This window comes from Uloborus diversus, chromosome 4 (assembly GCF_026930045.1).
Source record: "Uloborus diversus isolate 005 chromosome 4, Udiv.v.3.1, whole genome shotgun sequence".
In the NCBI taxonomy this organism is placed as follows: domain Eukaryota; kingdom Metazoa; phylum Arthropoda; class Arachnida; order Araneae; family Uloboridae; genus Uloborus; species Uloborus diversus.
The window spans coordinates 176195240-176339418 of NC_072734.1; the positions used below are offsets into that span (position 1 = coordinate 176195240).

At 34.7% G+C, this 144179-nt stretch overlaps 1 protein-coding gene across 1 annotated transcript; it reads left to right on the forward strand.

Annotated features, from left to right (window-relative positions):
- The first annotated feature begins 55827 nt into the window (after positions 1 to 55827).
- LOC129221010 (tumor necrosis factor receptor superfamily member 16-like) lies at positions 55828 to 99145 on the forward strand. The gene is made up of 4 exons (XM_054855446.1): positions 55828 to 55951; positions 85134 to 85443; positions 98858 to 99006; positions 99086 to 99145. Exons 1-4 carry the CDS (start codon positions 55886 to 55888, stop codon positions 99143 to 99145), a joined length of 585 nt encoding a protein of 194 aa, XP_054711421.1. The 5' UTR covers positions 55828 to 55885.
- The last annotated feature ends 45034 nt before the right edge of the window (positions 99146 to 144179 follow it).

Here is a 144179-nt window from a genome sequence, read left to right on the forward strand (position 1 = left end):
ATGATGAATTTCTTGCCAATTGGCTTACCCATATTACGGTTCCACGTTATGATAACTTTGTAATTTACTCCTCCATCTTATGATAATTTTGCTTGGGAAAATGTTCTTAAAATAGGAATAGAAAAAAACAAAATCGAATTTTCGAAAAATCGCTTCGAGGTGCACACCCCCATGCTACAAACTAATTCTGTGCCAAATTTCATGAAAATCGACCGAACGGTCCAGGTGCTATGCGCGTCCCAGAGATCCTGACAGAGAGAGATTCGGACAGATATCCAGACAGAAAGACTTTCAGCTTTATTATTAGTAAAGATAAAGACTAGCGATACCCTCACGAATTTTCCTGTAATAGAAAATTAAAAGTTCATTTGATTCACCTGCATATTTACAAATAATGGATGATGAATTTCACGCCAATATGCTATGTTAATTTACTCGTCTTTGTTATGGTAATTTACTCGTCCACGTTATGGTAATTGACTCGGTATTGCTGTAGAGAAATTGGTGGCTTAAGATTGGAATAAAGAAAGAACAAAATCGAATTTTGAAAAAATCGCTTCGAGGTGCACACCCCATGCTGTCAACTAATTTTGCACCAAATTTCATGAAAATCGACTGAACGATCTAGGCCCTATGCACTTCACAGCAGACAGAGAGAGATCCAGGCATCCAGACAGATAGACTTTCAGCTTCATTATTAGTAAAGATAAAGATAACAAATTTCTTATTTACCTCATCTGAAGTTTTAAATGCTCCTTTGATTTTTCAGATGACTATGACGACGAGGATAAGTCTAGTTCGTTGTTTTTAATACTTACTTCGAAAGAATAAATTTTGCTGTCATGGTTTAAAATCGTCTGCTTTCATTTAAGCCGAAGGATTAAAATTTGAAAAGTCGGAGTCGGTCATTTCCTCTCCAAGTCGGTAACTCTGCCAGGGCATGCCGTGTCGGAGGCAGAGAGTCGGACTCGCATTGATTTTGGGGGAAAGGAGTCGGAGTCTGGAGTCGAAGGTTTAAAATTCCAAGAGAGTCGGATTTGGTCATTTTCTCTCCCATTATTCTACCAGTGCTTGCGGAGTCGGACTGATCTGGAAATAAAGGAGTCGGAGTCGGAGTTGAAGGCTCTAAAGTTCCGGGAGTCGGAGTCGGTCATTTTCTCTCCAACCCCACAGTCCTGGTGAGAGGAACACATTGAAATATATTAATCATGAGTTTGAAACGGCTCTTATCCTTACTGTTTCTTAATTTGTGATAACTACACAATACTTATGGAGTTATTCTTCCGTTTTAAACCGGCAGATAAAATAACACTATAAAATATAAGTGGGGTTATTGAAACGGAGAAATTCTGGATCAAAGTTTCCTTTGATGATTGTTTTATTTTTTCAAACGCTGAAAAAAATCAACTCATAAAAACGTAAAATATTTCTCTCGAACAAAAGCAAACTCATTCTAAAAATAGCTCTTAAGTTCGCGTGCCAAAGAATCAATTTTAATATGCTAACTACCTCATCAAAAACCTGATCAAGTACAAGCGATAGTGAATTCTGTTTAACTCGCGTGGCAGTCAGCATGTTAAACAGAGCGTGAAAAAATTCAGAAAGTTAAAGTTACAGTCAAATATTTAATTCAAATAAAATTGAAGAAATGGAAAATCAAAATCAGCTGTACAATAAAATAAATTTTAAATTAGCAAAAATTTAGTACTTAAAAATAAATGATATACTAGTTCATTTCAGCAAAATGTTTAGCTGTGACTTGTTGAAAAATTTTATGCATTTTCATCAATGCTTCAGTATTTTGAGGGTTAATGAGGAAGGGGGGGGGGATCTCGTTTCTTATTTGCTGGTTGTGCCAAATAAGGACATGTGACCAATACGGCAAAGCCCCTATTTTTCTATGTAGGATAGCAAAATTTTGCTAGTTCGTGATTTTATTGTCATCAGAAAGCCTAACTGATGATAAAGCGTTATCAGCAAGCAGTTTGTTATTAACAGTCGAAAATGCAGCAACTGTTGTTACAAAAGAGTACTATTGTCAAAATTGTTTGATCTCATTTTCAGCGAATTTTGTTTCTTCGTGGTTCACAGCAGTTTTCTAGAATTAAAAAAGTTGATAATTGTTCTGAAAAGTTTTATTTATACATAGTAGTTGACGAATTCGAAAAGAAAAAAAAAAGCACAAAAGTCGTATCTACAACTGAGTTTAAAATTAGAAATTGTGATTTAAAGCTTTGTGCCTCCATGTATTTGATTCAGATGAAACTTTTTCAGAATTTTTTAAAAAGGATTTCCCTCTGACAAAAGATCACAAAACATAGCATTTAGATAAAATGTACGACAAAGGATCACCTGGTGACCATGATTCAATTTTGATAAAACGCAAAGGGGAGAGTGGCCCAAGGCGAGTAGGTTTTCGAAGAACGCTCGAAAATTGTAGTTTTTGGATTTTTCTCGCAACAATTTCGGTTTTATTTCCTAGCAGGATTCTTGAACTTCAAAGTAAAAAGTGATTTTTGTATTATTTCAAACCCAATATTTATTTATTATCAAACTTTACAAACATTTGAAAAACCCGCTTTGCCCTACCAGACAGCTCAAAGCGGGTAAGCTTAACTAATTGTGGTTTGGTACATTTGCCAATCAAATATGAAGTTATAAATGTTTAAAATAGTTGACTTGATACCTGCCATTATATAAAAAATATAAAACAGTTGTGCTTATACAATTTAAAGTCAGCACATTTGTTTATAAAACATAAAGAAATAACTTATTAAATTAATAGACTAATTAATTGACATCCTAAAAAATAACTCTTTATAGTTATACTTATCCTATTGAAATAGAAAATCTAAGTCAGCACACGAATCAAGAAAGTAAAAAAAGATTAAATTCTATACCCAGTTTTCCCAAAGGCGCGTTTTTAGCCTACTTTCCCAGTAAAAGTCAGAAAAGGAAGAAAAAAAGCATGAAAGAAGGCTTAATTCATTTTTAAAATATCCCGAAAAAACAAAAAAAAAAGTCAAAAATAAATAAAATAATTAAATAAATATCGAAAAATTAAAAATTGGAAAGTAGGGTATTGAGATGGGGGAAAAATGTCTGTCGGTCTGTCTGTCTGTCCCCCCCCCTAATAACTTTTGAATGAATAGTCCAATTTGAACAAACTTTTTTTTTTGTTCAAAAGATCTCGGCGAGGACACCTCATTCCCATATTTCACTTTTTGATTTGAACTATTTTTGTTCAATTTTGAACAGTTCAAAAAAACTTAACATTAGCTCCTATGGGGAAATTCAAGGCAATTCCGAAATGTGAGGCGAATTTGCTTCAAACAAATTTTGTAGGAAAAAGCTTTTGATGAAAAACTTGTATATAAAATATATTTTTAATTTGAACAATTTTCTGTTCAATTTTGAACAGTTCAAATCCCTTAACATTAGCGCCTACGGGGAAATTGAAAGTCAATGTAGATTCCGTACTTGAAGACGGATTTGCTTCAAACAAATTTTGTTGAAAATAGCTCTTGACGCCAAACTCCAGACTCCGACTCCAAGAATTAAGGGACACCTGACTCTGAATCCGACTCCTGTGCCCGACAATTAATCAGACTCCCCGACTTCGACTATGACTTCGTAGCTTTGACAAAAATTTATACACGGAGGACAAATGACTAACTCCGATTCTTGGATATTCTTCTCTGACTCCTTTATCGCAAAATGAGATTGACTCCGACTCCGACGCTATGGTTTTAACTGTGAAATAATTATTGTTGATGTGATTTGTTTTTATTTTAACGCTAAAGTTTTTATTTAGGTATTCAGTTTTCGGTGAATAAACTCGAAGTCATATATGTTTCTACATAAAGATATGCGCAGACGATTTTTTTCTTTTTTTTTTTTACAATGAAAAGTATTTCTTTACGTTGACATTTTATTGTTTTTATTTATCTTGATAAGTGCATTAATTCATTTAAAAAATTATTTTTGGCAACAGGAGAAAAAGAAACGATTTTTTTTTTTTTTTTTGATACGATGTATTTATTTTAATGAGCTTATTAATTTTAATTATTATTTTTTTGTTTTGAAAGCTGTTGAAGAATTTTTTTTAATGGAAAAAAGTGTATTAGCTGCTTTGTTTAAAAGGTGCTGCTATTTTATTTGTTCGTTTTTTTTTTCTTTTTTTTTACGCATCTAATTTTTTTAGATGAGTGAGGAATATTTTATTCCTGGAAAGTAGCTTAAAATATTGGAAAAATATATTTGAAACAATTTGCGATTTTAGCTATTTTTGAGAACATTGATCAGGTACTAGAAAGTAGTATGGGTATACGGGAAAGTAGGCTCGTCTAGTTCTAGACAGAACTTCTTGTTTATTTCAGTAATTATAACTTTAAATTTAAAAAAGAAACAAACGAAATGACTATCGTAGTTTGTAGGTGGATGGTGTCAGAATAACTTAATATTATTGACAATGAAAAAAATAAGCTGGGCTTCGACTAATCAAAAGTTACAAAACTTCAATTTTTAAAAAGAAATGTATCATTTTTTAAATTTTAAGCCTATTTGGGCCATGCCGCTTTACTGGTGCTTCCCTGGGACTGATTAAAACTGAGTCATTCCATTTTTGTCATATATATAAATAGGGGGATGATCTGATTGGTCTACATGGCTTTATTGACGCACTCACCTATCATCTTGCAGTAACAATTGCTTTCGGTTCTATTATCTCTGAATTCTTATAACATGGATAAATGATTCTTTTTGACTTCTCGTTCACAAAAAATTTACATTGAATATCATTACTTATCAAAGGTTGTATTGTTACGCTGTTGAGCAAAATTCTGAAATGCTGCAGAGTCTTTGTGCCTTTCAGAATATATCTTTTCTACGTAAGAGATACTGAAAATTTAAATAAGAGAGTAAAAATCAGCAATATTATTCGGTTTAAGTTATATCGTCCGTATAAAACAATCGTATCGAGTGGCGCCATGAGGAAATAGTCAACATATCGGGAGAAGTTGTCGTAAGCAATCACAGTGTTTCGTTAGACAATTCTACGGCGTTGAAACTAATCAAGAAAAAATATGCGAAAGAGTAACGTTAATGTTTAAACGTTCAAAAGAATAGTAGATAGTTGTAGTGATGTCAAAAAACAAATCTATCAATTATAATGAAATAGTAATATGAAGATAGCTCGACAAAATTTTCCAGGGAATTTTTTTTTTTTAAATTTGTTCTGTCTTAGGCGACAGAAAAAAAGAAAGGCAGAAAGAAAAGAATGGAAGGAAAAGAACGAAAGAAAAGAATGAAAGAAAGAAAAGAAAGAAGAATGAAAAAAAAAAAAAGAAATAGTAGAAAACCCATCTTTAGTGAAAAATGCACGCAAAGAAAGGCGAAACATTTTTTTTTTTCGAGTTCAGTTTAATATGGTGACGCTGAGCGTTTGCTGAGTGCCATTTGTAGCTCTATTTAAACAGGCAAAAAAAGAGATGGATCAATGTGAAAAATCAAACAAAAGTTTACAGTATAATGAAAAAAGGCTGAGGTTTTCTACTTTCGAACGTGATTTCTCAAACACTGGAAATGATGACATTTTGTCTTTTTTCCCTTCCCAGTGCTCTTGAAGTGGGGGAAATAAATGGATAGTAAATAAAATGAAATTAAAATGATAATGATGATTAAAAAATAGCAATCGTAGCCTGTAGCATGCAAAGAATGAAAAAAATCGAAACATCTCAGTATCGAACCCTGTTCGAAATAAAGAAGCCATCGTGGCAACCCTGCTGTACGTTATCAGTGAGGGATGGCGCAGATTATCAGCAGCAGGTCCGTTTGTCACAGAGGCGCCTGGAAGAAAATTTTGGACTCATCTGCAAGTCAAATGAGGCGTGCCTACCTGCACGGCAGATCGCGAAGGACGGCGACGCAAGAGAATTCGCGCCCATAAATTCGTGCTTGGCATTGTCTTCGGGGGTTATTGTTGTTTACGGCCAATTGCATTGTTTCACAACGACCCCCACTTTTCTTACTTACAACACCCGAGAGTGTTTTACAGAAAAATCTTCCTGTGCAGTAAATTTGAGAGATTATTTTGCGTTTTCTCTCTCGATATAAAAAAAAAAAGTTAAATAGGAATTAAACGGGAATAGTTTTCCATGATTAAACCAGCGACGTTGTCAAAGAGGATGGAAGGGTTATAAACACTCCCACGAAGATATAAAAATTGTAACAGTAGAGAATCAATCGAAAAAGTCTCTTTATTTAAAAAATACGATTTGCAGAAATGTGCACTACTGCTCTACTTAAATTTAGACGTAGTTTTAAAATAATGTTAGTGACTTAAGCACAGTTCTCTGCCTCCGACAGTTACACTAATAATGTTGTTTTGTTGAAAAGTTTTTTTTCCGAAAAAGAGAGAATATATTTCCTAATGTAATCACAAACTATTCCAACTTAACTGACAAAATCATTGATTACTGATTAAAAGAATAGCGAAAATTCTTTAAATAGCAACTTTACTTAAATGTATGTATAATAATAGACATTAAGTATTCAAAATAATAAGAAGTAACAAACGAAATTTCATAAGGTGTCCATCAGTAGTTGAGATTGCTTCCACTTCCAGTTAAAAGGTATTTTGTTTAATTTGTCGAGGAAAATTGGAGTAATTAAGTGTCAGAGAAGAGATTTCAGCGAATGTGTTAAGGATCGGAATCATTGTGTAATTCTTAGAAGAGGAAAACAGAAATTCGATTTTGAAAAGCGAGTTTGGGGGCAAAATTGTGATCCTCAAATTAATTTTTTTATAGAACGTTAGGCACCAAAAACGACGACAGGATATGAAATCATGGTCATCAAACTAAAATTTTTAGTAGCAAAACACGACTGACGACCACTTATTCACTACCGTTTTCTTCTAATGCGAATCGCTGCATTGTAAAAATAGTCCAGTCAATAAAGGTTTCGTGTCGCAACAAATTTAGGGAAAGCTAAATTTTTGCAAGTTGTTAGTACATAAAGTATACACTAAAAAAATGCAAAGTCCTGACCCCCACCCCTCTTGCTTTCTCCCCCACCCCCTCCGAAACATTGCAAGAGCAGAACTATGATTATACGCTTTTCGTGTCGCAACTAATTAGGGGAAAGCTGAATTTTGACAGAATGTTAGTTCATAAAGTACACACTAAAAAGCCACAAAGTCCTGATCTCCACCCCTTTTGCTTTCTCTCCCACCCCCCCTCCGAAACATTGCAAGAGCAGTACTATGACTATACGCTTTTTGTGTCGCAACTAATTAGGGGAAAGCTGAATTTTGCCAGGATGTTAGTACATAAAGTACACACTAAAAAGCCGCAAAGTCCCGACCCCTATCCCTCTTGCTTTCCCCCCACCCCCTCCGATACATTGAAATAGCGATACTATGATTATACGCTTTTTGTGTCGCAACTAATTAGGGGAAAGCTGAATTTTGGCAGGATGTTAGTACATAATGTATTCTTTAAAAAAGTACAAAGTCCTGACCGCCACAACTCTTTCCCCCCCTCAACCCCTCCGAAACACTGCAAGAACAGTACTATGATTGTACGCTTTTCGTGTCGCAACTAATTAAGAGAAAGCTGAAGTTTGTCAGGATATTAGTACGTAATGTATTCTTTAAAAAAGTACAAAGCCCAGATGCCCACCCGTTTTGCTTTCCTCCCCACCCCTTCCGAAACATTGCAAAAACAGAACTATGATTATGCTCTTTTCGTGTTGCAACTAATTTGGGGAAAGCGGATGTTTTTCAAGATGTTAGTACAAAAAGTATACACTAAAATAAGACAAAGTCCCGACCCTCCCTCTTTCTCCCCCCCCCCTTCCGAAACATTGCAAGAGCAGTACTAGGATTATACGCTTTTCGTGTCCCAACTAAATAGGGGAAAGTTGATTTTTTTTCTCGAGATGTGGTATACTAAGTATACATTAAAAAAACACAAAGTCCCTACCCGTATTGCTTCTCCCCCCCCCCCCGTCCCGTCCGAAACATTGCAATAGCAGTATTATGATTATACGCTTACAGTTCGAAAACTTATGATGATTCCGGAGTATTCCTTTTTTTATTTTACTTCTAACAATATTATAAACCAGTGGTGCCCAACCTCCGTCCGACGGGTCACATCCGGCCCATGAAACTGATGAGTGTGAACCGTTGTTTTGCGAAATGTTACAACTCGAGGACTATGTAGCAAATGGTTTCTTATAATGGTGTCTTCCTAATATAAGACTTAAAAATAAAAACCAAAAGTAATATCAAACATTAATAATATCCACTGCGAGAAAATAATCAGTTCAAATATACTATTCCTAATTTATTTAAAGCTAAAATAGTTAGCCAAGCATTAACATTATTTTGTAGACTATCGCCGACACAAACGAATTATAAACTTTTGTAAAAAATAATTCCATTATGGTAGTAAAAACTTTAAGTTAAAGTCATTACATTGTTGATCCATTTCAAGAAAATGACTATTATCATATTATTATCGATAAATTTTGATCAAACATTTCTTTCCAAGACGTAATGATAAAAAGCTATTAATTTTTTGAAGTTACTTTTTGGTTTTTGTTGTGAGATTTCTGCATATGATTAAGTTGGTAAAATGGTGAAACTGAGCTATCTACATAAAAAGTGTGTGTTTCACAATATGTGTATAACAGTGGTCCCGAACAATGTTTTCAGAAACCAATTTCTAAATACTTGGCTAACAATTTGTAACATTGTCATTAATCGTGCTCTTCGAGTTGTAACATTTCACAAAACAACGGGCAACACGGATCAGCTTCGCGGGCCGGATACAGTGGCGGATTGGTTGAAGAAATCGGCCCTGGCAAAAAGGATGTCGCGGCCCCATAACTCCTAATACCAATTTTAACCAAACGATATCCCTTAAATATGAGGAAATCATTCGTAAAAATTAAATACTTTTTTTTTAATTAACGGAACGGATACTTTCTGTGTTTTAATGGTGAACAATTGATACAAGATAAGCTAAATCTTGGTTTGTAAAAAAAAAGGGGGGGGGGGGGAATAGTCTATTTAAATATTTTTAAATGCTTGGAGCTTCATTGATTATTTCCGTAACAATATAAAGGCTGTAAGGATATTAGGTAGGCGGGTTGACCCCTAAATTTTGTCAAACACATGTATCAATACAAAGAGAGTAAGTAGATTTATTTTCTTGCTTATGGGAGTCATTGTATTAAATATTAGCAATATAAACCTAATTGTAAGTTTAACATTATGTCAGAAATAAGGGGTCCGGGGGTTTCTCCCCCGGAAAATTTTTGAAAATGTAGCCTTAAAAACGCAATTTTAAATGATCTCTGGTGATGTAGAGAGAGCGGAAGTTCGAAGGCCCTCCTCCGGCAACTTTTTGGAAGTGAAACTCTAAAATTGGATTTATATTTTGTTCTAAATTATGTTAGAAAGATGGCGTCCAGGAAGTTTTCAAAATCATAGCTCTGAAAACGCGGTTTTAGAAGATTTTGAGAGATGTTAGTGAAAGGAGAGATTCGAGCAGCATCCACCAAGAATTTGCTTAAATTGAAGTCTTAAAAACGTGATTCTAAGCTCGCTTTGATAAAAACTAGGGCATAGACAGTTGTTCAAATGTTAAGTTCCAAAAACGAAACTTTAACTGACCTCCTATGATTTTAGGAGGAGGAGTAAAGGCGGGGCTCTCTCTAGATTTTTTTTTTAAATTGAAGCATTAAAACCGAGATTTCAGACGTGTTTTACTGATGATGACGAGAAGAGGGGGGGGGGGGGGGCTTTCCTTCAAATTTTTCGATGCTGTAGATTTGGAAACGGAGTTTTAAACATCTTTCGGAATGTTAATAAAAAGAGAAGATCAATGGTAAACTTTCGAAACTAAATCCTATCAACGCAACACTGTAGACGGTCGTTGGTGTTGTTATGCATATACATACACCTGCCACAATTAGAATTTGAATGTTGCAAAACACAATAAGAAGTACATGCAAGAAGTACATACAATACATTAAAACTGCAGAATGATTGTAATTATAAAGTTGCGTGATAAATGGCATAAAAACCAAAAATTGGCACTAAATGAAAATAATTGTGTTACACCAAACATAGACAAAGTGAATCACTATGATCTCGGGGTGAGGGGAAGAGAGAGGACTGAAAACAAAACAGTTATTAAATTTTAGAAACACCAGTAATTTTTTATTACATGAGCTCATAATTTAAAGTTAAAAAACCTGAAGAAGACAACCCCCTTTGAATAAGAATGAAAAAAGGGTGTGTATTAATTTATTCTCATGAGGATAAAAGAAAGTTGTGCGAAGATCTTCGGAAGGAAAAAAAGAGGCGTTATGTTTAATGTCAAAAGATGAGGTAAGTGGAAGATATAAAGGTCTGGTGTGTACCTGGGAGTCCATGACACCATGACATGAGCTTTTACTTGATACAGAATCTGAAAGTGAGAAACGAAGTACATAGATAGGGAAATTGGCCAGTTACAAAAATTGTTCGGTGTCTAGATTTAATTTGAGGTTTTGATTTAATTTTTGGGAATAGGTCAAAAACTCTTTTGCCACGATGTTGAATGAGGGGAGGGGAGATTAAGGGGTTCTCCTCTCTTTTTTTTTTCAGATTGAAGCTCAAAAAAGGTAATTTTAGACAGTCTTCGATGATGTTATCGGAAAATGTTCAAGGGACTTTCAAAATTTTTTCGAACTCTAATTTCTGAAGCTCTTCAATGATGGGGAGGAGAAGTTTTTAGGTCGGTTGCACCGGAAACGCTCTCCTTTCGATGCTGAAATCCCAATTACGCTCTAGTGGACCATCTTTTGTGACGCTTAAACTAAGGGCGTTTTTCCGAGAATTCCTAAAAAACAAAGTTTTAAAAACGCACTTTTGGCCAGCTTTGGTGACTAAAAAGAGAATATATAAGCCTTTGGCTCCCTCTTCCCCTCCCTTTTAGCTACGCCCCAATCTTTATTTATTTATTTATTTTTACTATTGATAAATAGCCTGGTATTTTTATTTGCTTGAAATGCAAGCTAACTGCGGCCGCAGGTTAAAAAAAAAACTTTTTTTGAACTGACCTGGTGCTTTGGTGACCTTAAATAACATTCATGACCTTAGGCCTTTTTTTTCATTCTACATCTCATTTTCATTTCATAATCTTCTTCACCTCTTGATAAAGTTTTTTTTTCACATTCAAACACTTAGAGCACTGTATGACTATTTATTTCAATATTTTCAATCTCTCTCGCTGTATTTTAATTTTTCTCCTAATTAAACCATATTTCGGGAGCCTGTGTGTTTTTCTCCACTTGTACTCTGATTTTCAGGATATTTTTTATCTAAAAAATAGGAAAGGTAAATGGTAGAAAGGGTAGGCTTGCTGGCGACTCCTGAGACCCATGTTTTTTTTTTTTTTTTTTAATCTAATCACTTTCAAATTTAACTGTCTTAACTAAAAGTTTCTAAGGTTCTTAAACTGTGGATTTGAATTCTTCGAGAGATACTGAGGAAAACTGAATACTTCATTTTTGCGTAAAAAGAAATGTTAAAAACGCACATTTCGGAGGTTTTTACTTGAATTGCCTTAATAATATAGTATTTTTAAATGCTCTAAATTGTGTTTTAAGATCGCAGTTTATGTTAAAATTTTATTGAAAAATGTCACTTTTATTGCAATTGTTATGAAATACAATTCATAACAATTATAATTGTCATTCATAAGTAAAGTAAATGTGAATTGCCATTCATAACTAAAACTGACAATTGGGCAAAAGTATTTTAACTTTTTAATACTGCCAACGTTTTCCTGTTTTTTTATTGCATTACTAAAATGAAATTGGCGGCCCCATTTCTGAAAAACTGAGGTGGTGTAGCATCACCCCGGTCCCCTTGGCGCTGGCCTTGCCCCCCCCCCCCCCCTCCCACTCGCGGCGCGGGCTTGAGCCTATGCGTTAAGAGGGATTGAAGCTAGAGAATTTACGTAGCGGTATTTACATTTTGTTGTTTGCAGGCAGGGCAACTGAGTGGCCCAAACATGACCGGCCCACCGGGCAAATGCCCGGTTGCCCGCCGGCTGTATGCGACACCTGGGCCTTAGGTTGGGCACCACTGTTTTATAATATTGTTAGGAGAGAAATAAAAAAAGGAACACCCTGGTAACGTCATAAATTTTCAAACTGTACGCGTATAATCATAGTACTGAACTGATCAGTGTGCAATGTTTCGGAAGGAGGGGGGGGGGGGGTAGCAGCAAGATGGGTTGGGGTCGGGACTGTCTAGGTTTTAGTGTACACTTTATGTACTAACATCATGCAAAAATTCAGCTTTCTCTAAATTAGCTGCGAAAAGAAAAGCGAATAATCATATTACTGCTTTTGATGGTCTAAGTGTTTCGGAGAGGGTGGGGTGGGGGGGAGCAAGAGGAGTAGGGTTCGGGATTCGGGATCTTGTGTTTTTTTAGTGTTTTCTTTATTTACTAACGTACTGCCAAAATTCAGCTTTCCCCTAATTTGTTGTGACACAAAAAGCGTATAATTAGAGCACTGCTATTGCAATGTTTCTGAGGGGGTGGGGGGAAAGCAAGTGGGGTGGGGGTCGGGACTTTGCGGCTTTTTAGTGTATACTTTATGAACTAACATCCTGCCAAAATTCAGCTTTCCCCTAATTAGTTGTGACACGAAAGACGTATATTCATAGAACTGCTCTTGCAATGTTTCGGAGGGGGGTGGGGGAGAAATGAAGAGAGGTGGAGGTCGGGACTTTGTGGCTTTTTAGTGTGTACCTTATGTACAAACATACTACCAAAATTCAGCTTTCCCCTAATTAGTTGCGACACGAAAAACGTATAATCATAGTACTGCTCTTGCAATGTTTCGGAGGGGGTGGGGGAGAAAGCAAGAGGGGTGGGGGTCGGGACTTTGTATTTTTTTAGTGTATACTTTATTTGCTAACATCCTGCAAAAATTCAGCTTTTCCTAAATTAGTTGCGACAAAGCCTATTTTTTTAACTTCATTGACTGGGTTAAAACATTAAGTTTTTCTCTCATAGTATTTATGTTATTACAGTGTTGGTTTTGCGTCGACCTCTACATTATTTTTATTTAACTCCGCAGGAGCTACCTATTACCGCAAATATGTTTCAGAATTATTAATTTAATAAGTTATGTATTCTGAGTTATCGTTCTTCTTAAAGGAAATACTTTGAACTACATCAGTTGTTGCAAATATTTTCTTAAACTTTAATTTTAAGCTCGTATAATTGGCACCATTTTAGTCAACTGTTTTTAATTGTCGAGTGCTTTAGCAGTAAATTGTTTACATTCAATGAAACACGAGATTTTCTTCTACACAAACATGCAACATAACAGAGATATATTTCCTTGCCGTCAGGATCCAATGCATTTTCCCACGTGGGAAGGTTTACCATCCAGAGCGCGATGGGGGGATCGGAAAAGAACTAACCACCTGTCATCCAAGATATGACCGGAGGGCACTTCAGAGGGGGAATGAGAGAGAGAGAGAGAGTGATCAACATCCAGAGAGGTGGACCTCACGTGATGTCCTCTGTGGACAGATGGTGGAACTAAACACACGTGTGCTCTCTGCCGACCTTGGAATCCTTTCGAAAGGTGCTTCCCTGCAGTTGGATTGACCGATGCTGGCCATCAGCATCCCTTTTTTAAAGATGTAACTTATTTTTATTTGCACGATTACTGAATGATATTTGGAGCTGAATTTCATCTTCCGCTCTTCACGAAGTCTAAACTTGATTATTTTTTGTTCTTGAAATACACTATTAAATTTTAAGTTTCACCAAGAAATTGTTAAATCGAACAAAATTTAGGTGAAGCTATCTTATTGGTGAAAAGTTTCACCAATGCAATGGTGGTCAGCTTTTGGTGATCTCGTCACCAGTTTGTAAAAGCAACAATATATTGATGAAACTTATCACCAATTTAAAGGTAAGTTTCACCAATGTAATAGTCAACCAATTTTGTGAGAAGTTTCACCAAATTGGGTGTCATCAAAAATCACCGAATTGTGATCAAAGTTTGTGGAATCACCCATTTGGTGATAAGTTTCACCAATGTTATGGTGATTTTGCAAACAGGTGACCAAACAGCCAAAAGCAGATTTGTATTGGTAAAACATCCCCAAGTGAGTGAATGGTTGCAGAAAATTTTACCAGATTTAAAGAATTGCTTGATGAAACATTGGACTTCGTTTTTAAGAGCTCGTATTTTGGTTACTGTACTTAATTATACCATGCATCTTAAGAACAGACCTAACTCAAGATCACCATGGCTAACAAAAGGCTGGTTTACGGTTGGATATAACCATGAAGAGATCTCTTTCTTTTAATATCCAGATCAAAGAACAGAATAATCCCTGATCCGCACTTTGACCACGACATTTGCCAGTCTTCATTTTAATTTACACGGCGGAAGAACCGACTATAGCTACAACGCAGCTCTGAACCAAGAAAAAATAATGAATAAATTTGTCACTCACTATCAATTACACTGTAAAACAAAAATTGCCCTTGCGCGCGGTCTTTTTTTTTTTTTTTTAATGTAAAGCTAACATTTAATTTTGTTGCAGCGCATTGGTATGCATTTTACACACCGAACACAGATGCGTTTGGTCGAAATAACGTGAAAATATTATTCATTATATCTAACCAAGCAGTTTCTATGACATTAATTATTCATTATAGACAAAAAAAAAAAATCATGGTTCTAGCTGAGCAGATTTTGATACAAACACCTCAAGTATTTCTCCTTTACAAAATTTTATGACTCATGTTGGTAGAGCTTGTATAAGAGCTTAACAGTTTAAAAAAGCAAACACTTAATATTATTTTTTTTTTACTACTCTGGGGACAGCCCTCTTTTGTGTCGAAAATACTTAACGTCGACAGTATAAGATGACTAAACTGAATATCATCTTTGCTCTTTCCGCTGGTAGCAGAATTTTCTGCGAAAGCAGTGATTATCCGCTTCCTCGTCATTTTCTGAATGGTTCGTTTCTTCGCCTTCTCGGCATGGAGATTTGCTGAAGCGTGGATCCCGGAATCTGCAAAATTCTGGCCAACTTATCCCTCGGAAAGGGTGATTAATGTGTGACAATGAGGCTTTGTGATGAAAGGAAAATAAAACGCTTCGCTGTTTCTTTGCTTTTTTTTCTCATGCGTCTTACGGTTCTGAATGACGTTTTAGGTAGCTAATTCTGCGAAAAATGAGCTGTTTTTTTTTTCTTATTTCAGTTAAGTTGTATTCCTTTCGCCGTGTAATGTTACATGTCCGGCTGCTGCTCGTAAACGGTGTGTGTTTCGACATCCAACGAGGCTGAGCGACTGTTTTTCTCGTATCGCGACAGCATACCGGTTGAAAGAAATCATTGCAAAATCTTTCAATAAAAAACACTTTTTCAAAATAAAAAAAGGTTAAATTGATTTGAATTCTGAAATTTTGAATTCAAATCATGTTTTTCGCAATTACGAGCTACAGGTTACGCTTGCATAGTTGTGTATATGTAGGCTTGTGTCTGTGCGTAGACCTCTGTGAATGTACGTTGGCGTGTATGTGTGTAAAGGCGTGCGTGTGTGTAGGACATGGACGCCACCGACCAGGAGAAGCGGCATCCCGGACGACAGTCCCGCCTGCAGAAGACGGTGGGGTTGGAAAAGGAACCAAACATCAAGGACAGTCAAGTGAAAACAATTAGCAATCGCGATTGTTCAAAAAAAAAGAGGTAAAAAGGGATAAATAAATAAGAATAAAATAAATAGAAATAAAACAAATGAAGTTGTAATAAAATAAAATAGAAATAAATTGTTAAATATAATTTATTTCTATTTTATTTTATTACAACTTCATTTGTTTAATTGTTAAAATAGAAATAGTTGTAATAAAATAAAAAACAAAAAAAAAAAAAGAAAGAAAGAAAGAAAAAGAAAAAGTAATAATAAGAAAAAAAAAAACTAAAATACGTAATAATAATAATAATAATAACTAGTCGACCCGTGCGGAACTCCGCACTGTACTTCGAATCGTTTCATAAGACGTTTCGCTCTTTAAAAATTTCAAAGAAAGAATATTATGAAGAAAAACCGAAAAAAGTAAGCGCACAAGAGAAGGCATGTAATTTGAAGACATCAGTAACAAAACCTCGTTAAATACAACTTTGTGATAATTTGATCATCGCTCCCCTTTTGGTTGTACGTATTTTCAATGCAAATATAAATATTATTAAAAGTGTGGCTGAGTGACAAGTGAAAAATCAGTAGTTTTGCACGTGAAACAACAGGTTGTGGCAAATACAATACTGCCCATGTGAGCATCTGACGGAAAAAAGAAAAGAAATTTTAAAGAGTTATTTAGTGGCACGGATTCGAACTGGCGCCATTCTGATTAACATTTCGACGCTCCAAGAAACCTAGCAACTGTGCCTTCCTTTTCGAATGCTATTCATTGAGGGAATGCGTAATAAAACACAGTAAAAAAATTTTCGCCGAAAAAAATATAATAAGATCATGCGTCTATGTTTTGTCATTAGCCAGCATGATACGATTTAGAATTATTCGTAAAACGTGGAATTTGATTAAAGAATGAGGAAGATCTCACGTAGCGATTGAAACAAACATTCTAGAGAAGTAATAAATTCGGTTGAAAAAGTAAGTGTTTTTATTTTTAAATATTCAACAATTTCCCATAGCAGGCTTCTTTAACCTGTACGGCTTAAAAGCCCGCACTTGTTATTCTTTTAATCGAACACTTAAAATTCAAAACCAAAACCTGAACGGACCGTTTTTTAAGTGTAATTTTTCCAACGTAGAGAAAATGTTTTTTTTTTTTTTTCACCCGAAAGCAAAGGAGTAGAAAATGATTTCTTACTAATGAAGTTGATAATAATTTTAATGTTTTATATCGTATTCGAATAAATAATTAAAGATTTACTGGTTGAAACTCGTAGTTTTAATTTGGCGTAGTATTTTTTCATTTGTACAAAAGTTTGAACACTGCTATTAGAAAAATCTACATTTCAGCATACAATGAAAATGTTTTTCTACACAAAAAGGATTCCCTTGAGGTATATCTACCTACTTTTATGCTTACATTATGCTCAATAGTCTGGACGGAGTCAAAGCTTAAAAAAAAGGGGGAAGAATACCCTTCGATTAGCAATCAACTTATCTGAATGATAACTGTAGCCTGCATAAAGGAGTCGAAACACCAAGTAGCATTCCCACTGCATTTATTTTATTGCGTGTGTTATCTGTTGTATGTTATGAGTACATGTAATGCGGAATATTACTGTAAATTTGCTATTATGTCGGACAGCCCGAACTGGCCCGAAGTTCAAACAGTTTATAGCCGAACGCTCTACAAAAAAAAAAAAAAAACACAGGTAATTTTAAATTTTTTTTCTTGCCGAGAAGTGTTTTTATTTTTGAAATTTTTTTTTTTTTAATTTGTTACCGCAGGCTGTTTGAACCGTTATGACTTAGATGGCAGCACGTGTTCATCATTTAATAGCACGGTTAAAATACAAAATAACTTGAACTAAGTTATTTTTTAAGCGTAGCTTTTCAAATGCAGTAAAAATGTGATACGCTTTTTGTTTTTTTTTGCAAAAAGAAGAAAAATATATATATATTAACCTTTAAATTGAGGTAGTATTTTTTTTATTTGTACAAAGAGTCAAAAACTAATTAGAAGAATCTATATTTCAACATACGATTTATTATATTTTACTGAACAAAAAACAATTCCAATGTAGTCTGAAATCTTAAACCTGATACTTTTATTTTCGCTTACATTATGCTTTAATTTTCTTCCCGGAGCCAAAGCTTAAAAAAAGAAAAAAAAAAACCTTACAATTGAGTATCAATTTAGCTCCGTGTTGCTTCAAGTTTTCATAACAGCTAGGACCGTTGCTACCTCATGTATTCCCTCATATTTGTTATTCATTGTTCATGCAATGCGCGATATTTTTCTAATTTTTTGATGCAGATTGTCCGGACGTGGGCCCGAACACGCATTCTCCTGGTTATCATTCGAACGCTCTGCCGATCAAGCTATTCAGCTCTGTCAGTAACAGTGCAAGTTAAAGTTATAAATTTAACCGATCTGGTTCTTTAAAACAGGTTTTCTTGCCCGAAAAAAACAATTTTTAGACCGTGGGTCTATTTTTCGTCAGTAGCCTGCACGATAAGCTTTAAAATAAGGTGCAAATCATAGAAATCGATCAAGAATTGAGGAAAATCTCGCGTAGAAACCAAAAACAGGCTACAGAAATAATATATAAGGATAATTAAAAAACTAAATCCAGTAAATATATATAAATAACAGAGTTAAATAAAATAAATATACGAATAAATAATGAATTCGTTTCAGAAAAATTAAAAGTTTTCGCAATCAGGGACTGCAGTCAGGCTATGTTATGTTACTTCGTGTCTCTAAAAGTTATTTTGCATCAAAGTTTTTTCATTTATACTAAATCTTATACGAATAAAAAAATAACTAGTGAGTCGTAATGCTCTAAAAGTTATGTCATGATACATGAAGCAACACTAGCGCAGCCAGAGATATCTTCTGCAGGAGGTTTTTAGATCAAAAAAAATTTCAGGGGGGGGGGTGATAAAAAATACCTTCTCAAGGGTTTTTTTTTAAAATCAAAACAGCCCTTTCATATGCATAAACTATTGTACTAAAATTTTCATTTATGTTAAAACCAATGCCTCTGGGGGGTGTTTTCACCCCCAACCTGCCCCCCCTCGCTGCGCCACTGTGAAGCAATAATATTTTTTTTTTTTTTAACGGATCTATACTGGAACAAACGGAAAGGAAAATGACAAAATGAAAACAAAAAGGAAAATGTAAAACACGTTTAAATTAATTCATTTAAGTATCCTTAGTTTAAGCAATTCTAAAGTCAAATTACTTTGTGGAAGCGTTCAAAGTTAAACATTAAAAAAATAATAGCTATTCGAAGAACATGCATTCGAAAGAATTGTGAAAGCATATACAAAGAAATAAACAAAACTGATTTGAAGAAATATTCTTTATAATTACCGTGTCTAGCTGTTTGAAGCTAATCAATAAAGAACAACGTACGAATATCTTATCCGAAAGAAGCGTGTCCCAAAAAAGGAAATAAATTCTCATATATATAATAGCCAATGATCGAGTAACGCGCGTGTTTCAACAATGAAACTCGCGCCACGGCATGATGATTTGATAATATGTTTTGGTGATGTTTAACATGCAAGGAAAGGCTTTATTGTGACAAGGCTGAACTCGATCCGGTAGCTTAACTGTTTTACTGGTAAGACTGTGTCATTTCAGGGGAATGGAGAAAGGAAAAAATGGTCAACAATGAACGCTACCTACTGGAGTTTAGGGTTAATCCACTGGAGTTAGGGTTACCATTTCAACTATCAATATAACACCAAACAGGCAATGGCTTCGTTCAAATGTAGAAGCAATTTTTACCCGTCATACCTTAACGGGCGATTTTCTAGTAAGTGAACAATAAATAAACTTTGCTAGCTATATGTAAAACGATCCGCCAACTAAACAAATTAGGCTGTGAAATATCGTTAAAATGTAAAATAATCTGTCAACTTAATGAATTGGACTGTAAAAAACTATTAAAATGTAAAATAATCCACCAACTAAATAAATCAGTCCATAAAAACATTAAAATGTAAAATAACCGGGCAAACAGGTATATCAAGTCACTAGAAAACTTCAAAAGTTCTATTAAAATGTAAAATTAGAGGAACAACATGGCGATGACGTAAACGATATTTTCCTGTTTTCACCAAGTAAAAAAGTAAACAAGTCATCATGCGCCAATGTACCCCATTTTACACCCTCAATCCATTTTTGCCACTTATTAACGTTTTCCCTCTTAGATAAATTATTTTCTGTCATGCTTTCGTATGAATTGTCCAAGTTCAAGCGTATACGGAAGCACCTCATCAAAAATTTCTCCTAAAAAGCAGCAAAATCTCCGGCGGGGTTTCGCTGATTTCCGCAAGTCCTACCCATACTTACGACTAATCACCAGTTACCGAAACCGTCCACGGAATACCAATCAGTGATTGGTATGCCGGTCATACCACGTTATCGGTTACAAGCTCTCGACGCATGGTTTCGTGACACTAGCATTTTAGGCGCCCGGTGAACTTTGACCAGCCCAGAAACACGCCTTTTTGAGGAGGCAATGACTTTCTCGGTTCCGATTCGGTGGACAAGTATCGAAATAAGCGATTCTCACACCATTCCCTGACATACATAGCGCATTTCATGACTTAAGACACATATGATGGTTGTCATACGCAAAGTGCTCGCATCCATCCATTTTCACTCCGTTCCCTGACACACATTGTGCGACACATACGGTGGTAACACTAAAAGTGCTCACGTCCAGTGATTCTCCCATCATCCTCGGACATACTTGGCGCATTTCCACACTTCAAATATATATGGTGATAAGAAGTGCTCATATCTAGCGATTCTCACACCGCTCTTGGATTTACATAGCACATTTCATAGAGGCACATACTGTAGACATCATGCTAAAAGTGCTAGAATCCCGCGATTCTCAAACCACTTCTGGATACACATAGCGGATTTCATTGCTCAAGACACTTCTGAAATCATTATAATGAAAGTAACCGCATCCAGCGACTTTCGTATCTCTCCTTAAAGCAGATAGAGCATTTCATAACCTATATACATAACCTTGACACATAAGATAGTCGCCATACTAAAAAGGTTCGCATACATGTAAGGCATGGAACGTGGAACTATGTAGATTGGTATCGCGCTTATCCAGACCAGGTATCTACCTGCAACTGTAAGTACTACTAGTGACCTTTAAGGGCACCTCGTGCTTAGCCTGTTTAACCAAATTGAAGTATGCGACATGGTTAAACGCTGAACTACAGATAAAGTTCAAAAAGTATCAGTGTACCTTCCAGGATATCTGAGATATTGTTCAACGAGACATACAGTTACTGGAATACAACAAGTAATGTTTTCTCGACATTCTTTCGCAAAATATCTTTAAAAAAAAAATTAGTTGTTGAAAGTATAAAGTTTTCGATGATCTGTAAGCAGAGCAGGATTCAATACATTCTGACTGCTATATTTTAATTGCATAAATTTTTATCCAAAAGCTCTCTTCAACTAATACTACGTCGTCGCTGTACTAGCTCTAGATATTTTTCAGGTTCTTCTTATACATGTCTTCTACAGACAATGTGTGGTTGATACAAGTTAGTTAATACAGCTAGTGGGGACGGGTTTACCATGTCGCAATCGTGAGGAGCCCCCACGACATAGGGGTCCCGAAGGAATTCCAAAAGGCTGAGGAAAAATATTTTACGCAATTCATTTAATCTCTAAGGAGCCCCTCAAAATGCACCGTGATGGCTCCCTAAGTCAATCCGCCACAGGGTAGATAACAGATTCTACATGACTAACTTTGGGCCAACTGTATTACACAAAAGTAAACTGATATAGTTATTGAAAGTGCTGATCATATTCTAGCATCTTCAGATATTACTGTAGCCAGTTTGGAGAAATTTGAGAGAGAAGGGCTGCAAACATAGAACTGTGTATTTGTGGTCAGAGGCGTAGCTTGGCCAAACATTTGGAGGGAGGGGGGGGGGGGTGGCACCAGGGCTTTCTCCAAGAAAGGCGTTGTCCCCCCCCCCCCCCAGTTTTTCAGAAATCGGGTCACAGAAAGAAACCTTCGCAGCGAAGTTCTGAAAGAAAATGCAATCTTTGAATATTATTTAAGAACATCCAAGGTTCTGCATTATGATTTACCTAACTGAGGGCCGCTGAAACGAATATTTCGAACATTTTTTAAACCAAGCTTCAGTCAAATAAAAAATGAGTCGATGAATCGACATAACTTCATAGGAGCCATTGACATAATTAAATTTCTGTTTTTTTTTTTTTCTTCTTTTGCCTTTTTTTATAAAAATATTTTGGAAATCGCAGTTAAGTGGAGAAAACTATATGTGCCACCAAAATACGTTTTAAATCTAGAGAAAGAGTTGGAACAGAGTAGAGGGATTTCAAAAATGTTATGACTAGTCACACCAGTAGTTCTAAGTGTTTAAATATAAAAAGCGAAAAAAAAAAAACCAAGAATTTTACAGCGATATTCAGCAGGCATGACATTTAAAACAAAAGAAAATGAAAAGGTATCGCTAAAAAGAACCATATCAGTTCTAAATCTTCAAAGCTTTTTTGACGGGGGCCGCAAACGCTTGCATTTCAAACAAATAAAAAAAATATATAAGGCTGGAAATTGAAAATTGCATAATGGAAAAACCAAAGCAGTAAAATAATTTTGAAAAAGAAAAGCTGGTGGAGAGTTTTTCAGAACATTTTTATCAGTAATTTAATCAAATAAAAAAATAGAGGCATTGCCGAAAAAAAAAAAAAAAAAAAAAGAGGAGGGAGAGAAGTCCCGAACTCTATCCCTTTAACTTACGCTATCAAATCTAGCCTATAAGAGTTATTTTAAAACTTTGACTTTGAAAAAGTCTCTGAACCCCACGCCTTCTCCTATCGCCATCAAAGATGATCTGAATTGCGTAAGGACTTCGATTTCAAGAAGCATCTGGGAGTGCGCCCCTGCCCAAACTCTCGAAAAACAGCCCTCCCTCATCCTTAAACATCGTCTAAAATTCTGTTTTTAGGACTTCTAGTAAATTCCGAAGGTCCTCAAACAGTTCCTACCTCTAATATCACCAAGGACTGTCTAAAATTTCAATTCTGGCTTAGATTTTGATAATACTTCTGGGAGGAGTTCCCGAATATACCGTGATAATATCATTGAACTTCTTATATATGATTCCTCTAGCCTGTTTTTCTGTCGCTACAGGAGATTTTACTTATTCCTTTATCAAATTCCATAATTTACTACTCAATTTATAGCTTATCGTGTCTGCTAATGACGAAAAATGTATACACGGTCTAAATATCGCTTTTTTTTGTCAAAAAAAAATTACTTCTTCCTATTTTTATTGCACATTACTTCACAGCCGAGAGCGAAGACACATTGGCTCGGTCGGATAAAGCAACGTGCTAATAAGGGCTTGGGTTCAAATCTGGTTCAAAAAATATCGTTTTCATGGGGTTTTTTTACTTTAGCAAAATTCTTATCCAAGTTTCTATTGATACGCAAAACTATACATAGCAGAATTCTGAGCAGCAGTTCTGTTGTTGCTGAAATCAGGAAACAAAACATTGATTTTAACATTGACAAACGCAGTTTAACTTTTAAAATACTTTAACAAAGTAAAAGCTTAAATTTCAATTAATTTTGCTGCTTTACTAAGTATTGGTTTAGTCTATAGCATCTCGTGGTTGCATTCAAATCAGAAAATTCTTCCTTTAAGTGCAAAGGCAAATGCTTCACGTGGGTCAGCCAGTCATCTAAAGTTGCGTTTCTGGAACTTTAAGGGGGTCCGGGACACAAAAATCGTCAAATTTTGCAATTTCTTTTTATCATGTGAAAAATTACTCCGTGTTTTTCTGCTTAAGAGGATGTTTGAATCTTGTTTCTATCAGAACAAAAGATATAATTATTTTTGTTTCATGCATCTAACTAATGTGTAACTTTAAAGCTTTAAACGCGTTTTACTCCATGATGCAATTTTTCCCGATTTCTTGCATTCAAGCTCTTATAAATCAGGAACCGATAAAGATAAATTAATGAAACTTGGAGCATATCTTTTTCAAACAGTTTACTTTAAATTTTATTCGGCGAATTTGAAAAAAAAAAAAAAAAAAAACAGTTTACTGCAAAAATTATGATTTTTTTTAAAAAGTATCTTCGAATTTTTCGAAATTATTCTTCAAATATTTTTTTAATTTTTATTGAATCAATATTTTTAAAATCGCCAAATAAAAATTAAAGCTTGGATATTTGTGCGTAATTCATTTAAAAAAAACTAGTCGACCCGTGCGGAACTCCGCACTGTGCTTCGAATCGTTTCATAAGGTATTTCGCTCTTTAAGAATTTCAAAGGAAGAACATTATGAAGAAGAACCGAAAAAAAAGTAAGCGCAGAAGAGAAGGCATGTAATTTAAAGACATCAGTAACAAAACCTCGTTAAATACAACGTTGTGATAAGATAAATAAATACCTTTGTGCTGAAACAACAAAGTAAAGTCAGACAAAACAACGTAAGTAGAAGCACAAATTTGTAAATTACAGCAGACACGTGTTTCGGCGTTACAGGGAACGCCTTTTTCAATGCAAAAAATAATGAGCTTATGGATGAAAAGACATCCGACAAAAGCCAAGAGCAGATAAGCATGCAGCTTAAAAGATAAAAACAGCGGATTAGCCAAACACCAATGACAAAGTTATAAACCGATCAGGAACCAATTGGAATGCAAGCAAAGGCCAAGAGCTTTCTCTTAGGTACGAACCCAGAAAGAAAGAATTCAATTGGACAAAGATTAAGCCGAAGCTTAAACAAAAAGAAAAGAAATTGTCAGTAACCGTGAACCGCAAGAAAGGAAAAGCAGAATGGAAAACCAAGAAATAAAATAAACCGAAACAAAAAATATTCAAAAAAGGAAAAATAAAGATAAATAGAAGAAAATTGAGGGGGGGGGGGTGTCAATCAAGACAAAAAGGTAAAAATAAACAAAGGAAGATAGATAAAAATGAATGGGGAAAAAAGGGGGGGGGAATAGGGAAAGGACAGTATTAAAGATATGGGAGCCAAATGTTAGAAAAATATGGAACTGCACTAAGATCGTTAACTAAGTTAGAATTGTTCCTCAAAATATGAAAGGATTCCCAAAAGTCAAGATCTGATGAATTGGGGCATTTTTGGATAATCTGATAAGAGTTAAAATCAAAAGAGTGATTCGAATCCCAACAATGTTGAGCAATACGAGACTTATTTAATTGTTGTTTTTTGACATAATTTTGATGCTCTTTCAAGCGAATTTTTAAAGCACGCCGAGTCTGTCCAATATAGGCAAGTTTACAACTACAATTAATTCTATAAATTCCACAACAATTAAGAGGGTGAATAGGATCTTTAAGAGAAGAGAATGAAGGTTTATTAATAGGAGAGAACACCACCTGGAATTGGAAACGTTTTAGAATCTTAGCAACCTGATAGCTTACAGATGGAAAGAATGGCAAAACAACCAAATTCTTTCTGATGAAGGTTCGGTTAAGAACATTAGTTTGGGATTTATTTGAAGGTTTTTTATAAATGGAATCAATCAAAGTTGGCGGATAGTCTCTATCAATTGCCACAGCTTTAAGATAATTAAGTTCCACTTTAAGAAGTTCCGACGAAGAACAAATATTAATTGCGCGATAAACAAAAGAATTGAAAGCAGAATATTTTTGATTTGGAGGATGAGACGATAGTCTATGAGGAGGTAAAGAAACAGCAAAAGGTTTGCGATAAACAGTAGTTTCAAAACCAATTTCAGTACGAGAAACAAAGTACATCAAGAAATGAAATGCAATTATTCCGTTCTTTCTCACAAGAAAACTGAATATGAGGATCAATGGAGTTTAAAATAGATAAAACCTCATCACTCTCAAACTGATTCTGGTTCATTAGAACAAAACAATCATCAACATACCGAACATAAAATTAAAACTGCAGTTTTTGGAACAGCTTAACCCAAAATAATGCATGTAAATATCATTAAGAATGGGGCTAAGTGGGTTACCCATAGCCAGACCATCTAACATAATATAAAATTTCCCATTAAAAACAAAAGAACATTGCTTAAGACAAGTACGGGTAAGGAAAATTAAATCCTCAATTTCCGTATTGGTGAAATGAAATTCAGAAAGTCTTCTACGAAGGCATAACAATGAACCCTCGACGGGAACGTTCGTAAATAAAGAGTTAACATCAAAAGAAGCCATAAAAGAATTATTTGGAACGAAACTATGAATTTTTTTAGCAAACTCAACAGAATTTTTAATAGTAAATAAATTGTGACTCTTAAGGGGAGAAAACACAGAGACTAAATATTTTGCAAGTTTATACGAAGCCGTACCAATGTTGGAAACAATCGGCCTGAAAGGAATACCAGCTTTATGCACCTTAGGTAAAGCATAAAATCATGCACAATTAGCAATAGATGGAACAACAGAGCGTTTAACATTTGAAGGAATAGACTTAACAGACTTGACAGCAGATGAAATAGTTTTTAACTCTTTATCACTAGGATCTTTAGAAATTTCAGCATATGGCCCAGAAGAAATCAAATCATTAGTTTTATCAACATAAGATGATTTGTCAAGAACAACAATTTGGCTACCCTTGTCAGCTTTGGTAACAACCAGATCAGAATTCGAAACTAAATCTTTAACAGAACGGCTAACAGTATTAGCAAATACAGGTTTAGAAATTTTCGAGTTAAAGTCAATATTAGAAGCTATAAGATGCCGAATCGAATCTTTTTGAGAGGAAGTTAAGGCACTAAATTTAAAAGCTTTCTCAACAGGAGCAATAAACTTTGAAAAAGAAGGATTAACACTCACAGCAAAATTATCATTACATTTTAGAGACTCAATTTGAGAATTACTTAATAGAACGCTAGAAAGATTAACAACAACATTCTTATTAACAACAGGTAAATTATCAAGAGGAACGACATGAGAAGATTTACAAAGCATAGCTAATTTCTTTTTCAAAACAATTTGATGTTTATCAGAGGAACGAAGGGTTCTAGACCAAGAATTTCTGTCAACAATGTTAGAGTTGGGAATGGAATTAGAAACCGAAAGATGTAAATCATAAAGTTCACGTTCAATAAACGATAAAGATTACTTTGTCAATTTTGACAGAACGTGGTAAATTACATTTCAAAGAAATAAACTTCGGAATAATTTTCTTGCGCCTACACTCTTGAAGAAATTTTAAATGGTTCAAAAAACGAAATTTCTTAATCCGAAGATTGGCAAACCTATTGATTCGAGACATAATCAAAAGCAAAACCAAAACCAAATGAAAATAAACAAAATCAAACAATAACAGAATGAATAAGAAACAAGAAGTGAAAAGTCACGATCAAAATACAACAATAAACAAAAATTCCATAAACAAAAACAAAAACACAAATTGCATAAAAGGCGGAAAATGTAAACGTAAGGCCCGTTAAGCCACAAATAAGATAAATAAATACGTTTGTGCTGAATAGTAAAGTCAGACAAAACAACGTAAGTAGAAGCACAAATTTGTAAATTACAGCAGACACGTGTTTCGGCGTTACAGGGAACGGCTTTTTCAATGCAAAAAATAATGAGCTTATGGATGAAAAGACATCCGACAAAAGCCAAGAGCAGATAAGCATGCAGCTTAAAAGATAAAAAGAGCGGATTAACCAAACACCAATGACAAAGTTATAAACCGATCAGGAACCAATAGGAATGCAAGCAAAGGCCAAGAGCTTTCTCTTAGGTACGAACCCAGAAAGAAAGAATTCAATTGGACAAAGATTAAGCCGAAGCTTAAACAAAAAGAAAAGAAATCGGTCGAAATTGGCATTACTCAGAGCTTCGATCCAGGAAACTAGGAAACATTTATCGTTTATTGAACGTGAACTTTATGATTTACATCTTTCGGTTTCTAATTCCATTCCCAACTTTAACATTATTGACAGAAATTCTTGGTCAAGAACCCTTCGTTCCTCTGATAAACATCAAATTGTTTTGAAAAAGAAATTAGCTATGCTTTGTAAATCTTCTCATGTCGTTCCTCTTGATAATTTACCTGTTGTTAATAAGAATGTTGTTGTTAATCTTTCTAGCGTTCCATTAAGTAATTCTCAAATTGAGGCTCTAAAATGTAATGATAATTTTGCTGTGAGTTGTTAATCCTTCTTTTTCAAAGCTTATTGCTCCTGTTGAGAAAGCTTTTAAATTTAGTGCCTTAACTTCCTCTCAAAAAGATTCGATTCGGCATCTTATAGCTTCTAATATTGACTTTAACTCGAAAATTTCTAAACCTGTATTTGCTAATACTGTTAGCCGTTCTGTTAAAGATTTAGTTTCGAATTCTGATCTGGTTGTTACCAAAGCTGACAAGGGTAGCCAAATTGTTGTTCTTGACAAATCATCTTATGTTGATAAAACTAATGATTTGATTTCTTCTGGGCCATATGCTGAAATTTCTAAAGATCCTAGTGATATAAGAGTTAAAAACTATTTCATCTGCTGTCAAGTCTGTTAAGTCTATTCCTTCAAATGTTAAAAGCTCTGTTGTTCCATCTATTGCTAATTGTGCTAGATTTTTATGCTTTAACTAAGGTGCATAAAGCTGGTATTCCTTTCAGGCCGATTGTTTCCAACATTGGTACGGCTTCGTATAAACTTGCAAAATATTTAGTCTCTGTGTTTTCTCCCCTTAGGAGTCACAATTTAATTTACTATTAAAAATTCTGTTGAGTTTGCTAAAAAAATTCATAGTTCTCGTTCCAAATAATTCTTTTATGGCTTCTTTTGATGTTAACTCTTTATTTACGAACGTTCCCGTCGAGGGTTCATTGTTATGCCTTCGTAGAAGACTTTCTGAATTTCATTTCACCAATACGGAAATTGAGGATTTAATTTTCCTTACCCGTACTTGTCTTAAGCAATGTTCTTTTGTTTTTAATGGGAAAATTTTATATTATGTTAGATGGTCTGGCTATGGGTAACCCACTTAGCCCGCATTCTTAGTGATATTTACATGCATTATTTTGAGGTTAAAGCTGTTCCAAAAACTGCAGTTTCAATTTTATGTTCGGTATGTTGATGATTGTTTCTGTTCTAATGAACCAGAATCAGTTTGAGAGTGATGAGGTTTTATCTATTTTAAACTCCATTGATCCTCGCATATTCAGTTTTCTTGTGAGAAAGAACGGAATAATTGCATTTCATTTCTTGATGTACTTACTTGTTTCTCGTACTGAAATTGGTTTTGAAACTACTGTTTATCGCAAACCTTTTGCTGTTTCTTTACCTCCTCATAGACTATCGTCTCATCCTCCAAATCAAAAATATTCTGCTTTCAATTCTTTTGTTTATCGCGCAATTAATATTTGTTCTTCGTCGGAACTTCTTAAAGTGGAACTTAATTATCTTAAAGCTGTGGCAATTGATAGAGACTATCCGCCAACTTTGATTGATTCCATTTATAAAAAATTTTCAAATAAATCCCAAACTAATGTTCTTAACCGAACCTTCATCAGAAAGAATTTGGTTGTTTTGCCATTCTTTCCATCTGTAAGCTATCAGGTTGCTAAGATTCTAAAACGTTTCCAATTCCAGGTGGTGTTCTCTCCTATTAATAAACTTTCATTCTCTTCTCTTAAAGATCCTATTCACCCTCTTAACCTCTTTACTGTGAGAACTTCTTCGCCAAAAAAGGTCATTTTATGCGTAAACATTTTGAAGAGAAATGTTCACTTCCCAGCAATGCATTTGGTCCCCGGGACCTCCTGGGTTGCTACTCCTTTCGTTTTACAAAGGAGCTTCTGCTTGATCAATCTAGCCATTATGGGGATCCAGCGCGCGATGGTTTCTAAAGAGTGGGAGGGAACGCTGTCCCTGAGGTGCAAGGGGTAGGTTGACGATGACAGCTGGAATGTATTCATTTTGGCTTTCTCTTTTCTTAGGTTTGTTCTGGAAACCATTTTGAAATTCTCCTAGCTTCAAAAGGACCTCCTAAGCATTTTACTACGAAATTCCGAAATATTTACTTATGTTCAGAGAGACGTTATATATTTTGTAAACGCTAATCAACTAATTTAGTTATTGAAATTTGCTGTTCAACTTTTAAAACTGCGCAATTAAATCAATTTAATTTAAAAATTGAAAAAATTAGATTAAAAAACATTGATAGAAGTTGAAATAATTTTCCCTTACTACAAACTTTAACATGAAGTTGTTTATATTCTATGGATAATTAGATTGCTTATTAAAACTGCGAAGCTCAGTATTTGCTACATGAGTGCTTGGTTCCAACCAACTTAAAACCAATGTTTTCTAGCAATGAAATTCAGACTGAAACATTTATAATTTATCCTGTTCTATATTGATAATTTCAAGCCGGAAAAAAAATTCAATAGCAATTGTATTTTTTTTAAACGATAAACTTGAATGCTTCGTATATGTTATATTGTATATAAAATGTAACTGAAGATGGGGCAAACCTAACCTGGTAGCATTTTGAAGGCTGAGCAGATCCTAATGACGACATCATCATGACGCTGTCAGGTTAGGTTTACCTCAACAGTGAATGAAATCAAAATCATATGCAGGATCCGACTGAAATATGGGGAAGGAGGCGTAGATAGACCTTGATGCTTCCCCCCCCCCCGGGAGATTTTTTTAAAATTTCAACATAATGTTTGTTTTTCTGAACGTACGCCCTCATACCCCACCGCCCCGCGGGGTTGCGAGAGTGCCATGTGCACCACTGGGTTTAGCCATTGGCTAAATCAAAATCTTAGCCACTTGGGAGCATTTCAAAAGAAGAAGCCGTATGCTACGGCCCCCAGTTCCCAGATTGTAATTATGATTACGCCAGTGACTGCTATAATACCTAAGCACCAAATTGATTTTTCTTTCAACCTTTTTGACCTGCGGGCCGGCAACATCTTTTTAAAAGAACTCCCGGGCCGGTCAGTTTTTTTCTTCTCTTATTTATTATTTTTTTTTTCAATATGAAAAAAAAAAAAGAAATTCACTCGCAGAACCTGAAAAATCTGCTAAAAAAACTTTTGGACCGGAGAATCCCCCCCGCCCCCTCCCTCCTCCACCTTTTCTTCTTATTTTTTGTTTCTTTCTTCAAAAAAAAGGTAAATTTTTGACTCACGGATTGTTGTGGAAAAAGTTAGTGGGCAGCTGAGTTTTTTTTTTTTTTTTAAACTACATATTAAAGATTTGTTGCAAAACATTTTATAGCAAAGGGATTTGGATTTTTGGATTTTGTTATTAGAATTCAAACGGTTCGGTTCTTTTTTGGCGTTTGAAAACCCCCTTACGTTCTTTCTTGGGTGCTCAAGTACCTCTCGCCAAATTGTTCGAGATCCGACGTAAACTGTGGATTGCATAGAACCATACACACACACACATATATATATATATATGATATTGAATGTTTTATTTATATAGATCCAAGAGAGAATCGCTGTTCTAAACTTATAAACAATATAATAAGCAGGGAGGAGAGGGCCCCCAAATAAAGATGGTGACTAGCCACTCAAGTATCGTTGTTGGGTCGTGGTAGTACGTATTCTTTCGGCGGAGATGGGGGAGGGGGTGTATTTTGCTATTGCAATACAACCTATTACAAAAAAAAAAAAAGAAAAGAAGAAGAAGAAGAAATCCCGTTGGGTATTAACTCTAAACTATCTTGCTATCTCTCTTGGTACTGTTATGTTTTTTATACACAACTTTTCTAATAATGATACGATTTTTAAACTGTTAATAAAATGCTTGGAAATAATGATAATTAATAGCGTATCCGGGAACATAAATGTGCTTGATTTGTGACAGAGGACTTTGATCTGGGTTCCGTGGAGGGTTTCCACAAGTGAGAAAGAAATTGGAATGTCTAAAAACAGATTTTTGTTCCTTTCAAATGTGTTCATTTATCTGTGTGTGTCTGTGTACTCGCATATTTTCTTCCATTAATGAACTAATTTCGGTATTTTGTCTTTCTTATTGTGCCCATTAGTTATTAAAAAAATATTTTTTCATAACGAGCAATAATTAGCCTGTTAATTTGATTATGAAATTGTTAATCAATTAAATTTTTTGCTAATATGTGTGATTACTGTTGATTCTTCTAACATTAATATTTGATGTTTTATATTGTTTCTTTTTTTTCTTTTTATTGCATTTATTTATTCAGAGGAGACGTTAGTTAACACATGGTGTTATCCAGAGCGGGGTACGAGGAACCCTCTCCTCCTGCCGCTCCACACCCCCCCCCCCTTAATATTAATTTATTATAAATGCATTTTTTGCTTTTGAGACTTCCCTACATATAGTGTAGGGAAGTCTCAGTAGTTTTAACAGAAAGTCTCTTGCACATATAAAAGGAAATTTCCTATTGTAAGTAAAAGATGAACCTTATATTGAATTTCTATTCTTCATCATCTTTTGTATGAAAGATTTCAAAACATGGAGCAGGACACAAATCAACTTCACATTTTGGGCAATGGTATCTGGTTTCTCTTCTGATTTTCTTTCCATTATCTTTTTTCTTTGAGCAGCAAATGACGCAGCATCTGGTAGGTTCGGCTTTTTTTTCCGTGGCTGGAATTTTACGGGGGAAATGTTGCCCAGTAAATCTAAGGGGATTTTCCATCTTTTTTGAACTAGTGCTTTTACGTGATGTATTACTTGCACACCTCTCTACAATGTTTCTGACGAGTTTCATTCGAAATCCCAAATGATCCAATGATCCACCCACCATTTTTCTTATATAAAATGAAAGAATTCCAAATTGTCAAATCCAATAAATGAAAAAATATTTTTTTGTAATATTTCTTCTGCCGCTTTCGTTTTGCTGAATAATTCGACGTGCACGAGTCCATTTTATCCACTCCACCCATTGTTTTGTTGTAATCAACAACGGTCGATGGCTTTTTTTCAACACTTGCTGTTCATACGCTTTTGGTATCACATCCGTCATCTGTGCAGAATGAATCGTGCTTATCATTGAAACAGCTCTTTTATCCATCCATTTCAGTACAAGCATTTTGCCCTTCTGGTATGCTATTACATCATTTCCCCTAATTTTCTCCGACTTGAATCCCGTGGGAAGATCTTTGCGGTTGCATCGTAAAGTTCCATAGACATCTGTCTTATTCTGGATTAGAAGTTCAGTTAGCTCTGGGGAGTTGTAGAAGTTGTCCATAATAAGACAATGTCCTTTGTTCAATAAAGTTTCCATGAGGGTCATCACGCATTTGGTCGAAAATCCATAGTTCATGTATGTCGTATCAAAATCGGTGTCCTTTCCAATGTATATGATAGCATTTGCTATGTAGCCCGATGATGATTCACACAGCATGAAAAATTTTATTCCAAATCGAGCACGTTTTTTCGGCATGTATTGCTTCCACGCTAACCTTCCTTTGTACAGAAGAAGAGACTCGTCTATACAAATATCCCGCTTAAGGTTGTAGCAGCCTTTGAATTTTGAAAATAAATGTTGAGAAACACTTTCAATTTTTCTCAGTTTCCTTCTTTCTTTCCCATTTAGTTTATCTACACTTTCACTTGAAAAGTGTAAAAATTTCATGATGAGGCGAAATCTTTCCTCTGTCATTGCTTTACGAAAAAATGGACTTTCAATCAATGGATCCTTCGACCAATACATCTCTATTTTTGGCTTAGGGTTGACGCCCATGAGGATGTTCAAAGCGAGGAACAGTTGAAGCTCTTCCTTTGTAAGTTCTTTCTAGGATAAACATCGAGATCTCGGTGTTATATTAGCATTTATTAGAAAATCATCAGCAAATTCGTTTGTTTCTTTAACTATAAAATTCAGGATTTCATCATCGAAAAACTTTAAAAAATACTCCAGTGGATTTTCTCCGTCAGCTACGTCAAACGTCAGTCCTGGTTTTTCTTGAAAACTGAATCTTGGTGGTGCCGGAGGGCAATTAGAAACATCAATTTTACACCAGCCACGAACATTGGCTAAATTGTCGTCATCTGCGCTGTTTTCTTCATCAGAAGATTCTTCGTCATCAGAATAAATACTATAATCAGAGCTGTCGTTGCTCGAATAATCTGCGTCTGACATTATGAAGCATATAAGTATTCTCTAAGAAGAAAATGTTCTAAATGCATCGAATGTTCAACAAAGAATGAAGTCCTTCTCGTTGTAGATACAACAATGTAGCTACTGTGAAGTGCGCATGCGCAGTCATTATACACCTTATCAGTCAGACATTGCACCCACGAAAGCAAGAGCAAAGAATTAATCCCCTTTCAAAAGAAAACCTGAACTACTGTAGAAGAATCAACATGGGAATTCGTGCTTGAACCAGCAATTAGAATCTAGTTTCTGTGATTAGAATTAGAACTCGAAAAAGCTCTGGGTTGTGTTTGTGTATGTTTAAACTAATGCATATATATTATACGTGTATATATAAGTAAGAGGGGAAAGCATACATTTTTGTATTTTTATCCTTTCTTCTTTCAAACTATTGAAATTTGTTCTTGTTTCTTAATTTTTCATATTCATGGCTAAACGTCCCAAATGACGGTGAAAATTTGATCATGATAAAAAACTAAATTGCTTGGAATCGGTTGCATTCTAAGCCTTTCTGAATAAATACATTTTTGGGGTGCCAACAGCTCATACACACGTGTTGTATTTTCTACCTTGTCAATCTATAATAGTAAAAGTGACGCGATGTGATAACTGTTGCTTTTTAAATCTTATTCTTTTTTTTAAAAAAGGAAAAACATGAAGAACATATTGATTAGAAGGAAAACTACTAGCCTCAACTTGGGTTTTGGGACCACAAAAAGCAACAGCATAAGTAATGGTGGTTTTGAACGAGTTTACATTAAAATTTGCATTATTTTTACAATAGAAATCCAAATATTTCAGGGAAGGGGGAGGGCAGCATCCCTTCCCCTTCGTTTCCCTAAACTACATCATGGCAGATTGATACATTTAATTGATTCACGTTTTGCCGCAATTTTACATTTTTTTTTTTTTTTTTTTTGCACTACGTTTAGTTTACACAAACTAAAACGCCACACAAGTTTAGATTCAGCTGACTCTTTGTAATAAGATAAAAACGTCCTACTAGATTCTCTCTCTGTTTACATATATTTATGATTGACTAGTATGGGGGAAGCTGCCCCCTTTTCTTTAAAAAGAAAAGGTTCTTATTATTTTATAAAAATTAAAAAATGTAGCATCGAATTGAAAGAAGTCCCATATGACCATTAGTCCCAATATTTGAGGTCGTGCCCCGGACATTTTATGAGAAGGTCTGTTAATCAATAATGACGTCAAAATTAAATGTTAGAAAAAGTCACCTGTAGAGGCATCGCCTACCTCCCCCCCCCACTCCCCTCATGTATCTCCAACTTTTTTGTGCACCAGCTGCTTATGTTCTCTTAAATTATATCTTTATCTGTCGCACTCTTGCAAGGAAAGTGACACAACTCAAAATTGGAGAAATGTACTAGATATTTATTTTAAATATAAGTTTAATGCTCTTTTTTGGATGACAAAACTCGCACAATACTTCTGGCATATGTCGAATTTCTCGGGTAGAGAAAGAATTTCCGACCCCGCAATGCGATATAATTTCAAGTCGTCAGGATGCAACCCACCCCTCCTAGGAGCTCTGAAACATTTAACTGAGACACCCTGAATATATTATAATTTATCATGTTTCTGTGTAGTTTTTTCCGGTCGAGCTTTACTTAAGTGTATGAGAAGCGTTTCGCAATTTCACCTTAAAATAATTAATATTTTCCTTTGAAAACATTTGCATAAAAGGTGCAATATGTAATATTTTTCTTTTTTAAATAAAAACTTGAAGCACTTGGTGATTTGTAAGTTTAACAACGTTTAAAACAGAACTAATTTGCAAAAAATATTGCAGAAAGAAGGGGATTGCAGTGAAGAGGAGGAGTGCAATGAGAAACTTGTAATATAAGAAGATGTAAGCTTTGGATATTATGAGTTAATCAGGACATCCAATAAAGTTCATACCTAAGTTTAAAAAAATTTTGCTATGAAAAAGGTCTTTCGTGCCCCCTCCCCTTTTCCCGAAACATGTGACTGAAGTTTTTGGTAAACTTGTGCGGCTTCCAAAGTTGTTGATTTTTTCCCCATTTACTTTTTAATTCAGATATTTATTTATTTCATAATAGGAAATTTATTAAGAACTTGACGGAAAGGCATTCTGTAGAGAAAAGAAAAGCGCAGAAGAGATATCCGTATAGCAAGTTAGAATTTTATCTTGAGAGGGGTTTGTCGTAACAGTTCGTAAATAAATATATTTCAGGAGACTTGAATTGCAAATATCAGTCCAAGTTCAGGATTTATTTTAAGTGATATGTATTGTAAACATCTCGAATGTTTAGGGGAGTACTCTGAACACATTGAATTTGCTCTAAAAACCTTTCATACTTCCTTTTCAAGAGTTGATAAAGCAAAAGGGTTTCGTGATGGTATTACATACTTCATAGAAAATAATTTAATTAATGGAAAAGTATGCATTTTATACCAATAAGCTCGTACCTTTTTTGCTTTGAAACAGAATCCAAACAGATGTCGGCATTTTTTTTTTTTTTGGGGGGGGGGGGATTTAGCATTTTTTTTAAACGAAAATGGTGCTTATATTTCATTATTTTAAACCGCTTGTAAACATGTTCTTTTTTTGCACATGTTTTTGCAAAAATTAAAATTTAATTTTACGGAACTGTGTTGTGTGACAAGAAAATTTTCCTCTCAATTCTGGATTTAGCGCAAAAAATCGAAAAGAATTTATCATCAAAAAATAAGATACATGACATAACCCACATTATTAGATTAAGTTTATATTCCATCGGACAATGGTGTCACTTAGAGTTTCTAGGGATGCTAGTGCCATGAACTTACATTTTATAAGAGATTAAATTTATGATATTTTTGAAAAAGTATCATTGACAGATTATTTATATTTGAACAGATTAATTAAGATTTTATGCTGGCACGCTAGTTATACTTTTATATTTATTTCAGACTAAGATTTCTAATCCAGATCTTTTTGTATTTGATAATTAATTATAATAAAAACTTCATTTTCAGCATTTTGAGAGAATATTCATTTTTAGTACCAAATTGTAATCTAAAATACAGAATTTCTGAGTACACATCCATTTCAAGCAGCGTTAGGACAAACTTACTCATAGCTCTCGTACACGTGCGCCTGTCCAGTGAGCGGAAATAAATTAGATCGACAACTGACTCTCCACCTACTCGCGGTTGCTCCTTTTTCGAAATTTATCTTAAGACACCCGCGGTTAGTTGCTTCGAGTACTGCAGGAAAGTCCACTGCCCCTTCTCAAGGGGCTCGGGCTACACAGTTAAAGGCACATAAACCTCACCCCGAGCTCAGCTCGGGCTACGCAGTTAATTGTTGTGGAATTTATAGAATTAATTGTAGTTGTAAACTTGCCTATATTGGACAGACTCGGCGTGCTTTAAAAATTCGCTTGAAAGAGCATCAAAATTATGTGAAAAAGCAACAATTTAATAAGTCTAGTATTGCTCAACATTGTTGGGATTCGAATCACTCTTTTGATTTTAACTCTTATCAGATTATCCAAAAATGCCCCAATTCATCAGATCTTGACTTTTGGGAATCCTTTCATATTTTGAGGAACAGTTCTAACTTAGTTAACGATCTTAGTGCAGTTCCATATTTTTCTAACATTTGGCTCCCATATCTTTAATACTGTCCTTTCCCCATTCCCCCCCTTTTTTCCCCCATTCATTTTTATCTATCTTCCTTTGTTTATTTTTACCTTTTGTCTTGATTGACACCCCCCCCCTCAATTTTCTTCTATTTATCTTTATTTTTCCTTTTTTGAATATTTTTTGTTTCGGTTTATTTTATTTCTTGGTTTTCCATTCTGCTTTTCCTTTCTTGCGGTTCACGGTTACTGACAATTTCTTTTCTTTTTGTTTAAGCTTCGGCTTAATCTTTGTCCAATTGAATTCTTTCTTTCTGGGTTCGTACCTAAGAGAAAGCTCTTGGCCTTTGCTTGCATTCCAATTGGTTCCTGATCGGTTTATAACTTTGTCATTGGTGTTTGGCTAATCCGCTGTTTTTATCTTTTAAGCTGCATGCTTATCTGCTCTTGGCTTTTGTCGGATGTCTTTTCATCCATAAGCTCATTATTTTTTGCATTGAAAAAGGCGTTACCTGTAACGCCGAAACACGTGTCTGCTGTAATTTACAAATTTGTGCTTCTACTTACGTTGTTTTGTCTGACTTTAACGTTGTGATAATTTGATCATCGCTCACCTTTTGGTCGTACATATTTTCAATTCAAACATGAATATCATTAAAAGTGTGGCTGAGTAGTGACTCGTGAAAAAGCAATAATTGTGCATGTAAAAAAACAGGTTGTGGCAAATACAGTCCTGCCCATGTGAGCATCTGACGGGAAAAAAAGAAATATTAAAGAGATATTTATTGGCACGGATTCGAATTGGCGCCGTTCTGATTAGCAGCCCGACACCCCTACAAACCTAGCAATTGCGCCTTCCTTTTCGAAAGCTATTCATTGAAGGAATGCGTAGTAAAAAACAGCAAAAAAGCTTTTTGCCAAATAATAATAATAATAATAATAATAATAATAATAAGATCATGCTTCTATGTTTTGTCATTAACCAGCATGATACGATTTGAAATTATTCGAAAAGCATGGAATTTGATTAAAGAATGACGAATATCTCACGTAGCGATTGAAACGAACATTCTAGAGAAGTAATAAATTAGATTGAAAATAAGTGTTTTTATCTTTGAATATTAAACTATTTCACATAGAAGGTTGCTTTAACTGTTACGGCTTAAATCCCCGCACGTTTCTCTTTTAATCGAACACTTAAAATTCAAAACCAAAACCAGTTGAACTGAGTCCGTTTTTTAAGTGTAATTTTTCGAACGTAGACAAAATGTATTTTTTTTTTCAGCAGAAAGCAGAGGAGTAGAAAATGATTTCTTGCTAATGAAGTTGATAATAATTTTAATGCTTTATATCATATTCGCGCGAATAAAAAATTAAAGGTTTACTGGGTGAAACTCGTAGTTTTAATTTGGCGTAGTATTTTTTCATTTGTGCAAAAGGTCGAACACTGCTATTAGAAACATCTACATTTCAGCACACAATGAAAATGTTTTTCTGCACAAAAAGGATTTCCTTTAGGTAAATCTAATACTTTTTAATGCTTACATTATGCTGAGTGGTCTGGATGTAGTCAAAGCTTAAAAAAAAGGAAGAACACTCTTCGATTAACAGTCAACTTATCCGAATGATAACTGTAGCCTGCATAAAGGAGTCAAAACACCAAGCAGCACTCCCACTGCATTTATTTTATTACGTTTGTATGTTATGAGTACATGTAATGCGTAATACTATAAATTTGATATTCTTTCCGACAGCCCAAACTTGCCCGAAGTTCAAATAGTTTATAGCCGAACGCTCTACCGAAAAAAACTTATCAATTTAACCGAACAACTAAGTCAAGTGCTTTTAAGCTTTATTAAAGTATGAACACACACACAGGCTATTTTTTTTTTTTTTTTTTTTGCCGAAAGCGACGTAAAAAATGGAAAACTGCATTAGAACTTTGCTTATAAAAATGCATAAGAACTACAAGCAGCATCAAGGTTTTGAAACAGCAAGGGGCGTTTTCGAAAACTTGATTCTTCGACCGTAAGTCTTTTTTCTTCACTAGCCAGCCTTATAAGTTTTAAAATGAGAAGGGAATAATATATAAGATAAGATATTGAAGAAACATTTTTTTATTCTTGAAAATTATTACAATTTGTTACCGCAGGCTGCTTGAACCGTTATGACTTAGATGGCAGCACGTGTTCATCATTTAACAGCACGGTTAAAATACAAAATAATATGAACTACGCTCTTTTTTAAGCGCAGCTTTTCGAATGTAGTAAAAATGTGATAAGCTATTTGTTTTTTTGCAAAAAAAATATATATATATATATATATATATATATACTAGCTGACCCAGCCACGCGTTGCTGTGGCGAAGTAGTTGGATTAAAATATTCTTTTACTCAATATTTCGATAGAATCTAATTATTATTTTTGGTGAAGCTTAAAATAGTCTATCTAATTTTAAAACATATGTGATTGATAATGGGCGTGTTAGGCTGAACTAAGTACTTTGAATTTAGTAAGTACTAACCAAATTTCAATTTAAAAAAAACTATACTTACGCTTAGCAAATTTTGCAAGTATGACTTCGGCCATAAATCAAAGCAAAATTACTTGAAAGTGATAGTAAATATCGAAACTGATGGCAAAATATCGGAACATAGAAATTAAGCATAAACCAACACACACTTTTAGAATTTACACTACATTTTATTCATATCAGATCACTATAGTTTGTAATCAATAACGTCTTTACAAAATACATTAACTAAATTACAAACACATAAAAATTAAATTTATAAATGAGGTAGATGAAATTGACTTCGATCTATTGTGTTTCTATTATTTGAAAACTGAAAATTATCTAAGCACTAAGTGTGCACAATATTCCTGTTTAACCTGTGTTTTGCTAACACGAATAGGTGTGATATCTTTCCCACTTGTGAGTAGGCGACAGATAGTTGCCCATGAGAGAAACATGTATGTTTCAAGTCCAAACCGAAAGTAGACATTATTTGGTCTTGAGATCTATATATGGTCTTCTCAAAAGCTAAACAAATCGGAAATTGAAGCCTTCCAAATGTGTTTAGAAACAATGATGCTATAAATGGATTACGTGAACACAAAAATTTCTAATTTAAACTTTTCCGTCGAAATTGTTGAAATTTTGATGAAGAAACGGGTACCGTTTCATAATCTAGGTGGGGTTGTGAAAAAGAATAATTGTAAACCAATTTTATACCGGAAGCCGCCTAGTGGCATTCCTGGTATATACAGAGAATTTAAAAATTCAGTTGGAATATTTACGGCTTTGTTTTTATCGACAACTGTAAAGCCTTGTTCAGCATCAACGGTCAGCACAATCTGATTATGGTTTTTTTTTCGGCTGTCAGTAATGGCTCATTATTCAAAATAATTGTAGCTAAGACAGTGTCATTGCACCGTTTTTTCTTGTTGTAAATCAGTGTTAACTAAGTCGGTGAAAAATTGATCGGGTGATATCACCCCATAATGACTAAACAACAAATTTGAAATTGAAAAGCATAAATCTTCAATCAACACTAAAGCGTCATTATACATCTTTGGTATAAAATCTTAAATTTGAACGTCGGTGTGTTTGTTTAATTCTATGGAGCACATTTTCAAACATAAAATTTATATAGTTTCCCCTCAGAAATGATGATTGTGTTGGATATTACGTCGTCAAAACTATCTTAAACAGTTGACGAATACTGTTTCTCGTCATGCAAAACCTGCATTAGAAAATGCAACTCTCAATGATTGTGTGCTACCAATAATTATAATTCGCGAAATGCATCGTGATATGTATTAAACACTCGACAATTAACGGCCCGACAATATTACCGTCTTTTAGGGAATGTTTAACGAAAACAAATGCAAAAACAACATTTACATTGTTTTGGATGCACAGTTTTGTTTGGATGGAGTTTTGGTCCCAATGTATTGGCTTAAATTTTTATTTATGGCCGAGATTGGTGGATGTTGTGTTCTTTGTTTGCGTCGCTTCCATGATTTTTTGATTTTATTCAACACTGTAAAATAAATTAAGAATTGTCCTGAAAAATAATGGGCAGGGAATACGCCCAATTTCTGCCAGTAACGTATCTTGCAAAAAAATAGAAACGTATCTCACTAAAAGTGAGAAACCTTCCTAAAATTATCCTGAAGTCTTTCTGAAGAATTCCGAAACCTCTAAGATTCGAGACAATCATTTCACTGAAATCTTTAGAGAGAATCGAAGTAATATTAAAAGTAATAGCTTGTCACATTTTTCGACTCACCAAGAAAGTACCAAATGCGTTGTCGCTACCATAGCCACTGCTAAGTTGAACTTGTAAGCATGCGCAAAGTATTCCTTTTGCTTGTTACTCTTGGAAAGTTACGGAATCCAGAGACTCACTTTCTCCCATTGGGAGTTACGTCAATCTGAATGGATCACGACGACGGTAGTGAAGTCAGTTCACTAAAATTAATTAACCTTCCTGAAATTATCCTGGAATCTTTTTCAAGGATTCAGTATTATCCTAGGCTTAAAGCCAGTGGTGTCGCTGGACAGTCAGGAAAAACTTAGGTAGGTTGAGCACAAAGTTTGACACCACGCTACTTTCCCAAGAAAGCTCCAACAATAATGCTGCTAGCATGGCGAAAGGTAAGACCGACTTGCTAGCAAATGTCGTAAGTCTAAATCGCCAAAAGTTTTAGCAAAGCTACATTATCCAAAGGGTCTCTCACTCTCTCTGGGAGCTTTTAGGCAGTACAAACGGAACGTAATTGAGCTGAAGCCGATATACTTGATAAATACGCTCAGTTAATCTTTAAACTGGGAGCTAAAATATTTTTCGCAACAGTGAGAAGTGTGCATTCATGACGTTTGTAGCAATTCAGGAATCTTTTGGAAGCAGATAGTTGATTCCCAAATAAAATTGTTAATGACCTGTGAAATCCCAGCAAGTTTCACGGAAATAATCAGTGACATTTTGGATTTGTTTACAATGCATGTAAAACAGCGTGGAACATTGGTAAATAATTTTATCTCTGAGAATCGGGCCAAACACATTAGGTTTTGGACAATGTAAAAAAAAAAGCAGGGTTGTTTTTGGTGGTTCAAGTGCTCTTCGTAGAAAATATCTTCGGTAAAATATACTCGTTGACCGTTTTCAAGCTGTACTGCAAGATGCTGTACAGAAGGGTCTCTTTCGCATATGGGGGAAACTAAATTACGCCAGATAGTCTTCGTTGCTGCTCATATATCCACCCAACGCATTATTTCGTCCATATCTCGTACCTCAAAAGCGACCTAATAAGGATAGAGAATAACGTATTTGACAACGTATTTTGCGGATTGTACGGAACTGGAAAACTTGACATTTATATGAGCCTCATACGTTTTTAAAAGCAGTGGTGAGTATGGAACTACCCGCTGCTTATCAATTTCAACTTGATTTGTGGAATTTGACATTTAAATTGAAAAGTGTGACCTCAGTACTCCTCCTCTCTACGGCGATATTGTTGATAACCATCAATATCCGTAACATAGTATCATTTGTAAAATTTAATTAACTTAAGAATAAAACTTTGGAGGTTGAATTAACAAACATCGCCATCTATTGAGAATTTACCAAACCAAACAATCAATACACACTATTAATGTATGAAAATCATTTTATTTACAATAAAAAATTATAAAAACCACCCTATCTTTTAAGTTGGACCGAATTACAGATACATATGAAATTTGATAAAAATCGGTTCAGTAGTTTCGGAGTTTACCCCGAACAAACATCGTGACACGAGATTTTTATATATATAGATATATATATATATTTTACCCTTCAAATTGAGGTAGTAATTTTTTTATTTGTACAAAGAGTCAAAAACTCATTAGAAGAATATATATTTCAATATACGATTTATTATTTTTTTCTGAACAAAAAACAATTCTATTGTAGTCTGAAATCTTAAACCTGTTACTTATATTTTCGCTTACATTATGCCTTAATTTTCTTACAAGAGCCAAAGCTTAAAATGTAAAAAAAAAAAAAAAAAAAAAGCGTACAATTCCAAAGTAATTTAGCACAAAGTCACTTCAAGTTTTCATATCAGCAAGGAGCGTTTCCTTATTCCTTCATAGTTTTTATTCACTTAATTAAGTGTTCATGTAATGCGCGATATTTCTCTAATTTTTTGTTGCAGATTGTCCGGACGTGGGCATGAACAGGCATTCTCCTGGTGACGAAGAGGACGCTCTGCCGATCAAGCTATTCAGCTCTGTTGGCCATAGCGCAAATTAAAGTTATAAGTTTAACCGAAAACCTCATTCTGGTTCTTTAAAACAGGTTTTTTCCGTTGAAAAAAAAACAATTTTTAGACCGTGGGTCAATTTTTCGTCAGTAGCCAGCACCATAAGCTTTAAAATAAGGCGTAAATCAAAGAAATCGATCAAGAATTGAGGAAAATCTGGCGTAGAAACCAAAAACAGGCTACAGAAATCTATATATATATAAATCTCGTGTCACGATGTTTGTTCGGGGTAAACTCCGAAACTACTGAACCGATTTTTATCAAATTTCATATGTATCTGTAATTTGGTCCAACTTAAAAGATAGGGTGGTTTTTATAATTTTTTATTGTAAATAAAATGATTTTCATACATTAATAGTGTGTATTGATTGTTTGGTTTGGTAAATTCTCAATAGATGGCGATGTTTGTTAATTCAACCTCCAAAGTTTTATTCTTAAGTTAATTAAATTTTACAAATGATACTATGTTACGGATATTGATGGTTATCAACAATATCGCCGTAGAGAGGAGGAGTACTGAGGTCACACTTTTCAATTTAAATGTCAAATTCCACAAATCAAGTTGAAATTGATAAGCAGCGGGTAGTTCCATACTCACCACTGCTTTTAAAAACGTATGAGGCTCATATAAATGTCAAGTTTTCCAGTTCCGTACAATCCGCAAAATACGTTGTCAAATACGTTATTCTCTATCCTTATTAGGTCGCTTTTGAGGTACGAGATATGGACGAAATAATGCGTTGGGTGGATATATGAGCAGCAACGAAGACTATCTGGCGTAATTTAGTTTCCCCCATATGCGAAAGAGACCCTTCTGTACAGCATCTTGCAGTACAGCTTGAAAACGGTCAACGAGTATATTTTACCGAAGATATTTTCTACGAAGAGCACTTGAACCACCAAAAACAACCCTGCTTTTTTTTTTACATTGTCCAAAACCTAATGTGTTTGGCCCGATTCTCAGAGATAAAATTATTTACCAATGTTCCACGCTGTTTTACATGCATTGTAAACAAATCCAAAATGTCACTGATTATTTCCGTGAAACTTGCTGGGATTTCACAGGTCATTAACAATTTTATTTGGGAATCAACTATCTGCTTCCAAAAGATTCCTGAATTGCTACAAACGTCATGAATGCACACTTCTCACTGTTGCGAAAAATATTTTAGCTCCCAGTTTAAAGATTAACTGAGCGTATTTATCAAGTATATCGGCTTCAGCTCAATTACGTTCCGTTTGTACTGCCTAAAAGCTCCCAGAGAGAGTGAGAGACCCTTTGGATAATGTAGCTTTGCTAAAACTTTTGGCGATTTAGACTTACGACATTTGCTAGCAAGTCGGTCTTACCTTTCGCCATGCTAGCAGCATTATTGTTGGAGCTTTCTTGGGAAAGTAGCGTGGTGTCAAACTTTGTGCTCAACCTACCTAAGTTTTTCCTGACTGTCCAGCGACACCACTGGCTTTAAGCCTAGGATAATACTGAATCCTTGAAAAAGATTCCAGGATAATTTCAGGAAGGTTAATTAATTTTAGTGAACTGACTTCACTACCGTCGTCGTGATCCATTCAGATTGACGTAACTCCCAATGGGAGAAAGTGAGTCTCTGGATTCCGTAACTTTCCAAGAGTAATAAGCAAAAGGAATACTTTGCGCATGCTTACAAGTTCAACTTAGCAGTGGCTATGGTAGCGACAACGCATTTGGTACTTTCTTGGTGAGTCGAAAAATGTGACAAGCTATTACTTTTAATATTACTTCGATTCTCTCTAAAGATTTCAGTGAAATGATTGTCTCGAATCTTAGAGGTTTCGGAATTCTTCAGAAAGACTTCAGGATAATTTTAGGAAGGTTTCTCACTTTTAGTGAGATACGTTTCTATTTTTTTGCAAGATACGTTACTGGCAGAAATTGGGCGTATTCCCTGCCCATTATTTTTCAGGACAATTCTTAATTTATTTTACAGTGTTGAATAAAATCAAAAAATCATGGAAGCGACGCAAACAAAGAACACAACATCCACCAATCTCGGCCATAAATAAAAATTTAAGCCAATACATTGGGACCAAAACTCCATCCAAACAAAACTGTGCATCCAAAACAATGTAAATGTTGTTTTTGCATTTGTTTTCGTTAAACATTCCCTAAAAGACGGTAATATTGTCGGGCCGTTAATTGTCGAGTGTTTAATACATATCACGATGCATTTCGCGAATTGTAATTATTGGTAGCACACAATCATTGAGAGTTGCATTTTCTAATGCAGGTTTTGCATGACGAGAAACAGTATTCGTCAACTGTTTAAGATAGTTTTGACGACGTAATATCCAACACAATCATGATTTCTGAGGGGAAACTATATAAATTTTATGTTTGAAAATGTGCTCCATAGAATTAAACAAACACACCGACGTTCAAATTTAAGATTTTATACCAAAGATGTATAATGACGCTTTAGTGTTGATTGAAGATTTATGCTTTTCAATTTCAAATTTGTTGTTTAGTCATTATGGGGTGATATCACCCGATCAATTTTTCACCGACTTAGTTAACACTGATTTACAACAAGAAAAAACGGTGCAATGACACTGTCTTAGCTACAATTATTTTGAATAATGAGCCATTACTGACAGCCGAAAAAAAAACCATAATCAGATTGTGCTGACCGTTGATGCTGAACAAGGCTTTACAGTTGTCGATAAAAACAAAGCCGTAAATATTCCAACTGAATTTTTAAATTCTCTGTATATACCAGGAATGCCACTAGGCGGCTTCCGGTATAAAATTGGTTTACAATTATTCTTTTTCACAACCCCACCTAGATTATGAAACGGTACCCGTTTCTTCATCAAAATTTCAACAATTTCGACGGAAAAGTTTAAATTAGAAATTTTTGTGTTCACGTAATCCATTTATAGCATCATTGTTTCTAAACACATTTGGAAGGCTTCAATTTCCGATTTGTTTAGCTTTTGAGAAGACCATATATAGATCTCAAGACCAAGTAATGTCTACTTTCGGTTTGGACTTGAAACATACATGTTTCTCTCATGGGCAACTATCTGTCGCCTACTCACAAGTGGGAAAGATATCACACCTATTCGTGTTAGCAAAACACAGGTTAAACAGGAATATTGTGCACACTTAGTGCTTAGATAATTTTCAGTTTTCAAATAATAGAAACACAATAGATCGAAGTCAATTTCATCTACCTCATTTATAAATTTAATTTTTATGTGTTTGTAATTTAGTTAATGTATTTTGTAAAGACGTTATTGATTACAAACTATAGTGATCTGATATGAATAAAATGTAGTGTAAATTCTAAAAGTGTGTGTTGGTTTATGCTTAATTTCTATGTTCCGATATTTTGCCATCAGTTTCGATATTTACTATCACTTTCAAGTAATTTTGCTTTGATTTATGGCCGAAGTCATACTTGCAAAATTTGCTAAGCGTAAGTATAGTTTTTTTTAAATTGAAATTTGGTTAGTACTTACTAAATTCAATAAGTACTTAGTTCAGCCTAACACGCCCATTATCAATCACATATGTTTTAAAATTAGATAGACTATTTTAAGCTTCACCAAAAATAATAATTAGATTCTATCGAAATATTGAGTAAAAGAATATTTTAATCCAACTACTTCGCCACAGCAACGCGTGGCTGGGTCAGCTAGTAATATATAAGGATTGAAAATTGATCAAGAATATTTTGAGTAATAGGAAATTCAAAGTAACCCCATTTTTTTTAAACTAATAAAATTTAAATATTTTTTTTTTCATATTTATGTTATGATTTTGCTTATTAAATAGATGGTGAATCAGTGCAAAAAATTTCAAAACTCTAAATTATATAATAAAAAAAATTTCAAAATGTGTCCCGGACTCCCTTAAGATCGGAAAATTGGCTAACACAGGCCTCGAACCTCTTCTCACATTAACATTGCCAAAGACCAAAAACCGCGTTTTAACAACTAACTTCGGAAATTTTATGGGGGAAGTTCCGCCCCTCCCTCCTAGCGCCAACATCATTTAACATAGCCTTAAATTTCGTTTAAGGACTTGAATTTCGATTTATTACAGTGGGGTAAAGCTTCCGAAAACTACCCATAGTATTATTGAAAGTCGAATAAAATTGTCTCTGGATTTCCAATTTCAAAAATCGTCGGTCCTCATGACCATATCAAACATGGCCCACAATTGCATATTTTAGATTGTTTATTTTCGAAAAATTTCTGGGAGCGGGTCCCCGGATCTTTTATCCCTTAACATCTTTTAAGATCGTCGAAAACTGTTTTTGAACTACAATTTTGAAAATTTTTCGGGGGAGAACCTCCAAAGCCTTAAGTCCTTAATGTAATTAGAGAAAAAATATAACAAAAGTTTCAATCTAGAAAAATGGCCCAGAAACGTCCCCAGACCGCTTTTCCACCCTAACATTAGCAAAGATCGTCTAAATGAATTTTTAAGGTCATACGAATTAGTAAAAATAGATACTCTTCTTGATTTCTTTGCTAATTTCTTAATAGTTCAGAGGACAAAGGTCAAGTGTCCAGCAAGTTGTTGGGGCGCACGTGCCCCCCCCCCCCCCGACGCGACGCATCTGTTTGTGGAGGAATCGACAAGATCTGGAGAGAATGCATGATGTGATCTGGAAAATGCCCATGTCCCTGTATTTTAGTTAAAGTTTTAAAGTCTTGTGTTTGTAGCTTGTTGTGAATGTCTAACAAGTAAATGACCGTCATTTATGACACACGACGCTACAATACGTATAATCACTATTCATAACAAAATAGCAGACTTAATAATACATTTTTATGCGAGAAATTGACAGAGGTATTTTACATTGTTAGGTCTTGAACTCTTTTGATGCTCCTACTGTTAATCCTAAGGGAATTAAAGATAACTTTATATATTCTATCTGGGTTGCAAGTAAGCATGGTAAAAAAAGGGTGAATATTTGCTCGTAATTTTATCCTTGAACTGAATAAAATCTTCGGTTTAACTTATAATACAATTTAAAGCTGATAGTTTACATCCCACCCCCCCCCCCCCTACATCCAGGGCCGCCGAGAGCCATGGCGTGTCCCTTGTCAGATTCGTCAGCATTCCCTTCTCCCCCATAAAAAGTATAAAATTTATACTAGTACTCCGATTCCGAACCGGACCCTGTCAAGGGCCAGGCCTCTACTTTACGACTGGGCTGGCATGACTTCTCGTTGGCCCTGCCTCTATCTCACGTTCGTTTTTTATGGAATAGAAGGGTTATAGTTTTTACTGTTTTCGTATACTTCACTCCTCTAAAAATGCCTAAGAGATTTTTTTTATCTAAGAAAAAAGAAGAAAAGAAAATAGAAAGAACAGGCTATATCTCTGCCCATCATGCATAGTATATCTCTGTGCAAAAACGACTCTTCCTTGTAACACCAAAATCAATGTGTGTACCCTTTCATTTTTTTTTGTTTTTTTGTTTTTGTTTTTTTTCTTTTTTTTTTTTTTTTTTTTTATTTTGCGTTAAAAATTGCTTTTATCATTTATGCATGATAATATATTTACTTAAAAACGATGGAAATTTTTTGAAGAACATTTATTTACTGCTAGATATTTCATAGCTGCTATAAGAAATAATAATTCTCTTTCCACGAGTCTTAAATTTTTTTTACACTTGAAGGTCACGAAAAGGATTCTTAGAAGCTACGAAAATGGTCGGGTAGAGGGGGGGGGGCAGTCTTCTTCGTACATAATTTTCTCTCGGCCACGGTCCGGTAGACGAATTAATTAGCGCCACTGCTGTCCGACCGAACGGCAAGGGAATGTAGCGGGAGATTCAGCCAGAATCGGACCCTACCTCCTCAAAGGAATATCATTGTTCTTCAAAAAGAAGGGGGCTTCTGTTAGAAAGAATCGTGAGAAAAGAACGCGTGATGGAACCAAGTGGAAAATCAGAAGTCTCCATTGAAGCTAGTTAAAAAGATGGAGCAATAAAGACGAAGTGATAGTTGCACGCGAGTTCTAACAGCCTATCACGAACCTTTCAGGATATTATTGAAGTCATCCTTCAAGTGAACAAAGTGATATCTGTTTCCTTATTAAAAGTGGAATACGCTCTCTAAATTGTAATTTAATAAAACTGTCAAGCAATTTTTGTTTGCTAACTTTATTTTATGTGTCACCTTAACTAATTAATATGGAAATTCAAATAGTTTTTTCGAAGGCGGAAGAGCAAACGAATCTCTCTTGAATCTTTAAGATTTGCTTCTCAAGTATCATAGCTTTTCACTGTAATGCCGTTGAAGCAATCTCCTAATTCCCAATTGACTGTTTTCCCTCTTATTTTAATCTGACTAAGGTGCGAAATAATAGCACAAGAGATACCTTCCAATATAGGAAGTGTGTGACCATGATGGTACAGTGAGGAAACACTTAAGTTATAGTCAGCTACGAAAGGACAAGGTTAGGTTACGCAATCAATACGCGATTTAATCAGCTGCATAGACTGCCCAAACTGGCAGTCAATTATCCAGATAGGGTAAGTGCTCTAGTAGTCGGCCAGTCTCCAGTAGTCAGCCACAGGGACATAAAACTGCTTATAAATAGAATATGTATAACTCAAAATCGGATATGATGCATTCCCACATTCCTTTACTTGTCCCCAATTGTCATCCAGTAACAGTGAAGTTGTAATTACTTTTCATTAAGTAGCAAAGAGTCATTTTATTTTAAATGGTGTGCCCCTCATCCTAGTTTGCGATTCTGCTTTTTTTTTTTTGTTAAGAAGACACATCATCTTTAAATGTTAAGTTCCCTGTTCCTTTCTTTTTTACGTTCTACTGAAAATTGCTTTTACTTACGTTTTAATGGATTGTATAACATAACGTTTCAATTAAAAAATTAACTCCTTCTTAGACTCAATTATTTTTAGAGGGGTGGCCGATCACTGGGTACTGAATTCTACCCAACACTGCTAATGCCTATGGGTCCCGAAATCCTCAATCCGGCCCTGATTATCCGGGGGAATTATCACAACGTCGATCGTAAAATATGCAGAATTGGCGAAAACATTTCCCCACTGCTTAATAATTCCGTGGCGCTAAGTTTGTGGACCTTTAAGAAATTAAAATGAAGCGAAACTAAAAGACGTAACCATGGCAAGGCAAAACAAAACATCAGCAATTTTAATGGAGATTAGGAAATCTCGCTTTTTCCAATGCTGTCAAAAAGAAAACTGTGGGACAATTCCTTCACTTTTTATTGATAGATTTAATAAAGGAAGTAGTGCCAAAATTTCAGCTAAACCTAAAAAAGTTCGAGCTAAAAACGCAAACTACTCCCGTCGTAATGAAGTTAGAGCATTGAAACAAATTGCTTGGAACGCGAAAAATTCTACCCTTTTTAACGATATAAAATATTAATATGTGCAAGTAATTTTTCACCCCTTTTAATAGCCAATAATAGGCAATTTACGTGAAATTTGGGCCTAAATTGAAATAATAAAAGAACTATTTATCAGATTTTTTCGAACTATAGCCTATGTTACTCAGTGAGAAAGCACCTTTCATATAGTGAAAGAATTTTTCAAATAGGTGCAGGGGTTCCGGAGATTACCTCGAACATATAAACACACAAAAATCCGCTCTCTCTCTGTATAATATTAGTAAAGATAATATTAGTAAAGATAACATGGTTTCAAAGTTGCATTACGTTGCCACCTACTCCATTTTAGTTTATTCATTGTTTACTAATATTCTTGTTGAAAGCTGTAAGGTTACATTCATAACATCCCCCATTTCTCAATTTTAATTTACCCATATACAGGCTCATCATCTGGGAAATGGGGGGGGGGTGCAATTGACCCTCTGTATTTTCAAAACATAATTTAAATCTGCATTTTTGCTTGTATTTCGATGCATTTTTCCTATAAAATTCACTGAATTCATACCCTCCCTCCCCCTCTTTCCGAGAAAAACTTTGAAAATACGAACCTCTGCCAACATATAATTCGTCTTACTCCAGTTCTTCTTTACTAATAATGAAGCTGAAAGTCTGTATGGATCTCTGTGACGCACACAGCGCCTAGACCGTTCGGCTGATTTTCATGAAATTTGGCACAAAGTTAGTTTGTAGCATGGGAATGTGCACCTCGAAGCGATTTTTCGAAAATTCGATTTTGTTCTGTTTCTATTCCAATTTTAAGAAAAGTTTACCGATCAAATTATCACAACGTGGACGACTAAATTAAGAAATTATCATACCGTGGAACCGTAACATGGGCAAGCAAATGAATATAGCAAATTGGCGAGAAAAACATCATCCAATATTTGTAAATATAGAGGTGAACCAAATGACCTTTTAATTTTCTACCTCGGATAAAGCCGTGCGGGTAACACACACACACACACACACTAGTTCACAATAAAAGTACCTTTTTTTATGATACATTTTGTTTTAGATGTGCCTACGATGGCCAATCTTTTAAGTGCTTTTTGAACGGATTTTTACTTGCTTTGTTTTGAAGTGAAATGTTTTCCAAAACTACAATTTTAATTTTATGTTCCGTACGTTGAAGTTTCATTCTAATGAACATGGACCGGTTAAGTGTCAATCGTATTGATCATTAATTCCCTTTTTATTGATCATGAATTTTATCAACTCTTTTATTCAGTCTTTATCTTAACATACACAGTTAAAACTTTTTGCACCAGGGGCGGGAGAGAATCTACGTTCTCATGTTTTCAAAATTCCTTTCCCGAAAAATCCGTTTCTTTTTCATTCTTCAAATTCTATTTTCGCAGTATATGATATTACTTTAGTAAGTGATTAGGAGATAAATAATAAAAAATTTATTGCACTTGATGCATATTCAAACTGATTGCAATCAGGGCTGAATTTAGCTCCATGCCGTCCCTAGGCAGATTTCCCGAAATCTGCCCCCCCCCCCCCAAAAAAAAGCAAAAACTCAAAAAAAAAAGTGTTCCCGAAATTTAAACGGTCAAGCTTTACGATGCCACAAAGAGGTCAGCTGACCCTTTGACCCCCCTCCCCTGAATCCGCCCTTGAGCCATAGGCCGGGCCTAAAGGTCCTAATGCTAAATCAACTCCCGAGTATCTCCTTTTAAATGGAATTCAAAATTTTATAATAAATGGATATAGGCCACTAAATGGAAATGAACCGAAATTCTGTGTGGAAACATCTGTCAACAAGAGGGGAAGAAAAGTAAAATCGAGAAGACGACACGCGGCCCGCGTGGAATTCAAACAATGGAATCGAATCCGCAGATGGGAGAAACGTGGCAGGAAAGCGACCCGTTCTGGGTTCTTACGGCATTTTCTCCCCCTTTTTTCTGCAGTCACGTGATTTGCCTGCTATCCCAGCAATTGATTACGTTATGGATTCGAATTATTAGATGCCAAAAGAATAAATTGAACTCCAGAGCTCTTGTAAAACACAGATAAAAAATTCATTGCGTTTCGAAATTTAAAAACTCGGTGCTCCACTACTGAAAAACGTTTAGGAATCACGGCAAAAAAAAAAAAAAAAAAATAAATAAATAAATAAATAAATAAATAAATAAAAAATAAATAAAATAAAAATTCATATTAAAAATTTTTGTCTTCATAGTATGCTAGATTTTGAATCTATGAAACCAATTCTACTGAAATGAAATGCTCCCTTTCTGTCACTAATTGTTATCTGTTGGAACACATGTTGAATTTTCAAAGATATTTCAAATGATGGTTAGTTATTGCCACTAGCGCAGCCAGAAATAGTTTCTGGAGGTGTTTTTGGATCAAAAACACCTGCTGAAAGGGTTTTTTTTGATCAAAAACAGCCCTTTCATATGCATAAACTACTGTATTAGAATTTGCATTTATATTAAAACCAATGGCCTCTGGGGGGGGGGGGTGTTTTCACCTCCCCCCTCGCTGTGTCACTGGTTTTTAACAATAAAAAAATGTGAGTCTTTGATAAGAAAAAAAAAATAGTTTCGAAATAATACAGCAAAATGGGAAACGTTTTTCTGAAAAATAGTTCGTTACAGTTCCTTTAAAAAAAATATCTTATGAAATATTTGGTTTAAGATACCTCATTCTCGTACGAAATGGAAAATAATGTTTTCTTTTTATATCTCAATGTAAAATACAAAGCCGACAACAAATGGAGTAGTCCTCTTCGTGTATCGAGGTCTTCAATTCCAACTTAAAGAGACACTTTAATAATGAAAATAAGCCGACTTCTTATGCTCGCTTATTAGGGTCAAGATTCGAGCAAAGATCTCTTATGGAAAATATTCCATCGGAACAAATGGATAAATTTAATACTTTGCAATCAATAATGGTAAAAGTATTCGAAGTCAATTTTTTTTTAAATTTGCTTTGTTGAAGATGGCACATACTCTGTAGAACAACAATTGTATATTCTTCTGTACTATTCATTTGTGTAAAAATATGAACTGATACCGATTATGTTTGAGTTATTTTTCGCTTTTTAGCTTACTTTGAATTTATAAGCTATACATGAATTCAGCTAGCGTTTACTTTAAAATTTATAACTTAAGAAAAGATTTTTTGCTCATAAACGTTTTTGACAGTTATTGAATTATTCATTTTATAAATTAAGCTATGAACTTTATGATTAATTGTTAAACTGGAATTTTTTTACGAAACTGCTGGCATTGTCCTTGTACTCTTTTGTTTTTTGCAAAACTCTAGATAGATTTGAAGAGTAAGTCTTATTTAAGTTAAAGCTTTTTTTTTTTTTTGCTTTGTTTGTTTCATTTAAAAATTGAAAATCTTGGCCGCTTGAATACATTTTAATTAAGAAAAATGGGTGCTGCTGTTGATGCACATTGCAAGGACGAGTTAAAAGGGACTTCAAAAGTTCGAAACTATTCTCTACATTGTAATATTAGGTCAGGGCTGAAGTGACAACGCGTCCCCTTTATAATGGGTCACTCCTGTTTTAAGGATTGCCACGTTATCTTTCATACAGCTTCGGACGCCAAAATGTTCAGTTTTCCGGGGGGGGGGGGAAACAATATAAATGTGAAAATTAATCAACAAAAACCAAATTCCTAAAAAAGGAATTGCAAAAGTAATTAGACTTCTCGCCTACATTTGGACCTCATGAACTTTATTATCATTATTGAAATGTTTTGGATTTATCTGCTGCTGATGTACTCTTGGAGGTGTTCTCTTTTGAAACAATAGTAGCTCTTAAAGCAATTAATTCATCAAATAAATAAATACATGAATACATAAATAAACAAGATTATATAGACTCTTTTCAGCAGTTCACACCTGTTTTTGTATTATTTACTACTAATTTTATAGAAACGCAAGTTTATTTTAACCAAAAAGTTAGCAGTATCGATTTCAGCTGAAAGTAAATAGTCACCACAGGCATGATGAATTTATCCTAAATCGAACAATACCTATTTTGGACAACTACGTAGGACTGAATGAAGCGAGATATACACGAAAAAAATTACATATTTTGAATTTATGAATGATCATCAGTTGTGATCTGCTAAATCTTTCAGATTACCTTAATCGGAAGTTATTTTCAATAACAAAACCCACGCCATTATTTCGGGTAGAATAAATTAATATTTTACTCGCCAATCCAGAACTAATTCCCAAAAATTGAATCAAAATACAATCCGTTGCAACTAAAGCAATTTGCGATTACGTCTGGCTTTAATCACGCATATGGCGCTTTCCCGAAGGGGGTGGGGAGTGCCTCCCCTCCCTTCTTTTCGCCTACCACGTGACTTTGCCGGCTGTGGCGGGGGAAGAGCGGTAAAAAGAGAGAGAGAGAGAGAGAAGTAACCATCCCCGCTGCCTCTCAACCGACAGGTGAGTCTGGGAGTTTACCTCTCGCTTCCTCTCTCTCTCTGGATTCTCGGCAGTCGATCGCACGTGCCCGATCCGTTCGCATCTCGCTGTTTCTGTTCCGTTGCAAAAAGGGGTTCTCTCTGGAGCTCTGGTGATAGATTTGTATTTTGCGCAGTTTTACCATCTCTGTAGGGATGCGGTAGAGGATGAGAGAAGTCCCTTCCCATTTCATAGCATGAAGAGAGGATATTTAGAAATCGGTCTCGTCGTCCTGTTTTTGGACTTTTTCTGCAAGAACCAGGTAAGTGTTTATGTTTGAATTTTTTTGGGGGACGTTCTGAAAGGCTCGGTGGGAAATACCGAAACTTTTGAGTTTTGTTTCTTACTCAGTTTTTGTGTTTCTCATGAGATATTTTAAGGGTAACATAACATTCGTGATTTATCTGTACGAGTAATAAAGCTGAAAATCTGGATGTCTTGATGTCTGTGACGCGCATAGCTTTCAGACCACTCAACCGATTTTTATGAAATTTGGCACACAATTAGTTTGTAGCCTGGGGGGTGTGCACCTCGAAGCGATTTTTCGAAAATTCAATTTTGTTCTTTTTCTATTCCAATTTTAAGAAACTTTTACCGAGCAATTATCATAACGTGGACGAGTGCAAATTACCATAACGTGGTAGACGAGAAAATTATCATAACGTGGAACATGGGCGAGCAAATGAACATTGCAAATTGACGAGAAATTCATCATCCATTATTTGTAAATATACAGGCGAACCAAATGACCTTTTAATTTTTCTACTACGGGCAAAGCCGTGCTGGTACCGCTAGTCTTACATAAACAACGTGGTCAAAGATGCCGAAAGGAATATGCTTTGTCAATCTTTTAAAATGGTAGAAGATGTAAATAGCAAGGAGGAATATAATCTCTCTCAAAATGCTCGAATTTGAATTGGTTTGAGAGAAAATTATTCTCTTCTCTCTTAAAATCATTCTCTTAAAATTTTCGAAGATGCACAGGTGGAAAAAATATTATGGTCGGAGGTGCAAATATTTAGGTTTAAGTACCTGTTTTCATTCTTTGAAAATGACCGGTGATGTACAAATTGGAAAAAATATGCTCAACGAAAAAAAAAGTCTTCTTTGCCCAACAATTGTTATTTTTCTCTGTATTTCTTACATGACTATAATCAGTTAGTTTTGGGAAACATATGTTAAAGGTGTCTAACCAACAAAAGCTTCTTTTTTTCCTACGATGAACGATTTGGACTATGTTCTTCTATTAGAAAAATGTGTAAAGGGAAAACATTTAATGTTCTGATTTTATTCTTAAATGGACTGCTCATAACAAATGCTATGAACAGGATTTTTTTTATTAATTTAATAATTGATTTGGTGATGAGTAGAAAAAAGAATATTGAGCCACCGATTATGAAAAAGTTTTTTATTTATAAAATCACTTTGGAATTTGCATCTGCATCGTGTAGTATGAAATTAATTCCACCAAAAAACTACTTATGACACTCAGACATTTAGATAATGGCTATTATATTTTTTCTATTGATAACATAACTGTATGTAGGGCCCTTGTATGCACATTACATTCCAATGAAACCAAAAAAAAAAAAAAAAAAAACAATAATATTTCACCTTACAAAGTTTTATATGAAACAGGACGTGCTGTGAAAGGAAGCCAGGTCATGGACAAATTTTAAGATCCCTGCCCCACAAATTTTTCTCACAACTCCTAAACAATTGTACGCAACATTTCCACAAATTGTACCTTAACATCGAAACACTTGTATGCAATGTTTTTGCCACTTATGCCTTAACATCGAACCACTTACATGCAATATTTTTGCAATTTTTGTCTCAATATTGAAACAACTTGTATGCAATTTATTATTATTATTATTATTTTAAATTTATGTCATAATTACGATGATTTTCTCGTTTACACGCCTAGATGTTGGAAAAATGTCACTAAATAGATAAAATGTAATTAAGCTATCTATTTGTTTTGTTTAACATTCATGTGTCAGTTTTGATTCATATATTTGTCCCGCGTCCCAATAGAAATTAGTTAAATGAGGAGCGAAAATCATTCATTGCACGCATGAAAACTGATCCTTTCTGACACTGATGAATGGGGTTGTTTCCAAAATTTTAAAAGTAATTTTTTCTGAAAGAGCATGCTTAAAAACATAGGATCTGACCATTTTTTAAATAATTTCTGTAAGTTTGATATTTTTAAAAAATTATTTAAATCGGTGCGCTTTGATTGTTTACGCTTCTGTCCTGTGACGTCACAAATGATGAAATGCCATTTAGTGTTGCCATTCACAGCTCAAAATATTTAATTCGCATCTTTACTCACGTGTATTGGCAACGATATGGTTAACAGCAAGCGTAGAGCGCAATTTTAATTCGCTTCTTGATTATCATGACGTGGAAACGCAGTAAAAAATGCGCCAAAGGACATCATTTGTGACGTCACAAAGACTACGCCTTGTTTGAAGAAGCGGACATTTAAAAAAATTAATTAAAAAATAACTGTTGGGAAAATAAAAGTATTTTCTGAGTCCATGTTATTATTATTATAATTTTTTTTTTTTGCTTATTCTATCAATTTCAGGGACAAAAAGTACTACTTTTAACTGAAGGAAACAACCCCATTGCCAGCTCATATACCATCAGAGGTATTTTCAACACGAATGAAAACGTATTTCACGCATTGAAACTCGGAAACACGCCTCAAAATTGTGGTCAAGCGTATTTTCATGCTTTGTGTTTGCAATAAAAATTTAGCATCATGGAAAAAGGATTGGAAAAGCAAATGCAATTTTAAAAACATTACATTTGGATGTCACGCAAAATGTAAAATGTTTATAATGATTAAAAACAAAAATCGTACACATCTCTTCTTTCCCTCTCAGTTTTTGATTTTTATGTAATTGATCGGCATTATAATTATTTACTGTTCTCCTAAATTTTACTTCTCCAAAACGAATTCCAATCCTCTAAAAACGCCGAGGAGTTTTTAACGTTCTGAAAATTATCTTGTGTTTTCGATCAACGCCAAACTGAAAATAAAACACCTAAAAGGACCGAGAAAATTCCCTAATAATCAGAGAATGTACGAGAAATCCTCATTGTCCTGATACACATCCCAATTTATCATGTTCTCGTCTTTTATCGTCCTGCCATCCAGTGGCGCCACGAAGGGGGCGGGGGAAGGCACCCCCCCCCCCAGATGCATTGGTTTTAACAAAAATGCCAATTCTAATACAGTAGTTCATACGTATGAAAGGGCTGTTTTGATCAAAAAATTAATTTCAGAGCGTATTTTTGATCAAAAAATCTCCTTTAGAAGGTATTTCTGATTTGAAAAAAACTTCACGAAGGTATTTTTGATTATTAAAAAAAACCACTCTCCAGAGAGAATCTTTGATCAACAAAACCCCTCCAGACGGTATTTTTGATTAAAAAAACCCTTCCAGATGGTATTTGTGGCTGCGCTAGTGTGCCATACAGGTTCAACTCTTCAGTGCTATCGTGATCCGGCCGGGCGATCGGCTCTTGCTTTCTATGGGAGTTGATGTTACCAAAGCTGTTGGCATATTTGCCCCATTTGACTCCTGTGCACTTCATTTGAACTAGACAACGCCACAAAAAATGATCAGCATTTGTTTGAATGCAAAAACGACCAACATATTACATCATTTCATTCTCTCTCGTCCAAACTAATACTATTGACCTCAAACTTTATTCCAACAACTCAAGACCACGCCATTTGCATGTACTCACGGTGAAACGTCGTTTGCTAAATTTCAAACCTTGAAATTAAATTCAACTATTTCATACAATAATCAAATCTGCTGTGCGCAGGTGAATGGCAGTATGTGCAGAAATGAGTTATACCGAGATATTGGAAGAAACTCGTTTTGGATTCAATACAAGCAATGGAGAAATGTAGAAATTTCACGTTTTTTTCGCTCTTTTTTTCCCAGTGAAAACCAAATAAGCAAGTTTTCACAATAAAACTAAATTGCAATAGGCAAAAGTTAAAAAAAAAAAAAAAAAATGCAGTTACTGCTATTTACACGCCTACGACAGAAATACACTCCAAAATATTTAAAACAAAGTTGACTCCAATTTTAAAGAAGCTGATTATTCTTTTTCTTTTCCTCCATTCATGACACAGATGCACGAAACTGTAAATATATTTACACGTAACACCTCATAAAATCGAGGACAGGCTATAAACCTTGATGGGACTGTTATGAAAGAGAAGGTGATCATCGAACTTCTGCAGCATCTGCTGAAAACGGACCAAAACATAAACATTCCCGTTTCAACAACCTGGCGCTTACTTTTCCCTTGCGATTAAACAAGCGGCCACCAAAGAAATCAAAGGTGAATCGCCCTCTCCGTTGGACGACCTACCTCCAGACCCCGCTATATTCGATGTTCTTACAATGGGAGAGAAGGTCTTTTGCGGTCAGGCCCTCTCCCCTCCTCCGAACTTCAGGGATCTTTATTTTTGGCGGGGGAGTTCGAAAGAGAAAACTGTTCTTTTCCACCCACCTGGTCCTCTTTGACCTTTTAGTGGAATGTTTAAAGGAAGATATTAAGATGAAAGTTTATTGAACGAAAAGAAAACCACGTCCTGTTATTCAGATATATCGTAGGAAGGTCAACGGTATATTTGTTCCTCAATCGATGAATAGCGGTTATTGAAGTTTAGTTTCGACGCAGATGTAATATTCCGCTATTTAACTCCCCCCCCCCTAAGTTTGTTGGTTGTTGCATCAGAAGACGGATGTTGTCACCCGCCCGTATTACTGAAGAAAGATACGTTGAAGAAATTTTTCCCGTATGTGTTAAAATGGGATCTAATGATACCACATAACTATTGATATAGTTATTATAACTAACAGATAAGCACATAACTATTCTTTAATATACCTATAGTTTTCAAGCTAACATGATCCAACCACTTAATCTTCGATGATAAAATTAGACAATGATTAAAAAAAGAAATTTTTCAAATAGAAGGAAATAGGGATTAACGCGAACAGAATGGAATCAAGTTACGTTTTATTTTATTTTATTTAATGAACATAATTTGTTTTTTTTTTTTTTTTTTTTGTTGAAAAAAATGTTTGTCATAACATTTTACTAGTTTGTACCTATTTCACAACATTCACGTCAGACGTGTTTTTCTCACACTGCCTTTAATCAGTTTATTTTATTTCTTATTTTATGTCGTATGGTGAGAATTTAAAAACATACAACTTTCATGCAAAACAATTAGAGTGGTTGGTCCTTTTTATATATATATTGTCATTTTCTTCGTGCTTTTGCTAAACCATTTCAAACAATGATGCAGTCTAAAATTTTGAATAACCTTTTATTGTAACTAAGTGATTTCAATCATCATAAAGTTAATTAGAATTAATATATTACTTCTAAGTTAGAACAGGAAATCAATTTTTAAATTGATTTTCAAATGCAGTTCATTGTTACATAATACATTTTTCCGAATTAGTACAATGATGTAGAGAAAAAAAAATCTCTGACCGGACGATGTACGATAAAAAAACAATCGATTGTAACGAAATAAAAGTTTGTCTAAACGAGATGAACAAATAAACTGCTTAAAAGAGCAGAATATCTAAAACGAAAACATCAAACATATACATTTAGAAATAAAAGAAAGAAATGTAAAACTAATTTTAAAAAGCTTTTAAAAAAACCTCTAAAGGTATCGGAAGACTTCGAAGCAAAATTTCTAAAATTCGAACACTGAACAAATTTTCAGTTTTCAAATTTGAATAATAATTTAAAAAATAGACAAATAAATAAATAAAATACACAGCAGTATTTTTAGACATAAAGAAAAATAAATTAGCGTTAGGCTATGTGATTAATTTTTCACTGTCTTCTTCAACAAAATTGTCTCAAATCGTAGAAATCGAAAAAGTTTTTGATCTTCTTTTAAGAAAGTAACATCACTTCGCACAAAGAAATTGATCTTTAAATATTGAGTCGGAGTGCGATGAAGACTACGACAATAAAAATACGAGTAACAGCATCTTAAAAATGAATCCGCGCTTTGAATTGTCGAAAAGAAATAGGTTAAAAAAGCATTTCAGAAAAAAAAGAAAGAAAAGAAAAAAAAAGATCTCCTATTGTTCCAAGCGCGGAGTACATATGCGTTCTATAACGGTCCATACGTCACGGGATCACATTCACAATCGGAAAAATCCCTTTTCTTCAGCGGAATGAAAACGGGGGTGAAAGTAGAAAAAATATGAAAGACCTAATCCTGCGCAGACGCTCTCGGGCAACAAAACCCCTGATTTTTCGTCTTTTCTGCCAGAAAACAGAACCCCCTCTCCGGGAGAAAGGAAAACGTTCTTTTTCCACCCACCTGGCAAAAGCCCCCGACTGTCGCGGGGGTTCAAAGAGGCCCCGGACACCTTTCGCTTTTTTCCTCTACACGGGGCAGATGCAGGGACAGATGCCGAGTTAAGTAGGCTGCCCGGGTTGCGTTAACTACCCCACAAGCCATTGTTCAATCCCTCGCCGGTTTAAGCAGATTTTAAAATTCTACTTCCCCCTTTTTTGGAAAACTTTTAAAAGGAAAACGCTTCAATTTTTTTTCCATTTTATGCAAAATTTTAGACTTGGAACCTTCATAGAGTGAAATCACGTTGCAACGAACTTCAAGGATACCTCAAGTTTTGTTCGTTGAAACAGGAGTTAAGAATTCAAGCTATATACGACGCAAATTTAATAGGGACTGAAAATTTGTTTGGTTCAAATAGATATTTCGTTGCGTTGGTATTCGTTGTAACGTGATTTCACTGCACGTACACGCAGCGATATAGCTGGGGTTTTCTTCAAGACGTGAAAATGCTCTTTGACATTTTGCTTACTGGAGAAGTGAAAATCGTTATAGATTAGTGAAGTGAAATGTAAGAAAACAGTAACGACCGAACGACCACAATAGTGATGAATTCCATTCTTACACTAACTATCTAAGGAAGAAATAGAAGATGGTAGGGAAAGAAGTGATGTGTGTGTGTGTACTGTTTTGATTTCTAGCGTTCGAAATTTTGACATTTTGCAGCTGAAAAAATAATAAGTTATTCAAATGTAATAATTCAAACATTTTAACTGTGTTTTACTTTTACTTTTTTTAAAAAAATTTCCCCGATGCTAATTTTTTATTGAGAATAAATTCAAAGCGTTAAAATACACTTGCCTAAATTTCTAAAGCGTATTTACGATTTTCAATGCGTTTAAGATTGCTTTTAGAGGCAATAAAATTATCTTTATCTAAGTATGCACTACTATACATTTTTCTGAACTGCTGTACGATCATTAAGGTTAACTTTGGTCCCCAATTTCTCTCTGTTTAATTGCTCATATTCAAAGAATGCTACTGCATTTATTTGCATAAAACTGGAGAAAACCTCTTAAAGTATTACATGGAGATCTAAAATTAAGAAATAACAAAGTCATTTAAAAGGAATTATTAACCCGGTTGAAAGTGGTCTAGCCGTCTCTTTGAGTCTTGTGAACAAAGAGACTAAAAAAAAATTATTTTAATAATAATAATGTAATTCTGAACTAAAAACAGTCATCCTACCTTAATATTAAGGTAACTTTAAAATATAAAACGATGCAAATATTTTTTATGGCTAAAAGTTGTGCACTCTATTCGAACCGTGTGGCCTTATTACTCGTAAAATAACAATTTAAAAACGAAATATTATTTCATTTCTCTACAATAACACCTTTTTCTGTCTTTTCAACGCAGAGAGTCGCAATTGAACCATTGAATTGAACCGTTGAAAATCAATCAAACGTCAAACTCAATAATTTTGAAAAAAAAATCATTTTGACCATCGTAATAAAATTGTTCGATAAGGATTGCAATAATTCAAACTGAAAGGAGGATGCATATTTATGTATATATCTTTCGGAGAAACATGTTGTGATCTCTATTGATAAATTCAATATGATCATAAAATTTGCTCCTTGAAATTATAAAACTTGACGCTTGACTTGCTTCTGAAATGAACGATTCAATTTACACATCCTCCGAAAAGGTAAAGTAAGGAATTTCAAAACGGTATTCACTCGTACATCTGACAAAACCGCGAAAATGAAGCGGGAGCCAAACACAATGCAACAAATTTCTATTATTGCGACGACGGTAACCGTAACTGCATCCTCCTCCTTTTCGCGGGGCTGGAGACGAGGGGGGTCCTCGCGCGTGTACCTTTCTCTTTCAAGGAGGGCAGATGCCCCGCTCGGGAAAAGGGGTGCATGGGGGGTGTCGACAGATGCTGGCACGCGCGCGCTCTCCCGCATCCCGTATGAGGAGAGATGTTAGAGTTCGCGGGGGCAGCTGGAACCCTCTTTTCTTGCATTTTTTAGCCAAAAAGTACCGTTTCCTATTTTAGAATGGAGGAAACGAACGTTCCATGAGGAATGAGGTTGAGAAACAGACGTCTGTCGTTGGGGGGAGGGGGGATTAGAAGGCTTATGTGTTAACCGAACTGTAAGGTGAGCGTTGTTAATGCATGCTCCCCTCTCGCCTTCCTTCGCGCGCGTGATGCTAGTGAGGAAGTATGTGGAACCGAAAGAGTTTGAAATACATTGTTGAAGAAATTAGAGGATATCGCGAACGGGTTTCAGCGTTATGTCGGTGAATTTTTAAAAATAAAATGAATGAAAATTCACTCTATCACTGCACAGCAGTACCGTTTGTGCGCAGTTTAAATGAGTACTGGCTAAACTCAAATGCAAAGCATTTTCTGAAAAATTCACCGATGGCATTTTCAATCATTTATTTAAGAAAATAGTGGAAAGAGGTAATTAAATTACTTATTTTTTAATAATTAAAATTTTAATTGCTTCTAAAATTGAATAGTATGGCTTTAAAATTCAATGGTAAAATTCAGTATTATTATTGAGAATGTGTTAATAATATATAAGAATTAATACTTAGAATTTCAAATAGAGAAACATTTTTTAAGTATTTGATTTAAATATACACCAGCAAACAATAGGACATTAAAAAAAAAAAAAATCCTATAAAATCAACAAAGAAAAAGCACAGTATTCTACTCTAACCTATTTATTTAATATTGGATGGAATCACTCATATCAAATTCAAATGGTGAAATACTGGCAGGTGGGGTCAATAACTGGGCAGTTCATCTTAATCATTTATAGAATTAATAGCTAATCTTTCTTAGGGTTAAAATGTGCAAATTTTAGAGATTACTATAAACCTATTCTAACAAGACAGTAATCTAACTCAATGACAGCCAGTTATGTTTCATATTAAAGAGAAAATCAGAAAAAAAGAAAGAAAAATTCTTTTTTTTGGTGACCCATCCATAACCATGATATAGTGTCCCATTCAACCCCACCCATACTTCTGGATTTATATTCAGGTATTTTTAATACATGAAATTCAAATAGCATCAAAATACAACTTAAAATTAGTTTACTGATAAGGAAAGATTTGCTAATACATATACCTGCAGTGAAATAATAGATATTTTTTAGCTAATATTTATTTTACCGAAAAGGGGAAAAAATACTTTTCAATCAGATTCTTGACTATCGTACTGTAGTGGAAAAATGGCTTTTCTCAAACAATTGAAAATTGCATGAATTTAGTAGAACAAATAGCTCTACCGATTAGTGGCATCTAAAATAATTTTATGCGAATACTTTTTCATATTTTGTTAGTGGTCCATTCATCCCCATGGCCTATTCATTACCACTCTCCCCTAGTTATTTTTTTTAACGGAACTATTTGAAAAACATTTAAATTTCCAACACATAAAAAGGATTTTTGCGATTTTTATAGAGTGTTTTTAAAGTTTTTTGGGATTCCTCATTACCTACATAAGAATTGATGCAAACTATTTTCCATAATGATTTTTAACTAAATGACACAAGCAATCATTTACAATCGAATGAAAATTTAGAAGCGTCGATAGAAGAAAAACCTTTAGTTTCATTTTCTATACAAATCTGAATTTAATAAAAAAAACTTCGTTTCTTAATTGAAAGAAAAAAAAAACCGAAAGTCAAAACCGTTTTGCGTTGAAGACCTTAAACTATTATTTAGAATCAACGACCCCCCCCCCCCTCTTCATAGCTGATTGGTGGTTTCTCATCTTCGCGAACAGTTTGACCAGCTACTTTTGATTTTCACTTTATTCCCGCGAATTTCCTCCCATCGGGAAACATCTATGCTTGGAGCCTCCACTTGGAGCCTTGAAGATGCCAGTTGAGGATCGTAAAAGTTCACCTCTTGGAGAGCTGAATGAAAGGGGAAGACCTTGGTGATAAAATTCCTCAACTCGTGAAACCATCACACACCATTAGACCTTTTTGAGCTGCAGAACGTCTCGGATTTACTAGACGAGAATCGTAGAAGCTCATGGTACATCTGAATGACTTTGTGGACATTAACATTTTGGGAAAGACCTCGGTAACGTATTCTGACGGACCTGTCAATATGCCAGTGGGTCTAGGTGCCAAGTACCACGCCTCTCAGGGTGATCATCCCACGAGGTACCTCTTCCTGGAGGAGTTCCATTCGGCCACTTCAAACGGGCAATGTCGTCGACCCCCTTTTCCCATTGTACTCGGGGTTGGAACCCGGGTCACGTCTTCTCAAGACCCCTTTAATGGTTACTCTAAGCAGGGTTAATTGTGCATGACAAGTGATTCCGATGCCTCTGGAGCCAAGATTGCCACTTAATCGAATGCCCCGTGACTGGGATCTCCAATTGGAGGTTGTTGTGTACGCGCGCGCTCAACTAATAGTGACATCAGATTCAAAACTGTGTACAACACCTTTTCCGTGTTTCAAAAGACCTCTTATCCTATAAATTATCAGTGAGCACTACCGGGAATTTTAAAACTATCAACCAACAGCTTTCTCTTCACGTGTTTACGCAGTATCAAATGTTGAAAATTCATTGTTGAATGGATACACATTTCGTGCCTAATTTGCTGTGAAAGTTGCAATAACAATTTCAAACAAAAGTCTGGGAGTTATGAAAAATTTGATTTCAGAGCAAAAAATTTTAAAGATGGAAGGAAAAAGAGCAGTCTCAGAAAAGTTAGTCTATTCATAAAGTTCCATAAATAAAAAAATACATCCTTTTTTCCACAAGGCTTCATTTTTCTGGAGTACAGTATTCCGTGGGATTATAGAAATGTTTTTGTTTTCTAAATTTTGGCCTTCTTGAGCGTCAATGATTAAAAGAAACAGTGCGCAAAAGAGTAAATTCTTTATTTGCTTTCAGTGGTCTTGTTACTACTTTCTGCAACTTTTAGTTTTATTACCCCCCCCCCTCCCAATGTCACCCAACCTCACTAATGAAGTACAAGGAAACCTGTGTAAGTTGACTTACGGTTGGTTAACTTGGGTGGTCAATTTATAGAGAATAGATGACAAAAGAAAATATATGTCTATATATATAGTATATGTTCCTGACAAAAGCTGTTAACTTATATGAGTGGTCAACTTTACAGGTTATACTGTATGCAAATAAGATAATAAACAAGAGTACCAGACATCAATTTCATTTCGTAAAAATAAATGATAAAAAAAATAGTCTCTATTTTAATCCTATAAAAGTTCTGAGGTAAACAAGGCCCTCATGGTAGGTCCATATTTAGAGGCAACGGAGGTTTTAGTGTTGGTGGAGGAAGTGTAAAACTCCGCTTGTCCATTCCATTCGCGTGCACTGTGAAACAGCTCTTTATGAGGGAAGGAAAGGGGATCATTGCAAGTGAGTAAGGAGTGGCGGACGGTGCGCGTCGATGAAGGAAATCCTCCTTCACATTTGCAGAAGAAAGTCAGGGGTGCGCCGTCTGAAGGAGGAAGGCAGCGCACCTTGCCCAAGTGGGCTGTTACACTCGACTATTTGAAGGTTAGACAAACTAATGTTTGTGGGTTGGACAAAATATCTGGAGGTTGGACAAACTAATATTTGTGGGTTGGAATAATTAAGGTTGGAAGGTTGGAATAACTAATACTTGAAGGTCAGATGGTAAGAAGAAATATTATATTAGAAGATCCGACAAACAAAAAATTGAAAATTTTACAGACTACTATTTCAAGGTTAGAATAACTAATACTTGAAAGTTAGATGGTTAGACTAAATTATGTATTTGAATATCGGTCAAACCAATATTCAAAAGTTTTACAAAAATTATTTGAAGGTTGGACTAATATTTGTCATTGTGGTAAATTTGTAGAACAATTACGAACAGCAGCTATTAATGCGTACAATAATCATCTAGGAATGATAGTAGGTTGGAAAAGCTAATACTTGTAAATTGGACTAACAAATATTTCTGAAGATTGAATAAACTACCATTTGAAGGTTGGCCAAGCGGGGAACAGGGATGGCAAATGAGTTTTTGTAAAAGGATCAAAATCAAAGTTAATTGAAATGCAATTATGCTTGAGCACCAATATAATAAATGCTTATACAAATTGCCAATATAATTATTACTTTCTTGTATAAAGCAAAGGAAGTATTGTATTCACATACAAATTTTTACTCAACTTTCAGCTCAGTCTCCATTTTAATCATAACTGAGTGAATTTTTAAGCTTTTTTTTGGGGGGGGGGACTTTTTATTTTTTGAATGAACAACTGAAATGTCCGTTTTGACCATCCTCAAGTTAAATCGGTGCATGGTGTTTGTATCAAGACTATGTTGTTGTAAATGGGAATGTTTTAACTAGCTAACTTATAAAAAAAAACACTACATTAGTTTTACCTAAAGACCAATGTTTTCCATGATATAACTGAATAAGACGAAATTTACGGCCATTTCTTGAATTCTGTCAATAGAAATCGACTTCCAAAAGGTATCACTCGTGGTTCGCCAAATTTTCATTGCGGTAGGTTTGTAACACAAAATTATTATTTAGCATAAAATTACATTTAGAAAATGCATAAAATTATTATTTAGCAATGATAACTATACATGAATCCAGAGAAATACGAATATAATGTTTATAAACATCGAACTTTTGAAACGTCATTTATTTTTCGTATCCATGTTCTGACAACATTCAAAAATGTAGCAGTAGAACAATTCTATTTGATTTTTTATACTTTAAATTATCAGAGGATATTTTTTACAATGTACTACTTGGCAGCTACTGATTAAAATGACGTACTTTCTTCTCATATACAACTGACGGTGTTTTGAAAAGCTGTTGCTTTATGACAGCTTGACAGCATTCAGAGCAAAGCTATTCGCAGTTCTAGAGATTAAATACGCGATCTTGCGGTGATTTAAGGAATGAGCAAAAGTGGTAAAACATTTAAATTTTGCTCGGACAGGGTCTCACTAGATTGGTCAATGGGGCCCAAACTACGGTCTGCGCTTCTAATGTGACCCGCGAAGCTGATCCATGTAGCCCGTTGATATTTTCAATGTCGCGAATCGAAAAAATTATTTTAGAAGCCTTCAAAACCAAGAACCAACCGATAATCTTCAGTCGGCATTACGAATGTATGCTGAAAATTTAAAGCTAAATTTTCAGAAATTGATTTCAAAAAGCAAATGATAACTTCGTTTCAATAAAATAAGCTCGGACAAAAAAAAAAAAAAATGTAATTTTCTTTCCTTTTCCACGTTTTTTTCATGTTACCTAAGATATTCAGGTTTATTTTAATTTTATATGTGTTCTGGTCCCCGAGATTTTTCTTCATATAAGGTGCGGTACTCGGGCAAAAAAAAGGTATAGCTTATGCAAGTGGTTCAATCTTGGCTTTACCTCTTTCAGCCGCCATTGGTCGAAGACTGCAGCACCTCCTATAGTTGATTTTTGTTACGAATATATTTCCTCGGAATACCCTTGTTTCAACAGGAAAATATCCACTTTTAGATAAATTGTCGCCGTAGTTTCAGATTTGAATCCTCCCTCTGTCCTGCGTGACCAAAGTGGAGGCTATCGATAAGTAGGAATCAACAACTGCCGCCATTATTTATAATGGGAATCAAAGGGTTGTTTTCCATCAGCTGAGAGGATGCTGTTGACGCGGATTGCTGACCGATAAGAGGTGTAGAGGAAGTGATTTCGGTTTCTCAAGGAATATCCACAAGAGCGAAAACCTAGTGTCTTTTCGACCATGGCAAGAGCCATGCGAGCATCAAAAAATGCCAGACACATAGGCTTGGAGAACGTCATCCTTTTAAACTGATCTCGAAACGGCTAAAGAATTGGAATGTTTATTTATTACCTCATTTTGGATGCATTCCTCTTTCTGATTAAATGCATATCCTAACCGCATTTTATCAGTGTAGCATGAATTCGAACAGATAAAAAGCCATTCCACAAAAAAGTCAACCGCTTGTCCCGCACGTGACGGTCCATATATTTCATTAAAAAGATAAAAGTTTAGTTCCATTAAAAAGTTAAAGTTTTAAAGGGTAATGACGAAATGTTTTGCTTAAGATATCACACATAAGTATGTAATTTGTTTAGCAAAAAAATTTGTTCACCAATATTTTAAAGTAGTATTTTTAATGTCAAAAATGAAGCATCACGCGCGGGACAAAATGATAGTTTTCCGTGGAATGGCCCTAAAACGTTTGTTGAATTTCATTCCCAAAGACATCGAGAAAAATTAGAATTCAAAGCTGGAAGTATTATTTTCTGTTTTAAGATGCCAAGATATATTTTCAAATAAAATCGATCTCAAAAACGTGAAAAGATTTCAAAAAAAAAAAAATAATAATAATTATCCGCTTTAAGAGATGCTGGAGCATTCCGGGTTATAATTCATCTCCGTTTAACTTTCGAATGAAGGTCATTAAAGAAAACCAAATGACATTAATGAAATAATAATTGCTTTTAATTCTAGTGTGAAAATAATTTTGCAGCTGAATGCATTGATAATTTTCTAAAATACAAACATTTTGCTTTTTTATACAAGTGCTGGCAACGCGGATGCCTGTACTTTTACCGTAAATTTACAGGATTTTTTTTTTCCTACCATGTAAGATTTATATATTTTTTTATTCGAGCATAGTTAAGTAATTTGTTCAAGTGCTATTAAATAACACACATGCATGGGATGAGAGCTAAGAAGTTTTCGATAGTATTTTCGACTGGAGCGGTTTTGGTACTTTTTATCGACTAGATTTCAACACACCATCTTTTTGAGCAGATGTTACTTAGAAGTATAACGCACACACACAAAAAGAACTTTGATCAAACCTCCACACTGCAGATAGATAAGATCGAATCACTTCAAATTGCCTTCGTCCTGAAAAATAAACTTATCACCGCACTGCAAACGATATTGACTTTTTAGAGAAAGTTTATCTCGGGCAGCTGTCCTTCATTGGAAAGTTGAATCAACAACTTGAGAAAGCACAATTATTCTATGGAGGCTTTAGTTGCATGAAATACAATCAAATAATATATTTCATGAGAATATAGGTTGCCAAAAGGAAGTTAACCTCAACAGCAAGTCAAAACTTGTTATACTCGTATATGTTTCAACAAGTCATCTTTCTTGCCGACATTCATTTGTACATAATATAAAATCTTGAGCAAATTTTGAAGCCTTTCCTCGGGAAACAAAGTTAAAAAATAGATTTAATTTATTTTAAGCGAAAGCTTTTTGTTAGATATTGAGGATTATAGTTTTAACCCCATCGTATTTTTATTTTTTCTAAAAAATAAATTTGTCATAGTGTTTTGTTTTCCTATATAACTATTCCTTGTATTTTCAACTACGCTATCTCTTATCTATGTTTTTCCTTGTTGTGAAAATTTATTTTATACTATATTTTATACTGGCTTTTGACTAAAATTAATGCTTTGCTGTAAAATTTTATTTTAATTCCTCAAAAAGTTAAATTTGTTCATCGGAAACGTTCGGCGTCCCAAATTGTTCTTTGAAATCAACCAAAATAATCATCAAAATGTGGAAACTGTTTATATGCACTAAGTGCCACAAAAACACACATTCAGACACATTTGATAATTGGGGGAGGGGAGAGGGGAGTACAATGTGGGAAAGAACGGGATGATGAGTGAAAAGGAAAAAAAAGGAAGACATCTTAAAAATTAGTGTCCAATGATTTTGTTTCAAATTTAAATGTGTAGTACAGTGTGTGAGTTCATATCAACAGAAATTAATAAATTAAATCTCGCAGTGAAAGAAAAATACATTTTTAAAATAATTTAAATATGTGATTTTAATTTACATGCCATTCTCGGGTAACAACTCTAAGAACATTTCAAGGAGATGTGCATATTCAGTACTAGAAAATTGCTATAAAAATATGAAAGTCAGACAAAATAAACGTAATGGCTACAAATAAAGCTAACAATATTTTAAATAACATAGATAACGTTTGAATTTCTTTTACATTTGTGAGTTTTATAATTTTTGCTGAAACCTTTTTTTTTTTAGACTTCACGTTTCTCTTACATATCCGAATATGTAAAGCTAATCTATTTCCAGTATTCTGAAGTACTCTACAAAATAAACTCAATCTCGGAAATATTTCTCCCGAATTATAAATAGAGCTGAGAAGTTTCCCTCCTTCCTCACTGATTTGTTACTTTTCTTTCTGGCCGTTGTCACGTGGATGAAATACGGTGTCACACTCCAAGGAGCCCGGAGAAACGTCCCTCGCCGTTTCAAAGATGTTATGCAGCAGCATAATGCAGAGGCGAAGATAAAGAAAGAAATAATGCGCTGCTGTCTTGATACGATACCTCATTCTCAGAGAATTTATGGAGAAGCGACTGTTCTTGACAAGTGACTATTGTGCCTACACGAGGCAGGCATATTTCTTGACTAGAATTCTCTACAATCAGAATATAAGATAGAGAATAATTTTTGTCCAAGAATTCGTATGAAATTCGAAGGCTCTTTTACATAATAGAGCTGGGTGTCGGTGTCAGCCGACTGCTAAATTGCGCGGAATTGTTTTCTTTTTTGCAGAAAAAGTGAATATAAAAGCTAGTTGCGCACTTTTAGGTCGTTAGTGTCAGCGTTTTCATTTATTGCTCATTCATGTAATTTTAGTTTCATGTAAATTAGTTGTATTTTGTGTCTGAAAAATGTCGTGGGATTTTCTGAAGCAAATAATTTACTTTTATGCATTCGGAAAGCGTTATTTTTATGGGATTTTCAAAGTTCAAAGAACAAAAATCGCATTTAAAACTTTCATTACATTATGTGAAAACTACATTTTTCAGATTGAAATCACACTTTGTTGTTTTTGTGTTTTCTTTCGTTCTTCCTTTATTTCTTTATTATTGCAGTGTATAATAATCATTTCTAGAAACTTTAATATAGCTCTTATATACATTTAAATAAAAAATCTTCCAAACTTGAAAAAAACATCTTTTTATTTTGAAAGCATGTTTGCGTTTTTGGGAAGAAAATGAAAAGTTTTTCATTAAAAATATAGTTTTTCCTTAAAGACTCGTTTAAGAATCAGCAAAATATGAATGAAAATTTCATGCTGAATCTTTATTCCAGAAACACGTACATCTTGATTAATCTCTTCCTGCCATAGTTTTTCTTATTTCGTAATTTATATTTGAACGTTTGAAAAGAAGCAGCATGGGTAACGGGCGAGGAGTTATGAAAATAAGCTTAATAAATATCTGTTCTCAACTTTTTACTCAAAATATTTGTGATAAGTACAAACAACGTATGTACCTGCCAATGATGTCCTTAAGAAGGATTTAAAGTATGCTGTTAGGATGATTCAGACATCTCGGTTTTGCCAATATACTGCTATCCCAGCTATTAACATTCATGTACTGAAAGGCTTAGAACAACCCAATTTCAGCAATACACTAATGTTGTGGTTATAATAACTATCGAACAAAACTAAGTTTTTATTTACAACTATTCAATGTGCTAAGTAAGCACTTTCAGAATTTCCTTTCAACAACATTATTACCTACAAGGTGACTCGGCATTTTTTATGACACTTGTCTTTTGAAAGAAAATCTTCAGGCATTCTTTTTAAATACCAGCGTAAAAAGATTTTCTAAAGAAAAGGACGCAGCTTCAGGCTGAACTCATTCAAACGATTATTGCTTTATGTAGCACATACCCAAAACTTTTGTCATCAGCCTAAGCCTCGGCAAAGCGTCGGCAAAAGTCTTTCAGAATTCACAATAGCTTCTTTCTGAACTCAATTATATCATCCATTAGTTCAATCAATCAACCCTGCGGCGGCAAGCTTTCAGCACATCCTTCAATCGCGAACTGTTTGTATTTGCTTTCGTAAAATATTCCGAAAGCTCGCACAAGATTTAATCATTGCCATTGTAAATACCTGCTTCTTAATGACATTGGCCATTTGTAAGCTTTTCGATTTCCTTCTGACATTGTGTGCTGGAAGTGTCCCATTAACATGACAGCCCGGAGCGTTACCTGGGAGACCCGATTTACCTGGGAATACGATGCCACCAGGAGATCACAAAGGTGCTTCAACAAACTGGATGAAGGGAGGGCACTGAAGTTGACTTTTATGACCACTCAATACATTATATAAACGTAACGAGCTCAGCATCTAAAAAAAAAGTCGTACTTTCGCTATCATTCTTTGCCCCTGAGCTTTCTCAAGAACTGATTAATTCTCAAGAGCTTATTCTTGCCTATTTATTCTTGCAGTAGGTTAGTAGGTACAACCAATTTCGTGTTTAACTCATTACTATTTAAATTTTTTGCACAATTGTTAAATTCATAGTTTTGCTATCATTCTTTGCCTTTCAGCTTTCTCGAGCTGATTGCTAGCTTATTCTTGTAATAGGTTAATAGGTACAACCGATTTCGGGTTGAAGCTGATGTTATTTGAAATTTTTGTACTAATTGTCAAATTCATACTTTTGCTATCATTCTTTGCCCTTAATGTTTCTCAGGAGCTGATTGCTAGCTTGTTCTTGTACCGATTTCGGATTCAGGCAGCTGCTGTATAAAATTTTTGTACTAATAATCAAATTCGTGCTTTTGCTGTAAATTCTTTCCCCTTAAGCTTTCTCAAGAGTTGACTGAACTTTTATTCTTACCTTGTGTTCACTTATTCTTACAGTAGATTACAGTAGCGGATTTACTGGTTTGAGGGGCTGTCGCAATGCATTTTTCTGGCCCCTTTTGTCTATTACAGAATTGTGTAAAGTACTTATGTGCATTTTTGATTCCCCTTGGGGGACCCTACAGTCGTGGGGCTCCCTCGCAATTGCGACAGTTTCGACGTGGTAAATCCGTCACTGGTAGGTTAGAAGGCAAAACCGATTCAGGGTTTCGTCCATGGCTGCTTAAAGTTTTGGTTGTACTAACTATAGGTAAGACTTTAATGTGGCAATCTTTGATTTATTAAAATAAATAAATAAATTTAAAAAAAATAAAAATTAAAAAAAAAAACTTTTAGGCTAAGTTTATGTAAGAACAGAACGACAGCGTAAAAATAGCAATAACAATTATCCTTTTCCCTAAGCTATCTCAAGAGCTGGTTGAGGGTTATTTATTCTTGGTGTAACTAAGCAAGTGCAACTGATTTCTGAATCCATCTAGTAAGATTCTAAATTTTGGTACTAAGTATTGGTAAGACATATATAATACGGTGTTATGTGATTTATAAAAAAAATAACAGCGCTTATTGAGCAAAGTTTATGTAAGAACAGCCTATCTTAAGCATACAAAATAAATAGAAAAACATTAAAAACGCACAAATAGTAACAATAAAATTGTAGAGACGATTTCGTGATAACAAGAGATCTTTTTTTTCACTGCAAAGCAACAAACTTATTGGAAAAAAGAGGAGTTCCAACCTTATGGATAAAAGGACATAAGACAAAAGCTATTCTCAGTTATCATTGACTCCAAAACACGTACCTTTAATTTTATTGCCTGTTGAACCTGGTTATATTGTTCTAAACTATTCCACACGAAGATAAACATTTTAATTGAAATAAATTTTTCGCGTTTACTTTTCTTAATGTTTGATTTTAAGTTTCAGCCGGTAGAAAAATGTTATAACTAAATCATATGCTTAAAAAGTAGACATTTTCATTGATGTCTATATGAGTTCCTTGATGAGAGTTAAAAAAAGAAAGAAAGAAAAAAAAATGTTGGGAGTAAACCTTGATAGAATCTTTGTAAAATATTTTTGAATATAACTAGATTGGGTTTGTTGGTATAATATTCTTACAACCACTTTAGTTACTGTATTCCCCCGCTTACTCGCTTACTCCTTTAATTTGAATGCCTTCATCGACCTTGAGAAGTAACCTTTCTTCAGGCAGTTTCATCAAGCTTTATAAAATGAGGGAACTTTGATACTAAGGCTAGAGAACATGGTATGTTTCTTTCTTATCTTTGTCTCTTGGCGGATGCACGAATGGCGATTGCATGTTAGGAGCCAGGATGGCCAAATTCAAATGAAGAGCTCATCAGCATAAAGAAATTGGCGTCGCATTTTCTAGCCTAAGCTTCGGGCCTAAGGTGTCGTGCCGACAGGTGACCTTCGCATCACATCATGGTTACAACTCACCCCCTTCTTCAGCGATTAGTGCTAGAGCAAAAGTTACCTCCCCCCTTTTCGAAAAAAAAAAAAAAAAAAAACTTCAACTAAAAACAATCGTAATAGCCATCGATTACTGTTGGGTAAAGACAAGAAACTAACGGCCCGTGCTAGCAGTAATCACGCATACACAAGTACCACACAACGGGCCCCACATTTTAAGGGGCCCAACCAGGCGTCCTGTCACGAAAAAGGTCCATGCAAACGAGGTGCTCCCGTTGACAGGAATGTGCGAGCGTGTCGATCTGTAAATGAGGCGTCGAATCACGAACAGAGATATAGAATAAATATACAATATCTTAACTGCTTGAATATACTTTCTTCCCCTTTTCAGGCTTAATTGTATTATCATTATGTCTTGATCAGTGGTTGGCGTGCTGGGAGAGCTGTTTCTGCTGGAACCTTGAACAAGTTGACATAAGCCTTCTCCATTAATCTGCAATTTATTTGTTCTACGAGATTTCTTCCACCAAATCCGTTAGTATAGCCAACGTGTTCCTCGCTTCCTTTTCTCGTTCTAGCGAATCTATTTCATTTGTTGCTGATCCTGCTCACCTTTTTAAACTGTCGACTGGTTTATGACAATGGCAAGCACCTTCTACAGGGATTTCCTGCAAATTTATTCCTGTATGCTCATTCAATGCATCTTGTAACAAAGTATAAATTGAAAAGTTTGTAACGGCAATTCTCATTATTACTTACTAGCAGTACCCGCACAGCGATGCCCGTGCTAAAAATGTAATGGAAGTCCGTTGAATAAAAAGAATTGACGTCCCCTCCGCCTCTGATGTGAAATGATCGTTTTTCTTTGTATAAAATGCGTACAAACCTTAAAAAAAAAAAAAAAAAGATTTAAGTTTCTTTGGAGTTTAAAAACTTTTCGTCAAATCGTTAAATTTGATTTACAGTTGCTTTAAAACTCTACTTAGCGAATGAAGCGGTTTTTACTGCAGTTTAAAATATTTCGCCAAATAAACAAAAACAGAAATCAAATAATATCTTTTAAATGTAAAAATAATTCTGCAGCTCTATTGTTTATTGCCAAACTTGCCCAGCAACCACGTTATCATAATCCATCCGTCTAACGAAAGAAAAAAATATATATATTAATTTGAATTTTTGGCATATTGAATTCAAATTATGTGTTTCGCAATCACGAGCATGTGTATGCGCGTGTGTGTTTGTGTAGGCGCATGTGTGTGTTTGTGTAGGCGCATGTGTATGTGTGTGGGTGCGTGTGTGTGTGTGTGTGTAAGTGTATGTATGCATGTGTGTGAGTGAGTGTTGTGTACGCGCGTGTGCGTGTAGGCGTTTGTGTGTGTGTGTAGGCGTTTGTGTGTGTGTGTGTAGGCGTTCGTGTGTGTGTGTGTGTGTATGTAGGTGTACTGCCCAAAAGCGTAGTGGCAGCAGTTGGAAATGACGCAATGGATATAAGGCAGTACGAAAGAGCTAAAGTTTCCTTTTTTTCGCATATCATCTCGCCTTGCGTGCGTGGCTGAAACAGCCTCTCGAGTTTCGTTCAAATAGTGAATGTAAAGATGGCCCTTTGGAAGGTTAAGTGCAGATAAATGTTCCTCGCTAAGATGTGAAGTCTCGGCATCACATAAGTGAACCAAGAAACTATCAGAATCTTCTGCCAGACTAAATTCATCGCTGTGTCGGAAGTAGAGGCCCCATGGACCAGACCTGGGAGCCAATGAACGCATCGGATGGTTGGAAATTGTAAGTCTTGTGGCTCGTGAAAATAGTAGCAGGAATCGGAGTTCGGGAGCTACCGGCAGCGGGCAAATCCTCAAATCATTCAGCCTACGCTAGACCTTTGAAGCAAGGTCGAATTGGTGCCTTTTGTACAGCGTGTGAGATTTTTAGTGTTTGATGCCTCGTCGTAGAATTCAACCACTGTGAAGTAATGTTAATGTATTACATAAGAACTTTTTAATTTGTGCAAATTGTGGTATTATGTTGTCATAGGCTGAAGTTATTTTAATGTGTGTGAAATTCAAATTTCATATTAGTTAATTTTAAGCAGAGAGTTATTTGGGCTTGGGGCTTTTGTAAATATATATAGGCGAAAATTCTGGCCGTGTGATAACTAATGTATTTTAACTTTTATTAGGGGTTAATTTTAGAGTTAGTATTTGATCAAGGAGTAGTTTTAAATTCTTTTAAAAGCACTATTCTTGCAATTGTATTTGTGTTATAATGCTGCATCTTAACCATGCCACCTAGTAAGAATAAAGCTGTTTCTTTCTTTAAAGAATTGTAATTAATGTGATCTTGGGTATGTGTTTTGGTGTTTCGCGTACTGTACGTTTCGACAGTACATAGGCATGTGTGTTTGTGTCTGTGTGCAGGCATGAGTGTGTGTAGGAATGTGTGTAGGAATGTGTGAAGTCGTGTGCTTGTATGTGTGTGAGCGTGCGTGTGTGTAGGACATGGACGCCTCCGACCAGGAAAAGCTCAGGACCGGGGGACAGCCGCGCCTGGAGGACGGCCGGCGGTGGTGCTGCAGAGGCCCTGGTCCAAGCTGAAAAAGGAACCGGAACATCAAGGACGGTCAAGTGAGAACAATAAGCAATCGTGATTGCTCAAAAAAAAAAAAAAAAAAAAAACATCCCGTGGAACATGCATTCAGAAATCATCGTCAGAAAAAAAAAAAAGAAAATGTCGTACATTTCACTCGGATAAAAACAAATCAAAAGTTTCTTTTCTTTCAAAACAAATCGTCAAAACAATGAATTACATTAACGGTTGCCTTAAAACAATAATCCTAGACTGAACTGCTCAGCGCCTAACGTGCCAAGCGCCGACGCTAACGAACCTAGCCCTTTTGCGAGTGAAGCGGATGTTTTTTTTTTGGCAATAATAAATGTTTCACCAAACAAACAAAAAGGTATAAAATCACATTAACAGTAGCTTTTAAATTTTTATATATTAGGAGCTGCGTTGCCCAGTTTTGTCCGATTTACCTTGAGAGCAAAAATTGTGTCAAGTGACTTATATTCAACAATTAATTAAAAGAATAACTTAATAACTTAAAGAGTAACTTAAATAAAAGAAAAAAAAAACACCATGCAAACTTACCCTTCCAAACAATGACGACAGATATTAAAATACTTTTAAGAAATTAAAATGCGAAGGATGGATTTTAAAAGTGTAACCATGGAAACATGAAATAAAATAAATTTAAGAAATCCGATGCAAAATAAGAAAATATACAATGGATTCAAAAAGCGTAACCATGGAAACGCGAAAATAAAATGGTTGACAACCTGAATCAAAATGACATATTTCGGAATTGATTTAAAAACGCTTGCAACTTTTTTTCCTTTGAAGAAAGAAGCTCATTTCTTCGACCATAGGTCGAGAGAGATCTGGAGTAAAAAATCTCGCTTTTTCCAATGCTGTCAAAGAGAAAACTGTGGGACAATTCCTTCACTTTTTATTGATAGATTTAATAAAGAAAGTAGTGCCTAAGTTTCAGCTAAGCCTAAAAAAGTTCGAGCTAAAAACGCAAATTACTCCCGCCGTAATTAAGTTGGAGCATTGAAATAAATAGTTTAGAACGCAGAAAATTCTACCCTTTTTAACGATATATAATATTAATATGTGCAAGTAATTTGTCGCCCCTTTAATAGCCAATAGTAGGCAATTTACGTGAAATTTGGACCTAAATTTGAATAAAAAAAGAACTATTTATCGGATTTTTTCGAATTATAGCCTATGTCACTCAGTAAGAAAGCACCTTTCATATAGTGAAAGAATTTTTCAAATAGGTGCAGTGGTTCCGGAGATTACCTCGAACATATAAACACACAAAAATCCGCCCTCTCTCTTTATAATATTAGTAAAGATAAAGATATTTGCTGTATCGCCCCAATTCCTCGGGTAAAATATCTAACAAACCTAAATCATATTTTACAGCAAGAGAAATGGCTGAAATAAGTGTATGCTTATGTGAAGCTTTAACGTTGAATTGCAATTTTAAGTACATAAAATTATAAATTGATGTTCTGGTAAATAAGTCAAATATTCTTTCATATTCTTGGAAATCAATTGCTCTTCCTAGCTTTTGGTGGAGGCCTGTCATTTCAAATTTTTCATCGCAGGGGGGGGGAGGGGGATAATAAATGCGAATTAAATCGGAAAACAGTAAAAAACCACTCCCGCATGTAGGAAAATACATTGTCTTCTCAAAGTCCAGGGCAAAATTCCCCTTTCTGACCCTCTTGAACAACGGGTCTTCGCATTGTCTTTGCAGTGACACAAACGTCTACGCATAGAATATTCATAAGTTTATCATATACATTCAGGATTTGCTTTTAAACTTGAAGCTTTTAGCTATTATATTAAAAACTCTCCGTTTCATAACTTATTTTAAGCATCTAACTTTTTAAATCGGATTTTGTATTTACATATTCTGTAAACTCATTGTAAGATGTCCAGTGAGACACATAAACTGAAGCATAGTTAATAATACCTGCCAAAGCATTACTTCTTCAATATTAATTGCTAAAACTTGTTGGTTTTGAAATTCTGTAGAACTTTGGATAGAACGAAATGTGCCGTGGATGTTTAGCAAACACGTTAACTTCGCACGAAATATTTTTGGGTCTAATGATTTGGGTGGGAACTATAAATTTTCTGGATTAGTCATTGTTGCGTTGAAATTAGAACGAAGTAGTCCACACCAGATGGGGTCCGGACGAACCCTTTAGAAGAGGTTGATGGGAAAAACGGGGTCGCTTGTCCGAAACGCTATCGGGCAACACGCTGTGCTGAGCCAACTGTCGCCTAGTCACGAATTACTTGACGGTTACGGTTACTTTACTCCGTTAGCACTGAGAACAACCGGCCCTACCCAGCCGTGATGCTTTCGCATATTTTCCCACAAGAGTTATCAGCAAACCAGCAGTAGCTCAAAACTTAAGTCTCATGGGAGCTAAACCCTTCTAATAATTTGTTTTTACAGCCCGCCCAACTTTTATAATTCTATTCTATTTCTATCACTGTAAGTTGAAAAATTTCTTCGCAAAATCCAATTGAAATGCTTACACTGAGAAATGTAGTAGCGACAAAAGTTTATTGAGAGAGTATTTCAAAAAAAAAAAAAAAAAAAATTACTTTTAGTTTAATATCTTTAGTTAAGTGAAAATAATTAGGTTAACCAAATACCGTTATAACTTCAGAACACATATTTTAATCCCTTGAGAAAAAAAAAAAGGTTTGGAAATCAGTAGTATACATTTTTTATGTTCTAAAAAAGTAACAGTGCTGTCCCTAATAATTTAGATATCGATTATGAATAAATAAATAAACGCATATATACATAAAAACTCAGGCCTGCGTTGTAAGGTGTCAGGAGGGGACTTTTGCCTGTCCCTTGCTATGATAAATCAATTTATTAAAAATGGTATGGGTTTTTTTTCGATATAATACGCTTCGAATATATTAGAGCGTTTACTCCCCCCCCCCCCCATGACAAATGTGAAATGATGGGCCTGTATAAACTTGCGGTTTGGTGTCAGTGCGGTCTTTCCATTCTCCATTAATTCCTGCTTGTGGACAATACAGTGAAACCTCCCTTAACGGACACTCCCGAATAACGGACACCTCTAATTAACGGACATTTTTGCAAGTCCCAGTCCCTCAATATAGGCCATTCCATGTAATTCCGTCTGAATAACGGACACTCCGAATAACGGACAGTTATTTCACAAAAAATTTCCCTTGCGATCGTAGCACTTCCGTTTTTTTTTTCACAGAACATCTTAGTAACTGCTTGCCTTACAAAGCTTTTCATCCTCCACAACTGATATCCCCCCCCCCCCGTCATTTCCTTATCACTGTTTCTTGGAATTAAAAGGGTGGTAATGGGAAGAAGCAGCGATTGGGGCTTAAAAGTTGGGGACAGAAACAAAAAAAGAACTAAAAGGTATGGTGCTTTTTGCGGGCAGCAAAAAATGAAAAAGAAAATAAAAGTCATAATTTTTAACGGCTAGTTTTGAGAGTATTGAAGCAGATAAGTGAAAACTGATGTCAGTCTAACAATTAACGTACGTTTTTCTTAAGATTTTAATGAATTTTGTACACAATAACTATTTAAAAGTTAAGATAAAAAAGTGCTTGGCGCTTTTTCTAACTGGGGCTCTCAGGAGATGCAATTGAGCAGACCGGCGCCGCGCCGGTAGTAGTCGGCTTTATGGCGCCGTGGTTTCCTTGGGTTGTTTAATTTTTAGACATGAAAAAGATTTGCCCATATTCAAGGTCATATTGCCAACTGTCAATCATGCAATAGTGATACTAGAGGTAAAATAAATAAATTAACCAGAAAAAGTGGAGGGGAGGGGGTTGCTCCGCCGAATCGCCGCCGTTGGTGATGCAAAAAAGAGATGTCAAACTGTTTTAACTGATTACTTTAATTGATTAAATGCTTTTTGAGACAAGTGTGTGCTGTCAGTATACCTTTATTAAGAAAAAACAGATTAATTACATTTGACGTAAAATGTAGTAAACTTTCGCAATTGTTTCCATTGTGTTCTACAAAGGAACAGCAGCCCATTTTGAAAAAGGTAAATTAAGTAGTTCCTCCCAATAGCGGGCACCTCCCAATAACGGACAAAACTTCTAGTCCCTTGACTGTCCGCTATTCGGAGGTTTCACTGTATTTCCTTTTGTAGAAAAAACAAACTATACTCACACAGCTAACTTTAAATCCACCAGTTGACTTCCATTGAAGTTATTTTTTCAATACGTATCACAAATGTGTTTCAAACAATGTTTCACTGATCAGAAAAACATTATATAACTCTTACTTTTCTTAGTTATTGGAGACGCATTCTTCTAACCTTTTCCGAAACTTGTCAACAGATAAAAGAAAAAAAAAAAGAAAAAATCAAGCACTCGTTCTTTTCATCATTTTTTTTTTCTATAATACCAGAGAGGGGGAAAAAAGTCGTAAGCAACGGTAGCAACCGACCGTAGCTAGTCGCACGTCGATAATAGACCTCTTTAGATGATCCCGACCCACGATTTCATGCCCCATCGAATAGCAAGAGACTTTTTTTTTATGTTCCATTCTTTCACAACGTTCTTTTTCTTCGTCTGTTATATTTTTTTGCTCCATGTCATTGATGTTGTGTTAATAATAAGGAAGGCTCAGTGATCTAGATGTCGGTTAAGTATAGCCTATTAACACACTGAAAGGCTTCCTCGTGTAATTATTATGCTACCTGTGTTGTGTTAAAACTTAAGTTTTTTGGAAGAAAAAAAAACGTCATCGATTTCGTGCGACTTTAGTGACAGTTACGCTTTTATCATCTTGTTATGTATGAGACGTTTAGAGTAAAAGTGGTGTAAGTTAAATTGTGTTTGCACCTTCAGAAATTGGTTTTCACCTCATTCTGCTTAGTGCGAAAGTGGTGTAAGTTAAGTTGTGTTTGCACCTTCAGAAAATATTTTTCACCTCATTCTACTTCATGCGAAAGTGGTGTAAGTTAAATTGTGTTTGTACCATCAGAAATGACTTTTCTCCTCATTCTGCTTCATGAGAAAGTGGTGAAAGTTAATTTGTGTCTACACCATCAGAAATTATTTTTCACCTGATTCCACTTCATGCGAAAGTGGTGTAAGTTAATTTGTGTTTACACCATTAGAAATTAGTTTTCACCTCATTCTGTGCTAAAGTGGTGTAAGTCCATGTTCAACCATTTGCCCATAGACAGTAATTGTAAAATGGAACGGCAGTAGAATGCTTTGTGCAAAAGTGGCTACTAAACCATTCAATTACTCAAAATCTTCTCATATTGACTAACACTGCTCTTTCTCTCAACGGCTCATATTAGCGATTGCAGTGTAGACTACTATAGTTCTCTAATATAGTTCATACATGCATTGTAGAATAGTAAAAATTAAAAAAAAAGAGAAAAAATTTAAAAACCAGTTAATTCAGTGATAAATGATATGAAAGTGGTTTTATATGAAGTTTTAATACTCATACTTTATCTACAACATACAAAATAATGGTATTTTTTTCAAAAAAAGCAATAAAAAATACATAAATTTAAAAAGCGCCACCTGGAGAGATACAGAAGAACCGCATTGGTTGCTCAACGTTTTGTATGATTGTTAAAATTATGTATCAGAGATATAGATCACAAGTTAACATATTAGGCAACGAAAAGCAAAGGGCTGTCAGTGCCAAAATTAAAACTTTGGAGATAACTAGTACAGTTGGTAAAAGAAACTCTCATCGGTTTGAAGGCATAAGATGGTACTAGTAACCCTAGTACATGCTGCTATCCAGAATGATTTAGATACACTTTTCAATGCAAGCTTACCGAATGTTTCCGCTTTGTACGCATTTTACTCATAACTTAAACGAGTTTACTTACACCCTTTTTCTTTTTGCTGTCATATTTCTCAACAATATATTGATGATTATTTTTAGTCACATGATTTTATTTATTCTTTAATTGTAAAACTGAAAACTTTATTTAAATTCTTAAGGCATATAGTCGAAGGACAGAACTAGCTCTTCATCATAACGAATATTTTTGATTTCGGTTCTATTTTAGGAGCTCGTTCAATTTCTAGAGAATGCGATCTAATCGAACACAATCAATACCAAGCTTCTATCCATGGCACAGCCAGGATTTTTTATTTTTTGCTCAACCCAAACAGAAACTTCTCGCTGAGCTATTGGTTGGTAGAAAGAATTGTTCGATTCGATAGAATAGAATTCGATCGAATCAAACAAAATCGAATTGAATGAGCCCCTTATTCTGTGCTTTGTTATCATATTGACTGCGACATTGAAGTACTCTTTTTTTTCCTCAGGTGGCCATGGCACGCCACGCCCACCCCTCCTGCCTGCGCTGTCCGATCGGCTACGGGGTCTCTCGCCCCTGCTCTCGCTCCCGGGTCACCGAGTGCGAACCGTGTCCCGCGGGCCGCAGCTACTCCTCGCATGCCTCTGCGCACCGCCCCTGCTACCCCTGTTCCAGGTGCGGGACGGGGCTGTACGTGGCCCACCTCTGCACACCGGAGAGAGACACTGTCTGTGATTCCTGCCACACCTACAAGGGCCCCCATAATGCAGACTTTTTTGAGAGGTGCATCCAGCCACTACAGCAACACAACCACACAGGTGAGGTTTTTAATTTATCATTCATTGACGCAACTTCTAAGAAAGGATGTAGCCCATGAGCGCTCATATGCAAAATTTTAAGGCGGGGAGGGGGGGGGGAGCAGATATTTTCTCCATGGTTGAGCAAGATATTTCCTCGTGGAATCCGATTTCAGTACAGATTAGGGTTAATAAAGTTCAACATTTTTAATAAGTAATTCATTAATGGCTGGAGAAGAAATGTTTTATGTTTTTGCAAAGAAAAAAGTAGCAAAAACCCTCCTAACGGACATCCCTCTTATGCAGACAATTTTTAATTCCCCGGTTCCAATGCAAATAACATTATTAAACCCCTGTCTTGTGGACACCCCTCTACTGCGGACAAAAAACTGTGTCCCGTTAGTGTCCGCATTAGAGGGATTTTACTTTACTAAAAGCAAGGGAATTCTGGGGGAGGGGGAATGAGCCCCCACTTGCTCCCCCCCCCCTATTTAAACTCTTATGACGTAGCCAGAAATTAACTTTTGGTGGATTCCTTTATTTCCCCAGCTTGGAAGTTCTGCAAATTATTTTGTGTCTTTTGCTAAACTGTCGTTCCCATCTCCATGACGAAATAATTAAATCTTAATCACATTAAGAAATGTTTAACTAAATTCTGCGGATTAAGTAACCCCTCTAACAAAGCTACTGCCTTGCTTTTAAGTCCCGGGAGTTTCTCGTTATATCGTTGAGAACAGTAACAATAAAGGCTTGTATGTACTCTTAAATCAACATTAATAATGCAATGGAATTCCTGTTTCACTCACATCCCCTCTAGAGCGTAGTTTCTTTAAAGCAAAAAAAAAAGTAATCAAACGCCTTTTTCTCCCACAAAATTCTAGCTATTGCAGTTCAAAAAAGAAGAGATAGAGAGAAAATATTGATATAAATAAATAAATAAAAATAAATACGTAAACCAAAAAAGTATTAAAAAATGGAAGGAAAAAGAACACCTATTCAGTAATTGATGGATAGAATGAAGGAATTTTTTGCATGCATATATTTTTTTTATACCTTAGCTCCTACTTAATTTAATAATAATATTTGCAGCTGAACCGCATTTCGGTAGTCGGAAATACTCATTAGGTTACCTGTCCAGTTTTCCGAATGGGGGGGGGGGGGGGGGCGATCCCGATAGGTTTGGATAATCTTCACTCGACTCTAGTTCTGAAAATGTTATTTTGTTAAGAAATCTTTTATTACACATTGTCCCTTGTTTTCTTTTCCGAAATTTAAACCATACTCCCCCAGGCCCTGATTACTGAATAGGCCAACTAGGCCGTGGCCTAGGGCTTCCAAAATTTTGGGAACCCCAAATGGCTGAAATTACTTAGTGTATGGCTAATATTGTCAAAGGCAATGTCTAAAGTTATAAAATTTTAATGCAAGGGGCTCTCAAAAAAATATTTGGCCTAGGGCCCCTTGATATCTTAATCGGGCCCTGCATTCCCCCACTCCCTCTCAGCAATGTCTTTTCAAAATACAGAGTTTCGACGCTCTTCGTTCTTGTTGCAGTGTTCGTTGTGAAGGTAACAAATAAGTGAGGCGTGCAGTTTTCACGGCAAGGCACTCGCCCGAGTGTGGGAGGATCGGCGGAGGATTCCTATCTAGGGAACCGTAACCGTTACAGCCAACAGGTTAATCGGGCTCCCTTAGTGTCAGGCACTCGACACTTAAATATTCTTCTCGCGCAGGCGAACCATGTGAACGAACCGGCAAAGTTCAAAAAACTGCGCAATCACCTCCCGAACTTGTGAAAATACCCACGGGGAACCATCTCTTCTTCCGACACCAGTGTCCAGAATGACGTCGTTCACTTTTGACGTAAACAAATAACTTCGATAGTACAACTAGATGCCTTTTAGTAAGAGGGTAGATTGGCAGAACCTGTCGTGGTCTTCCCTAGTTCGGATTGTCAAAAATTCGGATTATTGGACAAGCAACTTCAGGAATGCTTTTGACTATATTAAAGAGGTTGAAATGAATATTTTGAGGACGATATTATGATGTCATAGGTCGGTGTTTGAAACTTATAAGAAGGGAAAGGAGTTATTTGTATTTCTTTTAGTGTTTTCATTCTCTTAAAGGGATTGAGTAACTCCTCGTTATATCGGAGATAACAAAAAAGCAATTTTTCCGATGTCTTAAAAAAAATAAAAAATAAAAAAAAAATAAAAAGAAGGACGATGACTTTCTTAATAAGAACGTTGTCCCGTGGCAAGTGATTCACATAAGCTAAGCGAATAGCTACAGATAAAGTACCGTAGCACATACCTGATGTGGTGGAAGAAAACTAACTATACTTCATTCGCGGGAAAGATAGACTAAATGTAAACACAGAACTGCGCCATTTTGTGACTTCAATCACTTGCTTGCCTTGGACAAGAACAAATCGGGACCAGGCAGACAACGAATGCGAATCCTATTGATTAACTTTTTTTTTTCCTTCAAGAGAAAATCCCCAAGGCGGAGTGGCATGACAGCAAACCTTCTGGAAACCTTTTTGTTTTCGATCTATGTATTCCGTGAACCAGAGTGTAGTTTTGAAATCAGAACTCCTATTCAACTCTAAAACTGCTCAAAAATAAAGCTCAACAGAAATTATGTCCCAAACTGTTTCCCAGTGTTATTTGCCTTTAATTTTTGAGAGAAACAAAAACACAATATAACGAGAGATTACTATATTTTTTAACAGATCAATGTCTCACCGGGATTCGATGAGTAAAAACGGTAAAATCAAAGCGAAAAAAGATTCAGTTCCTACTATACGGATGTTGAATTCTGAATGATTCTTATCCATTGCCATTCTAAAATGGTAACTCGATTACGGTTAGAGATTACTTCTTTAGACAATGAGCAGACACACAGCAGACGTTATGACAGGCAAATCAGACGGCTAAACGGACAAAAAGGAAAGATTTTACAGGTCGCTGATCTTGAGAAGAATGGGAACTGGTTTAGTTACGTTGGGTTAAGTGTCTACATTCGAAAGTAAAAGCTTTAAACTAATTTTTCTAGTTAATTATGTCGTCATTCAAGGGCAATAGATGAAAATCGAAACGCTATTACAATGTAATTATCTGCACAATTAATCGTATCATATTACAAATCAAACAAATGTCGTTCGTAGTCGTGTAGCATTGAAACATTTTTGACAGAGGGGATAAAGAACAAAATTAGCAGTCATGATTGGCCACAGGGCGATTAAATGAAAAAATAGGGATTAAAAAAAATCAGTTTTCGGTTGCCACTTTAAAAAATAAATGAATGATCTTAAAGAGTACAAATAGCGTTGAGTGGCTGGTAAAATACTTTTCACCAAAATCAGGAAATATAGCCTTTGTTATCTAAGCTATTAAAAATATGTTACTTCCATTGATGAATGCATTTAAGCAAATTAGAAATAAAGAAATAACATTTTGCGTTTTGAATAAAAATCGTGGCTAGTATTTCAAAAAAGTATCTATTCGGAACTACAGCGCTCGAATACGCTACCTTGTACTTACCTTATGTGATTTACATAACTGCCGAAGAAACTAAAACATTGCGTTCCATGTGTGTCTGTTGACGTAAACATAGGCAGTTTGTTATGAGTATTTATTAACGCATTCGATGTGTCTTGGATTGTTTTCAGAAATAGAAAGTGTTTTGTCCCTTAATGTTATTCTCGAGCTCCTCAAAATAATGTTAGTCTTTATTATTTCCCTCTAAAAAGTGAGTTGACTGTCGTAAATGGCGTGAAATCCCAAGCACATGAAAACTCTGGATTTCTTCTTCTGGAAAACTTCGCATCTGCAAGTCTATTCGAAGCATTTTTTTTTTTTTTTTTTTTTGGAAGAGTATAACTTTCTACAAGGTAAATTTTTTTATTGTTTTGTGTGAATTTGTAAGTAAGAATATGGTTTTCTTTTTTTCTCTTAATCTTAAGTTCAAAAGAAGGATATTATGCAGTATTATCGTAGAACGGAATGAAAAAGGTTTAACGCTGAGAATTTTCATCGCCAAGTAGTAAGATTATAGTTTAGGGTTATAGTTTTAGTATTGTGCGAGCAAAGAACACTTGCTTGGCGAGATTTTGCATGTCAGTTGTAAACCATTTTTATTTTTTATCATGTGTGGATTAAAATGGTAGAAAGATAACAGAATTCGATAAGTTTAAAGAAATAATGGAAGATCAATTAAAAAGAAAACTACCGCCATGTATCCGTGAGAATTTTATTGATGATGCATAACAGAATTAAATCATAATTCAGAAATTAGAAGCATACGAAACCGAATGTAAAACAATTAGCGCTAACCAAACAAAACAAAGAACTTTCATCTTTTTCTTTTGATAACACTGATAAACAAAGGTATATTTACATGAAATATTTATATGGCTACAATAAAAATGTAGTTTCATCAAGAATTGATAAATTTCGAATTCAACATCGTGGAAATGGCTGTTTACAACTACGAACTACGGAATTTGTATTAATTTCTAATGTTTAGTAATGCTTCTTGAATTCTCATTTCTTTTTACATGAGCCAAAATATCCACAAGACTTTGAAAATTAATTTAAAAAGAATGAAACAAAAAAAGTCATGCATACAAACAAAAATTACTATGCTAATTAGCATTTTCTACGCTACGGCGTGCGTTTGTTTTGGTTTTTTCGTCCGCCATTAAACAGTGACTGCAGTGCCTCTATAGTTCGTTGGAGTTGCGAATTAAAGAAACTGTCACTACCGACTGCAAGTGACTCAAAAATTTCCCCAATTTTTCCATTTAAAAGAGGATGAAAGAAGAGCGGCACAGCGTACACAACGAGTAAATAATTCGTTACAGAGTTATCAAGTTGCAAAAAATTCATCGCTTTCATTTGAAAATTAAAAATCATTTCTGAAATTCATTAAAATGTAGAACATCTTCCAGAATTTGATTATTACCACAATTGCTTTTTTTTAGAATTTAAAGCATCCATTTGGGGTGATCTTAAACTATTTCCTGTTTTTTTGGTACATTTGTCTTTAAAAGAAACTGTTCAAGGCCCAAAGCTGCACTCTGTTAGCAAGGCTATAATTAATTAATATCACCGTACTATGATTAGAATATACTAAGAGACGGGAACACTGTCAAGGTCAGACTTCATCTTATTAGAGTCATATCATAAGTTTCAGGAAAGGATGCCACTATTTAGGCGAAAAATTATCCACTTCTTTTTGTGCTTTATCAGAAGGTTCCGCAGCATGTTCTTTTCTTTTATTTATGAAAACAAAACTAAAAGTTGGAGAAAAAAAAATCTGCTATCAAAAAATAAATAAACAAAAAGTAAATAAGGTTATTAAGTAAAAGAACAGTGTTTTGCAGCACAAACAGAGGCGCTACGAACTTTTTTTGGGAGGGCAGAAATACTCAATTTACCGAATCATCAGACAAAATTTGTCAAATAAGGAAATTTTTCGGGGGTCACATTGACCTCCGGTGACCTCCTATTAAGACACCCCTGTTCACAAAATAAGCAGATTGCTGCACACATACACGTGTTTCAGAGTTTCAAAGAACTCCTTTTTCAATGCAAAATAATAAGCGGATATCTTTGCATCTAAAAACTCACTATTTTGCATTGAAAAGGGATTCTTTTTCAATGCAAAAGAGTTGCCCAAACACGTGTATGCAGTAATCTGCTTAGTTTGTGCAATTAGGCAGCGGTCTTGAGCATTCCTTTTTTCTTTTTAAAGGTTAATCTCATTCCACCCTCCCAAGTGGCTGTTGAGAGAAATAGGGTGTGTCAGATTTCCTGCACCAACACTGAGTTCGACTTGGTTCTCATCAGCAGGTGTTGGACGAGAGACAAACCGAAACAACAAAACGAAAGATAATAATTATTAAAATAAAATAATATATATATAAAAAAAAGCCTTCACACACAAGTGTTATTTTTCCTGATGACCTTTGTTAGAGAAGAGCACCTGTGCATCTATGTAAATGGAGACTGCTCCTATTGTAGCAGTTGTTTTCAGTGTCAAGTGCCCGTATGGAAGGGAGACGGTCCTTTTACAAACAATGGCACAGCGCGTCAAACCTCTTAATGAAAGGATGCGGGTCCTTCCCACAGTTGTTCTACTCAGTCCCATGTGTATTGCTAATTAATGTCAAAATTTGAGGATCAAGGTTGGCGCACCCTTTGTCTTTCTGTATGTAGTGTAGTTTGGCAGTAAAAGAGCTTTTAAGCACTATTTCTTTTTCAGGAATTCATGATTTGTTTAAAAATGTAACAATTGCATTTTGCACATGTTAAAAATATGTTTACCGATATGTTTAATTAAAAAAAAGAAGAAAAACGAAGAATTTTCAATTTTTTATTTCAATTTTTTGAGCGGTTTAAAGAAAGTAAAAAGAAAAAAAGAAAAAAAAAGGTGGAAAAAAAAGTTTTTTTCTCAACCGACAGCCAGCCTAAATGCTTTAACAAACGTTATTCATGAATACCTATCAAACTTTGTTTACAATATATTTGTTTTTAACATCCTTTTACTGCTGTAGAAATACAAACGCACGAACTTTTGTTTAATAGAAGATAAAGTTAATTCAAAAAAATGTTTTGTATTTATGTCAGTGAATTAGTTTTAGTCAGAGATTTAATTTTAGTCAGAAATTTAATTAGTCAGAGATTTTAATTAGAGGTTTAATTTCGTCATTAGATTTATGCAATGAATTATATAAATGAAGTAATGACGTATCAAAGGTATATACGTACATTAAAAATCCTTTCTTTTAAAAAATTACATGTTTATCACAAAAAAATTGCACATTGATAGAAAAAATAAAAGATAAAGTTAAAATAAATAAATAAATTAATTAATTAAGCTCATACAACAAGCAACTTTAACTCCTCTTTGTATGTTGTCGGTGCGTTTAATAGCTTCCCAATATTAAACTCGTAAAATGGTGTTTTCTTCTTCTTCTTTTTGAGCAATCACGATTGCTTATTGTTCTCATTTGACTGTTTTGATGTCCTTTGATTTTATTTTCCCACCGCCACCCTCTGCAGCATCACCGTCAACCGGGTCCTCACGATGCTGCTCCTATAGCGAAAGCCGTCTCCAGGTTGCATCCATGTCCAACACACACGCGCATTCATACACAACTACACACACACACGCACACAAACACATACACACACATACACCTACACACATACACATACACACACTCATACATACTGACACCTACACAAACACACACACACACAAAAACATACACACAACTACTCACACATTCATGCATACATACAGACACCTACATATACACACACACACACACACAAACATACACACAACTACCACACATTCATGCCTGCACACAGACACAAACACACATGCCTAAACATACATACACATACACCTAGACACAACACACATACCCCTACACACAACACACATGCCCCCCCCCACACACAAACACACACGCCTACATACACACACTCGTGATTGCGAAAAACACAATATGAATTCAAGATGTCAAAATTCAAATTAATTTTTTTTTGTTGGTCATTTTCCATTCCAAACACGAACTAATTGTCGATGTACCGTCACAATCCTCCCTGTAGGCCTCTCAGTTGCGAAAGGTGAAACGGAAAAAGATTGGCAAACCTTTTACAGCAGACATTAGTGTCATTTTCTTCCCTTTTTAAAAAACATTTCAAGCTGCTTCTTCTTTTAAATAAAAATAAATACATATGTTGAAAAAAAATACGAAACGAAAATGTATAATAAGTTAAACACTAATTCATTGATATTGTCTGATGCAGTGAATTTTATTATAGGAATAGTGTGTTTTCAAAAATAATATTTTGTCGTGAAAACGTTTTTTCCTCTTCTTGACTAACTTGAACCTGATTTTAAATATTTGGGCGCCTTTTATTTCAAGCTCAAAGTTACCACTGAAAATACTTTTCCCAGTTCTGTTTTCATTTCTTTCTTCTGTATATATAAAATAATTTCCCCAATTCTTTTCCCGTTTTTTAAGACATTTGAATACATTTCTAATGGGAATTTTAATGTTTCAAACATTCAGTTAAAATGTGAGTTTTTAGCTATAAGTTAATATTTTTCAATAATTAATATGGCAATGAATTTGCGAACAGATAGTACCATTTTCAAAGATGAAGGAAAAAATATTAGTTAGAGCTTGAAAAGCGAAATTTGTGCGTACTCCTGGTTTTTTTTTTTTTTTTTTTTTTTTTTCCAAGGCGTGATATTACTCCTTGACATTTTTGAGGGAGATGAAATTCATTTCGGAGAAATGAAATGTAAGAAAGCAGTGAAGACCATAATAGTAATCTATTACATGAAGAAAATAACTTTCTACGGATTAAATTGAAAATGGCAGGAAAAGAAGAGCAATGTACTATTTTTGTTTTTAACATTCAGAATGTTTGAAATTTTGACTTACAAAAAAAAAAAAAAATCCTTCACGCCTAATATGTTAAACCCCGGTAAAATTACGGTAACCTGGTCGCGTTGGCGTACTTTTGGCACCTACGACTCAATATAAACAAAGTACTACAATGTAAACAAAAGAAATCATCAAATGAGAGTTGACCCAAAGACAAGGGGCGGAACTTCGGATTGCTCAAACCATCACCTTAGTAACTACAACTGTTTACTAACCTTTTTCTTTCTCTTATTGCAACCGTAAAGAAAAAAAAACATTAAAATTCTTTTTTTTTTCCTTTTTAAAATATTGCAAAATATGGAAAGAAACAAATGATTAGGCCTATTTTTCTTTATTTTTTATTATTGAGCAATCACGATTGCTTATTGTTCTCACTTGACTATTTTTGACGTTCCTTTGATTTTTCCCACCGCCACCCTCCGCACCATCACACCGTCGACAGGCTCCTCACGATGCTGCACATCTAGCGAAAGCCGTCTCCAGGTTGCATCCATGTCCTACACACACGCGCATACATACACAACTACACACACACACGCACACACACATACACAACTACACACACACGCACAGACACACGCACACACACACACAAACACATACACATACACACACGTACACCTACACACACATACACACATACAAACACATACACACACGCATACATACAGACACCCACACATACACACAACTACCCATACATTCATGCCTGCATACAGACACAAACACATATGCCTACACACACATACACATACCCCCCCCCCTCCACAGACACAAACACACATGCCTACACTAGCATACACATAACCCGTACACACAAAGACACGCCTACATACCACACTCGTGATTGCGAGAAACATAATTTGAATTCAAGATGTCAAAATTCAAATTAAATTATTATTATTATTATTATTCTTTTTATAGAACTATATTATTTTTCTTACTTCGAAATAAAGTTTTCAGAAAAGACAAATGAGAGGTAACTTTTTTCAAGATATTAACTTAAACGTGGGAAGATAAAGCGCAGTATCTACAGAGATGAATATTTGAGACATAAAAAGAAACGTGTTTTGGATTCGATACTAACAATAGCGAAATGATGTAATTTGACCTTTTTGTTTTTTCAATGGAAAACAAGTAAGCAAGTTTGTACAAGAAAGCTAAAATACAACCCATGACGAAAGTGCGAAAAAAAAATTTAAAATAAAAATTTGCCGATACTGCTTTTTACGTTTCCATTGCAGTAATATTGAACTCATTTTTTCTGTAGGAAAAGAAATAAAATATCATGATGTATGTGAACGAAAAGGTTCATGAAGCATATGGTGTTGGTGTTACACTTTCTATCAACGTGTTGAGTTTCCTAAGCAACATTAAAATGAAACATAAATTTTTACCGAAATTTAACAACAGTAAAAGTTGGATAGAACACGACATTAGTCTGAAATAATCTGAGAAAAAGCCATTAAAAATACTTACTGTTTAATTAAGACTTAAAACAATCTACTAAATAAGTTAAATCACATCAAAATATCCATTCAAAGAACGTTTTATCATAACTAAAATTATAATTCTAATTTATTAAATAAGTGATTACGATAATTAATAAATTTTAAATTTAAGATAGAACAATAAAACATGGAGGAAAAAACTTACTGCGAACACATTCCAAAAACGTATCCAAAAGATATGAATAACTAATTTTTAAATCTATAACTTAAAAGAGTTAAAAGTGACAAACATTTCGCGATGTAAAATTTCATAAAATGTTTCGAAGATCTAAAAATTGAAAAAACACAATATGTTGCCAATTTTCAGAAAAAAATCACCTTTGAGAAAATTTAAAATATTATTCTATGGAATTTAAAAAAAAGAAAGAAAGAAAGATTTATTGGACAAATAAATTACAATTTTGTAAAGGTGGATTCTGAAATGACTGATTGACCAAACGAATAGCAAATCAGCTTTGGTGTAGGGTTACCAAAATTGCTCCGTCGCCAAGGTAAGGTAGCGGGTTGCCAGAATGAAACATTTATCGCCGCGACCCGGTTACCGTAATTCTCCCTAAACTACAATTGCTTTTTTTCATTTTCTATTAGGATAAATTTCTAATTTTTATTATAACATGCATAGCATGGAAATGCGTTTGAAAACAGTTTTGAGGTGTATTTTTAAGTTTCTGTGCTTGTAGGGGCATTAAAATATTTCTCTGTGTACTCTTTATGTGTGTCGATAATATGATTCAATATTTAGTCTGAATCTTATGATTTCAGAAAAAGAAAAGAAAAATAAAGAAATAAAGAAAGGAACGAAAAGGTACATGCACAAACTGCTCTATTTCCAAGAACGAAAATCTGAATCCCTTACGAGAAGGTTTTAAAGCTCCCATTAACCTTCGTAAGCTCTGAGTTCGTTAAACATTTCCTCGAAAGATAGCTAGTTTCTGTTTTTGCCCCCCCCCCCTCAACCCATAATTGTTATACACTTCTTGTCGCAATAGATTTCGAATCGTTGATCAATCGCTTGGCCTACCGCGATTGCTACCTACAAAGATCCCTTGAGATGCAGATTAGTGCAACAAGACGAATCCTCTCCAGTGCCTTTTCCTTGGTGCATTGTCTTTTGACGAGCAGAATGGATACCAGTACTCCGTGACGGACTCGCATTAAGGACCATCACTCTTCCTCAGATTCCGGCAGCTTGCTACCGGTGATTGTGGAATCTTCGATCTCATTCCGAAGGATGAGTCGAAAGTAGTAGCGATGGGATACTACACACCTGATTAGGAGGCTCAGGAGACAATGCAGGCACGTGCCGTTGCGTGATCCTTTGGCTTCGGATGTTGTTTGGCTGGATGATCGAAAGCGTTTGTTTTTTAAATAATCGGATTGTAAACGGATGTCCTACGGCGCAGCAACAAATCAATGGCCTGCTGTGCGAATGCTAATCAGGCATGCCGAGAAACAGTGACCGTCTTAGTACGCCAAAAGAGACTGGTTCAGAAATTTCACTTTCTACCACTGTTGGTACGTTTTGCTTTACTGACATCATCTTATATTCAACTAAGGAAATATGACCAAAACGGCAACTTTTAACAGATGAATGTTCATTTGTCTCTGACTTTACCATACAGCGATTCATTCAGATTGCCTAAAATGTCGACGGCACGATACCGGTAGCTGACTATGGTTCGTGTATGACAATAGAATAGCCCCATCAGCAACTAATCTTTGACTCACGCAAGACGCTAATAAGGTGGAACTATGTCGTTAGCTCACTATGGCTCACGTATTGACTCATATCTTGCACTGAGAAGGTGGCATAGATAAATAACAAGACGTATGATATCAATATTGGTATACGGTAAAAACTATCCACTCACATTTCATTAGAGTGACTCAGTTAGCTTGTCCATGATGCCGATGGGACGATATCGGCAAGTGACTATAACTCGTGTATGACATTAGGATAGTACCGTCGACAATTGAGGCAGTGAGAAGCAAAGGGATGCAAGTTACAAAATTAAAAATTTGGAGATAACCAGTACACATGGTAGGTGAACCTCTCCTCTGTCTTAAGGCAGTAGATGGTAATAGTAGCCCTGGTAGTTGCTGCTATACAGCATGATTTAGAAAAAAAATTCAATGAAAGCCTACCTAAGATGTTTTCTTTAAACGTGTTTTACTCAAAACTTGAAAATGTCCACTTACATCCCTTTGCTTCTCACTGCATCAATTGATCATTGTGACCACGAGCATATTTAACGTCCCCCAGTCACCATTAATGAAGGCGATGGATCTTCGACCAGCGAGGATCGAACCCTTGACCCTCCGGTCACAAGTCCGACGCTTTACCGATCAGACCACCACGACCCACTAAAAAGCTACTTACATATGACATTAGTGTCAGCGTACACTGTAAAAAAATTCCGAAACGTTACTGGGTATTTCCGTGTCACGTTTCGGAATTTTAATGGATTTTATCCACTTCCTGGAAAAATTAAGTATTCTTGACAAAAAGTTTCCTGAATTGCTACAAGTCACAAGAATGCAGACTTTTCACTGTTGTGAAAAATATTTTTAGCTCCCAGTTTAAAGATTAATTGAGCGCATTTATAAAGTGTATCGGCTTTACTTCAAGTACGGCCCGTCCATGCTAATTCAACTCCCAATGGGAGAGCAAAAGTGTGGACTGCATTGCTTTGATAGATTTGCAAGCAAGTAAAATTCTCGTTACTTACTTGCAATTCTGGCATAGCTTAGGCCATGTTTGCAATGATGCTCTGTTAACTTCCTTGATAAATCAGAATGATGCCAAGAATATTATTTCCACGGACACGAATGGTTTTAAACGGGAAGATTTCTGAATTTTTCAGGAGGCTTCCAGAATAATATCAGGAAGGTTACCGAATTTTAGCGGAAAAAGTTCCTGGAATTTGCAAGATATGTTACTGGCAGATATTGGGCACATCAGCTGCCCATTATTTTCCAGGAACGTTTCTGAATCGTTTTTACAGTGTATAATCCATTTGCGCACGACATATTATACAGTTACTCAGTCTGCTTGTCTGTGGTGGCGATGTATACAGTCAGTCAAATCATTCTGCTTGAGCAATAAGGGTGCAAAGAACATGCATTCATTGGACTTGGCGAATTGTCATATCGGAATTGGCGAATAATAAGAATGCGAGACACGCTAAATTGTAGGTTAATTTTAAAAGGACTTGGAGAAAATTGAAATGATTGAAGATTATTGCATTTGTGTGGTATATAATATCAAAAGACGAACAAAGAAAATAATGTAAAATACATATTGTAAATATCTATCCAATATTATACTTTGTTACCGATGTTTTTTTTTTGTACTTCTCATCCTTTTTCGGATAAAAAATCGAAATATGGAAAATGCTTGTTTTTATAATTCTCTTCCTCTGACCACCTTTTCATTTTTTAATTTCAGAATCATCTCAGTCATCGGTAGACAAGAGGTTACCATCGAGCAGTGGCTCTTCAGCTTTACTGATAGGCGCCGGGTCGGCTGCCGGAGCCCTAGCCGTTGTTCTTTTAGTCACTAGTATAACATTCTACAGCCGGCGGAGGTGCAAAAGGGTAAGTTCAGACTTTTGATACTTGTTTCTCCCTTTTTTTACAGTCTAAAAAGTTTGTTTTTTCTCTGCTATTTAATTAGCAAACTGAGCGACTTATTGGGTATGTTCCTATAGAGCAACTGGTCAACCTGAGCGGCTGATTTCATTACGTTTGATGACGTCAGTTGTTAGTGTGGTTAGTGTCCATTGAATGTTTTCATATACGATTGATTAAACGGCATGGTCCTTGTTAGTTAGCGGTAAGGCCAGGTTAACCGATTGATCTAATCGAACATACACAATAAAAATAAATAAATAAATAAATAATGAATTGCAAGATATTGCCATATGCAAGGAACTTGTTCATAATAAGAGAGATTGACAATTTTAAGATTTTTTTCCGTTATTCACACTGACAAATCAACAATTGACACTGCCTCAGAAATCTATAAATCAATCGCAGACACAATGGCAGTTTTGTGCAATAGTAGCCGCTAAAGAATATCCAATTTTTTAACAACCTCCTACGCTTTGTGCGGCAGTTTTCGAAGTTCCACTCTCAGCGGAAAAGCGAGCTCTCTTCCCATTATCTGGAATAGACGATCTTCCTGTTCAATCCATGCGAAACGCCGGTATGCGTCCACCAAAATAATGCTCCGGTGCTCTATCTGTCACAAGACAGGAACGTCGTCCGTTTTCCTAGGGGAAAAACGGCGTTTGGACATCCGCCGGACAATCTACCCTTCCGGAAAAAAAAAGTAGCCCAGCTTAATACCGGACGATGCACCACCCTTTGGAATTAATTCCCGCTCTGGAATTCGTGTGGAACGATGTCTTCCGATTGTATGCCGACGAATAACAAAAGTCTTTTTACGGCAGAAAACGGTGGGTATTTGAAAAAGTTAATATTTATATATATTCAATAGAACAAAATGTATGTATACTTAGCTAGATATATGATACTTGATAGGTAGCAAAATATAGATAGATAGATAGATTCATAGATAAAGTACAAAATCTCATTTTTAACGATATTTTCTCACACAATTAAATTTCACAACATTTTAGTTCACGACAAAAAACAATACAAGAATATGAATTCATTATTTAATTTTCTTAATTTTGCATGCATGCAAAGGGTCACTTGTGTAGACAGAATTTCTTCTGTGGGTAGGTTGTCACAAGACCTTGCATCTACTATGTACATATTTATAAATATGCATATCAGTTACCATACTAGATTGGCAATGTGGTGGAAAACTAGGGTTCTTGGGTTTTTGACCACACTCGTTCGCTGCGCCTGTTAGCCTGTGCGAAGAGGAAAGGACTTTTTTTTTGTTTGTTTGTTTACTCATCTCGAAATTGTCTAGCAGGGATAGACAATCCCCATAAATCCAAATATCTCTAAGAAATCCAGGAAAAGTTGTTGGTTGCAAAGGACCTCATCTTTTGTAAATCCCAAGCAAAATGAAATTTTACCGCAGGTGAAAATTTTTGTTAATACATTTCTGTAGAAGATATGTATGTTAAATGAAGAAAAAATTAAACTTAAAAATTTTATACCAAATATTTAAAACTTTTACTTGCGTAAATTGCAATATAGCAGAAAAGCTTTCACATACATAATATACCAGCTATCGTTTAGCTTGAAGGTACTTTGTGCTAAATACCATTTCCTCCTAAATCACGATTTCACTTTTGACAAAATTTATCCCATGGAATCGGTAAATTTCATTGATAAATCCTCCAGAACATCGAACCACAGCAATAAAAGTAATTTCTTCCTAAACGGTAGTTTAATTTCTGGTCAAATTGTGTGCCTGCTCTCCCATGAGTTTCTGTTTGGTTGTTCAACTTTAGAAAAGGGAGTTGGAGTATCAACCACTGCATTAGCAAAATATCAGAATATCAATTAAAGTATAGCATTTAGTAATCTAAAATTCTTAACACCGTCAACGAGGACATTTTTGCTGGGTTATGAAAACGATGATATTTGGCGCTTTACTGAGCTTCAAAATCAGCTAAAAGCAACGAAAACATTACTCCTCTATTTGCTAGTTTTGGAAAAAGCGCCTAGTATTATCGTTCTCATACACCGGCAAAGACATTAGCATCCTGCATTTGTCAAAGTTCCGTTGATGGCATTTTCTGTCCTCCTTAAAAAATTTAACTAACCCAATATCTTCTACCCAATCTAAATTAAAAATTCAACATTGCTGTTACACCCCATATGACGTCTTAATAAAGAGGGGCCCCGATTCATTAAGAAGACGGATGATTTAGCTCTTAAGATTACACAAATCATTGACTTTCCGTCTTTATCGTGGATTGCATCGGAATACGTTAGGTCTTTCACAATGCTGCCACCGTGAGTGGAATAACAATGCACTTGGGTGAAAAATAATTTCAGTTTACCAGTGAGAACGAGAATTCTGTTTCGTGTGAGGCATTTATTCATTTTGTCATTCCTCCCGAAAAGTGCCATCATTTTATTACGAGATATGGAACCAGTGTAGCGAGTCGTTATTGATGACTCCTTAAAGAACGCATGATTGAAATGTTGACACGCTACGGGGTTCTCACTGGCGCCCGGCACGACTTAGGGATAAAAAGTTAGCAATCTAGTTTGAGTTATAAACTTATTCCTCGCAGAATGTTTAGCTTGAAATAGTCTCACCATATGTTGTTAACCGAAAACAGTATTTATGCTACAATACTGAACGATCGGATTTTTGCCGAAAACACCCTGAATAATTAACAGTAGCAGTTTGAACTTCATTGAACCTGTTACAAAATATTAAGAACACTTTTTGCTTATAGAAATGGACATTTATGAGGTAAACAGTTGAAAAGTTAGCTCATAATAAATTCGAGCTTTTATAGAATTCAAAAAAGAACACACTGAGCAAATGACAGCAACAGTTTGAACTTCACTGAACCTGTTATAAAATAATGATGAAAACTTTTTGCTTATAAAAATGGACGTTGAGTGCTATTAGTTAAACAGTCGAAACGTTAGTTCATAATACCAAAAAGTTTTCGTAGCCTTCAAAAAATATCAAGCCAGACTTATATAATTACTTTTGTCCCCCCCCCCTCCTAGAAACTAAAACAATTGCTTTCAGCATTTGCCTATTAAAAGTATTACAAGTCAATTTCCAACTGTTTCCCCACGTTTTATGACAACTAGTTCAGATTTCGCCGCCCTCGCGTCGCCGCTGCCACCTGATCAGTCGCTGCTCTGATTTCTTTTCTTAGTTCCTTCTTCATCCCTCCCTTCCTGAGCACCGAATACACTCCTACTCTCTAAGATGACAGAACAGGTTGCTATCGCTCCCTCTGGGGGATTGCAGACTGATATTTCGTTAGATACCTGCGATGAAACATACTTCACAGAATGCAATAAATTCCAAATCACAAATTTTATTTAAATTTACTTTAGATTTCGTAGCGGAAAATAACAATTTTATCCCAAGCAAAAGTTTAACAATATGACAACAACAACGAAGAATATTTGATGTCTTTTCTCTCTATTTTCAAATTTTTGACTTGCATTCCTTTTAGCATAGAGTTAAAAAATTACACCGAAAATCAATTCGATGTTTATTTTAATGACATCCTTTTTTAAATAAAATGAGTGTTCAGTTACGATACGTCGCTCTCGCAAGATTATTCTTAAAGACAATTGAAGGAACTGCAGTGTGGATTTGGAGGGGAAATCTATTTTTAAGCCAGGGTATTTTTTAAGTATTTTTTAAATGTTGCATGAAAAAAAAAAATAAATAATTAGTGCATGGAACGATATTTTAGCTACGAGTGAGGAACGGGATTAGATTTAAATCAAGGATTCTTAAAGTGCAAATATGGTATTACGTAAATCAATATAGCTTTACATCTTACTCATGCAATGTTTTGTATATTTTCTATTCACGTATTTAAAAGATTAAAATATTGGTAATTTTTGTATACGACAATCGTAATTCTGCCAACGATCTGCGATAATCTGTTTTAATGTAAAACTGCAATTCATTGTGTTGCTGGAAAAGTCGGCAACAGTGACCGCTGTTTGATTGAAAAATTGAATTAATATTGTCTCTTAAATTAAGGCACTTCCAAGAGAGGGGAGCTCAGCACCTCTTTGAAAATGTCTCATAAGGCCTTACTCGTATTTTCCTTGAGTTTTTGTGAAGTTGGAAGTACTACAGCAAAACCTGTGAAGTTGATCACTCTTGTAAGTTGACCACCTGCCTAAGTAGACCGCTATTTTTAGGCACAGAATTAGATCTATATCATGTAATTCAACCTCTATAAGTTGACCACCTGTTTAAGTTGACTACCAAAATGGTGCACCGCAAGTGGTCAACTTACACAGGTTTCATTGTATATGGCTGAAAAAGAAGGAAAACAATGTCGCAAAGATGTGGTGCATGATGAGAATTTGTATCCTATGCGAAACAAAAATAAGAAATAAATACATACTTTTGAGCAGAAAGGTAAAATTAAAAATAACAAAGTTTTATTGCACAAAACTTGCAAGATTACGGCATACACTTGTTTCGGCGTTAAAAGGAAAACCCTTTTCTTTCCCCCAAATAGAGTGCAAATTTATGCAAAATATCATCGATTTTCAAAAGAGAAGCTCCTGAAATACAGCAGTGCATAAATTTTTGCAAGTTTATTTTTCGTCTCCATGTAGCAGCGTGGTTTTTCAAATTTCAGAGCTTGCCTAGCAACAGTGTCGCCCCCGAACTGTCCGGGAGAAGAGATTATAATGGGGCAAAGAAAAAAGAAAGAGGGACACATGAAAAGGCCCCCCTCTCCCCGGGCCTACGAAAAGTAATCACGTGCCCATGAGCCTTGGGAAAAAGCGTTGGGGTCACGTCAGGGTCCTCAGCACACCTGCTCCCTTTTCCAAGTTGGTTTCTCAAGAGCATTCCGAGTTTTGTTATTAAAGAAATGAAAGATTTCGCTTTCCGAAATATCAGTACAAATAAACAAATCAATAAATGCATCATAAAAAATAATCAATTTAAAAAAATGCTGGTATATATTAGTAAAAATTTAGTAATAAAAAGAACGTGCAATCAAAAAAGCAAAAGGGGAACAATAAAAAAAAGAGCTTAAATGAAAATAAGTATTAAAATAATCAATATTGAAGTTTTGGAGCTTGTTTTCGGAAATATCAAAATAATTAGATAAATGAATGAATAAATAATTAACCTGAAAAATAAATAAAAGTAAAGTAATAAAAAGTATTGCAATCAAAAATGTACAAAAGTAGAACAGTAAAAGGAAGTAAATGTAGGAAAATAAATGAAGAGGTAATAAATACCGAAGTTTGGTAGTTCGTTTTCCTCATCAAAACAATTAAATAAGTAAATGTATAGAAAAATGTTGGAATATAAGTAAAAGTAAAGCAATAAAAAAAGTTTAATCAATAATGCGCAAAAGTAGAATTGTAAAAGAAAGTACGAAACTCAAATAACAATAATAAGTATTTAGGTTCAGGACTTTATTTTCTGAAATATTAAAATAAATAAATGATTTGAGTAATAGAAAAAATACAATCAGTTATGTAAAAGTGGAGTAGTAAACAGAAGTACAAAAACGGAAATAAATGACAAAAGGTAATGATAAATATTGAACTTTGAAATTTGATTCTGAATTTACGTATTGAAATGAACTATTTGATTCGCAAGTCATTGTAAAAAATCTCACCAAACAATAAAGCAAATGGTGGTCAAATTATTTTGTACTTCACCAGTGCTTCATGAATCTAGGCTGTATCAAAACTTATGTAGTTTGCTACATGTTATTGCTTTGATAAAATCTGAATTATTCCCCGACCAAGTTAGATAAATAAGAAATGACTCCCGTAAAAGTAAGAAATGATTCCCCATCTAGAACTGATATTTTCCCTCTGCGTTTATTCCGGGTGATGAGTTTTTTTTAGTTTTAGAACATATATAAATATTTCATGAAGACTAAATGAAGAAGATAGTAAGAGTGAAAGGATATGAAGTAGATTTTTCAAACTAAACCCTTACTGTGAGGTCGATACTTTTTCAAAAATAGGACGTACTTAATTTTTCAACGCAGTAAACAAGACAGCTGACTGTTCTTAAAATTCAAAAAATGACTGTATTGTTCAAATGGGGTTGCTTCAAAGCAACGAGTGTTTGGATAAAAAAAGGATAGTTCGTATCATATCATAGTTCTCCACCAGTAGTACGTGAAAATCTATAAAGGGCACTCGGTTTATTACCAAAAAGAAATAAATTGTATTGATAACGTCAGAATTTACTGATGACATAATGTTTGAAGAATATCATGGTGAGCCTACCACTGAGGCAAAAGTATTGCAGTACTTAATTAACTTCTGAATTGATATTGAAGGGAAAAAAAACCAAATAACCTATTAACACTGCTGTGACATACTTACTGGTGTTTGTAATAACTTATTTTGAAGAAAATTTTTGCAGTTTAGCTTGCTTGAAGACCAAGTTTTTGTTTCAACAAGAAACAAGTTTTTGTTGAGGAGGATTTAGGGCTGTATTTGACCATGCTGAAGCCAAAACTTGATGAATTTTGTAATTTTTTTTTTAAGCGCATAGTTCCTACTAATTTCTTGAGAGTTTTCAAATGCTTATGCCTGATTAATAAAAAACTTTGCAATAAGTTGTCCAAGTTTAAGAGTTAATTCCTTCTTAAGTGCGTCATATTAGATAAACTAAAGCGTTTTTGTCGAGGTATGCACAGTTAATGATGCGCAAAAAAGGGATAACGTGAGTTGAAAAAGGTTAAGAACCCCTGACTTAATATTTTCCTGGAAAAAGCTTAATTTTTGGGGTCAAAGAATAATCCTGACCGACGTCCTTCTTCACCCGTTACCTCAAAAGTGGAATTTCTAGCAACGGAAAGTTCGTTGTCTTGCCCTGAAAACAAGAAAAGACCTCGAGGACAGAACCTATCTATCATGTCCAAAAAGCAAGAGGACGCTTAGGCAACAGCGAAGCAGATTGTCGAGTTCAGGGTGTGTAGAAGGAAAAAGAAACCTGTTGATAAAATGATTCCATGATCTTTAATGGAAGCTATTAAAAGAGAGGGAGGGGAGGGGAGAACCTGCTTCATTAGTTGCATGGTGTTACACTTTGACACTATGTAGCTAACGTATGCTATCAAACTTGAGAGATTAGTTGGTGATAGAAATCACATTATTTATCTATAGACAACTCGGAAATAATAATAATAATTAATTAACATTATATTTAAGAAATAAAAATTATAGCTTCTATTGCTTTAACAGTTTTAAATGCTTCAATAGTTTTAATAGCTTCAACAGTTTCAATGCCTTCAATAGTTTGTGGCTTTGAAGTCATGAAAAAGTTATGCTCATAACTGCTCTGCATTTTGAAGATGCTTCTGAGTACTGATTGCTTTGAGGCTGTAATATTTATTTTCGTCTAAATGTCTTTTTTTCTTTTCAGATGCAGCATTTAAGGTATCCGTACGAAGCAGTTGCCACCCAAGAGGCAGTCATGTTATAGTAATGAGTCAAGTAAGTTACTTTGTCTCCTGAAGACTTCGTTTGTAAAAGTTAGACATTTATGATAAAATTGTAACATGGTATGTTTCACATAGAAATAATGTTGAGATGTTTTGATTTTCATTTGACTACAAGTTTCTTCGACAATCTTAACAGAATGTTTTATCTCGCGTTTGATGCTTATAAATTAAATGTCTACTGGGAAGGAAAATCGAAGTCGAAGCATTGCCATTTTGAGTATTGGGTTCAACCAGCTCTTACAAATTGAAAAATCCAGTTTGAGTGAATGAATGAGTTATCATTAAAACCCTATAACACTTCCTAATCATTTTCATTGAGGATAATATTTAGGGGGATTGTTTAGGGGATAGTATATAAATCTCAAGAGTTAGATGTACCTGTTATTTTTAACTGTACTGCCGGTCCAATGCTTTTTCAAAGGATTGATTCTTTCCACAACCCAGTTTTTTTTTTTCTATCTAGTGGTTTTTTGTTTCTATGTGATTACGATCCCTTTTAACGATTATAGTTTTCATTGTAAGTTGTGTTTAGTAAACTGAAACTTTTGTGTTATGTTGGAAAAGGAAAAGTTAAGGCCCTATACTTGAATGTTGATTCAGGACTAGGATGCTGATGACCAAAAAATGTCCTTAAAAATTCTTGAAAAAAGGAAAAGACATAAAGAAAGAAAGGAAAGAAAGTTTAAAAAAAAGGGGGGGGGATAGGAAAGAAAACAGATCTATAAAAATTAACGAAAATGACCTAAATGAAAAATTAAACAGTGAGAAGCAAAGGGATGCAAGTGGACTATTTTAAGTTTTGAGTAAAACGCGTTTAAAGATCAAATCCTAGGTAGGTTTTCATTGATTTTTTTCTAAATCATGCTGTATAGCAGCAACTACCAGGGCTACTAGTACCATCTCTTGCCCCAAGACAGAGGAGAGGTTAACCTACCATTTGTACTGGTTATCTCCAAAGTTTTAATTTTGCCACTTGCATCCCTTTGGTTCTCACTATCTCAAATAATATCCTTAAAATTGTCGAGGAACTGTTTTCTTAGTTTTTTTCCTCATTATTCATCATAACATGAGTTTATAAATTTCATGCAATGTTGTCGCCATGTCGTTACAAATGCAAAGTATAGAAGGCGAAAATCATCATTTATCAGAAGACGGGGGGTGGGGTGGGGGGGGGATAGCACTTGTAATGTGAATATCAAATCAGTCCCATACAGCAAGAATGTTGTGATTTCTACACTAGTAAGCACTTTTATCATTTTTAAATTTTTTATAGAAAAACGTACTTTTTCATATTCGGTACTTTGCATTTATATTGACGAGAGAGAGTGGTACTCCTCTCCTCCCTGCATTAAAGTATTACTCTTAACAGAATACGAAATACGGTAAACTCCCGATTATTGGCGGTCGGATTATCCGCAGGTCTTTTCACATTTTATTTTAACTGTGACTACTTACAATTAATCTTTTTTTTTTTTTTTTTTTGTAAAAATGTAAGATATGTACTAATATTACAGGCATTAAATGTTTTTTTAAATTATGATTGTGTTATTGTTCGTTTTAAGCTTTTACATGTATTTTCGAATTAAATTTTATAGTTTTTAGCTATAATTTAAATGTATGTGTTAGTGTTATTCATATTTTTAGCTATCATATACACTAGTATCGTTTCTTGCTTTTTTTCGGATGATCCGCGGTTTTCGTTTATCCGCGGTTATTATGCCACCCTATTCAGCGGATAATCGGGAGTTTACTGCACATTTGTTTTCTTACGAATTCATGGGCATTCCGATTAAAAACATTTGAAAATTTCACTGTTTTTCCAAAATTTTTATTCAAGTGTTTAGTAAGGTTGTGCTTAAGTCAGTGCATCTTATTATACAAGTAGTATAGTTATTCTTATCCTACCCAAATATGTAATCTCTCTCATCGTATTTCTGTAATAACTTCGACTTTTTCTGTCACATTTTAAAAGATTGATTTGTTACAATTTAATAAAAAAAGTTCATTTGTCAGATGTTTTTCGTTAAACGAGGAAAATAATAAATTATTTCTCTTTTTACAGATTTGACTTAAGCTGCCATTTTTAGAATTGATCTGTGATAAAAACTCATCATCTGTCATCAAAATAGAAATTCCGTGCTCCGATTAACCTGCCGTTTTCCAAGGTTATACAGAGACTAATGATAGAGTCTAATGACTAATGATACAGTCAAAATGTTTAGAAACGTACTGCAATAAATCAACATAGGGAAAAAATGCATAAAATTGCTTGTGTGAGATAAAATTGTCTTAAAATTGTAGAATGAAATCTTATGCCTCTTATCTATGAAGTATTGCAGTAGCTATAAAATCATTACTATAGCTGAGGATTACTGTAAATGTTCAAAAGATGCACATTTTAATTGTTTTTAATATAATATCATCTTTTTTTTTTCATGTATAGTACTGCAATTTTGGTTATTCCTCCGAAACACTCTTATCTAATTGAACATCAAAACAAAACACACAAAAAGCAAAAATATGAATGTTTATATATATATATATATATTTAAGAATTGCATTTTGTACATTTATAATGAAAACAAAATAAAAATTTTTGTGTTAGCTTGTTTTTTCTCCCTAAAATAGTTAGAGAATTTGCATTTAAAGTAAATGAATCTAAAACTTGAATGCGTATTTTGGACATGTATTTAAACCAGGATTCGAAATTAATATATAAAAGCTACCGTAAGTAGCATCTAGCTATTTTTTTTTTTTTTTTGAAAATTGCCAAAATGTTCCGCCAAAGCGTAATTTTAAAATAAAAAAGTTCAAGGAAAAATGTTATGTATTTGCAATCGCAAACTCTTACAGCCTTAATATATAAACTTAGCAAAAAATTACCATTGAGTTTACAACTAAGATTGTCAAATTAATTCCTTTTGTAAAAAGTTAGGGCTCGAAAATGAGGACTGGGTGTGAAATTGTTGTCGTTAAATTAAGTTTTTTATTAGCAAAATACAATTAACGACCCCTTAATTCAAACCTTGCTTCAAAGTAAATCTTCTTCAGAAACAAAAGAGAGCAATGCCATTCTTAAAACTTTATTAACTTGTAAGGAAATAACGTCTTAAAGTATAAAAATATATAAGTTTAAAAATACATGTTTAAATATTGTAAAAGTAAAAAGAGTACAAATGCTTTGAAGACTGTGGAAGATATTAACTTTATATTTTTGAGGATTAATTTATATTAATTGCATTAAAAATAATCTATGATGAATATTATTGTTTTCTAACTGTTAAAAAATTTAACATGCCTCACATTCTAAAATAAATAAATAGATAATGATTAGTAATCATAATAATTAAAATTTCTGCAATACCTTATTCCACATAAGCTTACTTAAATTTTTTTCCAAAGCTTCTCAAGTTTTTGACAATTTGCTTCGATCACTGAAATCATATGTATTATCATACCTCAGCTGCTTGTAAAACTGCACCACTGTAATATATTTTCATACCTCATTTGCTTTTACAAATACAACTACAACATTGTAATATATCGTCATACCTCATCTGCTGGTACAACTTAGCCGTTGTAGATTTGCTGTGCCACTTATGTACCAATCGTTGCACGATCATTGTTAAAACGAGTGAATATTCAACAAGCATATATATATAACATTCAAAACTATTGTGTTGATGTTTATAGAGCTATGTTCTTTGTATGCATATTATTCATCGGCGTCGGATATGAATTTTCAGAGGGGGAATTGGCTCTGGTTGAGAAATTAAATTTCCAAGCAAATTTCAATTTAATTTGCATTTTAAAAATGTAATAAAAATGTTCAAAGTACCCTAAGTGTCGGAAAAACTCCGAATCAAGCTAATGATTCAGTTTATAAATTTTTAAATGTTGAATCATTATAATTATTATTTCTTTATTTTTAGTTTTTAGAATGATTATTTCTTCATATTTGGTAACTACACAATACTTTAGGAGTTTTTACATAATTTTGTGACAAGAAACACAATTATACCATTTAAACAGTATTGAGACTTCTAACAGCAGAGAAATTGTGTATCAAAATTACTCTAAATAACTATTTAAAAAAACTTTTTTTTAAAACCTAAATTTGAAGCAAAATAATAATAATAATAACTCAAATTAAATAATATACAATACAAAGTAAAAATATACCAACTAGCTGTGGAATCTTCTCACCCCCCCCCCTCAATACATCCTGCGTCTCCTGATTCCATTATTTATGTTTCCCTCTGAAAAATCGGAATGCCGATGCCCGTGATTTCTCTGCTTGTCATCCTTAATTTTGATGCTTTCCGATTGATTGGAGAGAATACGTCAGAATGATGTCTTTCATTTTATGTTTGCCATATTTTAGTTAGAACTTATTGTGTTTTATATGAGCATATTGCTCCATTAATTATTTGTAAAATCTTAGTATTCGAAAGTTGTTGGATTAATTAAGGAACGTATACAAAAGTGGAATGAAATGTAAGCTAACTATAGATAATTCAATTTTTGATATTTTTAATCTTATTTATAAACGTTTCCTCAAAATACATTATTTTAATGGTTAAGCATTAATATGAACGTCTTTTGCTTTGGAATTGTTATAAATTTCACTAAAAATGTTTAACGAGTCAAGGTAAAGTAAAATAAGTACTCGAAATATTTAAATTAGGAAGAAGTATCGTATCAGAACTGTGTTACTTATAGACGTATTTGATTAATTATTTGTTTCAATCCCACTTTCATCAGTAGACTTTGAAATATTTTCAAAAAACTAACTATTTCACAAACATTTTTCTGAAAGAATTTAAGCTACTAAATTCCTATCATTCTTTTCTGATCCCTTTTTCAACTAGAAAAGAAAATGATTTCTTCATTTCATTTTTTCAAGATTAAACACAAATTTTATGGAGCTATCCCGTATGTGATCTATCAAAAGAGATAGAAAAAAAAAGTTTTTCTATATCGTCAACTCAAAGCAAGAGTAAGATATCTAAGCCTGAAAACAAGAGTAAGATATCCTACTGTTGCTTTGAGGCGTCGATTTTACTATTATCATTTTTCACATCTAAAAATATGTACACTTGAGGACTTAATAATTTATCATAAAAGAAACAAGAAAAGAAAAGAAAATTAATTTAAATTGCAGTATTAGTTGAAGCATAAAAAAAGAGAGGTTACTAGTACAATGTTTCACTCTCAATATTTAATGAATGCAATTTAATTGCATTTATGTTGCTAATTGCCCTTTGATACTTAATTAATCCAACAACCGGAATGGAATACTTTTTTGGCTATGTCTCAAGAAATGGTCAAAACTGAGCAAGAACGACCACGAAATCAAAATGTTCAAATGCGTGCAAATTATAATGATATATATTTTTTGTATATAGAAATAAAGAAATGTGTTATAACTCAACTGGTTTAAGTTCTCATTTGTTTTACAGAGTAATATCCGGGAAAATGCCTGGATTAAAGCCAAACATTTCTAACTGTTGCAAAAGTTTAAGTTACCGATTTTGGCAAAGTATAACCCGCTTTCTTTCGAAAAATATATTTACTCTTATTCTTACTACTAACTAATGCACATGTAATTTAATGAATAATCGTTAATAAGTATTCATATATTGCACCACGAATATAACAAGTTTTGGATACTGACATCACTGAAGCAAGAGGAAATTTTTTTTATGCATATAACTAATACAATTTAAGCAACGGAAGCTATTTATATCTTATATGACATCAAAATTAGTCAAACATAAACCAAAAAAAAAAAAAAAAGACAGCATTGAGAGAAAAAGTATACAAAGTTTTATTACTGAGCACTATCTTTGAAAATGTATTGTGACGAAATGTATATTAGATTCACATTCGATCTACCTTGACAGTACCGAGTACAAATTTGTTGGGAAGTTACCATTAACACAGGATGAATGGAGAAAAGTTTCTTCCCATTCAGCTCGTGTGTAAATTATAGAAGTGGAGATAACCAGTGGTGACATCTCTCGATGCTTGAGCAAGTTATTGTTTAATTTAGAACGAGTCAATGGCTCTTCATTCGTTCATAGTGCAATCCATGGACAGTAGAACAACAACAACAGTTGGCCAAGCAGGGGAGAGGGTTGGAAAATTCTCAGGACGGTCATGTTTCAAATAAAAAAGGGGTGCATCCCAAAATTATTTTTTAAATAAATAAAACTAAACTTAATACTTGAGTTTATTATACATGTTTAGGGAGTAAAATTATGACAAATTATCTTATTTCGTTTAAAAATAATTTAATTTTCATTATTAGTATCCAAGTAACACTTTTAACATGATCAGAAAATTGCAAATTAAATTTAAAAAAAAGTCAGTTTATTTGAACTTTTTCCTGAACTCTGTTCATTCATAGATTACCTATCACTTTTTAAAGTTTATCTTCTTCCGTATTGCTTAACCAAATTCCGGCATAAGTATTTTACTCCTGTGGCTAAGTAACCAATGCCTATGTTTATTTTTATTCATTTATATATTTATTTTTTACAGTAAATAAAAATACATTTTACAGTAAATTTACATACAGTAAAAAGCAGCTTTAATATGATATTGTTTTTTTTTTCTTCTGAAAATGGATAAATAGTAAGCTCAGAAGCACATCTATACATATAATAAAATAAGATGTTTGTGTGTGTGTGTGTGGCGCGCTTCCCGGGAAAACGGTAAGGCCTAGAAAGATGAAATTTGGTATACAGGTGCAGTTTTTGCCGAAAATATGCACCTTGGGCTTCGATTTTTGATATTTTAATTAGAAAAAGTTATTTAATGTTTTATGTGTTTTTTTTTTTTTTTTTGCACTTTTTAGTAGTTTTTACCTCACAGACCCCGAACCAATCGCACCACACAAATATTTTTTTGTACTATAGTGTAGGAAATTTAATTCTAAATATGATGAATGAAAAAAGTTTGGAGATAGAGCAATTTTAATTTGCATTTTTTCCTGGGTTTTATTTTTTTCTAATATCATCCTGCGAGAAGTATCAAAGCCTCATTTCGAAAATTTAAGTTGGTAATAGTTAAAACATTTCGCCCTCTTCAAAAGAAAAAAAGTTCTTAAAAATACGCAATAGATTTCTTTTTTTTTTACAATTTTTTTAATGCTGAACACATCATGTCTTTCCACGCATCGGTCGAAAAAAGCGTTCTTCAATTTTTTATGCCTCTGACGTCACTACTTGGATTTCGATTCTATATTTACGATGGAATCTTAATCGCAAACAATGTTAATCTTTTTTTTTTTACTATATAGCTTACTTCTACATTTTATGACGTGATGACCACGTGTTTTTCCGGCAACGCTTCCTTTTTTTCTTTCCTTTTTTTGTTTTATTTAGGGATTGCATTTATTTCTTTTTCCACCCCCCCCCCAAACTGGACGATTTGCTGTATCTATATTACGTTACATTTCACAGTTTTGCCCATTTAAATCAATAAAAACCGCGAGATTTTTTTTTTCTTTGTCAAACGCTACTTTTTGCACACTACAAGGAATTTTGGAAACAACTTTTTTTTTTTGTTCCACTTAAATTTAAAAAAAGCGGTTTTTTGAGTGATCTTTGTTTTTATTAGGAATTGGACGGGGAGGTTAAAATAAATAGAGATGGATAAGAAAATTTAGAGATAGATCGTAAAGGTAGATAGCCGTCTAAGGCGGCAATCTTGGCGTAAAAATGTGAATGGCACAAAAAAGATAAAAATGGATTAATACTGCTGCCAAATTTACACAAACAGCCGCCGAAGGCGGCAAACTTGAAGTAAAAAGGTCAATGACAAGTTAGCCAAACAGCCGCCGTAGGTGGCTGCTTGCATAGAAAGGCAAATGGCGTAAGAAGGCGAACCAGCTGGTCGCCGCAGGCGGCTAGTTAAGTAATAAATAAAAAAGAAATTTGATCAGAGTATTTTTAGAATTATTCTCAATTTGTTGAAGAGTTTTCCTAATACAAAAACATGTCTGTAGAGCTCCCCCGGAGAATTGTGGTTTAGAAATTTCCCATTTCCCTATGTGACTCACAATGTTTTTTTTCTCTCCTAGAACTGAAAATAGTGTTCATCCTTCAAATTCTTAGAAATAAGATCTAAATTAATACATTTGTGCAAAGAAGGAAAAGTTAAGCAAACGGCGTTATAAATGAACAAACCTCCAAAAAATAAGTAAATAAAAATAAATGAACACACGTGTTCTCTGACGTGGCACAGTGAGGCGAAAACGCCAAAAAGCGCTTATAAATGGTTTTTTCCCCCTGTATTCAACCAATGGAGGATTAATAAATTTGCACAGGCCTACCTCTTAGGCAATCGGAACTGAAATTTTAGAGCCCTTCGTTCACTTCAAAGCTAAAGAGAGCATTTAGAAAGTTGATGAACCATGAGCACGGTAATTTAAAAAAATTGCTCTTTAGAAGTCTATATATATATTTTTTCTTATTAAAGGCGGGTATATTTACTTTCACTCGTGTCCAACGATAGTAATAGGACAAAAAAAGGAATAATCGAATTCTCAAACAAAAAATCGGTTTTGATCAGCACCGAAAACTTGGGAATTCAAGGTTACTTTTTTCAAAGCACTCTATAAAAAAATGTCCTCTAATGACCTCTTAGAAATTAATATAAATTAGTCATCAATGGGCTGTAGAAAGACCCTGAAAAGGAATTAGCTGCGTAAACCTGCGAATTTTGGACCCTGAGCCCAAACAAATCGAAAAAACTCCCTAATTATATGCCTGTGTAAACAAACAAGCGAGAGAGGTTCAAAAACATTTTTAAGCGCTTTTTGGCCTTTTGGCCCCCACTGTGCGTGGCAGCTCTGTCGAACCACTGTTTTCAATGTGAAACGAAGTGAGCTTATGAATCTTAAGTCATTCAACAAAGTTAGCTAGTTTGAGCATTTATAACGTTGTTTTCAATTTTTTCTTAAAGTTATTTTACATGTTATGTTAAAATAATAAAGCATGGAGGGAGTTTTGACTTGTATATTGATAAAAATAGTTTAAAAAAGAGATTTCTACATGAAAACATTGGTGAAGGTTGCCGTCAATGAACCGCATAACATTTTTGACCTTTTTTAGGAAGTAGTACCCAGACTCAAACTTTCTATTGACGATAGGAATACTTACTCAGTATATTTCTCCTTTAATAAAAATATTCTCTTTTATGTTAACTGTATTCAATAAAGAATAAAAATTTAAAATATATAATTTAGCGTGTGGTCCATTCATGGGAACCAGTTGCTATGGATTGACCATAGAGATGATTCCATCGATGAACCACATTATCAAATAAGAAAATCAAACCGTAAAGTATAAATAGTTGTTACAGGAGATAAACAAACGTTACAAATAATAACAAATAATTCAAAAAGAGAATTTTTCTTTTTTAACTTATTTTTTATCACAGGTGAAACATAAAAAACCCTCAGGATTCACATAACACAGCTGTTTTCACCACACCTCGCTCAACACTTGATATTTTTTAACACGTGACTTACTCTTCGTAGCTAAAATTTCATGGGCCTCTTTTGAACAAATGGGAGTCCTGTTTCATCCAAGTTCAAAAATTTTGATCCACAAAAATTTTACCTGCCAACAAGGATTTTGCTATAGCACGTTGCATGCCCTCAGTTATCCTCTGGCTTTACATTACTTATTTTGGCATATTTTCTTGAACAACAAACGCCCTTGAAACTGTACTCAAATTTATTTTAAACAAATACTGAATCGACTGCACAAGTTTTTAAGTTGAAAATGTAATAACTGAAGGGAGTTCCCAAAACTTATTTTTTTTAAATATTTTTTCATCATTATCACACATATTTAAAAGGATCGATCAATTACTAAAGACAATTGAGCTGAAACTTTAATGATATTTGTAAGATTCCATGAATGAACCACTTTGCTAGCTGGTTCATTCATAGAAACACCTAGCGGTTCAATGATGGCAACTGTGCCATTTTGAATGTTCTTATTGTTGTCACTGCTCCGACGATTCATGATGAATAAATATGAGGAATTGTACTTGAAAACACTCTTGGAAGTCAATGTTCCCATTTAGTTGTTCAGTAATATCAAAAGCATGTAAAAACAAAATGTAAATGTCAATCATTAGTAAGTTAACAGTAGAAATCTTATTTGGACGTTTAACAATATGATGTATCGATTTAAGCTCCTTGACGATTCTGCATTGGACTGTTTTGAGACTTAAACTGATTTCATGCGTGAGAAAAATCTAGAGGGGGAAATATCTTCGCAGTCTAGTCATGGAACCGGCCCATTGACAGCTACTTTCCCCTATGTATAAGAAAAAATTATTTATACAAATATTTAGTAAAACAGAATTTCATTTCGATGGAAAGGATTGTAATTCAGATAAAAGAATGGCACAAAACATGGCAGAATCGTTTTTTAGCATCATCTTACTCTCTATTGCTTATATTCTACTACGCTATAATTAACCTTGTAAAGTTTTCACTTTTTAACTTACTACGCGTCAGAAACGAAATACCTACAAAATAAAGTAGTAAGCACATACTCGCGATTGTATAATTTCCAATTTATTAACATTTCAATTGATTTTATATATTTCTACTTAGAGCTACCATTTTTTTGAGCAATCACACTGCTTAATGTTCTCATTTGACTGTTTTGAATTCCTATGATTTTATTTTCCCCCCGCCCCCCTCTGCAGCACCGCCGTCGACCGGCCTGATAATGCTGCTCCTCTAGCGAGCACCGTCTCCAGGTTGCGTAATATCCTACACTTACACGCATATATACACGCACCTACACACACACACACATACATACACCTACACACACAAACACATACACACATACGCATACATACAGACACCTACACATACACACACAAACACATACACACACAACTACCCATGCACTCATTCCTGCACACAGACAGAAACAGACATGCCTACTGCCTACACACACAAACACACATACCCCCTCACACACACACACACACACACAAACACACACGCCTACACACACACACACACCCACACACACATACTCGTGATTGCGAAAAACATAATTTGAATTCCAGATGTCAAAATTCAAATAAATTTTTATTTTATTTATTTTATTTTATTTTTTTTGTTAAAATATTGTTCTCCGTCTGCGGGTAAACATCAGTATCTGTAGAAATGAGCTTTCGAGATACTTGAAGAAACGCGTTTTGCTTTGCATTCAATGCTACCAATAGAAAAATGTTGAAATTAGACGTTTTTTTCGTGTGTTTTTTTTTTTTTTTTTCAACGAAAAGAAAATAAGCAATCTTGTACAATAAATGCTAAGGCAGAACAGAAATGAAACCAAAAATTTTTTAAAATGCAGTTGCTGCCCTTTACCTGCCTGCAGTAAAGGGCGGTAGTTAATTAGTTGATGATTAATGATAAATAATTTGCTTTATACTGCTGTAAAAAAAAGCCTTTGATATACATTTCTGCTTCCATCAGAATTTGTATTCATGGAAATTACCCCTTTTTTTTCTTTTCCCGTCTACAGTTGGGGTCGTAATGCTGTGATTAGGATCTGCGTGGACTTCCCAATGCTGCCAGGTTAGACTTTCTCAACCTTACACTATTGAGTCTCAATGATCTAAGGCCCCAACTAGCTGCATTTTCCCCACATTTTCTTCTGCTCTCTCTAATTCATTTTGACAGTTATAAAATAAATAAATGTGTGTGCTCAAACACGTCAATTCGAAAAAAAAAAAAAAATCTACGGTAGAAGAAATAATACTACGCTACATCAAAAATTCAGAATTTTCCAAGATTAGTTCCAATAATTTACAGCATTGAAAAAAAAAAAAAAAAAAAAAAAAAAAATCAGGCGCTAATTCTTTTTCCAGTTCGAAATCAGGAAACAGCTATTCAACTAATTCCCTCAATTATGTGAGGAAGAAAAATACAAGTACCTGCTTTGTATGCACAACGAACAATTAGAGCAATTAACAAAGCTAAGAAAATAGTAGAAAACTTAATCTAAGAGGAGTAGCTAACTACAAGTACTGTTGACTCTTAATGATCGCAAGAAGGGAAATATTTTGAAAAAAGCATCTTAAGCAATAAGGAGTCCATTTTTCCAAGGATGTCTTCGAAGGGAAGATGCAAATTGAAATTTCAAATGCGTTTTCAGGGGGGTTTTAGTCTCTATTTTGGGAGGTCCGTTGCTTAGGAGGCGCGCCATCGCTCTTGATGGTATGAACTCTACTGGTTTTGTGCTTGTGAATTTGTGTAGGATTCGTTTTTGTTATTGTTCGTTCTTTGTTGCTACAACGAAAAAAAAAAGTATCGGTAATGTAGCATTGTAATGTATAACAAAAGGCTAAAATTTCGCAAAAGTATTTATTCAATTAATCTCGTTATGGAAAGAAACATCGGGGCTTCGGTTAAGCAGTAAAGTTGAGAAAGTAAAGTCCCCCCCCCCCCGCAAAAATAAAAAACTGCATAAAAAGTAAAAATATTTTCACTTTCACGGCATTGCCATGTTGAAAAAAGAAGATTAAAATTTAAAAGTAAAAATAAGTAAAAAAAAAAAATCAAACAAGAAAGAAAGAAAAATAAAGAAAGACAGGGGGGGGGGGAACCCATTTAAAATAACCGATGAAGTAAAGAAAGGATGCAGGGATGGAGGTGGTTAGCAAAAATGCAGCAATGTCTTCTTCAGCTTAAAAATTATAAACGAAACATAAGGTAAATAGTGAAAGATTGTGCGTCATTAGTTTTCAAAGTTCTCCAGTTCCGAAATTTAATCTAAGCGTGAAAAGATGTATTGTGAAACAGGACGTCAGCTTTCTAAGTTCGAGAGAACTGATTTCAATTATTTCAGAGCGAAACAATAACAATTAACGGAAAAATAACAGAAAAGTTAAACTTATGAAACAACCTGCGCATTTTCATGGTCTTCACAAAGACGATTGAAGCCCTTGAAAATTTCAACAGTGTAAACTGCACCACGACTCAGCCCCTCCCATCCTTGTGAGCATGGAGCACTTTTGCTTCATTAACAAAAAGAAGTTTGCAAATTTTTAAAATGTGTAAAGGGGTTTTTTTTGGCTGGTTAAAACTGCAATTAAGTTTCTTTGATCCTATCTTGATATGAAACGAAAGGTTGTGATGAAAACATAGTTTGTGCGTGCGAGTATGCGCGTTAAATTCTTTCTTTCTTTCTTTCTTTTTTTTCTTTTTTTTTGACTGGGTGTATAACGGGCGAAGGACGAAGGAGAAGCGTTGCTGTTTTGGAGGAATACGCACCCACCAATTTATCTAGATTGATATTTAAAACCCACACATCAATGACCCTCACACGGGAGAAACTAGGGCTTTCAGAACAGTGACTTTCCACATTAAATTTTTTGGCAGAAGAAAATTTTAAATTTAACGAATGAAACTCCGAATTTTACCTAATGATAAAATACGAACATACACATATATATACCTAATGAGAAGAAACATACCTTGTCATTATTATTTTTTTAATGCAATTTTGCTTTTCTATCTCCATTTGCCGAATCCTAAGTGACAAAATTGGAATGGTGCCCGCAGCAAGATCTGGCGTGCAAGAGGGACCCTGTAGCAAATATGAGACTGCAGTTTCAGTCGAGAAATCGAGAATATACTCTCCCCGAAATTTTTAGTTCCTGAAGCCCTTGAATATAAGTTTGGTTTATTCAGAGGCTTTTTGAAGAATTTTTTAAAAAGGCGCCCAGAATTATTTTGAGGGGGGGGGGTATTTTACCGTATGAAAATCCGAATTTTACTGAATGATAAAATATCAGCATGCACATGCATACATCTTTTGAGAGGAGACATTAAACATCATTTAAAAAAAAAAATCCTTTGCTCCAAAATTTGCCAAACTGTCAGAGAAAATTTGGGCCAAATAAGACATTAGTAAGACATTTTTGAGGAGAGAGAGTGACCTCCCGTCGGGGGGGGGGGTCTGCATATATTAGTTGAAAAATTGATAGCGTTTGCAGCATATAGTAAAATAGATTATCACAAGGGCGAATACAGATATAATTTTTGGAGGGACCGAGGGAAGTGAAAAGCGCAACACGCTCCCCTCAGACAATATTTCAAAACAAAGTTTTCATGACTTTATTTTTAAATGTGACTTAGGCTCCCTTAAGGTCAATTAATCTACTTTTAAGAACCTAAATATTATGCACTAATATACTTTGAATGTGGATGTAAAATATCTTTACATTTCAATCCAGTTAAATACTAAACCCTATATGAGGCAGTGAGAAGCAAAGGGATGCAAGTGGCAAAATTAAAAATTTGGAGATAACCAGTACACATGGTAGGTGAACCTCTCCTCTGTCTTAAGGCAGTAGATGGTAATAGTAGCCCTGGTAGTTGCTGCTCTACAGCATGATTTAGAAAAAAATTTCAATGAAAGCCTACCTAGGATGTTATCTTTAAACGCTTTAAACTAAAACTCCCAGGTGGATGACAAATCAAAGACTTTTATTTTTCAACAGTTGAGTTAGATTATTTAATTGCGGTCTTGCGTTACCATTGTATTATTAGATGAATATCTAGTCTTTGGAATATCGTTTATCAGCAGTTAAAACTAAGTTTATAAATAATCTTAAATATAAATCAGTTAAGCAATCTTCAAACCAATAGCACTTTCAAAATAATGATCGACAAGTTTTAAATTAATTTCAAATGAAATAAATTAAAACAGTTAAAACGAGATCAAGTGGCAGTGAAAGCAAAGGGATGTAAGTTGCAAAATTAAAAATTTAAAGATAACCAGTACACAATACACATGGTAGGAGAACCTCTCCTCTGTCTTGGAGTAAGAGATGGTACTAGAAGCCCTGGTAGTTGCTGCTCTACAGCATGATTTAGAAAAAACGTTCAATGAAAGTCTACCTAGGATGCTATCTTTAAATGCGTTTTACTCAAAATTTGAAAATGTCCACTTACATCCCTTTGCTTCTCGCTGCCTCATATGATTCGTCAAGATGATATATAATGAGGGATTTTTATTAGGAAAATTGTCATAATAATTATAACACGAAGAAAGAATTATTAAATAAACCAGTACCTCATTTGAGTTTTTATAATTGAATTATGTTTTAACTATAAATTATTGTGCAATAAAAAAAGCAATAGTTTCAGAAAATTTTAGTTTAATTGTAGAACTCAGAAACTTGTGTTATTTCTTTGTGAAATTCAAAGCAGTTTCAGGTTTGTTCTTAAAGCCGTGATACAGTTGCGATAACGTTTTGATACTACATCCCGTTTCCATTAATATTGTGGTTTTGCCAAGAAATTACCATATGATTTCTTTCATTTTTTTTTAAATTAAAAAGAAATTTATCATTTCGCCGTAGGCGGATTTAGGCCGAAAGTTTTGGGGGGTGCAACAATAACGGGGATCTGGAGGGGTGCATTTCTGGAATAACAAGGCAGTGGTGAAATCAGAAAGTAATTTTAGGGCGGTGCGCACTTTTGAGTCTAAAAAACGCGATGTAATCTATATTTAGTAACATTCGTGGATTGGCAATTCTTAACATTTCAAATTGCAGAAATTCTTCGACGAAAGTCGATGTTGTTAGAAGCAGTGGATAAATCCAGCTTCTGGTTTGGAAGGGGATTCACGCCCCAGAAAAAAAATTGCAATAGTAGTTTTGAAAACGCAGTTTTACATTTCTTGGTGATATTTTAGGGACAAGAAAGGTATGTGGGGCTGCAAGGCTATTTTTAGAAATTTAAGTCTTATAAATGTGATTATAGTCCATATTTATAGTTTGGGTTAGAAATGTGACTTATGGACTGACTCCAATCGATTTTTTGAAAAACAAATAGAAATACGCCCCCCCCCCCCTGAAACTACCTCTTTACTTTTTCATAATTGAAGTTCCAAAAACGCTATGGTGGACAAGTTTTGATACTGTTACCGGACAGGGTGTTCTGGAGCTCTCCCCTGGAAAATTTTCGAAATTTAAGTCCTGAAAATGAAGTTCTTATGCAATACTCCATGGTATTAAAAAAAAAGGATTCTCCCACTAAATATTACGAAATAGTAGTTTTCAAAACCAAAATATTAACAATCTTTTGATAATATTAGAGAAATGGGGTCGGAAGCCGTTGTTCGAATATTTTCCAAAATTAAAGTCCACATGAGTATAAGGCCATATTTGGTAACGTTAGGGACACTGCAGTTTTTCAAAACTGAAGCTCCAAAAAGGCAATTTTAAATGATTTTCGATGTGTTTAGGTGATTAGAGGATCATTCTTGAAAATTTTGTGAAAGTGAAGCCCAAGAAACAAAATTTGAGATGCTCTGTAATAACTTTGGCTGGAGGGAGGGCTTCGGAGAAGAACAATTTTGAGGACTATTAGAAAAAATGAAAACGAAATAGAAAAAATGTAAACGAAATTCAAAAAAAGAAAGAAAAAGGGGGGGGGGAGATATGAAAGAAAGAGGATTGTGCGAGGAGGGGGGAGGCACACATTTCGTTTTAAGATTTTTTCCCAACATTCTTTTTTTTCTTCTTAAAATAACTGCGTTTTCCAAAATTAGATCTTTTCTTCCATTCAATAAAAAAGAATATTTTTTTAAAAACATCCACTCGGCATTTTGTGGGAAGGGTCACCAATCTTGCACCCCCTCCCCTTGGATGCAGCACGGCAGGCAGGGCCAGATTACTGAATAGGACATCTAGGCCGTGGCCTTGGGCCCTAAAATGGTTAAAATTACTTTAGTCTATGGCTAAAATTGTTTCAGCAAATGGCTAAAGTTATGAGTTTTAAATACAGGGGCCCCCAAAATGTATTTGTCCTAGGGCCCCTCAATGTCTTAATCGGACCCTGACTGCAGTAAAATGTCCGGGAGGCGAATTTAGAAGCACGACTGCGTACGCAGGTCGTACAGATGGCGCTACGAGCGCATTGCATTTGGCGCGGTTCGACTCCTCGCGTAAATGCGCCAAGAAAGCGATTTCGCTTTTAAGGTACTTGCGCGTGCGCAATTATGTGATGTCTGTTTTTTTTTTACCTTTGTTGCTGGTATTTCGTTGATTTTGTGATATGAATGGGTGTGTGGTCAAAATCGTTTTTTTTGTTACAAACTTTGATGTTTTTTAACCTACGAACAAAATTTTATTGACATTGTATTTCTGAAATATTCTTTTGTGAATTTATTCTTTGCATGTGAAAGTTCTGTGTTGAACTGTCGTTGAGATGAAACTTAAGAATGTTTCAATTTGTTCGACTGAAAATTACAAAACATTAGAAATTAAAATTCTTTAAAACCATTTTTGAATGGATGTGGTGTCAAAATGAGTTATTTTGCTACAAACATTTGCTTTTTTTTGACCTGCGGACATATCTTTATTGACATTGTAATATTCTTCCGGGAATTTCTTCTTTGCATCGGAAAATTCTGGGTTGGATTGCCGTTGCGATGAAAATCAAGAATGTTTCAGTTTTTAAACTGGAAATTGCTTAACATTAGAAATTAATTCTTCAAAACCACATTTTAAACTGCATGTATGCAATAAATAATTATTTGGAGATATTTCATTAATTTAATTTCTAATTCTTGATTGGTTATCAAAAGTAGTGATTTTAAACGTTTAAAGTGTCAACTGAAAGTAGAATTTTCAGCAATTGAAGTATAATTGAGGTGTCAACAAAAAAAAAGAAAAAAGAAAATCTTACTCAGCTGGTTATGTATATCGTATACATTTCAGCAACAGCCTCAAATGATTGAATTAAAGCCCTTAGTTGTATTTTTAACTGCTTTCTTTTTTTTTTTTTTTTACTGTTTTTTAAGTAAAGTCAAATCTCGATAAATCGAAGTCTCAAGGGACCGGTAGAAAGGTTCCATTTATTGGTAGCTCAAGTTATAAGAGGTTCCTACAGTATTCTCAAGATTTTGGGGCCCAGTGAAAAGTTTGAGGTGAAGGTTATAGTCAGGGGTGCCCATCCCCTAAGAGCAAGGGCGCACTCCCCCTAAATATCGGGAAGACCCCCCCCCCCCGAAAAAAAGTTAAAAATACTCCTCAAAACAGCCCCCACCCCCTAAAAATTTTAATGTCGCACTCTGCGCCACGACTACCCCCCCCCCCCCCCCCGCCTAGGTAGGCACCCCTGGTGTATTCGAGTAATAACTCTGCGAATTATCGAGACTCGACTGTGAGTAACTTCGATAGGACAATAACCAAACACAGTGACAGTAAATAAAATGAAAATCATCACCAAGGTTAGAAATGGGCTCTAAGAATATCATATAGTCTCGATAACTCGAAACTTATTACTCGAATATTTTTTTTATCTCGAAGTTTTGAATGAAATGTGAAGGGAAAAAAGGGGGCGCTTGAAACGAGCACTGAGAGCACTGCACAATAAAAAGCATGTTGCAAGGACAAATGTTTCATGGGAGGGGCGATTGATTTCATTACGTATCCTTTACTACATATCTTGACCTGTTAGCATCAAAGATAGCCTAAAAAGGACTTTCTTGAACTTTTTTGAATATTAAAAATTTACCAGTGGGGATGTACCTCTCCCTTGTATTTTTCTGTGGTGTGCTGAGACAGGCTGAAAGTTGTAGAGGGTACTTTGCTGGGTAGTCGAAGAAATATACTGAGAAGCTGTCTGCATCGAGATTTTACAAAGCACATAGTGCTATAATACTGCTAAAGAAATTCAGAACATGTTGTTTATAAGATAAATAAATACCTTTGTGCTGAACAGTAAAGTAAGACAAAACAACGTAAGTAGAAGCACAAATTTGTAAAATGCTGATGCAGATTGCATTCTATTGAACAGTAATGAGATGTTTATACCATAGTACAGCATACTCTATGAATCCCCACCAACAAAACGCCTTCGTGTTTTAACTCTCCTACACAATGTCACCCGCTACCTCTTTCATATCGCATATCTGGACTGTGATGCTGTTATATATGCCCTTCTGACCCTTTTCAAAGCTTTTCCATATTCTTTGGTCACCTTGTATGTCGTATATCTTGTATCGTAACTTTACACCTCAGAGCCAGACTAACATGAGTCCAAAAATTTGGAATCCTCACTTTATTACTGCATTGAATGTAGAATATCATTCTGTGTCAACATATGAGATCCTAATTCTATGAAAGATATTCCTTCCCAAATATTTAGCTGCATTTAAAGAGCGCAAGTTCCATCCTTTCTATGCCTCAGACAAACGTTTTCGCTCTCTCTTGAAAAGTAGCGAAAATGGACTAACGAGAGTCTAGCTCAGAGGTACAGGTACTATAACCCTAAATTTAATTTGGGTGCATCAATACATAAATATCAAAACATTTTATTATTTTAGCATAAGCAGAACAGGTCACCAAATTAATTTTGTGTTCATTGTCTTTGGAAATCATAGTCGAGGGTGTACACACACAAATATCATTAGCAGTTAACCTTGAACAAAATTAGCAAGTTGTTTTTTGCATCCTATGATATGAGGATCCCATTCTTTCCTTCTGTGCATCTAAGATAAAATAGTTCTTTTTTTTTTTTAACTTATCTACTCTCAAATAATATATATCAATTAGAAACCTACATCTAGTAGAATTTACACTTAAAACAATATTCCTTTTATCTCATACAAAATGGTTCTAAGAGAGAAAGGAAAAATAACTGTCTTAGAATGTATTAAAAATGAAGTGATTATTTAATTAGAGGGAGAAATGTATTGTTTAATTTATTATGCTAATTTTATAATTCCATTGAATTTTTAATTGAAATCCATGTAATAATTGCACATAAAAGATTTAAATGCTGCATATATCTTGCAAGATTATTAAAAAGTGCTTTTAGAAATTGTTAATTATGATTTAGAAAATTCTTCTTACATTGCTTGTCTTTTGTATCTAATATATTTGTTTACGTTTTAAGTCATAACACATGTATTTTTTTGTTTCTATTATGATCTGTAGTTCTAAATGGGAAAAAATGTTTGAAAAATGTTCTTTTCGGTGCACAAGCTAGAGTTTTGCAAAATTACAAAAAAGGAGAAACAAATAATTGTATTACTACATGCTTTTATTTAAAAAAAAATAATAATAATACAAAAAGCTATGGCTTTTTGCATTACCTCTATTAAAATTTATTTTTTGAGTTAGATTACGATTTCTTTTGGCTTTATATTGTGCTTTGCACTTAAAGGGTCCTCCTGCGGGGATTCTGTTTGACCCTTTAGGCATTCCTTTCTTGAAATAGATGTCGGTTTAAGTTTTATTTTTCTACCTTTCCGTCTGGGTGAAAAAATTTTACTTATTAAATTTAATTTTTGATCCAATTATGTGCCCGTTATGATATTGATCAAATAGCCAACTTTGTTAATTTTGTTTTGTCAATATTTTCATATGACACTAGTCTTTTTAATTCGTGTACAAATAACTGCTTATCTTCAGCTGAAGCATTAATAATTTGAGAACTAATAGAGGGAGCCTGTATTTCGTTTTTGATTTCTTTATAGTCAAGAGTGTCACTGCTTTCTTTGACTTCACTGTCTAATATGACATTTTTAAGTTCCATCTCAGAGATGATGTTTCAGTTAAGTCAAGAAAAAAAAATAGGAGCTGGACATTTGGGACCTAAAGCAATTTTAGCTGATTCATGCCTATCGATATAATTAAGTTTGGTACTATTAGGCAATATAAGTCCATTTTTATCCTGCAGCAAACATTCCTGCGGCAATCGCGACTTGCGCGTGCGACTCGAAGGTTGGCGATGAATCCCTTCCCGAACTTTTCTCCTCGCCAATCGATCGTAGCGCCATCTGTGCGACCTGCGTACGCGGTTGTGTTTCTAAATTCGCGTCCGGGAGGCGAATTTTCTTGACTTAACTGAAACATCATCTCTGAGATGGAACTTAAAAATGTCATATTAGACAGTGAAGTCAAAGAAAGCAGTGACACTCTTGACTATAAAGAAATCAAAAACGAAATACAGGCTCCCTCTATTAGTTCTCAAATTATTAATGCTTCAGCTGAAGATAAGCAGTTATTTGTACACGAATTAAAAAGACTAGTGTCATATGAAAATATTGACAAAACAAAATTAACAAAGTTGGCTATTTGATCAATATCATAACGGGCACATAATTGGATCAAAAATTAAATTTAATAAGTAAAATTTTTTCACCCAGACGGAAAGGTAGAAAAATAAAACTTAAACCGACATCTATTTCAAGAAAGGAATGCCTAAAGGGTCAAACAGAATCCCCGCAGGAGGACCCTTTAAGTGCAAAGCACAATATAAAGCCAAAAGAAATCGTAATCTAACTCAAAAAATAAATTTTAATAGAGGTAATGCAAAAAGCCATAGCTTTTTGTATTATTATTATTTTTTTTAAAATAAAAGCATGTAGTAATACAATTATTTGTTTCTCCTTTTTTGTAATTTTGCAAAACTCTAGCTTGTGCACCGAAAAGAACATTTTTCAAACATTTTTTCCCATTTAGAACTACAGATCATAATAGAAACAAAAAAATACATGTGTTATGACTTAAAACGTAAACAAATATATTAGATACAAAAGACAAGCAATGTAAGAAGAATTTTCTAAATCATAATTAACAATTTCTAAAAGCACTTTTTAATAATCTTGCAAGATATATGCAGCATTTAAATCTTTTATGTGCAATTATTACATGGATTTCAATTAAAAATTCAATGGAATTATAAAATTAGCATAATAAATTAAACAATACATTTCTCCCTCTAATTAAATAATCACTTCATTTTTAATACATTCTAAGACAGTTATTTTTCCTTTCTCTCTTAGAACCATTTTGTATGAGATAAAAGGAATATTGTTTTAAGTGTAAATTCTACTAGATGTAGGTTTCTAATTGATATATATTATTTGAGAGTAGATAAGTTAAAAAAAAAAAAGAACTATTTTATCTTAGATGCACAGAAGGAAAGAATGGGATCCTCATATCATAGGATGCAAAAAACAACTTGCTAATTTTGTTCAAGGTTAACTGCTAATGATATTTGTGTGTGTACACCCTCGACTATGATTTCCAAAGACAATGAACACAAAATTAATTTGGTGACCTGTTCTGCTTATGCTAAAATAATAAAATGTTTTGATATTTATGTATTGATGCACCCAAATTAAATTTAGGGTTATAGTACCTGTACCTCTGAGCTAGACTCTCGTTAGTCCATTTTCGCTACTTTTCAAGAGAGAGCGAAAACGTTTGTCTGAGGCATAGAAAGGATGGAACTTGCGCTCTTTAAATGCAGCTAAATATTTGGGAAGGAATATCTTTCATAGAATTAGGATCTCATATGTTGACACAGAATGATATTCTACATTCAATGCAGTAATAAAGTGAGGATTCCAAATTTTTGGACTCATGTTAGTCTGGCTCTGAGGTGTAAAGTTACGATACAAGATATACGACATACAAGGTGACCAAAGAATATGGAAAAGCTTTGAAAAGGGTCAGAAGGGCATATATAACAGCATCACAGTCCAGATATGCGATATGAAAGAGGTAGCGGGTGACATTGTGTAGGAGAGTTAAAACACGAAGGCGTTTTGTTGGTGGGGATTCATAGAGTATGCTGTACTATGGTATAAACATCTCATTACTGTTCAATAGAATGCAATCTGCATCAGCATTTTACAAATTTGTGCTTCTACTTACGTTGTTTTGTCTTACTTTACTGTTCAGCACAAAGGTATTTATTTATCTTATAAACAACATGTTCTGAATTTCTTTAGCAGTATTATAGCACTATGTGCTTTGTAAAATCTCGATGCAGACAGCTTCTCAGTATATTTCTTCGACTACCCAGCAAAGTACCCTCTACAACTTTCAGCCTGTCTCAGCACACCACAGAAAAATACAAGGGAGAGGTACATCCCCACTGGTAAATTTTTAATATTCAAAAAAGTTCAAGAAAGTCCTTTTTAGGCTATCTTTGATGCTAACAGGTCAAGATATGTAGTAAAGGATACGTAATGAAATCAATCGCCCCTCCCATGAAACATTTGTCCTTGCAACATGCTTTTTATTGTGCAGTGCTCTCAGTGCTCGTTTCAAGCGCCCCCTTTTTTCCCTTCACATTTCATTCAAAACTTCGAGATAAAAAAAATATTCGAGTAATAAGTTTCGAGTTATCGAGACTATATGATATTCTTAGAGCCCATTTCTAACCTTGGTGATGATTTTCATTTTATTTACTGTCACTGTGTTTGGTTATTGTCCTATCGAAGTTACTCACAGTCGAGTCTCGATAATTCGCAGAGTTATTACTCGAATACACCAGGGGTGCCTACCTAGGCGGGGGGGGGGGGGGGGGGTAGTCGTGGCGCAGAGTGCGACATTAAAATTTTTAGGGGGTGGGGGCTGTTTTGAGGAGTATTTTTAACTTTTTTTCGGGGGGGGGGGGGTCTTCCCGATATTTAGGGGGAGTGCGCCCTTGCTCTTAGGGGATGGGCACCCCTGACTATAACCTTCACCTCAAACTTTTCACTGGGCCCCAAAATCTTGAGAATACTGTAGGAACCTCTTATAACTTGAGCTACCAATAAATGGAACCTTTCTACCGGTCCCTTGAGACTTCGATTTATCGAGATTTGACTTTACTTAAAAAACAGTAAAAAAAAAAAAAAGAAAGCAGTTAAAAATACAACTAAGGGCTTTAATTCAATCATTTGAGGCTGTTGCTGAAATGTATACGATATACATAACCAGCTGAGTAAGATTTTCTTTTTTCTTTTTTTTTGTTGACACCTCAATTATACTTCAATTGCTGAAAATTCTACTTTCAGTTGACACTTTAAACGTTTAAAATCACTACTTTTGATAACCAATCAAGAATTAGAAATTAAATTAATGAAATATCTCCAAATAATTATTTATTGCATACATGCAGTTTAAAACGTGGTTTTGAAGAATTAATTTCTAATGTTAAGCAATTTCCAGTTTAAAAACTGAAACATTCTTGATTTTCATCGCAACGGCAATCCAACCCAGAATTTTCCGATGCAAAGAAGAAATTCCCGGAAGAATATTACAATGTCAATAAAGATATGTCCGCAGGTCAAAAAAAAGCAAATGTTTGTAGCAAAATAACTCATTTTGACACCACATCCATTCAAAAATGGTTTTAAAGAATTTTAATTTCTAATGTTTTGTAATTTTCAGTCGAACAAATTGAAACATTCTTAAGTTTCATCTCAACGACAGTTCAACACAGAACTTTCACATGCAAAGAATAAATTCACAAAAGAATATTTCAGAAATACAATGTCAATAAAATTTTGTTCGTAGGTTAAAAAACATCAAAGTTTGTAACAAAAAAAAACGATTTTGACCACACACCCATTCATATCACAAAATCAACGAAATACCAGCAACAAAGGTAAAAAAAAACAGACATCACATAATTGCGCACGCGCAAGTACCTTAAAAGCGAAATCGCTTTCTTGGCGCATTTACGCGAGGAGTCGAACCGCGCCAAATGCAATGCGCTCGTAGCGCCATCTGTACGACCTGCGTACGCAGTCGTGTTTCTAGATTCGCGTCCGGGAGTCCTCCTTCAAAATTTTTTGAAAATTTACCTTAAAAATGTTGGTTTTTAGTTGATTTCGGAGTAGATTTTATTGATAAAATTCGTTGCAACAGTCATGTTTTTTTTTTTATTTTTAAAAACGTTATTAGCCATAGTTGTTTCAAAATAGAAGACTTGGTATTGATATACGAATTAATACCCAATTACACAACATGCAATTATTCTATACAATAACTCAGCACTGAAGAATAAATAGTTTGAGAAATTTCTTTATTTGCATGAAATTATTTATTAGTTTTTTTTTCAAATTGATAAAATTACTTTAATTCTTAATATGAAAGCACAGTTATGTTTTTCTTGCAAAAGCGAAGTGTGGTGATACACTGGATTCAAGTAAATGTACTAGTATAGCAGCTATGAATTTTTTCACCCAACTGCGTTTCTGGGTGAAATATATTAAATTATTTTTTTAAAAACCCAACCAAAAATTTTTGGGGGTGCAGTGCACCCCCTGGCACCCCCGTAAATCCGCCTATGCATTTCGCAAATAGCATCATCAAGACCGTCGACAGGTTTTATGGGCCCCTATGCAACTTTCTTCAGGGCCCCAAACCTTTTACTTAACCTTTAACCTCTTCTTTCTAGGCTCCGTTTTCACATAAATATTTAAAATTGATTTGCGATTTCAGGTATGGGGGACCCTTTTTGTAGCTCGGATAACTTTATGTCGATAGCAAAACAGGCCATTTTATATTTTTTTTCCTCACGATGTGTCTTTTCCTACGTGCGTGTGTGTGTGTGTGTGTGCACTTAACAGAAATGAATAAATAAATAAAAAACATTTCTGTTGTCCGTCTTTTTTTACCTCCTTGGAGGAGGAGGGATATCAGGAGAGTGATGCAGGGATCTCCTTTGGGTTAAGGGTAGAATATCTCCAACTTTAGGGGGTCCGGGGGTTGATCCCCCGGGAAAATTTTTGAAAAATACACTAAAAAATTTTGCATTTTGAGGCCTTATACGGGATAATAGGAACTACAAAAACATGAGGAAAGAAAAAAGGAAGACAAAAAAATTCTTAAACTTTACACTCTTTTGCAAACTAAGACAATACAAAATACAAACTGCTCGTGGTTCGACAAATCGTTGATATTAATCGACAGAGAGGAAGAGCGACGAGGGAGAAACGATGACGCTTGTCACTTGCTCACATCGACTCTCGGTATAATTAGTTTTTTATCATTTCTTATCAACTCACGAACAAACGGAACACTGAATTAACTGGAAAATGATCAAGATTAAAATATGATTTAAAAGAAATGTTGGAAAAATCAGCCTAACCATTCGAACAAATCATACTTTATACAACTGATAGGAAATAAAATTGAAGCACTTTTCAAGCAGTATCAGAAATTTTTTAAATTGTTTTCAAGGCCTCTAGAACAATTAAAATTATTCAAAGCAGTTCATTTGTACTTTCCAATCTCTGATACTTTAATACTTGATCGCATAGTTTTACATTCTAACTTAGTAAGAAACCCCTGTTATTCTGCATTTCTTGTATTTTTAAATAACAAGTAGTGCAGAAAACGAAAAGGAATAGAGGTAGTGTAGCAATTTTTCTCATGCGAAACAGATTGACAGTATGCAGTAGAAGTAATATAAAAGCAGGCAATAATAAAATAACTTTCAAAATACGAAATTCAGGTTTAAATAAATAGCAAAATGTGAACATGCTAGTCACGAAAATGTATCTCAAGCAAGCAATATGTTGCAGGAACGTAATTACCATACTTTTTTACATTTTTGATGCAGAATGTAGCGAGGAGCTGAATTTGGCACATTTTGGCATCCCTTCCCTCCTCCTCGCAGTTGAAGAAGTTTAAAATGTCCCAAGTTCTTTAGGTTTTTAAGCACGTGAAAATAAAATTCATTTTTTAAAGTATTTTTCCTTTTTTTTAGGATTGAATCATGCAATTTTTTCGAGAGTTGGAGGCCCCCAAAGAAGCGGGGGACCTAAGTTATTATAACTTGTTTAGCTTATAGGTAAATCCAGCACTGATTCTAATTAATGGTGACATAACTGTGCCCTTTTTAGATATGTAAGGGCGTTTTATGCACTTTGATGAGGAAACATCTTTCAAAGTGCCCCCAATCGCCACTCTCCCCGTTTTTACTCTAGAAACAACACTAGAACTAGTTTCAATTTGTATCACTGTACTCAAAACTAGATCAACTCATATTTTAAATCTTTTCATCGAACTGCGTCGCTTGCCTATGTTTTGAGTTTCGAACGCTGAAAATGCAAGCGCTTATATTTATAAGTCTTTTTTTTTTTTTTTTTTTTTATTTCTTTGCCCCTTTTCCATTTTACTAAAATTCTATTTAGCTTTCAAAAAGAAGCAATTTTTTTTAGCTTTGGAATTCACGCAAAAAAAAGAAAAAAAAAGAAGTCACATTTATTTTTGGTTCAATGCGTCGATAGTGGGCTATGAAGATAAGGACAAGTAGAATTTTTCACTTTGAGCCTATAATCACTTTCACTGAATTCACTTCGATTGAAAACTAATAATCTTAACTATTAATCTTAACTCTAGGAGAAAGACTTTCTTCAAACCAAAAAGTTTTTTTTAAAGGGGAGAGGGGATTTATCTTTATCTTAGGCCCGCTTCGCGGGCCCCTCAATCTCTCACGGGCTCCTGTGCAATGCATAGGCTTGCCCCCCTCTCTCGACGGCCCTGAGCATCATTGATCAAAATGACTCTTCGACGTTCGTCTATACGGTTAAAAAAAAATTATTAATTCCATTTTCATCAACGAAGAATTAATTGACGAATCGCGATATTACGTTCCCTTGAATTCGGAACCAGCGAGTTATAAGTATTCTGTCGCTCTGGCCCCAGATACCAGTATTAATTCTTTACAGGGCCGATCCTAGGGTGTCGGCCGCCCGCGTGCAAAGACCTGATGTGCCGCCCCTCAAGAGTAATTTGCATATTTTGACTAATCTTTAACGTCTATATAAATTTTTCTTCAAATTTCTGTACCAAGTTCTAATTTAAAAAAGAAAGGGGGGAAAAACAGAACAATGATGAACTTATAAAAAGGAAGAAAAGTTTTATAATAAAAAACTACTTAGGTACAATTTATATCTTTGAAGAAAGTAATCGATACCGAAATTTACTAGTCTTAAAAACGCATTTTATAGTCTGTCTTCGGTGACATCAGAGGAAGGACGGAAGAGGGGGAAGTGAAAAGGGCGGGGGGATTGCTCCGAGAAAATTATCGAAATTAGCGTATGAAAAATAGTTTTAGTTAATCTTTGGTTGTGTTCGGTTGCAAGGACAAAAGAGTCCGGTACATGCAGAGTGCTTGGAGAAATTTTTGAAATTGACGTCAAATATCGCAATTTTAGGAACTTTTTCGAGACTTCAGGTAATAGTAATGTTGGAGTTCTTTCCTAAAATTCTTTTAAAATTGAAATCAGTTTGAAGCTATTTTTGTGACCGTAACGTAGGAAAGATCGGCGCTATTCCCGAAAATTTTCCGAAGCTGAAATTTTAAACACGCAATTTTGAGTTAACTTTTGTTGACGTTGCTAGAGGGAGGGAGATTCAATCGTCTCCCATCGAAAGTTTTCGAAATCGAAGTTCGCAAATTTAGGCTGTCTTTGGTGACGGTAGGGGATCTAGCGGCTTTCCTCCGGTAATTTATCGGCACTATTGTTTCAAAAACCCATTTTTAACTATATTTGAAAACAGTAGGGAAACGTGAAAATATTTCGAACCGAAATATCTTTCAGAACTAAAATCCATTATAGGTTATTTTTTAGAAGGAAGGGTTTTGGGGCTCCCAAGCGGATGTTTCTAAAAGCGCAATTTTATCTACTATCTTTGGTGACGTTAACGAAACTGGGATGCTTCGGCGGATCTTTAAATTTGATACCCAGGGCAAGAGACATGTCCTCCTACCTGATCTAAAACCGAGCAGTTCATTCGGCATTATAATAAGAAAAAACTGCCGTAAAGGGGGGAAATTACAAAATTTTAGTTCGTCATTCATATGTTTGACTCTCAAAGTTGTCGCAATTTTCCACTTCCTTTCCACGCATCCACGATTGTTGAATTCAGAATTTGTTGTTTGAAATGCTTGCGAGAGTATCTAATCAGTATAGCTTTTTTTTATATAAATAAAATATGCCTTCATTGTTTATGTCTATAAAAGCTTGGGGGGTAAACATTAATGGCCGCCCTCGGTGCTCCTTATAGAAGGCACCCTTTCATGCTTCAGGAGGAGGCCATTTCCCCTCCCCTGTATCCATGCCTGTTTACCGGTTCTGTCACAAATTTTGCAGCCAAATGAAGCATTTGTGTAAAGAGTAAATTAATGGATACTGAACCAACACAATGTTCCCAAATATTCTATTTTTCTCAAACTATGCTATGCTGTCGGGAAATCGACACTTACTTTGATAATTGAACATTTAAAATTCAGCATATTTATTCGACTTATTATAAGTTATCTTGTGAGAAATTCTCGAGGAATTTTTCTTGCTTATAAGAACTACATGATGCGGCATGCGGCCGCCCCTTGCTTTGGCCGCCCTTGTGCGGTGCACACTCTGCACACCTGCTAGGATCGGCCCTGATTCTTTAGCAAACAAAAATGTTTTTATTCAAATATGCTTCGTGTTCTTTTGAAATAACATTCTTTTTGTTGTAAAGAAGTCGATTGAAAAATGAGTTCATCCCTTTGGATGTTCCCCCCCCCCCCCCCCCCTATAAAATCCGCTGTTAGATTGTCATAATATCAAATTTTTTAACTTGTATTCTCAACTTTCAAATTGAAACTGAAGACACGGCGTTTTTCGTGCTGCCATCTGTTGTGTAATTAAAAAGTTATATTAAAAATATCGAGCAACTTGACTAGATTATACTTATTTGAAATAATTCATAGATGGAATATCGCTATGTAGGAAGAGGGGGGGGGGGGGGGAATTACAGAACAAGAGAGATTTTTCAGCATTTATGTTAACTTTTATGTTATAATGTTGACTACTAGTATTTTATACCAGGGCCGATCCTAGGGTGTCGGCCGCCCGTGTGCAAAGACCTAATGTGCCGCCCCTGAAGAGCAATTTGCATGTTTTGACTAATACTTAACGCCCACATAAATCTTTCTTCAAATTTTTGTATCAACTTCTAATTAAAAGAAGGATGAATTTATGTAAAAAGTTAGAAACTTTTTAGGTACAATGCATATCTTCAGAGGCGCCGACTTGCAAAAATTATTGAGGGGGCTAGACATCACTGGGGGTTTAGGTGGTTATGCAATCCCATGGAGGTTCCCCCCCCCCAAATAAAGGTCAGATTTTTGTACCTTGAAAATGCCAATTTACATATTTTCTGGTGTTTAATTTAAACAGACAAATATGACATGGCGTTTTTACCGTAAAACAATCTAAAAAATGGTATACAAATTTTCTAGTTCAACTAAATCATGTCACTTGTCTTAGAAAGAGACAGTTTTTTGTTTCTTTTTCTACGGGGAGCCGTGCAGTGCCGTAGCGAGGCATTGAAAAAGGTAGGGCACTTACTTGACTTGCATGGAAGGGCACTCCTAGAGATGTCGACTTAAAAAAAAAAATATTGTGAACAGAGGCGGATGGGACAGCACGAACCGGCCCTGGCATTTACGGCCAGCCGGCCCCTTAAGAGTTCCTCTTTTTGGAGTTCCTAGAAGAAAGGTTCCCCTCCCCTTCCATTGTTTTTTTTCAAATGTAAAAGCGATAGCGAATCCAGCTTCTAGTATTAGTAGAGAGTCATCATTAGAATTTTATTACTAAAATTAGCAGAGTTAGCGTTTACGAATATTGAGAAACAAAATTAGTAATACAAAGACCTGCAGACTAAAAAAGTTTAATATTCGTACAGACGAGGGGGGTGTCCGGGGGTACTCTCCCGGAAAATTTTTGAAATTATAGCTCCAAAAACGCATTGTTAGACTAATTTTATGAGATTTTGGGCGATGTTTGCAGGAAGGGGGATTTGAAGAATTCATCACGAAAATTTTCGCATTTAAATCTTAAAAAACGCATGTGTAAGCTTCTTTGGAAACACTAGGGAGAAGAAAGCGTTCAGGAATTCTTTCGAAGCAAAATTTCGCAACTGAAGTTCCCAAAGCGCAAATTTAGACTATATTTGACGCTCTTTATGGGAGGGGGATGTTTTTGAAATTGAAGTCTTTGAAGAAAAGAAATTTGTTCCGATAAATTGTGGTAAACGTAGAATTGAAGGAAAAAAGTGAAAAAAGTGCCTTCTACGTTTTAAACACTTTCCGTGTATAAAATGGGCGGTCGTTCAATTATCTCAGTTGTACTATCTGAAATACAGAGATAGAGAATATGCTCAGCTCCTGGTTTAAGGGCAAGCAATTACCCTAGTACTAACAATCTGAACCTAATCATAAGTATAATATTCCCTCCCGGAGTTTCTCTATGGAAATGGTTCCAAAATTGTAGTCTTAAAATTGCACTTGAAGCGATCTTTGGTAATGTAAAATTTATCATATAAGTTTTGTGCTACAATATGATTAAATATACAAAAAAAAATCTTATCGGCTAATGAATTTACCGACATGCAGAAAAACATCTTATTACTCTCAACATGAGCTCGGCAGTGTTTTTTTTTTCCTAATTTTGTAACCATTACTCAAGGGTGATAGTGGACTCAAGTAAAATTTTATGACAAAGCTTGCCTCCCCCCCCCCCGTGAAAACTCTTCAAATATACATACAGAAACGTAAAATATTTTTGTATATATTTTTAAAAGTTTCTTTATTAAAATAATTTATAAGTTTTAGAATGTGTTGTCAGCTCACAATTTTCTGAAACGGCAGCCCAAAATTTTCGGAAGTTTCAGATCACAAACCAACTTGCCCTTTCTTTTTTGTAAGTCGTTGAGAAATGTACTGGATTATTATGATATTCTCAGATAATTAAATAGTTTTTTTTTAAAGGGAAGAAAAAAGGAAAAGAAAAGAAAATTATGTTTCTTTTTGTACTATTCAATTGTAAAATTCAATGCGGCCCAAACAGAGGCAGCCCACCGGGCAAATGCCCGGCGGCCCCATCCGCCCCTGATTGTGTAGCACGGGGGGGGGGAGGGGGGTCTTGCCTCGGGAAATTTTCTAAATTTGAGATCAAATATAGTGAGCTTCAAAGTTTTTTTAAAAGCATTTTAAAGTCATTTAATCAATATTAGAGCCCCGAAAACTCGACAAGCCTGACACATATTTTTTGTCTTTGAAAAAAGGAAACAATAAATACAAACACGCACAGTATTTTTGTAAAAAGATAATTTAATTAACGCATATTTTTTAAGACCAGTTGTTTTTTCATAAGTGATATCGGCTGACATATTCAAGTGTAAACGCAGTTTCTCAATGTTTAGGTCATTTTTGAAAAACTCACTTGATTTTTCAAAATTTGTTTCACTTTCGTTTAATAAAAGCAAGCACTCTTGTTCAACTGTAATGACCTATGTGAGTCCAGTTGATGTAAACCGCCCAATAATGCAAGATTGTACCATTTCACAAACCTCAATGTATTGCCTTGTAGTACTTCGGGATTTTGGAAGTGTGCAGTGAGCTGGCTTTGTTACTTTTCATACTTCTTTGGTATACGTCGATTCCGAAGAAGCGAAAGGATCATCATTTTGTGAAGGTTTTCCTTTTAAACACAATTCCCAAAAGCATTCAAAACTATCACGCCTCCCATTTAATATACAAAATCAAAGTCTCATATATTTTTTCCAGGTCAGCATAGATGAGCACGCCGCAGAGCTGCCCACTAGCAACAGACTTGACCCGTAAGTTCGCGCTCTGGGACAAATTCTTAGTGTGTTTGCAGAACCGTAACACCATCATTATTCACAACACTCGTTTTCAGTTAACCTGCTTACTACCATAATAATTATTTGTTTTAACTCATTACTGAATGTATTTTACAAGGTAAACTATCTTCAAACAAGGAAAATAAAAGATAAATTTATGAGTTTAGAAAGCATAAAATGACTGATAATTTTCTTGATTTATTGGGGGGGCTCTGCCCCCTCAAAAATATTTTTGAGGGGGCTCGGGCCCCCTCAGGCCCCATGGAGTCGGCGCCACTGCATATCTTTGAAGAAAGTAATAAGTACCGAAATTTACTAGTCGTAAAAACTCATTTTATAGTCTGTCTTTGGTGACATCAGAGAGAGTGTGTGTGGGGGGGGGGGGGGGAGTATCGCCCCCAGAAAATATACGAAATTGGCGTATGAAAAATAGCTGTAATTAATCTTTGGTTGTGTTTGGTTGCAAGGACAAAAGAGTGGGAACATTCAAAATGCATGGAAAAATTTTCAATATTGACGTCAAAAATTGCAATTTTAGGAAATTTTTCGAAACTTGAGGGAAAGTAATATTGGAGTTTTTTCCTGAAATTCTTTCAAAAAATATGTCAAATTGCAGCTACTTTTTGTGACCTTAGTTTAGGAAGGATCGGCGCTCTTCCTGAAAATTTTCTAAAACAGAAGTTTTAAACACGCATTTCGGGTTATCTTTGTTGAAACTGCTAGAGGGAGGAAGATTTGGTCGTCTCCTATCGAAAGGTTTCGAAATTGAAGTTTAAAACTCAAATTTAGGCTGTCTTTGGTGACGTTAAAGGGTCTGGCATCTTTCCTCCGGTAATTTATCGGCACTATTGTTTCAAAAACACATTTTTGGCTAGATTTGGACACAATAGGGGAAACGGGAAAATATTCCGAAGTGAAATATTTTTCGGAATTAAAATCAATTTTAGGCTATTTTTGTGAAGGAAGGATTTTGGGGCTCTAAAAAGCGCAATTTTGTGCTATCTTTAGTGACGTTAAGGAAACCGGGAAGCTTCAGCGGATCTTTCTGAATATTTTTCAATATTAATATCTGAGAAATACTCGGCGATTGATGGGGGATGCCAGATGCCCTAGCGCCGTGAAAATTTACATAAGTCATCCGGAATTTTTTAGAAATGGAAGTCCCAAAATCATATTTTTGGCATTGTTTGATAACGATGGGACAAAGAGCGGGCGGGGGTTCAGTTCAAGAATTGTTTTTTGAAACTGAAGTCGATTTCAGGCTAGTTTAAGCAGGAAGGGTTTGGTGGTTCCACGGAACCGTCTAAAAACGAAATTTTGAGCTATAGTGATTACTTTGGAGAAAAGAGGGATCCGGGGTATTTCCCCCTAAGTTCTTCGAAACTGATGATTGAAAAAACGCAATTTTAGTTTGTTTTTGAATACGTTAAGTGAGGGGGAGTGGGATTGGGGGGCCTCTCTAGAGACGCTAATTCAGACGATCTTTTTTTAGTAATGTTAGGGAATGGATTTCAGGGCCCTTTACCGCAAAAATTTCGAAAACGAAATTCGAAAAATGCCATTGAGCAATTTTTGATGACGTTAGGGAGGGCTGTCTCCAGAAAAGACATTTTGGAGCCATCATTTTTAGGCTATGTTTGATTACATTAAGAAAGAAAGGGTGAATAAGAGACTTAATTTGATTCTTAAAATCGGTGATTCAACCAGCGAAATTTTCCGAAATTAAAGTCCTAAAAACGCAGTTTGAAGCCTTCTTTAGTCTCGTCAAGGCATCCTTTTGGATCTACGTTTTGGAGCCACACTTAAAATTTGTAACCCGGGGCAAAGGCCATGTCCTTCTACCTGATCTGAAACCGGGCAGTTCATTCGTGATTTTAATTAGAAAAAATTGTTGTAAACTGGCAAAATTAAAAATTTTAGTTCTTTGATTATATATGTTTGATTCTCAGGGGAGTCACAATTTTCCATTGTCTCTAAAGTCTTCACGCACCCACGACTGCTGAACACAGAATTTTTTGCTTGAAATACTTGCGAGAGTATCCTATCAGCATAGTTTTTTTTACGCAAAATATGTCTTTATTGTTTAGGGTCAATAAAAACTTGGGAGACTGGGTGAAGCATTAGTGGCCTTTAGAAGGCACCTTTCCATTCTTCGAAGGGAGGGGGATTTTCGTCATTGCCCTTCCCCTCTATCCATACCTGATTATCAGTTCTGTCACAAATTTTGCAACCAAATGAAGCACGTGTGTAAACAGTTGATTTCAATGGATAATGGAGAAACACAATGTGCTCTAAAATTTCATTTTTCTTAATATACTATTCTGTTTGAAAATTGGCACTTACTTTGATTATTGAACATTTAAAATTCAGCATATTTATTCAACTTAATATATAATCTTCTGAGAAATTTTTGAGGAATTTTGCTTGATTAAAAGAACTATATGATGCGGCCTGCGGCCGCCCCTTGCTTTGGCCGCCCTTGTGCGGTGCACACTCTGCACACCTGCTAGGATCGACCCTGTTTTATACAGAATCAAAACACAAAATAAGACTGTCGTATCTTAAAGTTGAATCTATTCCTTTGTACCTTGAAAAGTTAAAAAGGAATAACAACGTTAAATTGCACAAACTGCAGATTACTGTAGACATGTCTTTTAATCCATTAGCTCACTTATTTTGCATTGAAAAATGGGTTCCTTGTAACCTCGAAACACGTGTCTGTAATTATCTTCAGTTTGTGCAATTTAAAGTTGTTCTTTCTTTTTTACTGTCATATTTTGTGATGTCTAGCAACTTGGATAAATACAACTTTTTCATCCCATATTTTGTAGAAAGAATTCTCACTTTTCATAAGGTTTGTAAGCAATTTATCACCAAGTTTCGCGAATCCTACGTTCACATAAATTTCTCTGCTTGTAACACACTCTCCCCCCATCAAATTTGCTTACATTATTGAAACTGAGGCGAAAAATTTCTCTAAGGGCAATTTTATTTTAACAGACATGTCAATTATTGCACAAAATTCCATAAAAAGGTTCCAAATACGTTACATCCTTCTTCTTGTTGCACTTTTACCTTGCGTTAATATAATGCTGTTAAACTCTGAAGATTTCCAGAAAAATTGTTTATTATTTTTTCATCAGTAACAGACGTATCTCATGACATACGTCTGTTACTGAGTCAAAAAATATTATTTTATTATTGCTTCTATAAAACTTTAAAATTTAATTGTATTTTATTGAAGTCGAGTCCACGTTCTTCATAAAGTTCATATTATGAAACTAGAATCTAACATATTTGGAGACTTTGCAGGAGGTTTCTCCTCAGTTTTGCAGACACGAAGCTTTTCCCTCAACCAAAACTTTTCATACACAAAAAGGGGGAGGAAATTCAAACTGTCGGTAAAACTGGGGACCTAGCAGGATGTTTTGTGCAACAATTGATAGGTCTACTACAGGGGTGCGTACAGGGGAGGGGAGGGGGAGGATCTTGGTGAAAACTGTGCCATTGAAATTTTTAGGGAGGGGGGGGGTGTTTTGAGGGGTACTTTTCCTTTATGGAAAGGGGCTTTTGCTTTTGGGGAGCTCTTCGCGTTATTTAGGGGGTACGCCCTTGCTATTAGGGAGGAGCGCCCATGTCTATTAAAATGGAATTGCCCTTAAGAATTATATTTATTTGACGAAAAAATTAAGAGCCTATGTTTCAGCAGCGGTTTTTTTCTCTAGGGTAACTCCTATACACATGATAATTGTTTCAATAACTTCACACCCAAGGTCCTTGTGTCTATTACAAAATTGGTTTACCAGTAGGACATAGCCTTGAACACAACTTTGTTTTTTGATCCAGCCCAGGCGCCAAGAAACCCCTGATGCAGCGCCATCAGAGGTACACAAAGAGGAACCCCGCTCTGCTATGCCATCGTGGGCTTATGCACCAGTCACTATTAGCGTACACGGATAATCATCGATCGGCCTGTTTCGCTGAAATCACAACTATCATTTTCAGGGTCTACCAAGCTGAAACTGCTTTCAAAAACTTAGAAAAATCGGTTTTACAGGTGTATCAGCAAAAGAAGAAATTTATGTCATGATATGTTGTTACTGCCTTCTGCCAGGGCATATCATAAACGCTTAGGGGGGCGCATCGTTCTGCTAAAATATGCGAGAACAACATTTCAAACACGAAATGGGGAATCGGCTTACATGAAAATGGTAGGAAACAGGGGACACTATGACCAGGGGCTCTAAACTATTTTTTACGGCAGTTAAGCCAAAGTAGATATGCCACAGATCAAGGCTCGATGTTTTAAATCAGCGATTTCTATCACTATTTAAACCATTCTTTGATAAAACGGGATCGTTTCCGAAATTTTAAAAGTATTTTTATTTGAAAGAGCATGCTTAAAAACATAGGACCTGACCATTTTTTAAACAATTTGACAAAGTTTAATACTTTAAAAAAATTATTTTAATCGGTGCGCTTTTATTTATTTACTTATTTTATTTATTTATTTATTTATTTATTTTTTGCGTTTCTGCACATGACATCACAAGTGATGAAATACCATTCATTGATGCCATTAGAGCAGAGTGCAATTTTTAATTCGCTTCTTCACTCATATGTAATGGCAACGGTATGGTAGATAGCAAGTATAGCAAGCAATATTTAATTCCCTTTTGAATAATTATCGTAACCTGGAAACGCGGTAGATAGCAAGCGCAAAATTTCAGCGCGCAAGTAGAGTAATTAATGCCTAAGTACATCACTTATGACGTCACAGAGAAAACACAATGTTTGAAAAATTGAACATTTCAAAATATTAATTAAAAATTAAACGGTTTGAAAATAAAAGATTTTTCCAGTTTCATCTCATTTTTTTTTGCAAATTCTATCAACTTTAGTGACTAAAAGTAGTACTTTTGACAAATGGAAACAACCCCATTATGTTTGGTATATTAATTCAAATTTAAAAAACTTTGATTTTTCAATTTTTTCATAAATTATTAGAATGCATTTATAGTGAAAAAGTATTTACTGATATATTTATAACACTATATTTAAAATAACTGAAATTAAATACGATCATTCCACGTCAAATCGCCTTAATTAAATAGTCGGTCGTGCCGTCAT

Bases quoted from the DNA above. Each gene is read 5' to 3' on its own strand.
- LOC129221010 (XM_054855446.1), top strand. From the start codon at position 55,886: ATGAAGAGAGGATATTTAGAAATCGGTCTCGTCGTCCTGTTTTTGGAC. The intron at 85,444-98,857 runs GTGAGGTTTTTA...TTTTAATTTCAG, and splicing joins ACAGCAACACAACCACACAG to AATCATCTCAGTCATCGGTA. The intron at 99,007-99,085 runs GTAAGTTCAGAC...CTATTTAATTAG, and splicing joins GCCGGCGGAGGTGCAAAAGG to CAAACTGAGCGACTTATTGG.